Source organism: Sabethes cyaneus, chromosome 2 (genome assembly GCF_943734655.1).
Source record: "Sabethes cyaneus chromosome 2, idSabCyanKW18_F2, whole genome shotgun sequence".
Lineage (NCBI taxonomy): Eukaryota > Metazoa > Arthropoda > Insecta > Diptera > Culicidae > Sabethes > Sabethes cyaneus.
Window position 1 is genome coordinate 108,969,185 of NC_071354.1, and position 144,179 is coordinate 109,113,363.

The 144,179-nt window shown below is 40.0% G+C and overlaps 2 protein-coding genes across 3 annotated transcripts; one reads left to right on the plus strand and one right to left on the minus strand.

Annotated features, from left to right (window-relative positions):
• Positions 1-18,354: 18,354 nt before the first annotated feature.
• On the minus strand, positions 18,355-90,662 carry LOC128734430 (armadillo-like helical domain-containing protein 3). 2 transcript variants are annotated; one of them, XM_053828629.1, is made up of 9 exons: positions 89,820-90,661; positions 89,684-89,763; positions 86,205-86,363; positions 85,934-86,149; positions 77,996-78,216; positions 73,567-73,799; positions 56,274-56,387; positions 33,342-33,455; positions 18,355-18,707 (listed from the first exon to the last, which is right to left on the minus strand). In XM_053828629.1, exons 1-9 carry the CDS (start codon positions 90,444-90,446, stop codon positions 18,459-18,461), a joined length of 2,013 nt encoding a protein of 670 aa, XP_053684604.1. In that variant the 5' UTR covers positions 90,447-90,661; the 3' UTR covers positions 18,355-18,458. The 2 variants fall into 2 exon arrangements, with proteins under 2 accessions (XP_053684604.1, XP_053684606.1); XM_053828631.1 differs by lacking the exon at positions 33,342-33,455 and having other exon boundaries at positions 89,820-90,662.
• Positions 90,663-100,287: 9,625 nt separating this feature from the next.
• Positions 100,288-120,919, plus strand: LOC128735851 (rRNA N6-adenosine-methyltransferase ZCCHC4). The gene is made up of 4 exons (XM_053830335.1): positions 100,288-100,440; positions 119,393-119,619; positions 119,685-120,127; positions 120,184-120,919. The coding sequence occupies exons 1-4, from the start codon at positions 100,359-100,361 to the stop codon at positions 120,917-120,919; spliced, it is 1,488 nt and encodes a 495-aa protein (XP_053686310.1). The 5' UTR covers positions 100,288-100,358.
• The last annotated feature ends 23,260 nt before the right edge of the window (positions 120,920-144,179 follow it).

Here is a 144,179-nt window from a genome sequence, read left to right on the forward strand (position 1 = left end):
GGAGAGGGCTGTTAAACGTGCTTGTAGGCGGGACAAGAGAGCCTGGACTAACTCCCTAGCCGAACAAGGAGAAACCGCCGCCGCCAATGGTGATATCCGTTTGTTGTACGATATTTCTCGCCGCCTTAGTGGTGCCAGGATGAATACAAAGATGCCGCTAAAGGACAGAGCTGGTCAGCTATTGACTGACCGTACAGAACAGCTTAAGCGATGGACTGAACATTTTGAACAACTCTTCCGAGTTTCAAATGTCAGAGACCAACAAAACCAGCAGCGTACGACGCCTACAGTTCGTCGAATAAATCGCGTGAACTCGGAGGCGCCATCGCTGGATGAAATTGTAGCAGCCATCAAGAGTATGAAATCCAATAGAGCGCCAGGGATAGATCGTATTTCAGCCGAAATGCTCAAAGCTGACCCATCTTTGTCAGCCCAGATGATGCATCAGCTTTTCAGCAATATTTGGGAAACCGCAACTTTTCCGGTGGACTGGATGCAGGGCATATTGGTCAAAGTCCCTAAGAAAGGAGACCTAACTGAATGCGGTAACTGGCGTGGCATCACGTTGCTCTGTATTACTCTCAAAGTACTCTGTAAGGTAATCCTCAACCGGATCCAGGAGAAGATCGACGCTACTCTCCGGCGGCAGCAAGCTGGATTCCGTGCTGGCCGATCATGTGTAGACCATATCACAACGCTCCGCATTATATTGGAGCAGATCAACGAATTCCAGGACTCTCTTCTGCTGGTGTTCGTTGACTTCGAAAAGGCGTTCGACCGACTCAATCACGAAAACATCTGGAGCGCACTTAGGCGTAGAGGAGTTCCAGATAAGCTAGTCCATCTCATCGAGGCTCGGCACGAGGCGTTCTCGTGCAAGGTTTTGCACGACGGCGTCTTGTCCGACCCCATAAGGGTTACTGCTGGCGTGAGACAGGGCTGCATTTTATCACCGCTTCTGTTTCTCATCGTTATGGATGAGATATTAGTTGGAGCAATTGACAGTAGACCAAATCGAGGATTGCCTTGGAATCCTCTAACGATGGAGCAGCTAAATGACCTCGACCTAGCCGACGACATTGTCTTGCTCGCACAACGCCGAAACGATATGCAGAGCAAGTTAGACGACCTCTCCGAGAGCTCCCAGGCAGCAGGTCTCACAGTCAATGTAGCGAAAACTAAGTCTATGGTAGTGAACACTGACAATTCCACCAACTTTACAGTAGCGGGACAACAAGTTGAGCAGGTAGCCGTCTTTCAATATCTTGGTAGCCAAACAACGCCCGATGGTGGTACCAAGACTGATATAGCCACACGGATCAGGAAGGCCAGGGGTGCCTTTGCAGGTCTGCGAAACATTTGGCGCTCAAACCAGATCACTCTACGTACGAAAACCCGAATCTTTAATTCAAACGTTAAATCCGTACTGCTGTATGCCTGCGAAACGTGGTGCGTCTCAGCGGAGACAACGCAAAAACTGCAGGTATTCATTAACCGGTGCCTGCGATATATTATTCGTGCCTGGTGGCCTGATAATTGGATATCCAATGAGGAACTCCATCGTCGGTGTCATCAACGGCCGATAGCCACAGAAATTCGTGAGCGTAGGTGGAAGTGGATCGGACACACCTTGAGGAAAGGAGCGAACGAGGTTTGCAGAGCAGCACTCGACTGGAATCCACAAGGACAGCGTAGAAGAGGCAGACCCAGAGGCTCATGGCGACGGAGCTTAGCCAACGACATCCGGGCTGTAGACGAGAACCTGTCCTGGCGACAGGTAAAAGCCATGGCGGGTAACCGTCAGCAGTGGAGATCTCTGATTTCATCCCTTTGTTCTGCCGGACCGGCGGACATGGACACATAAGTAAGTAAGTAAGTATGGTAAATTGAGACCCCTCCCCTCTTTATAAGGGGAATCATAACTCCTCTCCTCTTTAAAAGGGGGGGCTTCCATACAAATTTCCTCATAACTCGAGAACTAATCAAGCAAATGGAACCAAATTTGGCATGTGAAAGTTTTCGAGGGCAAGAATATTTTCTATAGTAAATTAGGACCCCTCCCCACTTTAAGAGGGGGGCTCCTGTACCAAAGAAACACAATTTTCCTCATAACTCGAGAAGTAATTAAGCAAATGGAACCAAATTTGGCATGTGGGTGTTTTTTGGAGACAAAATTTTTTTCTATGATGAATTGGGACCCCTCCCCGTTTTAGGAGGGGGGGATCCTATACACATGAAATACAAATTTCCTCATAACTGAAGAACTAATCAAGCAAATGGAACAAAATTTGGCATGTGAAAGTTTTCGAGGGCAAGAATATTTTCTATGGTGAATTAGGACCCCTCCCAACTTTAAGAGGGGGGGCTCCTATACAAACGAAAAACAAATTTCCTCATAACTCGAGAACTAATCAAGCAAATGGAACCAAATTTGGCACGTGGGTGTTTTTGGAGACAAAAATTTTTTCTATGATGAATTGGGACCCCTACCCGCTTTAAGAGGGGGGGCTCCTATACAGATGAAATTCAAATTTCCTCATAACTCGAGAACTAATCAAGCAAATAGAACCAAATTTGGCATGTGGAGGTTTCTGGAGGCAAAAATCTTTTCTATGATGAATTGGGACCCCTCGCCGTTTTAGGAGGGGGGCTCCTATACAAATGAAATACAAATTTCCTCATAACTCGAGAGCTAATCAAGCAAATAAAACCAAATTTGGCATGTGGAGGTTTCTGGAGGCAAAAATATTTTCTATGGTGAATTAGGACCCCTCCCAACTTTAAGAGGGGGTGCTTCTACACAAATGAAATACAAATTTCCTCATAATTCGAGAACTAATCAAGCAAATGGAACTATATTTGGCATGTGGGTGTTTTTGGAGGCAACCATTTTTTCTATGATGAATTATGACCCCTTACCGTTTTAAGAGGGGGGGCTCTCATACAAACGAAATACAAATTTCCTCATAACTCTAGAACTAATCAAGCAAATGGAACCAAATTTATCATGTGGGTGTTTTTGTAGGCAAGAATATTTTCTATGGTATATTTTCTATGGATTTCCCCACTTTAGAGGGGGGGGGGCTCCTATACAAATGAAAAACTACAATGTATACAGCCCTAAAGGTTGTACGAATGGGTAACGTAGGACTATATCAGATCATTAGATCAAAGACTACAGTACATTTCTGGCATGTGCATGTTTATAAGAATCTGTGAGTGCCGTTGTTTAAGTGAATGTTTAAAAGAGAAGAGCGAAATATTTAGATACAATTCTTCATTGCATTAATGGTGGCTTTGAAAATACGTGGACGAGGGTTCATAAGTACAACGCCTGCAACCATTGAGATATAGATTTCTTTTAAAAATAACTTGTGTGCATCATAAAGGTTGGAATAGTAATAAATGACCAGCCCACAGATTATTGTATTAACATGTTTAAATGAACTTACTGTTACTCGTTTGTGACCTTTAAAAAGGCCATTGGTTACAAATTTAATGTTATTTGTAGCCAAAGCACGTTCAACGCATATATGACATGTCATTCGAATGTCCTTCTCTTTTGACATGAATGGCAACAGGCACGTAAGTTTGCGGCGTCGATTCACTGTCTTTTGCTCCGAGAAGGTTTTACTAGTTTACTTTCACAGCTTACCGCTTGTTACATAGCAGAAAATATGGCACATACGCAAGAATCTTTGTTTTATTTGTATAAGAATCCTTATCCTCCTACCACAGGAGTGAGGGGTCTCAAACCATCATAAAATAAATTCATGTCTCCATAAACATCCACATGTCAAATTTGGTTCCATTTGCTTAATTAGTTTTCGAGTTATGAGAAAATTTGTGTTTCATTTGTATAGGAGCCCCACCCCCCTTCTTAGAAGGGGAAGAGGTCTCAGTACACCATAGAAAAAATTCTTACCTCCAAAAACCCCCACATGTCAAATTTAGTTCCTTTTGATTGATTAGTTCTCGAGTTATAAGGAAATTTGTATTTCATTTGTATGGGAGCCCCCCCCTCTTAAAAGGGGAAGGGGTCTCAGTATACCATAAAAAAAATCTTATATTTCAAAACCCCCACATGTCAAATTTGGTTGCATTTGCTCGATTAGTTCTAGAGTTATGATGAAATTTGCATTTCATTTGTATGGAAGCCCCCCCTCTTAGAAGGGTAAGAGGCCTCTGTACACCACAGAAAAAATTCTTACCTCCAAAACCCCCACATGCCAAATTTGGTTCCATTTACTTGATTAGTTCTCGAGTTTTGAGGAAATTTGTGTTTCATTTGTATAGGAGCCCCCCTCTTACGGCATAGAATTGCTCTCTCGCCCCTCCATAAAATTGCTGATCATTTTATCTTTCCAACGACATATAAATTGTTCAGTTTCGTTCAGTAGTTTAGTAGTTATTAGAATTTGAAATCTTTCATTCCAACGTTACACTTCTATTTTCGTTTTCACAAAGTGATACCCAGTCGCAGATAGTAAACAAAGACGTAGTCCTACGTCAAAACAAATTTCCTCATAACTCGAGAACTAATCAAGCAAATGGAACCAAATTTGACATGTAAGTGGTTTTGGACGCAAGATTTTTTTCTGTGGTGAATTTAGACCTCTCTCTTCTTTAGAAAGCGAGTTGTGGCCCATCTCCCCTTTAAGAGGGTGGGCTTCCATACAAATGAAATGCAAATTTCCTCTTATCTCGAGAACTAATCAATCAAATGGAACCAAATTTGGCAAGTGGGAGTTTTAGATGGCAGAAATTTTTTCTATGGTGAATTACGACCCCTTCCCCTTTTAAGAGGGGAGCTCCCATACAAATGAAATTCAAATTTCCTTATAACTTGAGAACTAATCAAGCAAATGGAACCAAATTTGGCATGTGGGAGATTTTGGAGTCTTGAATTTATTTTACGATAGTTAGAGACCTCTCACCCCTGTGGTAGGGGGATATGGATTCTCATACAAATAAAACAGAAATTTTCGCGAAACTGAAAAAGTAATCGAACTCGAGAAATTCGAGACTCTTCCATAAAACATTAGTCAATACAAGACCACAAAAACTATCTATAGTAACACTAGATTATTCAGGACGAGACGGTCGCGAGTGTTGCCGGTGACCCGCCGTCCGTGACGTGTATTTAATAATCCAAAAACGATCCGAAGCAACACGATTCTTCACCTTACCCATTCGATCATTACAAAAATAGTATCAAAATAAGCGGAAAAGCCTGTAGAATCAAAATATGATATAAAAATAGTATTTTTGCAAAAGTTTTAGTCGTTCATGGCCCCTTTAAAAGACGGAAATGTTGTTTGCAATGGTATCGACCGATTTCGATTCTCTGTTTTCTAGCAAAAACACTCGAACTTCTGATTCACGACAAAGTCAGCACCAACTTTTCAAAAGGGTGAATCTGCAAAATATAAAAAAACGAGTGAGAGTTATTTTCTGCTAGATTAATATAGGAAAAGAAACCCTCACTCGGTTTCTTTACATTTTGTAGATTGGTCCTTTTGAAAAGTTGATGCCGAATTGTATTTTGCTGTTAACAGGAAACTAGCAATTATTAACTTTTCGTCGTAAAGCCCAATTTCGGAAACAGTTTTTGGGCCCAAAATAGGAATTCCGCTTATAAATATATATTCACTGCATTCTTCTTGCCAATCTCAACACAGAGAATATACTTTCATGTACAGAATTTTTATTTCACAATAAAAAACTGCTTTCGAAATTTATAGAATCAATGACAACTAATTTCACCTTAAACCCATAATAAGTGAATACCAGGACGGCTTTGTGAAAAATTAGTTATTCGGCGCAACCATATGAACTTAAAGAAACTGACTAAAGAAATGACAAGTAACTCGTTTTCGGTTCGTCGAAACCAAGTGGACATGAACATCGATGTAAACCTCTGAATCTGAAAACTTGCGGAATATCAATCGATGAACGCGGAAGAAAATATTAACTGCAAACAAACGGCAACAAATATCATTGTGTTATTGTCCGCACTGGGAACTGGGGACGGCTTGCGGTGGGCTGTAAGCACCGTAGGTATGGCAACGAAATTGACAATCAAGAGAAAAACTTCACTCTTCAAAACAGTTCTTAAAAGAACTGGTGGTATTTGCCCTTATTCCGCTTCAAGGAAGTATGATGGAAATGAAAACGCAAGTGGTTTCCTTTACACGTTTTCTCTACTGCTGCTATTTACTTTTATTTGATCTTTGCACTACAATGTTCAGAATTAGACTGACTTTGCTCTAGGCTAAAACGGCCGTATTTATACTACTTGCGTGGCCTCGAGCAACTTCGAGAAGGTTCAGCTATATGAACTGGTGGATGTTTCTAGGATGTTCGATGTCATACGTTGCTAGCATATGAAGGCAGCGTGGCGATGTTTCTCGAACGTTCTGGAAGGCTTACTGCTGGAATCGCTATTCGCGTACAATCATCGTTACTATAAACTAGGGCACCAGGAAATTAAATTTGTAGCGTACAGTTCATAAAATCGCCTAAATGTTGTGCTCAAAAAAAATATTGTTATAACTTTTTCGAGTAACATTGAACAGAGTCTCGCACAACAATCATCGTAGCGCAAATTAGGTTTAATAATGACAGGTGATGGTGAGTGACTAAGCTCCTATGTAATTTCTTTAGTCAGGAACCTAGAGGAGTAAAGATTCGATTGTTCGGGTGCAGTTAGGCTAGGGATCGCCGGTTTGTGCGTGTTAGGCAAGGTTTGTACTAGCCTGCAGATGCCCAGAGTTTCACATATTACAAAGTCTATATATTCGTTAGCTGTATCAAGCGACGCTAAGCTGTACGGGTTTGTGCGCAGGCAGATGAGCACAGTGATGGAGTAGCTTACCACCGAGACAAGGGGGATCGGTAAGCAAGCATTAGACAGCCGAAGTGCTAGTTGCAACATAACCCCATTCGATCCCATGTAGGCCTATTGTTCTTTGCTACAAATACGCACGAATGCTGAATATGGCACGTCAGCCATGTACCGCCGTAGGCCTGTTGTGCCCAGCGTACAGTCGCGGAAGAAGCCGACTTCGGATACAGCTTGGAGTAGAGCGCCAAGGGATACACCAAATACACAAACATACATTCCAACATTTAAACAGATAAGTAAAGTAGAATTAAGTGGCCATGAGGGAGGGAATGTAAAATAATTAAGAGTTGGCCGTTCCTTTCTTTCCTTTTTGTGAAATTGATGCATTTCTTTTATGCTACTGGGTGATTTCGGGAGTAAGTTGTCGTAGTACTTTTGCGCTGAATCGCGAACCTGTTTGTAGGCCGTCAAGGACGGGCCGAAATCTGCACTTCGTTTTCATTTGATGAATTGTTGTCTCATGCTCGCGGGAGCGTCTCTCCCCGTGTGACAAGGTTTAACCGATTTTGTTAGCGAAATTTCATGCAAACAAATGCAAACAGCAATTACATTTTTGGTAGAAAGCAGCGAGCAAAGCAAGATTTTTTTTGACGTAGGACTACGTTTTACGGCAAGTTTTGAGATCGGGTGTCATCCCAAAAAATTCGAAAAATGCGAGCGTCACGAAAAATGATAGGGTGCTAATAGCTCAGCGGTTTTCCGATCGATTTTCAATATTCTTACACCAATCGATTGGAAAATCTTCTAAGAAGTGACCCAAATGAAGAAAAGTATGGATTCTTGATGTTGAACTATTGAAAAATTGAAAATAATGAACCTATGCTTTACCAGAATTCTCGCTTCGTGATTGGTTGTTGGAAATGACGTCATCAAAGTAGAAACGCGTTTTCACGCTTCGACTTATAATTCAGTCAATTTTCAATAGATTTCCAAAATATTTACACCAATTGATCGGAAAATCGATTGAAAATATTGAAAATACAGAAAACTATTGATTTTCAATGCGCGTCATTGAAAAATTGAATCTCGGCAGTGCTTCCCTAGCACGGATGTCAGAAATATATACGATATAAGCTATGGGTCAAGCTTCCTTATGATTGTATTTAATTTACGCCATATAGAATCCGATCGAAAATTGTTGAGCTTCAGCTGTTGCTGCTTCCCACGGATAAGGCAACGAAGACATGCAAATTCACCAAGCGAGGTGTTGGAGCTGGAGCACTCGTTTCGCTGCCGTGAAGGAACATCAGGCTGCTGAAGTTCTGGAATTGGCAATTGGAAATATGGAAATATGCTGCTCGCGACAACGAAACGATCAGAATTATCGTCACTTGCAGCTGGCCACCCGCAACAACGAAGAATTGAACAAATTGCTGTTCGGTGTCACCACTACTCAGAGAAGTGCCTTTCCTAACATCCAAGCTGTTTTGTTGCTGCCCAAGAAGATGGAAAAGAAGGCTTCAATTTTCAACATATCACGTCGACAAAATGTTCTTTTAAGGACAAAACATAATGTTCATGAAGATTTGAGGAATTTTCGCTCACTGATTTTAATTCTATTTAATTTAGATTGATCTAATTGTTCGCTTCTTATCAAATAATTTTAACCGATTACCTCTCGCGCTTCTGTTCGCTTGTTGATGCTGGTTGACCCGAGCAGGAGCGAAGAGCAAAATAATATCAAAATGTGTTATTGGCAATCGAATAACTCGTATCAAAATTTGGTCTTGTTTTGGCTGACATAGTTGGTAAAATAACAAAAAATAAAATCAAAATTTTACTCCCTTGAGGCCAAAAGAATAACTACTTGTGTTATTTGAAAGACAAAGCAATTCGCGTTGACGAACGTAAGCTGCTGCTGCCTCCAAAAGTTTACTGTAGGGGTGAAGCGGAATAGGGATTTCTTAAAGAGCGCAAGAGATCGAAACATTTTGGCAGATTTTCACCCACACGTACATACGGGCATTTTTAAGAGTGTGCAAGAGATCGTTTAATGCCGTCAACGCGAATAATATGACTGTATTCAGAGTTTAGAATAACATATTTTAGTATTATTAAGGTATTGAATAACAAATGCAGTAGTATATGAGACATTAAAAAATCATTTTATAAAATATTTTTAATCTAAACTCTCTTTAATCAATAAAAAAAATTGTATGAAATATATCCAATGTCATTTTAAGGCCAAAATAAGATATGATAACAAAATCAGATATTAAACTCATCTTACAACCACTGTTTTAAATATCTAATCAATAACAAAATGTGTTATCAATGTAACTCCATATCTAATCAATAACAAAATATACCATTATAACACAGTTTGATATTGTTTTTATATTATTTTGCTCTTCGCTTCTGCTCGGGGAGTTGGCCGTCTCAGAAGGTACCAAAGCAGCCAACAAATATACCAGCTCCAAGTAAATGTGTTCGGTCAAGCGTCAAAATGAATGAAACCATGGGTTTAATAAAATGAAAGAGTTTTAGTAACATCTTTTGCATCTTCATTTAAGAATTTGTGCGTTCTCCAAAGAACGGTTTTCGGTAGTTGATGAAACCTAGGAAACTTGGAACTTAGGGCTTTTCACTCGGTTTTCTTTAGCAACACAAATTTATCCATCACCAATGCTACAGTAATAATACGTAGGGTAATTTTTCTTTGGCAGCAAAAGGCGAACGGCTCACTGGTAACTTTGCTCTTTTGTTCAGACTGAAATTGAAATGCTCTATTTTATTTTACATACATGATAGAATGAAGGACCATGAAAAATAGGTGTGGCCGATTCTTGTCGCTTGCTCTGGTACATAACACGAGGTAAGCCGGCGAATAGCATTATTCAAACGCTAGCTGAGCTACTGCCAACATCGTTTGCCAGGGCAAAAGAAAGTCACGCTCGACTCGTGCGCGTTTGCAGTGTGTGTGCAGTGCAGTGTGTTGGAGCTGGAGCACTCGTTTCGCTGCCGTGATAAAATATCTGGCTGCGGAAGTTCTGGAACTGGCAGGAAATATGCTGCACGCGACAGCAAAACGACCAGAAGCATCCCACGTCACTTGCAGCTGGCTACTTGGAGTGGCATTTCATCGTGATTCAGGACCATACACGAACGGCTTCATTAATCGCATAGCAGCTGAAGCGTTCCGGCTGGTCCGTTGCAACAAACCGTGGCTGGTTAGCGGTTATCGGTACTCCAATTTACCGAACAGAGAATTACGTTAAGTGCGTTAGTGCAAGTTTATTGCAAGCTGGAGTTATGATAATCAAACAATCGGTCCTTTGAAGGGCCACACAACGATTGAAGAGTTTATTATATTTTCTTGCCCAGTTAATACCATAATAACACAGGCAACGAGGGAAAAGCTGAATTTTTCGCCTTTGCGGACGACCAACAAATGACGGAAATAAGTTTTCTGGTCACGGGCTACATTTTTTGCGACTTCTAAAACGTCTGCAGCTTGTTAATGCTTTATTGTCAGTGTTCTTTTGTAAGCCACAGAAAAGTTGCGCAAAATTTCAACTTTTTGAAAACTCGCGCGTACCGTCTACCGATTACCAGAGGAAAAGCCCTATTCAACGTAGAAACAGATCATAAAAATTTATTTACTGGTTGGTTTAGTTAGTGACTTGGTTTTGTTTTAATAAAATAGATTCAATCAATTCATGGATATAACTCCAAAATCGGTTGAGGATTGAATGTATACAATGTTTCTACTTCGATAAACGTTACGTATGTAGCTTGTATACATGTAGAATCGTATTATTACATACATGGATATATCCTACTATCGCTACAAAGAGACTTACGTGGTCCTACGTCACCTATGCGGTCGTGTCTTGTGCACAACCCCTCTGATTTTAGTGAATATGCAAGTTTTACTGATATTTTTCATCCGGTTCTTAATTTACCCTATCGTAGACGTGTCCTTCTGTGGAAGAACCTGAGCCTTCCGCCATGCTCGACTGCTGTCCGAGTTACCACGTCGAATGGATGAAGCCACGGATGAGACTTGAAGCTGCCTGCTGATGTGTTGCTCGCCGATGTGTCGCCTACCAAAGCTGCTGACTTAATGAGATTGCGCATACAAAAGGTGCGCTTTTTATGCAACGTAAAACTTCAGAGCAAAACCGCGTATATGAGTTCGGTTGATATTGCCCACCGAGATGCCATGACCATTTGGAAGGTTTCAATAAAATAAATAATCAAAAGTATTTTGTTATTTATTTATTTATTTTGAGTACATTCATCGGACAAACAGTCTACATGAATACTTATAAACTAGGATATCACATAATAATTTGTTACACGGTCATGAAAAACGCTAGCACTAACATTGAAGTCAAACAAATGGTAACACTGGTTAAATAAAGAACACATCGCTCGAATGGGCTTTTTTTTACGAGTTGGGAAATCTGCTGAGCAGCTTAGAAGATACGGTACTATCAGACACCTGAGAAGATAACTCAGGGAGTGGGGTTTAGGTATCCCGACCCCCCTAATGGGGCGTGAGGATCCCGACCCACTAAAACCCTACTCGAGTCTCCAGCCTCAATCCCCCTGGCACCACCTTATCGGTATTACTTCAGGGAGGGGCTATTGTGCTTAATGCACTCGCTTAGATAACTACTGGACTATGGTAGTTAGGCTGTTTATTCGCCGTTGATCGGCTCTCCAGTGGTTTTGTAGCTTGAGTACAATCTGGGTAGCAGCCGCATTGACCGCTCCCCAGATGTCCGAGCTGGAACACATCTTTTGGACTAAGTTATCCGGGGTAGTGTCCTGTCCGCTCACTGCCATCATGCTGCTTCTCGCGCCCGCGAAACGAGGGCATATGAAGAAAGCATGTTCTGCCGTTTCCTCAACATCCATGCATTCGGGACACGCGGGGGACTCCGCATGCCCAAACTTATGCAGATACTGTCTGAAGCCGTCCATGCCCTGACAGAATCTGTGTCAGGTGGAAGTTGACTTCGCCGTGGCGCCTGTTGACCCACCCAGATAGTTCCGGGATAAGTCGGTGTGTCCACCGACCTTTTGTGGAATTAGACCATGCCCGCTGCCATGTGGTCATCGAGGCCGATCTTGTGGTACTCCGTATGCCTCTAGTTCCACGTTGGTTGAAGCACTCTACATCTTCGCTGATGATAATGCCAATAGGCATCATACCTGCTAAGACGCAGATTGCGTCATGTGAAACTGTGCGATACGCACTCGCCACTCTCAAGCACATGAGACGATAGGTGCTTTCCAGCTTGGCTAGATAGCTTTTGGTACCTAACGCCGATGACCACACCGGTCTGCCATACCTAAGTATAGACTGGACCACGTTGGCTAATAGCCTTCGTTTGCTGCCATATACCGCTCAGCTATTAGACATCATACGAGACAATGCCGAAATAGCTGTGGAAGCCTTCTTGCAGGTATAGTCGACGTGGCTCCCGAACTTGAGCTTGTCGTCGACCATGACTCCCAGAAGTTTTAAGGACCGCGTTGACGAAATAGTGCAGTCCCCGACGCTGATCTTTGCTTGCTGTACCGACTTGCGGTTGTTCACCACGATAACCTCCGTTTTATGATGCGCTGGCTCCAGTTTCCTGGATCGCATCCAATCTTCAACAATGCTTATAGAGTGGGCAGCCGTCAACTCAACCTCTCTGATAGATTCACCATAGACTTCCAGGGTGATGTCATCCGCAAAGCCGACAATCACCACCCCTACCGGGAACTTTAGCTTCAACACCTCGTCATACATGACGTTCCACAACACCGGGCCCAGTATGGAACCTTGCGGAACCCCTGCGGTGATTGGAACGCACTTCTGACCCTCCTCCGTGTTGTAGCATAGCACACGATTCTGGAAATAATTTTCCAGGATCCTGTACAGCGACACCGGCACTTGGACGTTCCGAAGCGAGTTGGCTATGGAGTCCCAGCTAGCGCTATTAAATGCATTTCTCACGTCGAGCGTGACAACTGCGCAATAACGAATACCTGTCTTCTTGGGCTGGATTGCCACCTCGGCTGTCTTAGTGACAGACAAGATGGCATCCACCGTAGATTTGCCTTTTCGGAAGCCGAATTGGTTCCTTGACAGACCGTTTGTACCCTCCGTGTACTGTACGAGTCTGTTAAGGATAACCCTTTCCAGCACCTTGCCGGCAGTATCGAGCAGACAGATCGGCCTATATGACGAGGGGATACCCGGAGGTTTTCCCGGCTTCGGCAATAGGACTAGATTCTGTCGTTTCCATCTGTCCGGGAAGTGGCCAGCTTCCAGGCATCTACTCATTACTGCCCCGATTAATTCGGGAGCCTCCAGAATAGCCGCTTTAAGGGCCATATTCGGGATTCCGTTTGGTCCCGGTGGCTTGCTCACCTTTAGGGATTTAGCGATCTCAATGAGTTCCTCGTTCGTAACCGTTACTTCCTCCCCGACCTCTAAACCACCGTCGCCCACGTTACTTTGGATGTTCGGCACGGAGACCGACCATCCTACGCTATGGTCTGAGATACCGGAACGTCGGCCGTTGGACGACTCAGCGGCCTGAGGCCAGGGCCTTGGCTCGTGGCGCGGAAAGAGGCCCTCAATGATCCGCTCCAGCATCTCTGGCGATCTCTCTGCGGGTGCCATCACGCCCTTGGCCTTTGCCATTACGATCCTGTAGGCATCACCCCACGGGTTCGCATTGGCACTGGCACATAACCTTTCAAAGCAGGCTCGCTTGCTAGCTATTATCCCACTCTTAAGCGCTGCGCGTGCAGCAACTAGTGCTACTCGACATTCTGCTCTGCCCTCGTCCGAACGAGCTCTTTGCATAATTCTCCTCGCACGAAAGCAGGCTCCGCGGAGTTCCGCAATTTCTTCTGTCCACCAGTAAACCGGTGACCTACCATACCTAGGTCGGCTTTTCCTAGGCATGGTGGCGTCACACGCTCGCGACAGCACCTCAACCAAATGATCAGCGTTCGGATCGGGCATGTCGCGATCACCGCACTCTCTTCGGATCGCTTCCACAAATACTTCAGGATCGAAGTATGATGTCTTCCACCCACGGGTGGTTGGAGTGTCGGCTCTACCCGCCGCCTGCCGCCTCGTTATCTGACCAACACCATAGCGGACCGCCTGATGGTCGCTGTGAGTATAGCCATTGTCTACCCTCCAGTCTCCTATCAGACCAGGGCTGCCGAATGTCACGTCGATAATAGACTCTGCACCATTCCTGCTGAAGGTACTTGTGGTGCCGACGTTGGCCAGGTCTACGTTGAGCTTTGCCAGAGCCTCAAGCAGAATCCGACCCCTATGGTTCGTGCGACGACTTCCCCACTCAACCGCCCAAGCGTTAAAGTCGCCCGCCACAACCACCGGCCTTAGACCAGTCAGCGCAACTGATACTTGGTCTACTATCCGCGTAAACTGCTCGATCGACCAACTCGGCGGAGCATAACAGCTGCAGTAGAACACTCCACCCACTTTGGCAACCGCAAATCCCTCGTCTGCAGTTGCACAACCTCTTGCACAACCTCTTGAACCGGGAACCTGCTTGTCGTCCATATAGCCGCCAACCCGGACCTATCCGAGACCCAGTTACCGTTTCCGGCAGGGATGCGGTATGGGTCCGAGATGATGGCAATGTCCGTCAACGACTCAATAACTGCTTGGTATAACAGCTGCTGGGCCGCATGGCAGTGGTTCAAGTTTAGTTGCGTTACCTGCACTACGCCCGTGTTTTAGTCGCAGGCACGCCTGCCGGGCACTTTGAGCCTCCTGTTGTGTGCTTAGCGTCCCGTTGGCCTGTACATATCAGGCACTTGGGCGGCGCCGAACAGTCCCTCGCTATATGGCCCGCACCGCCACATCTTCTACACAGGTGGCTTCTGTCAGGCCCCTTACAGCTCCAGGACTTGTGCCCTCGCTCAAAGCACCGGAAGCAAGCCTCCGGCTGCTGGAACACGCTCAGTGGGCATACGGACCATCCCACCTTCAGCTTGGCCGCCTTCAGGGCTGTATTCCCGTCTACCAGTGGAAGTCTTATTGTAGCTACCTGGGTTCCCGCCGGTCCCTTGCGCAGACGAACTGCTTCGGTAGTCACCACCACGTTACATTGCTCCTTGAGAGCTCGTGTCAGTTCGACCGCTTCAGTGATCTCGTCCAGGTTTTTAAGCTGGAGAGTCATCTCAGGCGTCAGTGCGCGGATCTGTATGCCATCACCAAGGACCTTTTCTGCCAGCACTTTGTAGGCAGAACCCTTCTCAGTGGCATCCTTTTTGAGCTCAAGGATCATGTCGCCGGTGCGGGAGCGGCGGATACTCCGCACATCCGCGCCAAGACCCTTCAGCTGCTCATCCCCTCTCATGGCCTTCAAAACTTCTGCATAGCTCAGCCCCTCAGTTTTGAGGATAAGGGCATCGCCTTTGCTCCTCTTTTTTCTGGCCACTTTCGGTGGAGTTCGATCCTCCTCTTTCTTCCTGGCCTTCTTCTTTTTCACTGTTTCCCACTGATTGTCGGGAGCTAACTGCGTCTTATTACCCTCGGAGGATTTCACAGTTTGCTTACGATCCTCAGCGATCAAGCGCTTCTTCGGGCCCGTGGGGGTTTGTTCCCATGGGGACTGCCTTGCACGTTTAGTCGATATCTTGTTGTCACTGGACTGCTCCGTAGTCACAAGGGCTACGGTGTGGTCAGTCGTTGACAGGCAGGCATCCGTTTGTACAGACCTCGATACAAACGCCTTTTCTATCACTTTTACTCGCGCTTCGAGTTCGCCGTGTTCCTTCGTCGCGGCACGGATGGTGCCCCGAAGCATGAGCAGGCTTTGTTTCAGGTCCTTCGCTAGGGTGCTGCGGCCTGCCACAAACTCGATAATGGCATCGAGCTGAAGAGACGCCGCTACCACTCTCGGTAGCATGTCTCTCTTTCCTTCCACTGCTTTTATTAGCGACGGGCCACTCATCGCTGCGTCCGGCGTAGATGCAGTTGGAGCGACAGGTATGCCGCTGGCGCTTCTGCTCGTATCCATCGACGGAGATCGCTGGATACCACCTCTTGCGAACGGATTATCTAATCCGTCCGCGCTCACTGAAGTAAAGTTTTTTTGATTTTGATTATTCATATAGAATCCCACGAGTTGAGGGGACAGAAGAGTCCGCCGCATCAGAGCCCCTCATGATGCGGTAAGGACTGATTACTGTGGAGGGCGCTCTGGTACTCCACAGGCTCCGTTTGAGGCTGGGTATTTATAGAACCCCCCCACCATTCATCCCTCGGCACGGGTCGCATGACACCTTGGATTAGGGGTTTATCCATTCTTGTTTTTACTTTTAGCCATGGATAACAGCTATTCAACCATCCTCCTTTAGGGGCTTTGAACCCTCTGCTCAGGTTCTCAGTATTTTCAGGTTCATCGAACATGCTTCTACCGAGATCCGTCATTTGCAGGCGGAGTTAAATGCTATATATATATATATACATAAGAGCCTTGTCTGTTGCCAAAACGAGGGGCGCGATATGTATTTTCGTGGTAATAATCGCCCACATCAAGCAAAGACTCAAACCAATCATACCAGATTGCATTCAGGACGAGCAAAAGTAACGTAATTGCACCTCATAGAGTTACATATCGTTACGTTACATAGCGTACCTCCAATTTGCTGACAATTAGACGCGAGGCGACACGCGCGAGTTACAGCTAGTGCTGTAATAATCGCTTTCAGTAGTGATTTCAAAGTTCACGGATAGGAAGGATCAACGTGATGCATGCAAAGCGAAATATGATAAAAAATAAGATACTGTATGCAGACTTTTTGTTGTTGTTAATTTATTTGAGAGGTTTTACACTTTCGTACATTCCCTCTATTCAGTAATTTAAGTTATATTGGTTCTAAATGCTACACTCTTAAATGGTTCTACCTGTAAATAGGTTGGATTTAGTTAAAGCTAGGTTGAAACTACTCAAAATGCCCTTAAAGTGTACAAACTCAGATTTTGAGTAGTTTTTCTGCCAAAAAATTAGTAGTAGGAACTTAAAGGTGCGTTATTTGTCATAGAGAATAATTCAATTATCGGTAGCAAGTAGCCAAAATTGGTTAAAATTTTTGCCCAAAGTTTGAGTATGTACACTTTAAGGGCATTTTGCGTTATATTTACAAGTAAAATCATTTAAGAGTTTATCATACAAATTTGTGTCATGGAGGAATTTGAATCACCGATCTTCCGCCTAGCGGTCATTACACAAAGTATCTTGGATCCTGGCGTTGCGTTTCATAGACAAGATGCATGCAGAGTTGAATGTTACGAGATAAAAGTGCGATTTCACGTTGAAAGGTTTTGGTGCACTTATTAACTGGATTATAGCGAAAATGTGCGTAAAGCCGTACTTTTTCGAACGATTACGCAGCTTTGAAGAGTCCAGTTTTTCAGTATAATCAAGTGTAATGCAGTGTCGCTGCAGTGCGCGTAGTAAACATCACACATGTTCAGATGATGTATTTACATTATATGCATGTGTGTGTGCCTGAAAAATATGGCTGCCAAGTAATGTGATTGGAAACTTCGCTGTCTTCAAATTTCTGAAAAAATCGGTGCCAAAGGACGCAGCTGTGAGATTCAATTCATCCAGACGAAAAGAAAAAGAACGTTTAAAAACATTTCACTGGCATGAACACACGGAAAACACAGCGATGATCGCACTGATGACAGCACCAACCAGTGCACAGATAAAGAACAGATAAATAACAATGAGCAACTTTGATAATGAAGTTCCCGATTCACAGACTTGATACAGATTGTTAGCATCATGTATACCACAATGAGTCCTGTAGAAAAATAGCGACACTGGCATTCTATTATATTAATTCTACTAGTTTTTTGCAATATCGACATAAATGACGATATCTGGCCAGGATATTGATATTAGTATTACCACATATTTAAATATCATTATTGCTGATAACGATATTTCTTTTTTAAATTACAACAACGCTACAACCCCATCTGCTACCTGGGTTTCAGGAATTGAACGCATCCAAAGAAGAATTATCCGTATGGCCTTGGCGAGAACCTGAAATCGTCAACCGTCTCAAGCACGCTTGCGTTTATCTACCTTGGATCCTTTGGAACGGCGCTGCACAGTTCAGGAGGCAACGCTAGTGACAAAAATTTTATATAATGACATCGATTCAACATAACATCGTACAACAGTACATTTCCGTGCTTCGTAAAGATCTCTTAGAACCGCAAGATACCGAGTTTCATCGAATCACTTTTGGATATTATGAATCAATGACTGCAAGCGTTAGGACATTCACTAGCAGTACTGTTTGAATTTGGAGAGTCAACTGTAAAATTTACGCAGCGATTGTGGAAATGTAATTCTGAATCGATGTAATTTTTATTTGTAGACCATAAAAGGGTGTAGTAAATAAATAATTATAATAGCAAATGGGTTGCACTTTTGGAATTCTCTTTTTATTTTTTAAATATCTCAAAATTAACAGTTCCTTTGCTTATTACTAAAAAACCTGAAAAATTCTTGGTTTCTACAAAAATAATCATTATTTACATTTTAACTTGATTTGCTTTACACGTTCGAAATGTAGACGAAACAGATTTGCGCGTGTCAATCACTACGTTATTCACTAAAGTGCAGAAAAACTGTTCGTGAGGGTTTTCAACATATCTTTCAAAAAAATCTAATGAATCTTGAAGCTTAAGGCTGAGATCATAATTTTTTTGAATCTGTACCAATATCTGTTCTTCAGTAGGAGTTGAGAGCGACTCAGATGAAAGCCATTCCTTGATCTTAATCTGGAAAGAAAAAAAAATCGAATAGTTATGTCAGATTCGTTTCTATTTTTTAGTTTACATAGGGTCCTTTCAATAAGTAACGTCGAGCGACTCGACTCGACTCAGTCACTGTCGGGGAGAACGCGCAGCATAGCGGCTCAAAGCACGAGCCAAGCAAGCTCAAAACAAAGCAAGCTGAGGCGCCCCTTGCTAACCGTTTAGTTATTGGTTTTTTAGCGGTGGATTCTTAGCGGAGTAGCGGAGTTACTCAATAAAATTGTGTCGCGAGTGAGTTACATAATGTCAAAAGTCGACTATTCGAGCAAAGTGACACTCAACGTGACTTACAGAATACGGCCCATACTTTAATTGTAAAGTGTTTACTCAACAAAACAAAGCATAGTCTAAGCATTACCATTCCATGTTCAACACATAACCTTCTTATTTATACTTAAATATGTAGCGTGAAAACGTTATATCAGTAGAATGATATATTCGCTATGACGGCGCAGCAATGGAGACTTCTACATTTGTATCGACTCTTCGTAAATCAGAATGACTATTTGTTAAAGAGTGGAAAAGATATAAATATGTTGAAAATAATTTTCACGTATTCAGCTAGGACACCTGTCATAGTTCTGTGAGTGCAAAAGAGGTCGTGCGTTGCCGGCATAGCGAGCAGGGATGCCACATATAATTCTGTGTTTTTCGTTGGAAAAATCTGACAATCCGTACGGCGAGGAAAAATATCTGTGCAAAAATCTGTCCAATGCAAAACAATGAGAGTGAAAGAAATAGAGAGTCATTTTGCTGACTATTTCCGTCTCTTTGTAAAAGCTCAAAAATCAGTTTAATCTGTGTAATTTGGCAAAAATCTGTATTCTATGCATACAGATTCTGTACAGGCGATTTCTTTCAAATATCTGTTAAACACAGAATAATCTGTGCATGTCGCTCTGGAACAGGAGGCTGATGTCGAAAACTTGATTATGCAACCATCCTCTCGCTTTATCTTATTACGCTTCCTATATGGTTTACAGTACACAAAACAGAAAAAATGCAACAAGCAACCTCTCGTTCGCTAGTTGCTAGTTATCACTAACACAAATTCATCCGAGGCTGAAGTCAGAGCGGGCTTCACACCAAACACTTCCACTCGAGGGTAGGTTTGTTATGAACTATTGTTTACGACAGCTCTTGTTTTTGAAGGTTATTGTGCATTCTCATGGGTGCACTTAGTACGCGTACAATGAAACCTTGTAAACCGAGTCTCTCGTACATTCAAGATACGTTAATTACTCATTTTTTGGGAAGTGACCAAGCGTATAGTGCGAAGAATGATAAATTGGATGAACTGGAAAATTTAGATATGTAGGCCAAAAATATATCGAATGGTCGATCGGTATCCGAAAGCTTTTTGCGATAACGGGCGGTAGGCCCGTTCTCGCTTATATTACTTACTTACTTACTTACTTACTTACTTACTTACTTACTTACATACATACATACATACATACATACATACATACTTACTTACTTACTTACTTACTTACTTACTTACTTACTTACTTACTTACTTACTTACTTACTTACTTACTTACTTACTTATTTACTTACTTACTTACTTACTTACTTACTTACTTACTTACTTACTTACTTATTTACTTACTTACTTACTTACTTACTTACTTACTTACTTACTTACTTACTTACTTACTAGCTGGGGTGGCTCTTGCCGTATCAAGAATTCCTCTCCATTGTACTCGGTCCTGGGCTACTCGTCGCCAATTCGTTGCGTGTCTCGACACACGCAAGTCGGCTTCAACCTGGTCGACCCATCGTGCACGTGCAGGAATAGAGGGGCCTGGTGCCAGTTGGGGTTCTTGAAGAGAACGGATTTCACTACACAGTCGTCCGGCATCCTTGCGACGTGGCCGGCCCACCGTAGCCTCCCAACTTTCTCCAGGTGTACGATGGGAATCACTCCAAGCAGTGCCTGTAGCTCATGATTCATACGTCTCCGCCACTCTCCGCTTGTAGTCCGCCAAAAACAGGCCGCAACACCTTTCGTTCAAAAACGGCAAGTGCACGTATGTCTTCCGTAAGCAAAGTTACTGTCTCAAGTCCGTAGAGGACTACCGGTCTTATTAGCGTTTTGAACATCGTTCGATTTCCAGCTTGAATGCGTCACTGGATCTCCTTACTCGTATTATTGTCGGCGGTGACCAGAGACCAAATGTTGGGGCTTACCAGATAGCTGGCTGAGATCCGAAGGATTTTCTTCCGTGTCTAACGACACGGCCCAGAAGTTGCCGATACGATAAAATACCTGTTGCTGTGGATTCGAGTGCCACCTTCCACGTGGCTAAACGGCTTACAAAATAGCGATCACCTGGATAATATCACACAGAGCACAGAAGAACTTCACTTGCATACTTTACTTTGCACAGATACTTTATACTGTGGTTGACCAGTGGCAGATTAAGAATTTTCACAATTCGAAACAAGGAGAATAAAGCGATCCGTTTACTTCGGGGTTTATTACGTAACTCGTATTATTGTCGGCGGTGACCAGAGATTCCAAATATACGAACTCATCAACCACTTCCAGTTCATCGCCGTCAATAGTCACTGTCCGTGGGAGGCAACAATTTGTAACCTTATCCTCCTATCCTCCTAGCCTCCATTTTTAGTCTGGCGTAAATTGCCTCCGTCGTCCCACGGTTTTTTGTAATGAAGTCGAAGTTATCTGCAAAGGCTAGGAGTTGGGTACTCTTGCTGAAGATCGTTCCTCTCGTTTCGATGCCCGCTCGCCGGATCACACCTTCAATAGCGATATTGAATAACATACAGGACAGTCCCTTTGCCGTAACCCTCTGCGCGATTCGAAAGGACTTAAGAGTGTCCCCGAAACGCGCACGTAGCACATCACTTGTTCCAGAGTAGCTTTGATCAGCCGCGTCAGTTTGTCCGGAAAACCGTACTCGTGCATTATCTACCATAGCTGTTCGTGATCAACGGTATCGTATGCTGCTCTGAAATCCGCGAGAATATGATGCGTGGGTACGTTGTACTCTCGACATTTCTGAAGGATTTGTCGGAGAGTAAAAATTTGATCTGTAGTAGCACGGGCCCCCATAAAACCCGCCTGATACTGCCCTATGAAATCTCTTGCTATTGGGGATAGATGACGCAACAAAATCTGGGAGAGCATCCATCCACTCCTCCGGTAGTTTCTCTTCTTCGCAAATCCTTGAAATCAGCTAGTGAAGTGCGGTTGCAAGCGGTTCTTGGCCATTTCTATAGAGTTCTGCCGGGAGTCGGTCCTTTCCGGGAGCTCTATTATTCTTTAGCAGACCGATTTCTCGCCGGATTTCTTCGAGACCGGGAGCCGGTACGCTGTTGTCGTTTGTAGGTACTCCGAGGTTAACTTGCATTGCGTCTTCTGCTGCTATATCGCCGTTGGAGTGCTCATCGAAGCACTGCTTCCACCTGTTGACCACTTCGCACTCGTTTGTGACTAGATCCCCTCCCTCGTCCCTACACATGTCAGGTTTTGGTGTGTGGACCTTGCGAGTTTGGTTCACCTTCTCGTAAAACTTGCGGGTGTCATTAGCCCGGAATAGTTGTTCTAGCTCCTCACGACCTCTATCATCCTTTTGGCGCTTTTTCCTCCTCATGATCGTGGTCAACTCATTCCTCGCTCAGATAGTTTTCCCAAGCTCTTTTTTTCCTCTCTATCGCTTCTTGGCATTCCCCGTCAAACCAATCATTTCGTGCATTCGAGGTTTTCACACCTAGCACCGCGGATGCGGCCTCGTTGACGGCCGAGCGTATCCTACTTCATCCGTTTTCGAGGGTCGAAGCATCTAGCTCCACAGAGGAAGGCAGAGCTTCATCCAGTATGCGCGCGTAGTTTTCGGCAGTTCGCGGGTTGTCTAATTGCCGAATGTTTGGCCGTGGAGGGCGTCGCGAGGAAAAAACCGTCGATAGTTTTGAGCGCACATGTACTGCTACTAGGTAGTGGTCCGAGTCAATATCCGCACGTCTGCTAACGTATCGTTCAAGTTCTGTTCCTCCCCTATTCTCCTCTCCGCCTCCTTCGTTTCTTTGTTTTTCGGCAGAGAGCACAATAGCCATGGATAACAGCTATTAAAACCATCCTCCTTTAGGGGCTTTGGACCCTCTGCTTTGGTTCTTAGTAGTCATACCTCCTACAAGAACCGTCTTGCAGGCGGAGAGTTTGCACTCAGCCTTAGCATGAGTGCCCCCTTCTCTGACCGCATACGACCCTAGTTTCCAACGGTTGTCCGATTTCCACTAGGGAACGTATCCCGGCTGGTACCACGAGGAAGTAGAGATAGGAGTTGCTGAATAAGAGGCTGTGGAACTTCGTGGTAGTTCTGGAGCGCATTGTTCAACCATTTACCTTCCAATAAAACCATCCAAGTTACCGAAGATATTAAAATTGTAGAACTTACGGGACTTAAGTTATAAATATTTTAAATACTCAAAAATATTTTCATCGACCTAAATCGGCTAAATAACGGGTGGCAACTAAAATTTTGGAATTTATTTCTCAAGCTGTCAAAAAAAGAATAAAGATACATGAAGATTCGATTTACCGAAAATGAAGATACATTGTCCATTGTTGAAAAATTTAGTGTACATGTGAAAACGGTCCGTAATCGGCAGTTTAGCGAAGCTTTCGTTCGATATCGGAACAGGAGTGTTGTACGGCCATCATGCCAATTTTGCGAATTCATCTCTTGATTCTACCAATCAACTTTGCAATTCGTGGCTCTCCAGTTATTTTTGCACCAAGGAACTCAAAATCCCGACAAAATCTTCGTTTGGACGCACTTTGACAGATTTGTCGGGTCTTGGTTTTTGTGTACAAATGAGATCGAATGGGTTCAGCAGTGGTTGGAGAATTCACAAAAAAATGAACATTTGAATCGATGAACGTCCCTCATAAGCATACACTATTCGCTTCTGCTGCCGATGATTCACTTATCGGAATTTGACTTTATCACAAGTATAGCTCATCATGAATATCGCAAGTTCATTCAAAAAGTGAATGTTGAACTTTGAACGCGGCCGATTTAATGGATATTATATACTCGGGAATGCCAGAAAGTGTCCTAAATAGTATTACCGTGAATAGAGAATAGCTTAAGGTAGTGTTTGTTGCTTTTGAAGCAACAGAACGTTTTATTTCGCACTTATGCGTTGTATACGATATTCGTATTTTCAGCGTTGCTATAAAGCGTGAATGTATGTGGCTCGTTCGATGTGGCGAATTGTACCATTCATTTTGGTCAATACTCGTGATAAAATTGCATGCCGATGCTTAATGTATATATATTCAATTTACGAATTCTCCAACCTCTGGTATTCAGGAACGATTGTGTTTTTTGGTGTAATGCGATGATGCTCTATCCGACCAAAACACGTATTATCCATCTGCATGATGTTTTTATAGAAACGGGATAATAATTTTCTTCAAACATTCATGTGGTGATAGCCAAACCAGACGGCTTGTTGTTGAAAGCACGAGAAAAAGAAAGATGTCCTCCTGCGTCCATAATTTTGGCTGGTCTTCCACTACCTTGCTTGCGAGTAGTTGTTGAGGATCATAGGATATGGTAAACAGTTGAGGCCACAACTTGTTCGCTACTTAAATGTTATACCGTATGCTTTTTGCCGCGATTTCTGTGGCAGTTCGTAGAAAAGTACAACGTGCACCCGAAAATCTTCTTGTTTCGACGCCATTTTAAGCAAAACTGGGCAAGCACAAACAAAACAAAAAATATTGACAAAAAGAGGAGAGAGAGCTAACACATACATATTCTTATTTCTCTCTGAGGTCGTTTGTTGTTACCCTATTTATTTATTTATTTATATTTGTAATTCATCTGACTAATGTCTACATGAAGTCTAATTACTATAACAGATTAGAGGCTTTGATCTTCTGCAAAAATTTATGCGAAGGCTCATCGAACTCAAATAATTCTTCAACTTTCAAAAAGGTTCTAATACATGCGGTAACTGGTTCATTATATCCAAAAACAGTACGATGGAATGGAACTTGTAGTAGGCCAATAGAACGTAGAGTCCGTTGTGAAGCACGAAAATCCAGTAGTGACAAAAGCCTGGGAGAATCGATTTCACCATGGATGACTTTGGCTACGAATACAGCTTGCTGGGTTCTTCGTCGGTGGTCTAATGAGTCAAGATCAAGTAAACGGCATCGATCAGAGTATGGCGGGAGGTTCTCGGGATTGCGCCAAGGTAGATGTCGCAAGGCAAGCCGGATGAATTTTCTTTGCACTCGTTCGATGCGCAGGATCCATGTTAATTGCTGAGGACACCAAACTATACTACAATTTTCCAGCAGCGGTCGAACTAGGGCACAGTATAACGATTTTAGGCAATGAGGATCGTTGAAGTTCCGACCAATTTTCGAAATAAAGCCGAGCTGACGCATTGCCTTCGAAATTATTGATTCACGGTGCAGGTCGAATGTTAGTTTAGTATCAAGTAACACACCAAGGTCGCTAACGTAGTCTACTCTGCGCAGCTCAGACCCCTCAATCTGATAGTTGAATACAATCGGGTTTTTAATGCGGTAGAAACTTATCACCTCACATTTTGCCACACTTAGTGTGAGCCAGTTTCGTTTACACCAGTCAACAAATGTGTCAAGTAACGCTTGCAGGCGGCAACAATCGTCAGTTTTTCCAACAGGTAGAAATAGTTTCAAGTCGTCAGCGTACACAAGTCTGCATCCGGTATCCAAGAGCAACGTAACGTCGTTAAAAAACCCTATACTCGGCCTCGAAAAAATTCCAAAATTGTAGTTGTCACCCGTTAGTAGAATTAAAAGAAAATTTTCATATTGCGGAGTTTCCACCTATTTAGAGTCCAGCGCGAAAATTATTAGCGTGGTGATTTTCTGCGATCCCTCACATGTTTGCGATTTACCAATTTGAACCATCAGTTTTTTGTTACTGCCTCCCCACTGCACCCTTCCTTGCTGGAAAAGCATATTTTTAATGTATTTAGTAAGTACAGGATAATTGTTATTAAAAAATGAATTTGCGTAGGACTCGGGTAGCGGGTTAGCGGGAATGAGCCCACCTCTGCGCCAGATATAACTTTGTCAAATTTTTCAAATTTTAAGCAGCGTTAAAGCGTTGAAAAAGTTACCAAAGACAATGTTTCTACTAATAGTTTATCCAAATATGTCGTAAGCCATAAAAGATAATCATTAAGACTGTCGCAGTGGCCTTTTAACCCAATGCCCTTCTGGAATACAAAAAAAATGTCGTATCGTAACTATTAAAGGACGACGGACAATTTTTAATAAATATAAAACACAATTCGTGAGCAATTACGCAGCCATACAGGATTGTAATGCAATGTAGTTGAATATGTAGCTGTATACACTTCTTGCGAGATGTAATTTATAATTAACCATACTTTAATAGTTCGTAAATACGATTAGAAACTGTTTGTTTCAACAAGCACAATACGGCAACAAAGGTAATATTTATTGACACTATCATAAGAAATAATAATTATTGCGCTATAACAACTCTAACGCTTTATTGTTTCACTTTCAGTTGCAGATCAGTTTAACTGTACTAATTTTTCCTTCCCAGATTCACATAACATCGGTTATGTGTCGCCAGAATGTGGCCAAACTTTTTGCTCCCTCATAAGGCATGCTTCTTTTTTGGGCCCCCTTAGTTTAGCCCTTTACGGTTGTATTTTAAAGTTTTACAGGTGTAAATATTATGTAATTGAACTGAAAATGTTCGATAGTACATCTAAAAAATGTATTAATATCGGAAGGACCCTTTTGGATGGTAAATGGTTGAATAATGCGCTCTAGAACCTCGCAATCTATTTTAAACATGCAGCTATAAAATAGATTCCACGGAGATCCACAGCCTCTTATTCAGCAACTCCTATCCCTACCTCCTCGTGGTACCATCCAGGATACGTTCCTTAGTGGAAATCGGACAACCGGTGGAAACTAGGATCGTATGCGAACAGGGAAGGACTCTCATTCATGCGAATGCTGAGTGTGAACTCTCCGCCAGAAAATGACGGTTTTCTATAGAAGGTATGACTACTAAGAACCAAGGAGATTTTGAGCAGACGGCTGAACCACAAGGACTTGGCAGCAGGTAAGCCTAATATGTTATTTTATTTATTTGTTTCGTTTTAGCTCATTAAGTACCTCCTACTGTACAATGAAAACTTTGCTCGTAACAAGTTTAAATAATGCACCTGGATATCAGAACGAAAAATTAAATTATTGGATATTGGATGAACTGATGGAAATTCAAATGACGCAATTATATTTCGCTCGATGGATTGTTGGTGAGATTGTTCTATTTTTAGCCCATTCGTTTGCTTCTTGTGATCGGCGGTTTTCGGCGAAAATAAATATTAACTTAGATGCCAGTTTGTCCGTACGTTTCGAGTTACTTCTGGCTTTCACTCATCATCTGCGGATGGTTAATATAATGTTTTAGTGTCCGCAGATGATGAGTGAAAGCCAGTAAGTAACTTGAAACGTACGGACAAACTGGCATCTAAGTTGATATTTATTTTCGCCGAAAACCGCCGATCCCAAGAAGTAAACAGTTTGAATTGTGGCGATCAAAAAGCAAAGTCGTGGGCTTAAACCGTCATTAGACATTACCCTTCTTTATCGACAGACTTCGCAGCCGGCTGTTTAGAGTACAGGAAAATTACGGGGCCAGTGTAACGATCCTACTGACTCTATCAAGCAAGCACCGTCTAGCCGAGATTCGAACATGCGACGACTGGCTTGTTAGACCAGCATCGTACCTCGAAGCTAAGTAGGCGGTGTGGCGATCAACTCAATGTAACAATTTCAGCCCATTCATATTCATTATATACTATATATACATGTTTTATTATTGAATCCTCATGATCTTTATTGTTTACCTTGCCCTACTAACACGATATCCTCTGTTTTCCTGTAACATCTATGAAGGTAGTATGGGTTCCATGCACTTTCAAAAGTAGATGCTATCACTAACATTGCTACCCACTTCTCCTGCGGTTGTTCGGACGTAGTCAGGTATATAATGCGATCTACGATGTGTGCAACCTCATATGCTAATGCTATGCTAATGCTAAGGTATGACTACTAAGAACCTAAAAGGAGGATGGTTTTAATAGCCGTTATCCATGGCTATTACATAAAGACTTGAATGGATAAACTCCTAATCCAAGGTGTGACGCGACCCGTGCTGAGGGATGAATGGTGGAGGGAGTTCTATAAATTCTCTGCCGCAAGGGATCCTGTATAGTCATGGCAGTCATGGCCAATTGGATGGCCGTACAATCGCTCAAACAATCTAAAAATCTGTAACGCCGAGTATTAAGGTTACTCAAAAGTTGCTGAGTCTCAATAAGAGAGATCTCAGCACGCTTACCGGTCTTGTGACAGGTCATTGTCCGAGTAAATATCATGTTAAGAATCTCGATTTCGTACAAGATGATATTTAACCTCGGAACACTTCCTCTACAATTGTGGAGCACTAATGAGACGCAGACTGCAATCTTAAGGAAATTTTGCAGTCTCTTTTTGTCCAGCGCCTCTGCGGTTCAAAGGTACACGGGTACCAGCGAGCCACATGCTCTGGCGGGTGTTGTGGGTTCAAATCCGTTTATAATCTTAGATTATAGCTTGGTTCGACCCATGCACCTTCCAGCATTGGACAAAAGTAAGGAGTCATAACGCGACTACTTGTAAAGCGTAGCTACCAATAAAGGGGGGCCTTCACCTACCCCCTCCACACCTAAAAAAATTTCATTACTTTTCCCCTACCGTCCCTCCATCAGTTGTAGAACCACCGTTTCAAAAAATGTTAATATTAATGCCTGACTGCATTTCAAGGTCATAGACTAAAAACACGAGTTTGGTCTACACCAAAATATGCTCACACCAGTTTACAGAACGACGTGTTAGAACTCGAAATCAATAGCGTACTTCAATTTTATCGGTGGTCAAAAGTCAATATTGGCTTTTCATTTCTATTGCAATTTACCCTAGATGCGTAAATTTAAAATATTTTTACGAAAAAAGTGTTGTAAACGAAACGAACGAAAATTATTGGACATGTCGGTTCCATACAGAAGGTGTTTACTGTAATTCGATTTCCCATTCGAAGCGAGGGGCTTTTGTTGATATTTGTATCGTTTTACCTTTGTTATACTATATAACAAAGGTTTAACAATTGGTCGAAAAACACGAAATTGATCCAAGGCCCGGAGGGCCGAGTCACATGTACCAATCGATAGGGTTCGACGAACTGAGCAATGTCTGTGTGTGTGTGTGTGTGTGTATGTATGTGTGTATGTGTGTATGTGTGTTCGCTCCGAATTTTCTATCGCCTGTTACTCGGAGATGGCTGAACCGATTCGACCGCTATTACTTTTGTTTGAAAGGTATTATTGCCTAGTATATCACTATTAAATGGTTTCGTGGTCTGACTTTTCGTTTGAAAGTTATAAGCAAAAATGTGAAAACTACGTGACACGGTTTTCTCTGGAACCACGCAACCAATTTTAACGATATTAGTACCAAACGAAAGCTCTTACTATTACTAAACATTTTGCTAAGTTTTATTGAAAACGGACAAGCAGTTTAAAAGTTAGCCTTGAAAAACTTTTTTTGACTAGGTACAAATGAACGCCTGTTTCTCAGAGATGGCCAAACCTATTTACACGCTATTAGTTTCATTTGGCAGGTAATAGAGCCGAATAGATCACTATTGAATGGTTTTCTGATTGGACGTTTAATTTGAAAGTTATGAGCAATCGAATACACCACACCAAAATTAACAATAATTTATAATGATTTTAACCAAGATAATTTACCTAATTTCAATTATTTTAATATCAAACGAGAGGTTTTCACACTACGAATGTATATGCAAAATTACATAAGAATTGGTTTTACCGGTCAAAAGATATTGTTATTTGTAAATATTAACCCTCGAACACTCGCGCCAACTTTTATAACACGGTTACTTGCCCGCACAATAGCCCAAAACCAAAGAAAACGTGCGCACTAGAGTTTTGACTAGGAAAACTTGGTTTTAAGTTTATCGAACCTTTGGAAGAGTTTCTTAAAATTGAAAGCTCTATCGTCTGGTAGAATTTGAATTTTGATTAATCCCCCTAAAAGTGAAATAAAAAAAATATTTTCCTTCAGTTTCAATACAACACATTGATGTGTTCTACAAACTTTTAGAGCATATTATTACGAGAAATTTTGCTGAAAACAGTAGCCTTCTATCTCTTCAGTGAAGGTAAAAAAATCTTATTTATTGTATATGAATTTGTGAAATCAGTTTTTCTATTCTAACTCTTCTTGTAATTGTTGTATGACTTTTTCATGTATTACAAAGTTGTACAAATAATAAAAATACACAACTTTGCTGAAAATAGTATACCTCTATGTTTGCTTGTTTAGGAACTGCAGAACTTTAATTGTAAAAAATAACCTGATTTTGACCCCGAGTTACTCGATTACCAACAGACGGATACATCTTAAACATTTTACATTTGCTGGTAGTTTTGCTGCATACAGACACCATTTTTCCATATGAAGAAACGAGAGAAAATTCCAGTTGGGGTCAATTGCGGTACACCTCACATGCTACTTGCTTCGTTTCTGTGATGTCGGTTTATGCTAATCTTGTTTCCTAACAATTTAAAGTATTAATGCATTGAACATTTCTGACATTTTGCTCATAACAAGTTTACTGAAGAATATACGTTAGTATATACGTAGTATACGATTTGTAACTTTATAACAATATGGCATTCAAAAACCTACACATGTTGTACAAAATACAACAGCGTGAGTAACCGAAAGTTAATAAAAATTGATGAAATTTATTCAAGAAAACTTTATTGTTGTGAATCAAATAGGATGGCATTACAGGAAATTATGCATAGTTCAAAAACTTATAAACTAGACCTTTACTACGCAATGCATATGTTAACGAATAATATTTCGTCTTACAATTTACTTTTACTTGGACTTACCCTCATTAGTAACAACTTACTCAGCAATTTCATGAGAAAAGGAACTATCCAAATTTATAAGTGCTTCTATTTGGTTCAAATTTTGTAAACTTATTCAATTTCCAAAAATTCCATGTAAGCCAAACGTGTCGATTTCTATCTCAAATAGCAAGTAAGATCGTATAGCAAAGGTTCCTTTCACCACTAGGTGGATTAAATCAGGTTTTTATTGCAGCATTCGTTAATTTAGAACGAAATGGATATCGGGGATTTACAAGTAAACGACCACAAATCAACTGGTGATGGAAACTGGTGAAGGGCCAATGCAATTGACAATACATTCTCAGATTTCAGTAAACGTTGTAGAGTAACAAGGCAAAACATTCTTTTACACGACATTTTTGTGAAAAACTTGATCGACCGCCCAGTTAGCTTCGAGGTACGATGCTGGTCTAACAAGCTAGGCGGTGCTTGCTAGATAGAGTCAGTAGGATCATTACACTGGCCCCGTAATCTTTCTGTACTCTAACAGCCGGCTGCGAAGTCTGTCGATAAAGAAGGGTAATGTCTAATGACGGTTTAAGCCCGCGGCTTTGCTTTGCTTTTTTGATCGTCGTTCGATCTTCTGCCTTTTCAACCTGCCACCCACGAGGCATGTGTTCTTGAAAATTTCTGGTAAAAGTATCGAATTGGCATTTTGCCTGTAGTGCACAAACCTCGAGTGAAATGGGGCAAAACAGACTTCTAGATTATATTGTATTAAAATAAAATTTTTCAAATACCTTTCTTCTAACATTCTTCTTCTTTCCTTACCGTAGAACATGATTCTTTCAAAACTATTAGAAAATAGGGATAAATTAGGTAAAATGGGCTACTTCCCGTCATTTCCGCGTGTTGAGACCGTCATCAATCGATTTCTCGTGATTTTTTTATATAAGAAAAGTCACGTTTACCCCTTAGAAACAGCAGCTACAAAAAGATTTGTTTTTTTCGGTCGATTCTGCCCACTGTGCAATTCGTTGGCTGCTGCGAAACTTGAAAAAAATGGAATGCATTGCTAAAGAATTCAAACCTAATTTTGGGTGATTCATAGTAGGCACTAGGTAGTTCGCAGCGAATCAGCATTGTTTATGCTTACAAGTTTCGTGTTCCTTTTTTTCCTTTTTCTCGGGTTATCCAACTGGTCGCTTAATAGCGTATAAAACTCTGCGCTGGGTCCTTTTGTGATGTCAACAAAGTGCCAGAGAGACCTCAAACAATAGTTCTACCTGACGAGACAGGCAATGTCGCCCACTAAAACACAAGTAGAGCCTCAAGAATAGCCGTCACGCCTATGCCCGCAGGCGGAAGCGTTCCGGCCCTGCGCGGACTCCACGAACTGACTCTAAGATCTCTCTGCCGGAATGTTATATTTTAAATATAATAATGTGATGATGATGATAATGATGACAATGATGATGACGAAAAGACAAATGATACCTCGAATTTGTAAATGTGCTTTGCCATGGTTTTTTTGTTCTACTTGAGCTGTAAAATGTAGTATAGTGAAGAAGTGGAGGATTCGTCAGCCTCGCCTAACACCGGTGCTCAACCGCGCGCTCGCTATCAATTTTCCAACACAAACAACCACAAATGAACTAATAGGAAAGACACATCAACTTGTCAGAGCAAATTTAATCTTTCATCCCCCCAGCATTTATGCACTGTCCCAAGATACAAAGTAAATTGAGCGCAGCACAACTTGGGCGTTCGCTGTAGTCGATAGAAGCTTTACAATATAGAGTCGTATCCGTCTCCCAACCCTCGAGACCAAAGAGCTAGTGCAGTATGTATATCGAAAATCCGTCGCCAAACCCCAAAAAATGACAGCTAGAAACACTATTATTGTAAATTAAATGTTATATTGTATAAGAATTGACCTAATTTTCCCATCTGCTACCTAAGCACCTCTATTATTACCCGTTATCATCCTAGAATGCTCCTTCGGCATCCAAACCACTCGCTATCCAACAAATCACGCTTACAGCCCCCGGGCGACCCAATCAATCCGACATTTCTCGGAGATATTAGTGACAGCTGTGATAAATATAGATGAACCCCAGAAATATTCATCTATTAATTACTAGAGATCCCCGTACTGGCCTTATTCTTAAACGGAATAAAAGCACTTTCTGAACAACGCACCAATCACATTTGGTAAATTTTTACCCCGAGTCCCACTTGAAATCACAAAAGTATTTTGACATACACCCTACCCACATTCAGAAGTAAACGTGACCGCTGTTCATTTACTGATTAGTTAAAAAGCTCTACACCACGACAAGGTTCAGTTTAATCGTAGGGATATACCAATATGACCAATACTAATACAATATTCAAATAGAAATTTCGGTTTTTAACGAACACATGTGATGTACAGTATAGTGTTTGATGCCCTAACACAAAAACGTGAGCCACTTTAGTATTTCTCTTTAAAATCGCAAAACTCTTATGCTACCTTAAATTTAAAAGTCCGTGCAGAAAAAACCTTTTGCAGTTCTAATTACACCACGCCAAAATTAATTTACGTACCTGAAAATGTTTGATGATTGCTAGAATGTTTACTAGTGAATTAACGAGCTTACAGGCGTCTTCCATATATTCGCATTCATCCATCGATGTATAACGTAGCACCATTCCATGGATCTAATGAAAAATATTAAATTTTAATAATGTAACGAGACTTTGTAGGAGGTATAGAAATGCTGTCATCCCAGACAATAGACGCAATCGAAAGTTGGGTGAGAGCGGTGAGAAAAGCCAATTTGCAAATAGCCCGGTGCTATTTACTAGGCTGTCAAACTCAATACATTGGCTGTGTTCGACTCATTGGTTTTGGTACATTTGGTTCTGATACCGAGTTTCAGGTTGAATCACTCTAAAACATCTAAAACTTAACAGAAAGTAACTGAACACAGTGTTTTTTGACGTAGGACTACGTCTTACGGCAAGTTTTGAGATAGGGTGTCATTCCAAAAAATCGAAAAACGCGTGCGTCACGAAAAATGAAAGGTTTTGAGCGCTAATAGCTCAGCGGTTTTCCGAACGATTTTCAATATTCTTACACCAATCGATCGGAAAATCTTCTAAGAATTGACCCAAATGAAGAAAAATATGGATTCTTGATGTTGAACTATTGAAAAATTGAAAATAATGAACCTATGTTTTACCAGAATTCTCGCTTTGTGATTGGTTGGAAGATTCTTTACCATTATCTAAACCTATACCATTTTGATATCTGTGCTTGGGAAGTAAGCCAAAACAAGTGACAAAGTTTCCTCATTTCAACAAGATTTCTTAACACCGCGGTTAAACCTAGACTATTTTGATGTCCTTGCTTGGGAAGTATGCCAGAAAGAGTGACAAAGCCCCCTCGTACCAACAAATTTCTTACGAACGCGATTAAACCTAGTCTAATTTGATGTCTGTGTTAGGGAAGTGTGCCAGAAAAAATGACACAAGTTCATTATCCCAACAGATGGCAAATTCTTCACTGCGAGATGATTAAACCTCGGCGAATTTGATATCTGTGTTGGAAAAATGTACTACAGTTGTAGTGTTCGGTTATAATTCGACTCTGTATGAATACGCATGCTTACCGTTCCATTAGAAGTGTAGTGAAAAGATGTGCTGCTGATAAAATAGGATTGAATTGGTAAAATCCCTTCAACGTGGGAAACCATGGGTAATAAAAACAATCTTTAATTTCAGTACGGTAGCAGGAAAGCAATAGTTTGTGTTCTTGATTTTTAAATTGTTTTAAAATGTACAATCTTTCGAGCATGCAGCGCATGTAGCATGTATATATGTTGCATATAGCATGTATGCATGAAGAATCGAATGATTACAAGCATGAATACATGCTACTATCACTACAAAAACACTTACGTAGTCCTGCGTCACCTATATATGCGGTCGTGTCTTGTGCACAACCCCTCTGATTTTTGCTATTGTCGTTATGTATTTGAATCGATTAGAACCCATCTACGGAGCGGTAACCGACTGCACACAAATTTTAATTTGTTGTCTGCTACATCAGCACCACAGATCGGCCTTTAAGAATGAAAATGATCCGCTTATCGCTTCGCCTCTCTTCCAGCTGATGAAACTGCAACTGTAGCAGACAACAAATTACAATTTGTATGCTGTCGGCCACCGGGTCGGATCAAACCTGAAATCGGTTAGCGTAAAATGTACTTTTTTCCGTGTTCTTGTTTTTCCGTGTTTCCGTGTATTTTTTATTACTTATTATTTTTATTACTTACTACTGTAAACTTTTTATTGCTTATTATTTTAGTACTGTTAGTACTACGTAATAACAGTACCTGCGAGCTGCCTCTCTTAGCGTAATTAATACACAGCCAAATTTCGTTTGTATGAGCTCGTGCAGTTTTCAAATATGTACAGTAATACCTTGATATAAAGAACTTTATTTTTATTTTCGTTACGTTATATCGAAGTTATGTTATTTCTAAAACCCGAATTAATCCACCTAGCGGCGTGACCTAGCCTTTCTACTGCCACAATAATCATTATTTAATTTCTCAGGAACATCTATAATTAACTTGACTATATTTTTGAATATCCGTTCCGTATTTCTCAAAATCCTTATTTGCCAGTAAAATTCACAACGTATTGCGTAGAATAATTATATTTTCTTTCCTTGGGTGCGTAAATACTTGTAAGCGTCATTTATGTTTTATGTTATGTTATTTGATGAACACCTTATTTAGTTTTATAATCGGTCGGCCTTAACTTTCGGGTTTCAGAGCCACATACGAAACTTGTTTTGAACTGACAATATGAAATATGTGTTCATAGCAGATTTTTTGATATTTTTTTTTTGAGTGGTTTTAACCCAAATGGTAGATTTTTTTGATATTTTGATATTAATACCATGCGTTCAAAAGTTAGCATCTTTGAAAAACAAGAGTTCAGAAGAATTATTATTATACTTCGCTTTTGAAGAAAAAGGATATCTACAACAAAATGATTAATCTTAAAATTTTACTATTAGTTTGCTTGGCTTCAATTTTGCAATATATCTGAATTAGAAAAAATCAGAGGGGTTGTGTACAAGACACGACCGCATATATAGGTGACGCAGGACTACGTAAGTCTCTTTGTAGTGATAGTAGCATGTATCCATGCTTGTAATCATTCGATTCTTCATGTATACATGCTATATGCAACATATACACATGCTACATGCGTTGTATGTAATATTTATCAAAGTAGTAACATTGCATACGTTCAATTCTCAAAAGATTATGCATTTGGACACAATTTAACAAAATCAAGAACACAAACTATTGCTTTCCTGCTACCTTAGTGAAATTAAAGATTGTTCTTATTACCCACGTTGAAGGGATTTTACCAATTCAATCCTATTTTATCAACAGCACATCTTTTCACTACACTTCTAATGAAACGGCAAGCATGCGTATTCATACAGAGTCGTATTATAACCGAACACTACAGTTGTAGCACATTCTTCCAACACAGATATCAAATTCGCCTAGGTTTAATCGTCTCGCAGTAAAGAATTTGCGATCTGTTGGGACGACGAACTTGCGTCATTTTTTCTGGCGTACTTCCCAAGCAAGGACATCAATATGGTCTAGGTTTAACCGCGGTGTTAAGAAATCTTGTTGAAATGAGGAGACTTTGTCACTTGTTTTGGCTTACTTCCCAAGCACAGATATCAAATTGGTATAGGTTTAGATCATCACAAAGAATCTTCCAACCAATCACGAAGCGAGAATTCTGGTAAAACATAAGTTCATTATTTTCAATTTTTCAATAGTTCAACATCAAGAATCCATACTTTTTTTCATTTGGGTTAATTCTTAGAAGATTTTCTGATCGATTGGTGTAAGAATATTGAAAATCGTTCGGAAAACCGCTGAGCTATTAGCGCTCAAAACCTTTCATTTTTCGTGACGCTCGCATTTTTCGATTTTTTGGAATGACACCCTATCTCAAAACTTGCCGTAAGACGTAGTCCTACGTCAAAAATAACTGAACAGAGCATTAGATATGAAAAAGAGAAATTGAACTTTTTCTTAGCTGGCGCTCCTTCAGATAATTATTTTTGCATGAAAATCAAAACTTAAGCTTCTTTTGAACGTGCTTTCATGAAAAGATAGTCATTAACTTGATCACATCGTTTTTACAATGTTAGAGGGTTAGGAAAACAAGATGAGGTCGAAAAATAGTGCAAAAACTGCGCCATAAACATGCTTGAGAATGAGAAATATGATCGATATGATTTCCAGTGCTTGTCATTTTTGATTTATTTATTAAAACATGATACATAACATAAAACATCTGTCCTTTAAAATGTCACTAACGAAAACAAATCTTACAAAGTTATTACCGTGCAACGTTTACTTCCTATTTTTCATATAACATTTCTTAGCTCTCGTATCTATGGATTGAAAAAGAGCATCTATTAATGCGCAAAATTTGTATGAAATTTGTATAAATTTATTTGGACAAATCAACTCACTAGTATTTTGATCCTATACACCACTATACTTATATACTTAAATTAACTGCTTTTCTCCGCTTTTTGCTTTTCGTGTACAATTGTGAGTAACAGCAAGTGAAGAAAATGACAATTAAAATCTCAATCAAATCAAAGAAAAGAAAAAACTTTTCAATTGAATCCCGCTATTTAATATTTGCGACAGATACGTAGTTCGCCTACGACGTGCAGGCTTCATCAGTGTCTTATTTCAAAGCGTATACGTATCTGTCGCGAATAAATATTAAATAGTGGAATTTAGTCGGTAAAAGTTTTTTTCTTTTCTTTAATTTCAGAGTTCGTATTCCACTAAGAGGCTTCAAAAACTTCAGACAATTGACATGTTTCTCACTTTTCTTGAATTTCATTGGAAATTGTCATCACATACACATACATACATGCATACATACATAATACATACATACATACATAATACATACATACATACATACATACATACATACATACATACATACATACATACATACACACATACATACATACATACATACATACATACATACACACATACATACATACATACATACATACATACATCGCACACATTGAATACAATCAACATTTGATTGATACGTTTTGATTTCAGACGTTTTAACGGTTTAATACACGGTGCTTAAGTGTTAAAGTTTGAATAACTTTTGAATGAACCGTCCGATTTTAAATAACTCGGTTTCGTTTGATAGATCTCAGCAGTAATTTTCAAATAATAATAAAATGTGTGATGTTTTTCATTGAATTAATGTTTATATGTTTCAAAAATATGTTTTAAATACTATTTTTTCACATTTCTTTATGTAACTTTCAAACTACAAGGCCAATCGTCATGAAATTTGGAAGTTAAGGGTTTGCAAGACTCCTCTTTCATATGCAATCAATTTTGTTCAAATCGGTTAAGGGACCTGTGAGATAATAAAGTCCCATATTTTTCGTATTTTTATACATAACTTTTGAACTAAAAGTCCGATCAAAATGAAATTCAATAGCAACCTATGGGACACCTAGACCTTTCATTTGACACTAAGAACATCAAAATCGGTCCAGCCATCTCCGAGAAAAGTGAGTGAGATTGAAAGCGTTACATACACACACACACATACACACGCACACACACACACACATACATACACACACCCAGAAAATGCTCAGTTTTCGAAACTGAGTCGAATGGTATATGACATTCGGCCCGCAGGACCTTCTTTCCATTTCCGGTTTTCCAAGTGATTTCTATACCTTTATACTATATATTTATATAGTAGAAAGGCAAAACGAAATTGGTTGCAAATGAAAGGGAAGCCTTTCAAACCGTTAACTTTTAAATTTGACGATGATTGATCTTGTAGTTTGAAAGATACATTAATATATTCGAAGAAGCGAAAAGTGTATAAAGATTTTGTTAATTAAAATTTGAAAATGAAAATAACGAAATTGTACCATAACTTACAAAATTTAAAATATAGAAATGATTTTCGCACAGCAGCAATTCGAGGTCACACCCTAATGGACGTTAATACAGTTGTTTTTATTATTAAAAAAAATTCATTATTATTACATTATGTTACAATATTACATTATTTATTTATTTACTACGTCTTCAGAATTAGTACTGTACAGACTGAAATCTATGATAATTGCCTTATGCTAATTTTAAAACGATCTCTCCCTACGTGAAAATCGAAAACTTCTAGATTGTTTAACAAGTTAAAACATTTCTCCAACGGATGGTTTTGTCCAAAAACAGTTCTATGCCTTACAACATGGATTAGCAAACGTTGGCGGGATCGACGCGGAGGGACGAAAAAGTTTGCTAGTCGCAGGAGGTCTGGGCAATCAATCCGGTTGCTCAGCACGTCAAAAGCAAGCATTCGTTGAAGGTATATGCGTCGTTGGTGCAAAGACTCCAACCTTATCAGAAGGCATCTTTGTTCGTACGGCGGTAATCTTTGCGGGTCGTTCCATGGTAGTCGTCGTAAAGCGAAACGAACGAAACAGCGTTGCACTCTTTCAATGCGAGCAATGTGAGTTGCGCGGTATGGTGCCCAAATTTGAACAGCATATTCGAGGACACTTCGTACAAGAGAGCAGTAGAGTGTCTTCAATGCATAGACGTCACAAAATTCACGAGCGTTACGCCGGATGAAGCCAAGCATAGCAAAGGCCTTGGAAGTTGCCGCACTAATGTGTTCGTTGAAAGAGTTTTCAGTCCATTGTCACTCCCAAGTCTTTTATCGATGTAACACGATCCAAGCTGAAACCATGTACTGTGTAGTCATAAGTAACCTGCGTCCGCGCTTTAGTAAAACTTATTATTTTGCACTTAGTTGCGTTCATCTCCATGCCATTTAAGACACACCAACTGGCTATGTTGTTAATGTCTAGCGCAGTCGACCAACGAGCTGATGGTTCGGTATATCTTTAAGTCGCCGGCATACATAAGGTGATTAGAGTTTATTCGGTGGCTCAAGTCATTCACGAACAGGATGAAAATTAAGGGACCAAGGTGACTACCTTGTGGCATGCCTGATGATGTTGAAAAACTGTTTGACTCGACCGATCCTAATTTCACGACAGCAGATCTATCCAATAGATATGACTTTAACCATAAAATGAGCCAATGAGGAAAACCTTGCTTTTCAAGCTTCTTCAGTGTTAATTCGTGGGGTACTTTATCGAAGGCTTTGGCGAAATCAACGTAAACGCTGTCCACTTGACATCGCTTCTCGAGACTAGAGTTGAGCGCACTAGTGTATGCGATAAGATTTGTGCTAGTAGAGCGATTTTTCATAAACCCGTGTTGATATTCACATATGATAGGTTTAGCCGCAGAGTACATTCTATCATGAATCATAAGTTCAAGCGTTTTTGCTAGACAACAGAGAATCGAAATCGGTCGATAATTTTTAGCGTCGTGAGCGTTACCGGCCTTCAGAATAGGTGTAACAGCAGATAACTTCCATGCATCAGGGAAGACACTCTCCGAGAGCGACAAGTTAAATATACGGCAGAGCGGTAGTCCAAGTGCATCCACGCAACGACGAATAAATCCAGGAGGTAGTTTATCCGGTCAGGGACCTTTGGATGGGTCAAGAGATTTTAACGTACTGGTGACCTGTGCTGCAGTGAAAGCTGGGCACGGCATGTGTATATTGTACGATGGCAAAGCGTTTAATAGTTCCGGGCAAACCATCGAAGAGTGAACGCTGTAAACCGATTTGAAAAACGTGGCGAAGAGTTCGACAGAACCTTCTGCGTCGTTGCTCGTTTTGCCATCGAAAGACATATCAAGTGGAATCGACTAAGTATCTTTTCTACTGTTGAGAAATCGCCAGAAAGAGGACGGATCCGACTTAACCTCGTTTTCAATTCTAAAGATATATTCACGGAAGGAAGAAGATACGAGTTCGTCATAGTCTGCTTCGAGCCTACGGAGAACAGCCATATTTTCTGCTGTACGATGACGTGCCTTACGAAGAACATTGCGTCGATTTCGAAGTGTAGCGTTCCACCATGGGCGGTTGTTCGAGCGCCTAATATTCGTTCTGCGATAATGATAATGCGTGTGTCTGCCTTTAGTCATGATTTGCTGCACACAGTTAGAATGCGCGATGTATCTATCCGGTTCGCTGTTGGGTCTCAAGTAGATTCCACACACATAGACAGATTTGGTCGGAAAGGAAATAGGGTTGTTGATATTATATCGATATATGATATTATCGATTTTCTGCCCTTAAAATATTGATATATCAGGCCGATATTGAGCTGACCGATATTATCAATATTTTGATATTTGCGGCCGATATCGGCCACGATATTGTCCTTACCGTTTGTAATAAAACGCGCTGCACAACTTTTAGGCAGCCTAAAATCGTCGCAGGCAAAAGCGACTGTGAGTGAGTTACATTTTTTATCCCGTTGTCTTGTCACAAACAGCAATTAAATTTTGTGTAGAAACCAACGTTTTAATTTTTTTAGCAAAGCGAATTTTTTTTTGTGGATATCACAGTTTGCTGATATTTTTCACCCGGTTTTTTACTTACCCGTCAGTCTGTTCGAGGGGATCAATGTGGTGCATGCCGAGTTTAATGTAATAAAAGATTAGGTGCTGCATGCAAAGTTAAATGTTACTAGGTAAACGTGCGATTTCACTTTAACGGATTTTGATGCCTTTGGCACACTTATTCCTTGAATTACAACGAAAACATGCGTAGAATGCATCAAGATCATAAAAGTAAAACCACACTGTTTCGTGCGATTACGTAGTTTTGAAGATTCGGGGTTTTTTGCAGTATCGATATAACTATCGATATCCGGCCTAAATATCGATGACGATATCGCGGAGGAACAAAATATCGATATTGCCGATATCGATATTTTTTTCAAAATATCAACAACCCTAAAAGGAAAGTTTCACCACAACCACCTGTTCGAACGAGTCACCATCTACACATACTGGAGTACTGGAGATAGATTTCTTTACAGCAATGAGCGTTCCACCTCCCCTTCGTAAATGGCTAGTCGCATGGCTGCGGTCACAACGGAACATGTTATAGTTACATGACAGCTCGGCATTTTTCACATCGTTCTGAAGCTATGTTTCGGTAAGTACGATCACGTCATAGTCACTAGAAGCAGTTGTTAGGTAAAAGTCATTTGTTTTCGTACGCATCCCGCCGGCGTTCTGATAATAAACAGTCAATGACGTGTTCGCTTGGATTGTTGATGGCGAATCGTCGGACGATACCGGTGTAATAGATCGCGATGAGTGGCTCGGGACTGTAAAACGAGGAGTTGCGCAGCGAGCAGGTACAGGTATGCTACTTACTCCCGAAGCAGTCAACGCTGCTGGAGCTGTCGTTGAGAGGTAGATGATGCTTTCGGTGTTTTGGTAATAGTGGTTGGTGCGAGAGTCGTAGTTGTCGGTTTCCAAAAAACTGTTTTTTGGTACCAATGTCTTCAAATTCACGAAAGCGAATCCCTCGGGGCCAAGTATCCGTTGCAAGTGCGACAGGCTTGAGTTCAAGTGGCATTCCAATTTTATATGACACAAACGTAAGCGATCTTGTGTCTTTTCCACGAGGAACAAGCTTGATTACGCGCAGATTGGTAGTTTTCAGTCTAGACTCCGCCAGCTCGGAAAGCTTACTATGAGGAATTTCTGGTAAAATGCCTGATAGATACAGCCAGAATTTATTGGAGTCCTGTTGAACAGCTTCAGAAACCACCAGACTTGTATCTTCGGCTCCTGTACCGACGCCAAATGCAGACTTTGCCGGTCGATAGCGAGACGCTGGGGTGCGTGAGACGGAATTCAACAGGGTTTTGAAATTCGTACGAATTTCATTTCTGATATCTGCCAAAATACCGTCACGGATTTCGGTTTTCAACGATTCTATGACAGATTCACTGGCTCTGTTAACTGACACCAAAGTGTTTTCAAAACTTGCTTTAGACATAAGATTTTTGCATGCAGTGCACATGCAGAACAAATGTGGATTTAATTTGACTGAGGCAAGTGCACTATCAGCAATACCAGTACAGCGCATACAAAAACCGACGAACAAAAAGCACCACATTTCATCGAATCGCCGGTGACGTCCTTTGCACATTTTTCGCAGACTAGCGACATTACGGAAAAACTAGCAACACTAAATAAAATACCTGAACCGGTTACTCTGTTCAAAACACAGTTAGCGCTGATATCCTTTGAGAGAACGTATGGAATGTCAAACTAATATCGCTCTTGCTATCTCACCTCTTATCACTTCGATTGAGTACTATACGCACCGTTGACTCCAAGGAAACAGCGCTTCCGGCCGATGCAGATATGGGAAGAGGACAGCAGAACCAATGGTATGTCGTCGAACTGGCGATTGTGCGTGATGAATGAAAACACCGAGAGCAGCAAATGGTTTATTTACATTCGATTTGGCGTAGCTACAGAATGTTTACACTATATGTAACTTGATATTCGGACAGATTGCAGCGGGCGGTTGAGCTGAATAAGCAGATTTGTAAGCGAGGCTTTAAGGTGAATAAGCGAAGTTGTTGTGAACTGGCTTGTTTACAGTAGAAGTAGCGTTTACAGCAGTAGTTAACGTTGTGGCGGTTCTGAACGGTGCGGTGTGGCGAGGTGGATTGTTGAGGGCGCGACAAAATGTATTCCACTCTCGAGCTTCTGATGGAAGTTTGGCAATCAAATTCCAGATCCTACCTGTACTAGTCACACAATATGCGGCTTGCGTGGTGAAGCAGTGGACGTGGATAAGATTTTCAGCAAAATTCGTTTGCGATCAAAGCGATTAACAGCAAAAAATACTTAGTTTAAGTGGAGTGACACAGAACACGTAAACACAGTATGACAGTACAGACGTACTGTAAAGTAAAGTACAGACTCAAAAGTTATTTACATTGAAGTATATATACAGATATATACATATTAAAGTACCTATATATACATTAAAGTTATAAGTTATATCGAGTTACGTTATATCGAAGTTGCTTTGAATCGAGGTGGCTTTATATCGAGGTATTATTATACTAAATCAACACCCAAAACCATGCGTTTGAAATTAAACTGCAACGAAACTAAATGAGATAGGCGTTTTACGTCGAAAAACGAATTGGAGAACGGTATCAGAGCTTTAAATTAGTGAAGAGTTTTTAAAAAAAATCAAATAAAACACCTTGAGAAACACTTATTCCAAAGCTTTTTGCTTCTAACACGTTACTAAATTTTATGAAGTAGAAGGTTTAAGACCAATTTTCAGTACAAAATCTTCTCAGCTTTCGAATGAAAGAAACAGAATTGAGCCAGCTAGCATAGTTTTTGTACCAGAGGTGATTTAAGGCAAACCGAAAACTAAAAATGATTAATAAACGTGGGGCGAACCAACCACTGGTTAAAAGACCTATCAAATAGTAAATAAATCAATAAATGTTTAATAACTCTGCAACGATTGAGATTTGACCATATGCGTAGAACGATTTTTTTTTGTCAAATGTGATCCTCTTTCCCATGAAATATCTGCCTAACACCCTGTATATATCATTGTATATACCATTCCCCCGAAAACTATTTCCCAGAAACCCATTTCCTAGAATCCCCAAAAAATTATTCCCCAGAAAGCACCATTTCCCAGAAAATCATTCCCCCGAATGTACCATTTCCCAGAATGTACCATTCCCCAGAAAGACACTCCCCAGAACGATCCATTCTCCAGAAAACCATCCCCCAGGAAGAAAGTTAGAAATAAAATAGCCTGGCTTACAACTGGAAGCAAAATTAGAAAAAGAAGAATATGTTCCACCGTGTCCCCAGTAGCCCGAACTCCACATACCCGAATGTAATACCAGCGGATTGAAGTTTCTATAACACTAGTTGAGCCCGAATCTTACGATCCGGAAAATATATATGTCTGTTCAGAATTCCAAAGACTGCGGATACATTCCATTGGCCAGTGTTTGCGAAGATGTTTAATCTTTGTATTAGTTCTTTGAGTTCTTATATTGCATAATATAGTTCTAAGAAGTTGTACCTAAAAGAATCATAGACAGAAACTGAAACAAATAGTTTTTATCGTCGTATTGGATTTTATTTAACTGAATAAAAACTTCTGGCTGTTTGCCACATTTATGTAGTCTGATTAGAGTAAAATGCTGCTTAGAAAATTCTTGATCGTTTGCTATCATTAACTCATTTTTTAAAATTTTGCGACTTGGTTCGGTCTGATTTAACACCGACCATATGATATCGCGACAAGCAATCGAGTTGAGCAGGCGAGTCTAGCAGTCGAATCGAGTGGTCGAGTCGAGCAATCAAGTCGAGCAGTTAAATCGAGCAGTTTAGTCGAGTAGTTCAGTCGAACGGTTTATTCGAGCAGTTGAGTCGAGTAGAGGTGTGCGCCGCCGTCGTCGATGATTTAGAACCGGCGCGCCGCCTGGGTCCTTTTTCCCACGCCGCCGAAGCCATTTAGCCACGCCGACGATATAGTCCAACATTGACAAAAATGCGGGTCAAAATGTTGACAAAACATAGTGAACTCGTTTTGTGAATTCATTCTTATAATGTACCTTTAATTTAGATTTAATTAAACTGACGTTTGCTGTACCCTGAGTGTTACCATGCGTCCAACTGAGAGCGAATGGAAAAGACCTAACGTAAACGAACTTTAGCATGACGTTTTCTGTCAAACTTCTGTCGTGCGTTCCGGTGTTCATTTCTTTTTAAGGAGACATAAGTGACCAAAATTTTTGAAAAAGTTAAATTTTTGGACAAAAGGTAGGAGTCACAACGACTACTTGTTAAGCGTAGCTACAGTAGAATCAATATATATAGAATGCCAGTGTCGCTGTTTTTCTACAGGACTCATTGTGGTAAACATGATGCTAACAATCTGTATCAAGTCTTTGAATCGGGAGCTTCATTGTCAAAGTTGCTCATTGTTATTTATCTGTTCTTTATCTGTGCGCTGGTTGGTGCTGTCATCAGTGCGCTCATCGCTGTGTTTTGATGCCAGTGAAATGTTTTTGAACGCTAATTTTCTTTTCGTCCGGATGATTGAATCCCAAAACTGCACATGTTTGCACCGATTTTTTCAGAAATTTGAAGCAAGCGAAGTTTACAATCACATTACTTGGCAGCCATATTCGAAATTTTAAACTGGTTGTCAAAGTTTGACAATGAGATTCCCCTTTTGATGAATCTCAGGCACACACACATATGCATATATAATGTAAATACATTATCTGAATATGTATGATGTTTACCACGCGCACAGCAGCGACACTGGCATTCTATAGAGTAAGGAGGGGTAAAAGTGCGATTCAATGGTTTATCGGTGCAGATTCCGAGTAAATTTTCTACATTGACATGGATGGGTGACTACTTTGACAGCTTGAATCTAACGTAAACTTTGGTTGCTTACGAAGCATAGTTGCTGAGTTATGAGCAAATGTTATTTTAGAGCGGTTTTGATGCAATTTTTCGTTATACGGCAAATACGATATCAACAGGAGGATATTACTTGTTGAAAATCTGTAGCAGCGTTTTAGATCACTCACATATCTGTTTTGAAAATACGGCGAAAATAATTTACAAAATATATTTCGCTTCTCCGTAATTTAATCTAACCCCGTCAAGCGCCTAGCGGGGTAAAAGTTCGATTCACGGACGGGGCAAAAGGGTGATTCATGGACGAGGCAAAAATATATAACTAATTATATGAAGCCTTAGGCACTATACTACAGATACTAGAAATGAAAGATCTGTAGAAAACTGTGTGCTCTACAGATGTTGGCCGAAGAAAAACAATTGTTTCCGCTGATGAAACAGAAAACAAACATTTGGAAAAGTCTCGATCAAACGGAGGCTGCAATACACAAGCGCAAAATAGAAAAGGTGCAAATTGAGAATATCCCTTACCGAAACATAACGCAGATTGAAGATAATATGGTTTTGTTAGCTATTGCTGGGCTAATTTCTTGGATTCTAGCTTCGAACTTTTGCCCCGCGGTATTCGAACTTTTGCCCCGCTAGTGGGGTAAAAGTGCGAATCAGCACTTGATCAGAAGAAAGAAGAATTTATTTTGCAAAACACTATTACCGCATATGATTTATAGTTGAATGTGAAGACATTGAGTTACTGCATCACTATAAAATATATTATGTTGTTGTCCATCTCTATATCTCACGTAGATTGATGACAACTTCAAACATCGCACTTATGCCCCGCCCTACTCTATATATTGATTATACTGTAGCTACTAATACAGCTAATACAGCGTAGCTAATATTGAAGATAGACGTCTATTGAACTAATTGTTATATCTTGGTATAACTTGAGGTCGTATAATCCATCATGCGTCTTCAAGTCAAAGGACTGGCCACTTTGTCGGTAGATACAGAACTTACTCGGTCATTGAGGCTCAAGTACTTGATTTGACTTTCATCGTGCCTGCTTTGAATTCTAGTGTGATTTGCAGTATCACATAATACGTTTGATTAATAACAAATTACGTCCATTTTCATATTCCGTATTTACTGAAAATTACTCTGATCATATATTCGGAACTGATTAGCCGAAACCAACCATAATTAATAGCGACATATTGGACATTATTGCTTTTCATTTCGCGGATGTAAACTGACTGCTGCCAAAATTAGGTTCCGGTCTTACCCCTTACTGATTTCCAGTGTTGCAAGCCCACACTCGTGTGGTCTAATTTTCTCACACGCGCGTTTAAGATATTGAAAGGCGTCTACCTGCTCAACTTGCTCTCCCGCTACTGTGAAGTTGGTGGAATTGTCAGTGTTCACTACCATAGACTTAGTTTTCGCTACATTGACTGTGAGACCTGCTGCCTGGGAGCTCTCGAAGAGGTCGTCTAACTTGCTCTGCATATCGTTTTGGCGTTGTGCGAGCAAGACAATGTCGTCGGCTAGGTCGAGGTCATTTAGCTGCTCCATCGTTAGAGGATTCCAAGGCAATCCTCGATTTGGTCTACTGTCAATTGCTCCAACTAATATATCATCCACAACGATGAGAAACAGAAGCGGTGATAAAATGCAGCCCTGTCTCACGCCAGCAGTAACCCTTATGGGGTCGGACAAGACGCCGTCGTGCCAAACCTTGCACGAGAACCCTTCGTACTGAGCCTCGATGAGATGGACTAGCTTATCTGGAACTCCTCTACGCCTAAGTGCGCTCCAGATGTTTTCGTGATTAAGTCAGTCGAACGCCTTTTCGAAGTCAACGAACACCAGCAGAAGAGAGTCCTGGAATTCGTTGATCTGCTCCAATATAATGCGGAGCGTTGTGATATGGTCCACACATGATCGGCCAGCACGGAATCCAGCTTGTTGCCGCCGGAGAGTAGCGTCGATCTACTCCTGGATTCGTTTGAGGCTTACCTTACACTTTGAGAGTAATACAGAACAACGTGATGCCACGCCAGTTACCGCATTTAGTTAGGTCTCCTTTCTTAGGGACTTTGACCAAAATGCCCTGCATCCAGTCCACCGGAAAAGTTGCGCTTTCCCAAATATTGCTGAAAAGCTGATGCATCATCTGGGCTGACAAAGATGGGTCAGCTTTGAGCATTTCGGCTGAAATGCGATCTATCCCTGGCGCTCTGTTGGATTTCATACTCTTGAAGGCTGCTACAATTTCATCCAGCGATGGCGCCTCCGAGTTCACGCGATTGATTCGACGAACTGTAGGCGTCATACGCTGCTGGTTTTGTTGGTCTCTGACATTTGAAACTCGGAAGCGTTGTTCAAAATGTTCAGTCCATCGCTTAAGCTGTTCTGTACGGTCAATCAATGGCTGACCAGCTCTGTCCCTTAGCGGCATCTTTGTATTCATCCTGGCACCACTAAGGCGGCGAGAAATATCGTACAACAAACGGATATCACCATTGACGGCGGCGGTTTCTCCTTGTTCGGCTAGGGAGTTAGTCCAGGCTTTCTTGTCCCGCCGACAAGCACGTTTAACAGCCCTCTCCAGTTCGGCGTATCGCTTTTTTTATTCAATCTAGTTTATTGATACGGCGTACCGTTGACAGGCAGCTGTCTTAGCCGATCTGGTCCGCGCTCGCTCAATGCCGACTTTCGCCTCTCTCCGCTCGTCGATCTTCCTCCAACTTTAATCCGAAATCCACTCCCTCCGCCCGCTGCGCACTTTGCCGAGGGTTTCATCACTGGTCGTGATGAAGGCATTCTTGATGCCGGTCCATTGCTCTTCGATGGTTCCACCAGGTGGCAACTCCGAGGCCCGAGATACAAGTTGTTCGAGAAAGGCCCTTTTCACCTCAGGATTCTCCAATCGGCGGACGTCGTAGCGGCATCCAACTTTTTCCTCCTGTCGTTGGACACGTGCGACGCGCAGGCGTATCTCAGCGATATCAAGATGATGGTCGAATGCAATATCAGCGCTGCGTTTGTTGCGTACATCAAGAAGGCTCCTTTTCCATTTCCGGCTGATGCAGATGTGGTCGATTTGGTTTTCTATTCGGCCGTCGCGGGAAACCCACGTGACTTTATGTACTGGTCTATGGGGGAAGAGCGATCCACCAATGACCATGTCGTTATTACCACAGAATTCTGTAAACAGCTCCCCGTTTTCGCTCATCTCTCCTAGGCTATGGCGTCCCATGACGCGTTCAAGCTCCGCGTTGTTTGAGCCAATCTTCGCGTTGAAGTCGCCCATGTGAATTTGGATGTCCCCCTTCGGGATTTTCTCAACCACGCTGTTCAGCTGGCTATAAAAACTGTCTTTCTCCTGCAGGTCGGCAGCATCTGTTAGCGCATAGCACTGAATTGCCGTAAGGTTCCTAACCCGTGTTATGAATCTGGCAACGATTGATCGCTCATTTATCGGTTCCCATTTCATCAGGGCCGCATGTACCCCTGGGCTCTGTAGGAATCCAACTCCTCTTTCTCGAGTAGCATTTTCACCTCGTATGCCAGAGTAGAACAAGACTTGCCCGGATGATGTCCTGTGTTCGCCAGTACCCGGCCAGCGGACCTCGCTCAGCCCCAGGATTTCAAGCTTCAGGCGGCTAGCTTCCCTTGCAAGTTGAGCCAGCTTGTCCTACTGGGCAAGGGTCAGTATATTCCAATTTTTAGGCGCCGTCTATTATTCGCAATGCATGTAATAACCCCTAATTAAAAAAAACACATTGGCAGAAAACTGAAATTCAAATTCGATCTATAGCAATCGGACGTTCATATGTATGGCATAAAATAGAAAGATGGGGTGCGTATCCCAATCTTCCCTGCCTTTTACGTACTAGTGTCTACCATATCGCGTATTCGAAAACATACAAATAAAAAATAATTCAAAGATTTAAGGGTCCTTAAAAATCATTCACAAAATAAACATTATTAAGATTTGTTTTACTTGTCAACTTTAGTTCGATTTTTAGAAAAATTTTGCTTAAACTTATACGAAATGCGGTAATTTGACGGTGTAAAATACTCGCACGCCGATGCACGCCGCCGCCGCCGCCGATAGTAACGAACGGCGTCACGCCGGCGACGCCGCCGCCGATAATCTGACCAGCGCACACCTCTAGAGTCGAGTAGTCCAGTTGAGCAGCTGAGACAAGCAGTCGAGTCAAGCAGTCGAGTCGTGTAGTCCAGTTGAGCAGTTGAGTCGAGTAGTCCTGTCGAGCAGTTGTATCGAGCATTTGAATCGAGCAGTTGAATCGAGCAGTTGAATCGAGCAGTTAAGTTGAGCTATCGAGAAGTCAAGCAGTTGAGTCGAGCAGTCAAATCAAGCAGTCTAGTCGAGCAGTTAAATCAAGTTATTCAGTCAAGCAGTTCAGCCGAGCAGTTGAGTCGAGCAGTCGAGATGGCCAGTTGAACCGAGAGGTCGAGTCGAACAGTTTAATCGAGCAGTCCAGTCAAACAGTTTAATCGAGTAGTTAAGTCGAGTAGTTCCGTCGAGCAGTTGAATCGAGTAGTCCCGTCGAGCAGTTGAATCGAGTAGTGTTGTCGAGCAGTTGAGTTGAGCAGTCGGGTTGAGTGGCTAAGTCGAGCAGTCTAGTCGAGCTGTAGAATCAAGCTGTCAGTTGAGTCAAGCAATCAAATCGTGTAGTCTAGTCGAGCAGTTGAATCGAGCAATCAGGTTGAGCAGTTGAGTCGAGCAGCCGATTCGAATAGTCCAATCGAGTAGTTGAGTCAGTCAGTTAATTCGAGCAGTCGAGTCGAGTAGTCCAGTCGAGCAGTAGAATCAAGCAGATGAGTCGAGCGTCGAATCGAACAGTTGAGTCCAGCAGTCTAGTCGAGCAGATAAATCATGCTGCCCAGTCAAGCAGTCCAGTCGAGCAGTTCAATCGTGCAGTTAAGTAGATGAGTCAAGTCGAGTAGTAAGTCAAGCATATGTGTCAAGCAGTCGAATCGAGTAGTCCACTCGAGCAGTTAAATCGAGTTGTTCAGTCAAGCAGTCAAGTCGATCTGTCCAATCAAGCAGTTGAGTCGAGAAGTCGAATCGAACAGTTCAGTCGAGCAGTTCAGTTGAGCAGTCCAGTCGAGCAACCAAATCGAGCAGTCTATTCGACCAGTCCAGTCGAGCAGTCTAGTCAACCAGTTGAGCAATCGAGCAGTCCAGCAGTCGACCAGTGAAGTGACTGAGAATACAACCCATTGCTACGAAAGCATGACGTCCTGTCAGGGACCTGGTTTTAATTACCGATAAGCCTCTTATGACGTCCTGCCAGAGACCTGCTTTTCGGAACACACATAAGCCTCTTATATAAATAGATTGGCTTTGCCGATTAATAATTTCGGACTGTAAATAATTGCGAAGGCTATTGCTAAAGGATTGTAACTAGATGTCAGTAAACCTAAAAAACGAATTTTAGTCGAGGTTAAATGTGTCGGCCACGTCAATTTTTAAGTATACGCTGTCCTTACCCGCTACCGCTCGTTCGGATTAAACTAAAGGACGGCGGGTCATTGGCGAATACTCGCGGCCTGCGGCCTGCACCCTGATCCGCAGGGAAGCAGGGGTTTCATGCAATCGATTTCCGAGTCAGGCTTATTACCTAATAAGTAGCAAGTGTCGCCTAGATGAGTCAGGGCGAGACGGCCGCAGGCCGCGGGTGTTCGCCGGCCACTGCGGGGGGCAGCCCCCACGTCTATTTAGGTGCATGCATTTTCCTAGGCTTACTGACTAGCAGGCGTTATCTCTTAGTTTAGTCCGAACGAGCAGCAGCGACTAAGAACAGCATATACCCAACAATTGACTAGGCCGAATTGAGCAGAATTAGTAGTAAGGATAATCGCAAAGTCCTTTGTACTGCGTGGAAATTCACAAACGAAAGTAACCTCGCCGTGTAATAATTTTACAGCAAACAAAGCTCGTTGTAATTTGTTTTGACGTTCTAATGTATTTAGTAGATCAAGCAAGCAGCATTGATCGGGATAAGGTGATAATTTTTCCAAGTTGTGCCAAGGCAAACTACGCAGGGCCAATCCACCTATGGTATGAACCACCTCTATACTCGTTCCTTTCGAAGCTTCCAATGACGTTTATGCGGAGTCCAAATTAAGTGCGCATTTTCAAGAAGGGGACGAACTAATGTATAATACAGTGCAGGTCTTTAAAATCTCGTTAAATTTTCGCAATAAATTTCAGCTGCCAATCCTGTTTGTTCTTTATACTCAAACATAAAGCATTGTACGCAGACGTCAGTGTGTTCTTTCCGTCCCATGTTTGACAGCTTTGTGTGGTTTGCTTTGATCACTTATTCGTAAGAACTAGAAACAGAAGAACTGCAAAATGACAAAAATATGAAGTGTGAACAACTGCATTCACGTTTTTGCTTCGGAAAAGTCGGGCATTTCCGTTTTGCGCAAACAAGTGGTACGATAGTGTTATTAGAACTACTGATCACTATTGATATTCGGCCTAGTTACGTCCGACCAGATAATCTATAACTTACTAAGAATTGGCTCATTCTGGGACAAAATTTTCTAGGAAATGGTAAGTTCTGGGAAGTGGTTTTCTGGAGAATTATGTTTTCGGGATAATGACTTTCTGGGGAATGGTTTTCTAGGGAACGGGAAGGGAATGGGTTATTCTGGGATATGGAATCCTGAGGAATGGATTTCTGAGGAGTGGTTTTCGGGGGAATGGTATACAATCATCAAATATATCAAATAATATCATATATTGGGTTGTTGAATGGCAGGGTGTTCCTTTCGACAATAGTTTTTTTGCGTCTCCTGTAAAATGTACTCAATGGTTCGGAAAGGCTCATAATACATTACATGATTGTATGACATTTGCCCGAAAACCACTTGCCAGAAAATTATTTGCCAGAATGAACCATTTCCCAGAAAACCATTTCCCAGAATGGACCATTTCCCAGAAAATTATCCTCAGTCTCCCAGGAAACTTCACCAGAATGGACCATACCCCACAATACATGTATTTGCATGAGCTTACCAGAAATTTGAAACAATTAAGCGTTTTATTGGTTCTTGACTCTTTTTTTGTATGTCAGAAGGGCATTGGGTTAAAAGGCCACTGCGACAGTCTTAATGATCGTCTTTTATGGCAGGCCCCGATTGCTGTACACAGTTTACGTACCGCTCATACCCATTAATGAATCCTGTGTCCCATTTCGGTACTACATGGTTTATAACTTCCGAAGAAGAGTACATTGTTTCCGCAAATTCCTTTAGTTTTACCATGAACATGCGGGAACAAGCCGTGTGACGTATTGCTGAAATGTCAAAAATGCCGTTCAAATATTACGAACGCGTCCGCCATTATGGCTCGTAAAAAGCTGGATACAAGGATCAAGTGTATGATAAATACTTGAAACAATAAAAATGTTTCTTGCTGTCTAGTCTTCGACTAATTTCCTATTAACAGTTTCCCTAAAATCAGCTTGTAGTAATTTATATTTAACTATTATTGTTCGAAAACTGCGACAGCATGGTCTAATATACTTATTGAGTATAATCTGTCCTTACTCGCCCCCCCGCAGTGGCCGGTGCTTCTGACGGCGGGTCGCCGGCGAACACTCGCGGCCTACGACCGTCTCGCCCTGAATCATCTAGGAAACACTTGCTACTGAGACGGTAAAGAAGTCACACCTTGTAATGAGCATAACTTATTTGCATTTAACCCTTTATAAGGCCGTGGCATTTATATTGCCACTAACGAAAAATATTTGTTTTGCGTCTATAATGACATCAATATAATTATAGAAGCAAAATAAAACATTTTTGTTGGTGGCAATATAGTTGCCACTGCCTTATAAAGGGTTAAGGGAAAGAAAAAAGGATTTGTAGTGCAAGTAATATTTTCTTTTGTGTATGGCCACGTAAAATCCAATGTCCCGCTAACCAATGCAAATAAATACCATAATAAACCATATACCATAAGCAGATCTTGAGAAATGCTTTTTTCTTTTCTTCGCTATCCCATATTCTGCTTAAACGGAAAAGATTAACTTTGAATTGTTTTTATGACGGTCAATGTTAACCTTAAAAATAGAATTTCGGGAAAGAAAATATCGGGAAAACGGGGAAACGGGGCAAAGAGATGAAGAAGTCTATTCGGGAGAGTTGTACTACGCGTAACGCTGCTATATAGACAGTAGGATCGTTACATTAGCTCCGTAATTATCCTGTACCCTAATTACCGAATGCGGAATCTGTCGATAAAGAACGGTCAAGTCTTATGAAGTTTGACCAAACTCGTGACTTTAGTCATGACCTTGAAATGCGGTCAGGCATATATTAATATTTTTTTTGAAACGATGATTCTACAATTGATAAAGGGACGGTAAGGGAAAGTAATGAAGAAGGATTTTTTTTTCGGGAATGAAGGGCAAGGGTGGAAAGGAAGGGGGGGTAATAGGTAGCTATGCTTAACAAGTTGTCGTTGTGACTCCTATCTTTTGTCCAATGCTGGAAGGTGCATGGGTCGAACCAAGCTGTAATCAGAGATTATAACCGGATTTGAACCCACAACACCTGCCAGGGCGTGTCGCTCACTGGTACCCGTGTACCTTTGAACCACAGAGGCGCTGGACAAAAGAAGTCTGCACAACCCCCCTTATTAACCATAGCGACATGGGTTGGTCTATCTTTAGACACAAATTGTGCCTCTTCCTCCACCTACTGTAGAAACCACCGACCGAGAAGTTTTAATCTAACGTGTTTTTACTTTCAGGACGACGATACTATGCAGGCAGGGATGCCACATATAATTCTGTGTTTTTTGTTGGAAAAATCTGACAATCTGTGCGGCGAGGAAAAATATCTGTGCAAAAATCTGTCCGATGCAAAACAATGAGAGTGAAAGAGATAGAGAGTCATTCTGCTGACTATTTCCGTCTCTTTCACTCTCCTGTAAAAGCTCAAAAATCTGTTTAATCTATGTAATTTGAAGAAAATCTGTATTCTATGCATACAGATTCTGTACAGGCGATTTCTTTCAAATATCTGTTAAACACAAATAATCTGTGCATGTGGCAACCCTGTATGCAGGCCCTTACGACTTGCAAGGTACTGCGTGTGACGCTGTTCGTCCGAAAGCGTGTTAGTCCGCGTTTCTCAGCGCGGTTCTTCGGAGAAAGGCTCCGTTCCTATGACAATTGACCAAACTCGTGATTTTAGTCATGACCTTGAAATGCGGTCAGGCATATATTAATATTTTTTTTTAAACGATGATTCTACAATTGATGAAGGGACGGTAAGGGAAAGTAATGAAGGATTTTTTTTCGAGAATGAATGGGAAGGTTGGAAAGGAAGGGGGGGGGGGTGATAGGTAGCTATGCTTAACAAGTTGTCGTTGTGACTCCCATCTTTTGTCCAATGCTGGAAGGTGCATGGGTCGAACCAAGCTGTAATCAGAGATTATAACCGGATTTGAACCCACAACACCTGCCAGGGCGTGTCGCTCACTGGTACCCGTGTACCTTTGAACCACAGAGGAGCTGGACAGTAGAAGTCTGCACAACCCCCCAACCCGAGTTTGGTCAATTGTCATAGGAACGGAGCCTTTCTCCGAAGAACAGCGCTGAGAAACGCGGACTAACACGCTTTCGGACGAACAGCGTCACACGCAGTACCTTGCAAGTCGTAAGGGCCTGCATAGTGTCGTCGTCCTGGAAAATGGAAAATCGTTTTTGGGGAAAAGTCATACGACGCAAATTGATATATTCTGCAAGATGGTTTTCATCAAAATGCGAAAAATGGTTCCATTTATTAATTTTTTTGGAGAATAATCTATTCTGGGAAATGGTTTTCTGGTGAATGGTATATTCTGAGAAAATTATTCTGGGAAATGGTACTTTCTGGGGAATGGTTTTCGGGCAAATTACATTCTGGCAAAAATATTCTGGGGAATGGTTTTCGGGCAAATGTCATACAACCCATTACATAACCCACTTACCTCGCTGAAAACCTTTTCTTCTCGGTTCAACTCATAGTACAACTCGTCGTAACTGCTAGTAGTCGCTAAGAAGGTATCTCCATATGTTATGAATAAATTGAATATGTTAACTACCTAAAATGGCACAAACAAATGTTCATTTGAATTGTATTCATTGTGTTACAAATGTCGTATTAGACTATATAATTTGGGGAAGGGAATAGATACGCTAAAACTGAGGGGATATTTCGAAAACTGGTTTTGCCTTTCTACTATATAAATATATAGTACTAGCTGACCCGACAAACTTCGTATTGCCACAAATTAACCTGTGTTGTACATAAATCATGAATCTCGGATGATCTTTGTCACAATCTCGAATTTTGCAAGCCCCCCAGTGGGCGGCGCTTCCGACGGCGGGTCACCGGCAACACTCGCGACCGGCTCGTCCTGAATGATCTAGTGTTACTATATAGTTTTTGTGGTCTTGTTATTGATTAATGTTTTATGGAAGAGTCTCGAGTTTCTCGAGTTGGATTAGTTTTTGAGTTTCGCAAAAATTTCTGTTTTATTTGTATGAGAGTCCATATCCCCCTACCACAGGGGTGAGAGGTCTCTAACTATCATAAAATAAATTCAAGACTCAAAAATCTCCTACATGCTAAATTTGGTTCCATTTGCTTGATTAGTACTCAAATTATAAGGAAATCTGTATTTCATTTGTATGGGAGCCCACCCTCTTAAAAGGGAAAGGGGTCGTAATACACCACAGAAAAAAATTCTGCCATCTAAAACTCTCACATGCCAAATTTGGTTCCATTTGCTTGATTAGTTCTAAAGTTATGAGCAAATTTGTATTTCGTTTGAATGGGAGCCCCCCCCCCCCCTCCTAAAAAGGTAAGAAGTCCTAATTCATAATGGGAAAAATGGTTGCCTCCAAAAACACCCACATGCCAAATATAGTTCCATTTGCTTGATTAGTTCTCGAATTATGAGGAAATTTGTATTTCATTTGTGTAGAAGCCCCCCTCTTGAAGTGTGGAAGGATCCTAATTCACCGTAGAAAATAGTTTTGCCTCCAAAAACCTCCACATGCCGAATTTGGTTCTTGTTGCTTGATTAGTTCTCGAGTTATGGGGAAATTTGTATTTCATTTGTATTGGAGCCCCCCCTCCTAATGTGGGAAGAGGTCCTAATTCATCACAGAAAAAATTCTTGCCTCCAAAAACACCTACACGCCAAATTTGGTTTCATTTGCTGCATTAGTTCTCGAGTTATGAGGAAATTTGTATTTCGTTTGTATAGGACCCCCCCTCCTAAAGTGGGGAGGGGTCCCAATTCATCATTGAAAAAAAAATTGTCTCCAAAAACACACATATGCCAAATTTGGTTCAATTCGTTTGATTAGTTCTCGAGTTATGAGGAAATTTGTATGGAAGCCCCCCCTCTTAAAGGGGAGAGGAGTTATAATTCCTCTTATAAAGAGGGGAGGGGTCTCAATTCACCATAGAATAAATTCTTGTCACCAAAAAAAACACCCACATGCCAAATGTTGTTCTATTTGCTTGATTAGTTCTCGAGTTAGGAGGAAATTTGTATTTTATTTGTACAGGAGCCCCCCCTCTTAGAGTGGGGAGGGGCCCTAATTCACCGTAGAAAATTTTCCTGCCCTCGAAAACCTTCACATGCCAAATTTGGTTCCATTTGCTTGATTAGTTCTCGAGTTATGAGGAAATTTGTATGGAAGCCCCCCCTCTTAAAGGGGAGAGGAGTTACAATTCCCCTTATAAAGAGGGAGGGGTCTCAATTTACCATAGAATAAATTCTTGTCACCGAAAACACCCACATGCCAAATTTGGTTCTATTTGCTTGATTAGTTCTCGAGTTATGAGGAAATTTGTATTTCATTTGTATAGGAGCCCCCCCTCCTAAAGTGGGGAGAGGTTCTTATTCATCATAGAAAAAATTCTTGCCTCCAAAAACACCTACATGCCAAATTTGGTTCCATTTGCTGGATTAGCTCTCGAGTTATGAGGAAATTTGTATTTCGTTTGTATAGGTGCCCCCCCCACTTAAAGTGGGGAGGGGTTCCAATGCATCACAGAAAAAAAATTTGTCTCCAAAAACACACACATGCCAAATTTGGTTCCATTTGCTTGATTAGTTCTCGAGTTATGAGGAAATTGGTATTTCATTTGTACAGGAGCCCCCCCTCTTAAAGTGAGGAGGGGTCCTAATTCAACATAGAAAATTTTCTTGCCCTCGAAAACTTTCACATGCCAAATTTGGTTCCATTTGCTTGCTTAGTTCTCGAGTTATGAGGAAATTTGTATGGAAACCCCCCCTCTTAAAGGGGAGAGGAGTTATAATTCCCCTTATAAAGAGGGGAGAGGTCTCAAATTACCCTAGAATAAATTCTTGTCACCGAAAACACCCACATGCCAAATTTGGTTCTATTTGCTTGATTAGTTCTCGAGTTATGCAGAAATTTGTGTTTCATTTGTATGGGAGCCCCCCCTCTTAGTGGGGGAGGGGTCTCTAACCATCACTAAAACCTTTCCTGGCCCCAAAAATCTCTACATGCAAATTTTCACGCCGATTGGTTCAGTAGTGTTTGATTCTATAAGGAACACAGGACAGACAGACAGACAGACAGACAGACAGACAGACAGACAGACAGACAGACAGACAGACAGACAGACAGACAGACAGACAGACAGACAGACAGACAGACAGACAGACAGACAGACAGACAGACAGACAGACAGACAGACAGACAGACAGACAGACAGACAGACAGACAGACACAGACAGACAGACAGACAGACAGAAATCCTTCTTTATAGGTATAGATAAAGGTATAGAAATCACTTGGAAAACCGGAAATGGAAAGAAGGTCCTGCGGGCCGAATGTCATATACCATTCGACTCAGTTTCGAAAACTGAGCATTTTCTGTGTGTGTGTGTATGTATGTGTGTGTGTGTGTGCGTGTGTATGTGTGTGTGTGGGTATGTAACGCTTTCAATCTCACTCACTTTTCTCGGAGATGGCTGGACCGATTTTAATGTTCTTAGTGTCAAATGAAAGGTCTAGGTGTCCCATAGGTCCCATTTGCTATTGAATTTCATTTTGATCGGACTTTTAGTTCAAAAGTTATGTATAAAAATACGAAAAATATGGATCTTCATTATCTCACAACTCCCTTAATCGATTTGAACAAAATTGATTGCATATGAAAGAGGAGTCTTGCAAACCCTTAACTTCCAAATTTCATGACGATTGGTCTTGTAGTTTGAAAGTTACATAAAGAAATGTGAAAAAATAGTATTTAAAACATATAAACATCAATTCAATGTAAAACATCACGCATTTTATTATTATTTGAAAATTACTGCTGAGATCTATCAAACGAAACCGAGTTATTTAAAATCGGACGGTTCATTCAAAAGTTATTCAAACTTTAACACTTGAGCACCGTATATTAAACCGTTAAAACGTGTGAAATCAAAACATCAATCAAATGTTGATTGTATTCAATCTATGTATGTATGTATGTATGTATGTATGTATGAATGTATGCATGTATGTATGTATGTATGTATGTATGTATATATGTATGTATGTATGTATGTATGTATGTATGTATGTATGTATGTATGTATGTATGTATGTATGTATGTATGTATGTATGTATGTATGTATGTATGTATGTATGTATGTATGTATGTATGTATGTATGTATGTATGTATGTATGTATGTATGTATGTATGTATGTATGTATGTATGTATGTATGTATGTATGTATGTATGTATGTATGTATGTATGTATGTATGTGTATGTGATGACAATTTGCAATTTTTTAATTTGCATTGAAATTCAAGAAAAGTGAGAAACATGTCAATAATTCAGACAATTATTGTCTGAAGTTTTTGAAGCCTCTTAGTGGAATACGAACTCTGAAATTAAAGACAAGAAAAAACTTTTACCGACTAAATTCCACTATTTAATATTCATTCGCGACAGATACGTATACGCTTTGAAATAAGGCACTGATGAAGCCTGCACGTCTTAGGCGAACTACGTATCTGTTGCAAATAAATATTAAATAGTGGGATTCAATCGAAAAATTTTTTCTTTCTTTGATTTCAGATTTCAATTGTCATTTTCTTCACTTGCTGTTACTCACAATTGTACAAGAAAAGCAAAAAGCGAAAAAAAGCAGTTAATTTAAGCATGTAGGTAACGTGGTGTACAGGATTAAAAATACTAGTGAGTTGATTTTTCCAAATAAATTTATACAAATTTCAAACAAATTTTGCGCATCAATAGATGCTCTTTTCAATCATTAGATATTAGAGATTAGAAATGTTATTTGAAAAATAGGAAGTAAACGGTGCACGGTAGTAATTTTGTAAGATTTGTTTTCGTTAGTGACATTTTAAAGGACAGATGTCTTATGTCATGTATCATGTTTTAATAAATAAATCCAAAATGACAAGCGCTGGAAATCATGTCGATCATATTTTTCATTTTCAAGCATGTTTATGGCGCAGTTTTTGTACTATTTTTCGACTTCTTCTTGTTTTCCTAACCCTCTAACATTGTAAAAACGATGCGATCAGGCTAATGACTATCTTTTCATGAAAGTACATTCAAAAGAGGCTCAAGTTTTGATTTTTATGCAAAAATAATTATCTGAAGGAGCACCAGCTAAGAAATTTCTCTTTTTCATATCTAATGCTCTGTTCAGTTATTTTTTCTAATTCAGATATGTTGCAAAATTGAAGCCAAACAAACTAATAGTAAAATTTTCAGATTAATCATTTTGTTGTAGATATCCTATTTCTTCAAAAGTGAAGTATAATAATAATTTTTCTGAATTCTTGTTTTACAAAGATGCTAACTTTTGAACGCATGGTATTAATATCAAAATATCAAAACATCTGCTATGAACACATATTTCATATTGTCAATTCAAAACAAAACAGTCTAAGTTAGTTAGATACTGATGAAGGTCACACGTCGAGACCGAAATTCGTATTTATCAATAAAACACAGTAGTAGAATTAAAGGATATAAATAACTTTTTGTTTTTCTTGTTTTTTATCAATTCAAAACAAGTTTCGTATGTGGCTTTGAAGCCCGAAAGTTAAGGCCGCCTGTAGACCCGTTAGAGGGTTATTTTCTAATTTTCTATATATATTCATTCAAGTCTGCAAAAATTATCTTTTGTGTTAACATTATTTTTCTGTTCTGTTCAGATGTTTCTGAGAAATTAAATAATGATTATTGTGGCAGTAGAAAGGCTAGGTCACGCCGCTAGGTGGATTAATTCGGGTTTTTCGATAATGATTGGCGTTTCAAAATATATCAATAAAGAACCGTTTCCGTTTCCGTTTGCAGCACGAGGTGGGGCAGTTAGAGCCAAGTCTGTCCAAGGCTGAGAGAAGGTGGTTGTGATAATGATGAAAGAGTCCAGGCGGACAACGCTAGCGCCATAATGCGTTGATGATAATGAATTAATCAGGAGGCAGAAGAGATGACAGAACTTGACTCTATGCAGACCTCCTATAATTGTATAAGCAATAACAATGAATGTGCTTATCTTGATATTCTCCTTCCTTTTGTTTATCCGCTTCTCTGCGTGTGTCAGTCTTGTTCTGTCCGTGTAACCTTGATAAATCGTGGCCTGTGTTGACTTCACGTCGTCCTTTCCAACGTCTTCAACCTATGGCTGATCCCTCGTTGCCCCCCACGACAACATTAGGCTCGCCGTGAGGAGCAACGACCGAGATCAGACAACAAAAAAGAGAAGAAAAAGATAAGGGGGAAAATTTTAGTCAACATGTTGATTGCAGTTTTCGGGTTAGTAATATCACGTCTGCTCATCTCCTATGCTACTACCAACTAACTACTCGCTAGGATGGACGCTACTCATCTCTCCAAGTACCCATGTCATCAGGATCGACAACACAGCGCCGTCCAACCACTTATGCTCCTTAAATGCCACAACCGCTTCTTTACCTGCCATCATTGCAGTATTGTAGCTGTTGGCGTTAATTTTCGAATATTTTGTGCGGAATATTATTCAAGAGCAATACTATTGCTCAGAACTATCGAAAAACTACTTGAACTTCCGAAAAATAGAGCAGATGCGACATAATGGGGACTGGTACTCGCTCGTATTATTCCCGGTGGCAGTGATTGCCTATTTTTAGCGGCAGTCAACCGATTTGTCGGTATGCTCTTCAGACAGTGGTCAAATTGAAGCAATTCTGTAACTAAGAAAGAATGAGGTGGATCATGTAGAACTGTAGAGATATGTATATATGCCATATTAAGTCTTAAGTGCAAACTGTCACTGAAGCAAGACTTAATAACATGTTAACGAAGTTGATAACCCTCTGTGAGGATGGTATTGAATCGAAAAAATGTTCATACCATGGTCATATATTATGTACTATGACCATATTTTAGGAAGTAGGAATGATGATATATTGAGGACAGCCCTTCGCTATCGCTTGAATTAGCCAGAGAATCGAATACCTGTTTTTACTTGAAGAGCTATACTCTAAAAAGATTTAATTAGAAGTGGAATCTGCCAGCATTGGGCAATGGACAGAACAAAATGCATATCGAGGCTATAAAGCTTTTCGAGAGATCCACTAAGTCCAACCGCGCCGACAGCAACAAGAATGGAGAGGAGCAGGTCAGCGGTGAGCTGCCACCGTCCGACTTGGTGGATTCTCAGACAATAGCTCATCAGCATTAGGAGGGTCTTTGGGAGACAAACAGTGTCATTCATGATAATTTTATATTGTTAGTTGAATACCGTTAACGCGATTAGTCACAAAACATGCAAATCACTCTAATAAAGGAGGGAAATGAGAAAATAACAATAATAATTATAATTAATTACATCCAAAACAATACAATAGAGGTAACAGTTACAAAAATGATAGCAATAGTGAAGATGATTATAATTGTAACACCAGTAGCAAAAACAATAATAATAATGAAGTAATAACACAGGAAACTGACACAGGAAGCACAGCTACTGACTATAACTTCCTGTCCATTAATAATTGTAGTTTGGCAGCATAGGTATAAGAGAAAATTCCGACTCATCATAGAACACTCTACATATATTCATTCATACCTATACACCCATGCACACTTATACATGCGTATATATACACATGTATACATGCACGTGTGTGTATATTTTTCAGTGCTATGCTGTCCATAATCGCATAACAGCCACAAATTCTATGGCAAGCCCATAGAAAATGTCTTGATTACGCAAATAAAGACATCACATCATTTTTGAACACTCGTTCGTTCTAACTATAAATATAAATTTAAATTTTCATGAGTAAGTCAAAATCTCATGAATAGTAGGTAGAATTTGGTTTCGGTTTTCTAGAGAAATTTCTGTGCATATCATCATTTCATCTAGGGAACTGAGTAAGCCCTACCGGTGCTTCGGCCTAAACGGACTTGATTTAAAATCAGATCCGTACAATTTCGCTCCATTCCGCTTTACGAAACACATGCTACACGTAAAGGTAAATTATGCAATACTACATACTACACATATATCTAACTTAAACTATATTACATTCTACATGCGGAACTAAAGTTTAGGATGGATGCCGAAGTGCGCGTCAAACCACGTGCCCATGGGAGGGATATATCAATAAATAACCAACAAAAAACACACTAATGTTTAGGGGAAACAAAGGAGACTTGGTCCCCATTTTGTTTTATGTATATTTCTCAAAGGCCCACTAGAAAAAAACCTGGGTTTTCAATTTTTCGGCAGTTTACAATACAGCTTACTATCCACAATTTATCAGTTAGTGATACGTAGCGCTAAACAAAAGATATGAGATATTTTGGAAAGTACAGAAAATTGTACATATTCAAAATATGCGGGAGACTTGATCCCCAGTTTAGGCACAATTGATCCATTTGCAAATATATATTATTAAAGACTAATCTCAAGTTTTTAGTCTTGACCTTGAAATGCGGTCATACATATATATTAATATGTTTGGAAACGATGGTTCTACAATTGATGAAGGGACTGTAGGGGAAAGAAATGAAAATTTTTTGGTGAAGGAGGAGAAGAGCGGAAAGGAAAGGAGGGGGGCGGGATATTGGTAGCTACGCTTGACAAGTAGTCATTTTGACTCCTACCTTTTGTCCAATGCTGGAAAGTGCATGAGTCGAACCAAGATATAATCTGAGATTATAACCGGATTCGAACCCACAACACCCGCCAGGGCATGGGATCGTTCAATAATGACGTCCATTGCTTATGGGGGGAGGGGGGTGTCAATTTTGTGACAGGTTGTGAAAAAGGGGGGAGGGGGTTTAGGCAAATGTGACATCCGTCGAAAAAAATTGCATTTCTTCAAATGACAGCAAAAATATGTTTCTCAGTCATTCATCACTCATCGATTTATTTCGATTTTCGCACTTATTGTTCCAGCTGACGGCGCTTGAAAGGCAGGCACAATTTGTCAATGTTAACTAGATAGACCACGCATTACATTGAAGGATATATGTAAATCAATTTCAGTTCATTTGCAATCAAAGTTTCTACCTTTTTACTAAATATTAGATAGAAAAGTACAATGAACTCTCAATGCTATCGTCACGATGTAGTGAAACCTGCTTCGCCGACGCAGATTGAAGCTTGTTTTGAAGCGGAGCCGTGCTACTTCAATTGAAACCAAAGCTTCATTTCTTCATTGATTTGTAACAATTTGCAATTGAATGTTGTTAGAGCCTTTGTTCGAAGTTATTATTTGTTGTTAATTGTAATTTTCTATATTTTTTTAATCATACGCTAACTCTTAAAAGGTTAAGCTATTTTTATAAACCACTTTTTACTTTCAAAACGTTTTTCATTTTTATTTTGAGTTTGTGTGACGTCCATGGGGGGGGAGGTTGAGTTTTGTGACACAATCGGACAGAGCGGGGAGGGGGGGGGTCTAAAAAAGCAGAAATTTGGTGGACGTCATATTTGAATCGTCCCCATGTGCAGTCTCCTTTTGTCCAGCGCCTCCATGGTTCAAAAGTACAAGTACCAGCGAACCACATGCCCTGGCGGGTGTTGTGGGTTCGAATCCGGTTATAATCTCAGATTACAGCTTGGTTTAAAAAGTAGGAGTCAAAACGACTACTTGTTAAGCATAGCTACCAATTTCCCTCCCCCCTCTTCACCGTTCCGCTCTTCCTCCTCCTTCTCCAAAAAAACTTTCATTTCTTTCCCCTACCGTCCCTTCATCAATTGTAGAACCATCGTTTCAAAAAAAAATATTAATATATATGTATGACCGCATTTCAAGGTCAAGACTAAAAACTTGAGATTAGTCTCTTTTAAGAAGTCAAATTAGAAGTGAAAAAACAAATATTCACGTTATTAGAATATGATTTATTCTAATGGGATACCATTTTTGCAAAACTTTTACACTTTTGCTGCTAAGGCCAATGCAAATTATTTTTTAAATTTTTGTTGCTCAGATTTTTCTGATCGGTTAGGAAAATCTCTTTGTTTTTTTTTCGCCCCCCTTCAGTGGCCCAGTATCGGATGGACAAAGCTTTATAAAATATTTGTAATGGTCTAATTTTTTTCAGCCAATATTCTTTTGAAGTACAAATTTTAATTACATTTTTCAATATATAAAGTATATTTATCAATTGACGGTCAGCTAGATTCACTGAAACAGTTGGTCGGTGTTAAATCAGGCCGGACCAAATCGCAAAATTTAAAAAACTAAGTTATTGATCAACGTTAATACATCAACGATCTGGCAAACCTGAAACTTCACGGAAAGCCTCGATTATTCGCAGACGATACGGCACTTTCTTATCAAATCTCCGATCCGAATCAAGTTATCCAGGAGATGAAAGAGGATCTAACAACTCTACAAGGATACTTATCCGAGAATATTTTATCTTTAAACCTGTCTAAGACAAAGTATATGTTGTTCCACTCTTCTCATCTTAAAATTCCACATCATTCGGACCTAGTTGTAAACTCAATTAGGATTGATAAAGTTTACACTTTCATATACCTTGGGCTCACTTTTGATGCAAACCTGAAATGGTGCGAGCATATTTATATTCTGCAACGTGAGTTAAGCTCTACATGCGGTATATTTAACGAAATACCTGCCAACGAAAGAGCTCAAAACTATCTACTACGCGTTTGTTCATTCCAAATTGCAATACCTTGTGTCCATTTGGGGATCTGCTGCAAAATCCGCGCTACGTCCACTGCAATCAGTCCAAAACCGCTGCTTGAAAATCCTATTCAAGCGTCCGATTCTATACCCAACTTTACAGCTTTACAACGATGCTCCTCATTCGGTTTTACCCATCCTCGCTCTTCGGGAAAAACAGTGTTTGGTTCAGATGCATAATTTGCTAACCAATCCTGTTGTTGTGCACAACCAAAATCTGCAACGAACAGCAAGTCGCTACCCTCTAAGGAGTCAACCAGTTTTTGCGATCAGTCGCCCACGAACAGCAGCCATCAAAAAATCCTTTGCATATTACGGCAAATCCCGTTATAATGCGTTACCCGTTCAATTGAAAACTGAACGAAGGATGCCAGTTTTCCAGAAACAGATCACGTTGCATATAAGAGACAACATAGAAAGCTACATAACATGAAATATGTTGAACTAGGGTGAAAATAGTTGCCAGAATTTACGGCACCCCCTTCACAGAGAACAATCTCACTAAGGGTGTTTTTGATGCTACTATAATCCACCATCTTCAAGAAGAAAAAAATGACAACAAACGATTAAGAACTTCGTAAGCTACATTTTACTCTAATCAGATCATACAAATGTGGCAAACAAGCAGAGATATAAAATGATTTCGAACGATGATTTCGATAAACTACACAGCAGCAGCAAGCTTTGACTTCGTTTTACTCGAAATCAGATTTTTGTCACTTGGTTGATGCTGAAACATATTGTTCCATTTAATACTCTCAAACATTATTTTTGCTTTAGTAAGTCGTCCCATTATCATCTTGTTGTTTTGTATGCTGGTTGCCTGGAGCTTAAGTTACACTCAAGCATATTTCCTTCATCACAATCAGTGGTTCATTTGGGATTCCTTGATAATAGAAAATTCAATTCAATATTCTGATATGTATTCGATGGCACATGATTTTTGTTTTTAAAAGATTTGTAAACTGATGGGTAAGAATTAGCCGAAATAATTGCATTGCCGAATCTGCATAGCTGTAATTTGCAAACTGCTTTAGTAATAAATTACTGATCAAGATAACTTCATTATTCCACAAAAAGAATTGAATTGTAAATTTATTTCTAACCACCTCGTCAATTATGTGAAAATGCTAATAAAAGTACATACACATTTGCTTTAAATCCATTTTGGTTCTCTTTGTTCCTTTGGTATTTCACGCACTAAAATAATTTAACACAGAAGCGCAATTTTGTGAGTTTTTTACGCTCTTAAGGGGTACAATACGAAATAAAACGGACAATCTATACCTATAAAGAAGGATTTCTGTCTGTCTGTCTGTCTGTCTGTCTGTCTGTCTGTCTGTCTGTCTGTCTGTCTGTCTGTCTGTCTGTCTGTCTGTCTGTCTGTCTGTTTTGTGTTCCTTATAGAATCAAAAACTACTGAACCAATCGGCGTGAAAATTTGCATGTAGAGGTTTTTAGGGCCAGGAAAGGTTTTAGTGATGGTTAGAGACCCCTCCCCCCACTAAGAGGGGGGGCTCCCATACAAATGAAACACAAATTTCTGCATAATTCGAGAACTAATTAAGCAAATAGAACCAAATTTGGCATGTGGGTGTTTTCGGTGACAAGAATTTATTCTAGGGTAATTTGAGACCCCTCCCCTCTTTATAAGGGGAATTATAACTCCTCTCTCCTTTAAGAGGGGGGGTTTCCATACCAATTTCCTCATAACTCGAGAACTAATCAAGCAAATGGAACCAAATTTGGCATGTGAAGGTTTTCGAGGGCAAGAAAATTTTCTATGTTGAATTAGGACCCCTCCTCACTTTAAGAGGGGGGGGGCTCCTGTACAAATGAAATACCAATTTCCTCATAACTCGAGAACTAATCAAGCAAATGGAACCAAATTTGGCATGTGTGTGTTTTTGAAGACAAAATTTTTTTCTATGATGAATTGGGACCCCTCCCCACTTTAAGAGGGGGGGGGGGGGGCTCCTATACAAACGAAATACAAATTTCCTCATAACTCGAGAACTAATCAAGCAAATAGAACCAAATTTGGCATGTGGGTGTTTTCGGTGACAAGAATTTATTCTATGGTAAATTGAGACCCCTCCCTCTTTATAAGAGGAATTGTAACTCCTCTCTCCTTTAAGAGGGGGGGCTGTCATACAAATTTCCTCATAACTCGAGAACTAATCAAGCAAATGGAACCAACTTTGGCATGTGAAGGTTTTCGAGGGCAAGAAAATTTTCTACGGTGAATTAGGACCCCTCCCCACTCTAAGAGGGGGGGCTCCTGTACAAATGAAATACAAATTTCCTCATAACTCGAGAACTAATCAAGCAAATGCAACCAAATTTGGCATGTGAAGGTTTTCGAGAGCAAGAAAATTTTCTATGGTGAATTAGGACCCCTCCCCACTTTAAGAGGAGGGGCTCCTGTACAAATGAAATACCAATTTCCTCATAACTCGAGAACTAATCAAGCGAATTGAACCAAATTTGGCATGTGTGTGTTTTTGGAGACAATTTTTTTTTCAATGATGAATTGGGACCCGTCCCCACTTTAGGAGGGGGGGTCCTGTACAAACGAGATACAAATTTCCTCATAACTCGAGAGCTAATCCAGCAAATGGAACCAAATTTGGCATGTAGGTGTTTTTGGAGGCAAGAATGTTTTCTATGATGAATAAGAACCTCTCCCCACTGTAGGAGGGGGGGCTCCTATACAAATGAAATACAAATTTCCTCATAACTCGAGAACTAATCAAGCAAATAGAACCAAATTTGGCATGTGGGTGTTTTCGGTGACAAGAATTTATTCTATGGTAAATTGAGACCCCTCCCTCTTTATAAGAGGAATTGTAACTCCTCTCTCCTTTAAGAGGGGGGGCTGTCATACAAATTTCCTCATAACTCGAGAACTAATCAAGCAAATGGAACCAACTTTGGCATGTGAAGGTTTTCGAGGGCAAGAAAATTTTCTACGGTGAATTAGGACCCCTCCCCACTCTAAGAGGGGGGGCTCCTGTACAAATGAAATACAAATTTCCTCATAACTCGAGAACTAATCAAGCAAATGCAACCAAATTTGGCATGTGAAGGTTTTCGAGAGCAAGAAAATTTTCTATGGTGAATTAGGACCCCTCCCCACTTTAAGAGGAGGGGCTCCTGTACAAATGAAATACCAATTTCCTCATAACTCGAGAACTAATCAAGCGAATTGAACCAAATTTGGCATGTGTGTGTTTTTGGAGACAATTTTTTTTTCAATGATGAATTGGGACCCGTCCCCACTTTAGGAGGGGGGGTCCTGTACAAACGAGATACAAATTTCCTCATAACTCGAGAGCTAATCCAGCAAATGGAACCAAATTTGGCATGTAGGTGTTTTTGGAGGCAAGAATGTTTTCTATGATGAATAAGAACCTCTCCCCACTGTAGGAGGGGGGGCTCCTATACAAATGAAATACAAATTTCCTCATAACTCGAGAACTAATCAAGCAAATAGAACCAAATTTGGCATGTGGGTGTTTTCGGTGACAAGAATTTATTCTATGGTAAATTGAGACCCCTCCCTCTTTATAAGAGGAATTGTAACTCCTCTCTCCTTTAAGAGGGGGGGCTGTCATACAAATTTCCTCATAACTCGAGAACTAATCAAGCAAATGGAACCAACTTTGGCATGTGAAGGTTTTCGAGGGCAAGAAAATTTTCTACGGTGAATTAGGACCCCTCCCCACTCTAAGAGGGAGGGCTCCTGTACAAATGAAATACAAATTTCCTCCTAACTCGAGAACTAATCAAGCAAATAGAACAACATTTGGCATGTGGGTGTTTTTGGAGGCAACCATTTTTCCCATGATGAATTAGGACTTCTTACCTTTTTAGGAGGGGGGGGGCTCCCATTCAAACGAAATACAAATTTGCTCATAACTTTAGAACTAATCAAGTAAATGGAACCAAATTTGGCATGTGAGAGTTTTAAATGGCAGAATTTTTTTTCTGTGGTGTATTACGACCCCTTTCCCTTTTAAGAGGGTGGGCTTCCATACAAATGAAATACAAATTTCCTTATAATTTGAGTACTAATCAAGCAAATGGAACCAAATTTAGCATGTAGGAGATTTTTGAGTCTTGAATTTATTTTATGATAGTTAGAGACCTCTCACCCCTGTGGTAGGGGGATATGGACTCTCATACAAATAAAACAGAAATTTTGGCGAAACTCAAAAACTAATCCAACTCGAGAAATTCGAGACTCTTCCATAAAACATTAATCAATAACAAGACCACAAAAACTATCTATAGTAACACTAGATCATTCAGGACGAGCCGGTCGCGAGTGTTGCCGGTGACCCGCCGTCGGAAGCGCCGCCCACTGGGGGACTTGCAAAACTCGAGAAGTGATAAAGATCATCCGAGATTCATGATTTATGTACAACACAGGTTAATTTGTGGCAATACGAAGTTTGTCGGGTCAGCTAGTTAGTTATAAACTGTAGTAAAATTTTGATTTACATCAGTACTTTCACAATAGATTTATTGCTGAATTGCTAGAAGCTCTATTTTACTACATATGTGACAAGTATTCTGCTTAGGTTAATCAATAAGTTTTAATCAATAAATTTTTTAGTAGCATTATTACATGTGGCGATTTCAATTAAGGTAACCATGTATTTGTTTATCAGACGATGAACGGTAACGGCGCTGCTAGAAATCGAACAATGATCGTAGCAGACACTGACACGGCGTTTGAAATACGCTGTACATTTCATATGGAAAACTACTTTATCGCTTCTCTTTTATATATAAGATATTTATATAAAAGGCAGTGAATAATATGGTATGTGACAATTGAGTGCTCGACATTTAGAGTGGTTGTAATGAGTGTTGAAAAATGTGATGGATTGGTCAGTAGCGAGGAGGCGATTGCCTTTAGCAGCTGAAAAATGTACGTCTTTGGACAACAATTTTTAATTCATCATATTTTTTGTCGGAAACCCAGTAAATTGTGTTTGTGTGAATTAAATCTATGGTTAAGTGACTTATGAAGATGTTCCTATCAGAAGATTTTGAAAATATGAATAAAAAAGTGCATTTTCGGCTCATTTATTTTCAACTGATTAAAATAGGTGACACTGCTTAACTTGTTCCTTACTCTAAATACCTTTTTCCAGAAAGCACTGAAAAAAGTTTTTGTTAGAAATCGAACGGTTAAAAGCCCCATGAAATAGTAAATAAATAAATAAATTTTGTTAGAAAAATGTTTTTCCCATAAATATGCCCATTTTGCGATGTATGGAAGAATTGCAGGTTATATAATTATCTATCTTTAAAAATTTTTTTATCAATTTCTGAGATGACCTTTTTTGGAAAATCGATTTTTAGATTTTAAAATGCTTTTTTCTCAGTGTAGAAATAAATTTTTTTTTTCAGTATTTTGTTATGACAACTCAGAAGATTTTCTAAAAGTCACCATAGATCATTTTTTGTAGGTCATAAAATTTTCGAATTATATTTTTTATAATAAAATAGAGACAAACATTAAGCCCTTTCCAAAAGTTAGTCTAGACAAATTTTCGAAAAACTAAGTACCGTCATCCGGGGATACTTGCAACCAGGGATACCAGACTTGCAGATTTGTCTGCAAATTCCAGATTTTTGGAACGATCTTGCAGATCAATATAAATTTGCAGATATTTGCAGTTTTATGACTTTTATTGTTTTGGTGCAGATTTTTGTTCGAAGCTCTTTAAGCTTTCACAGACTTCCTAAAAAAGTGTGCAGATTTTCGCAGATTATTTTCAAACCAGAAAATTCGAGTAGCCGGAAAACTGCTCGATTTTTCCGGTTTTCGAGCAGTTCCAGACATTTTTTAGAAAATATGGCATCCCTGCTTGCAACACTTTTGAACTTTGACTTGGTATAACTTTCGAAGTGTACCGTTTAGGTCCACGTGTAAGTAGCCAAAACTTGTATAGTGGTCAGTCCTTTTGATTTATGATTATGAGAAAAAATATCAACTAAATGAATCTGTAGAACGAATCGAAAATACCCAGTAAACGAGGTTAATTTCAACACTTTTCTGATTTTGCGTTTCTTATGTTTTTAAATTTGATTTTAATCTGCGAATGACTATTTTTTAGATATTTTGAGTGTGTTTGCAGTAAAACAAGAGATACTGGAGGTATTTTTTGCTTCCCAATTTCGTCTATCGCTTTTAAAGACATTCGGTGAAAATGCAGCATGTAGGCGAACTCCAAATTGCCGTTTCACGGCACGTGGAATTTTTCACAATTTTAATTTTTCTGAAGATGGTAGTAGACAAAATAACATCATACAGATGCAAACTTACTTTGTACATACTGTCTATTACGATAATCATTATCTATTTTACAAGTGCTGCCATAGTGGAAGTGACAACATGAATTCATCGTTTCTTCTCCAAGTTCAAAACATAAACAAAGCTCAAAGTTGCTATTTGTTAGCTTATATGATGCACTAATTGTGTACATACAGGAACTAAACGATAAAAAATAATTTCATGTTAAGGAGCTGACGCAACTTTGAACATCTATTTTTCCTACATTGAAAGTGAAATTACTTTCCAATCGTATAAAAACAATCAAAACAATGATATAATGGATTAAACTTAACTAATCAATAGGTAAACGTCTCTTCTTTAAAACGGCATTGACTACAAATGGTTATGTTAACGAACAAATGCGTTAGAGCTGTCAAAAGCGTGATACGCAGAACTGTTGCAAGTATCCCCGGATGACGGTAAGTAAAGTTGTTTATTTACATGAACTCTTTACACACACAAAATTTCATTAAATTCTGAGAGGGTCATGCCAACCTCTGGTCGAGTTGGCGTGAAATCCGTCATAAAGCAAGTAGGGTCTGTTTGTCTGTTATGAAAAGGCGTTACGCGTACTCTATTTGCAACATTCACGGCAAAATCAAATGGAAATGTCGAAAATAGAGTACGCGTAACGCATGTCCAAAATACATAAATCACCCTAATCAACGTATTTTATAATTTTCTAAACAGCACATTATCTTACCTGAGTTGCTAAATTGAAGATATTACATTTTTTCACAAGGTTCTGCTCCTGATATACTAAGAATTTTAGTAAACTAATTAACGATGTCCATAAATCTTTCCATGGATATACCAGCCTTATGCGACAGCGTTTTTGGTACACAATGATTCGATGCATTACACCAATACATAATAAATATAGCTCAGACGGAAATTTTTTCATCAGATGTGAGACAATAAACTCCACTAGTAGATCTAAAATATAGAGATATTCCGATTATGTTTTGAAACACTGGTTATCTTATATATAATACAGAGTAAAAAAGTTAGACCGCGCATTACTCGAGAACAAAGCGTCTGATTTGATCTGTCTTCGGGATGTTCCTTATAGAATCGAAAACTACTGAACCAATCGGCGGTGAAAATTTGCATGTAGAGGTTTTTGGGGCCAGGGAAGGTTAGAGATCCCTCCCTCTTTCCCCTCCTTCTTTCTCTTCCCTTTCTGCATCATTCGAGAACTAATCAAGCAAATGGAACAAAATTTGGCATGTGGGTGTTTTTGGTGACAAGAATTTTTTCTATAGTAAATTGAGACCCGTCCCCTCTTTAAAAAGGGAATTATAACTCGTCTCTCTTTAAGAGAGGGGGGGGGCTTCCATACAAATGATATACAAATTTCCTCATAACTGGAGAACTAATCAAGCAAATGGAACCAAATTTGGCATGTGAAGGTTTTAGGAGGCTAGAATTCTTTGTACGATGAATTAGGACCCCTCCCCACTTTAGGAGGGGGCTCCTATACAAATGAAATATAAATTTCTTCATAACTCGAGCTAATCAATCAAATGGAAATTTATTTGGCATGTGGGTGTTTTCGGAGACAAGAACTTTTTCTATAATGAAACAGGACCCCTTACTTTTTTAGGAGGGGGGGGCTCCCATACAAATGAAATACAAATTTCCTCATAACTCCATAACTAATCAAGCAATTAGAACCAAATTTGGCATGTGGGTGTTTTTGCAGGCAAATTTTTTTTCTATGGTGAATTGAGACCCCTCCCCCCTTTAGGAGGAGAATTATGACCCCTCTCCTTTTTAGGAGAGGGGGGCTTCCATAGAAATGGAATTCAAATTTCTTCATAACTCGAGAACTAATCATACATATGGAAACAAATTTGGCTTGTGAAGGTTATTGGAGGCAAGAATTTTTCCTATGCTGAATTAGGACCCCTCCCCACTTTAGGAGGGGGGAGGGGTCTCCTATACAAATGAAATACAAATTGCCTTATAATTCGAGAACTAATCAATCAATTGGAACCAAGTTTGGCATGCGGGTGGTTTTGGAGGCAAGAATTTTTTCTGTGATAAATTAGGACCACTCCCCACTTTAAGAGGGGGGCTCCCATACAAATGCAATACAAATTTCCTCATAACTCGAAAACTAATCAAGCAAATGGAACCAAATTTTTCATATGAAGGGTTTCAGAGGCAAGAATTTTTTTTATGGTGAATTAGAATCCCTCCCCACTAGAGGGGAGGCTTCTATACAAATGAAATACAAATTTACTCATAACTCGAGAACTAATTAATCAAATGGAACCAAATTTGGCAGGTGGGTATTTTTGGAGGCATGAATTTTTTCTATGATAAATTAGGACCCCTTACCTTTTTAGAAGGCGGGGGGGGGGCTCCCATACAAATGAAATACATGTTTCCTCATAACTCCAGAATTAATCAACCAAATGGAACCAAATTTAGCATGTGGGTGTTTATGCAGGCAAATTTTTTTCTGTGGTGAATTGAGACCCCTCCCCTCTTCAGAAGGGGAACTATATCCCCTCCCCCTTCAATAGTGGGGGAGGGCTCCTATACAAATGAAATTTTAGACTCTTTCATAAATCATTAGTCAATAACAAGACCACCAAAAACTATCAATAGTAACATTAGATAATTCAGCGCAAGAAGGCCACAGGCCGTGAGTGTTGCCGGCGACCTGCCGTCGGAAGCGCCGGCCACTGCGGGGGGGCAGCCTCCCGTAGAGATCATTTCCATCTAGGTTTATTTATTTTCCTAGATCTACTGACCTCTATTACTTTCCTTCAGTTGGGTCACCCCTGCGAAATTGTACTTTCTACGAAAAGATTTTCCGTGAAATGGTTCATCCCGCGTAAGGTTTTTCGCAAAATGGTATTCTGCGAAACTCTATATTCGGCGTTATGGTCAACCGAGAATTGGTGTTCCGCAAAATGGTATTCGGCGAAATGGTTTGTAATGATGGCGAATATTTAAATGCTATCCGCTTTATTTTATCAGGCTTAGCAATTGGGGAGTTGTTTTCTACTTTACCGTGAGGAAAATTTATATATTAAAACACCCATGAACTCCCCAGAAACTTGCAAAACTCGAGATTGTGACAAAGGCCATCCGAAATTCACGATTTATGTACAACACAGTTTAATTTGTGGCAATACGAAGTATGTCGGGTCAGCTAGTATACTATAAATATAATGGTATAGGAATCACTCGAAAAACCGAAAATGGAAAGAAGGTCCTGCGAGCCGAAACGAAAAATACGAGCAGACTTCATTTTCTCAGGGGTTAAAACTGATTGGAAATAAAAGGAGAGTCCTTAAAAACTATGACCTCCAATTTTCATGATAATTATGATTTCGACATAAAGTGCGCGATTCATTGCAAGCTCAATGCCAATGGCAACGCCAATGCCTTCTACAATTATCGGTCGACACCAAATTCGTTCCCCAACAGTCGTTGTCGTGGTCCTCGTATTGCAAACAAACACGTATAGTGTTGATTAATTTACTTCCATTAAAATCGGCATGTGTAAGGGCAACAATGAGGGAAATTTCATGCTTGATTACCATCTTTTTGGCCTTTCAAGATCAGAAAGCAACCATCATTATGTAATATGTTGTTGGTACAAATCATCGATAAACCAAACAACCCAAAGCGTCAGTTCCGTCGTGACGGGCTGAAAAATCTACTTGTCCTTTGTAGTTAACTAAGTGAACGTTCAATTCGAAAAAAATTTACATTAAATTTTGTAGTAGAAACAATGCATCTACAACAGTTTTCATTGTGAACATTGAAACTTATGCTAAATTTATTGTAAAAGTGCCTCAAAATCAAATTTTATTAATATTATTGTTTCTTATTTTATGCTATAGAATTGCCCATATTTCATAATAAATTTACTGCCTTTTTTTATTATATTTTGTTTTTTCGCCTAAAAAAATTACCATATAAGGACGATAACTTTTACTGTAAATGAAAATTTTTGTTCACGAAACACTAGATTTTTTTATTGTTAAGATACTTAACCTTTCGTTACTCGCGCCCACTTCGATTTATAGGCATGCTAAAACCTAACAAATTTTACTCGAATACTTATGCCACTTGGTGAAAAACTTATGAAACTTTTTCCACCGTTTGAAAGATCATGTGTATGCGGATCAACTTTGCTGGAAACAGTAATTTTCTTTATTACTGGAATCCCGAGATATACTGAGATAAAGTTAACGGTTCACAGGCGTTGTACAAAATACAACAGCGCGAGTAACGGAGAAGAATCTCTGAAAATCATGCAAGTTATGGTGGACAACAATAAGTTTGATAGTTTGGTTATCTTTTCGGACGAGAAAATTTATTGTTTTTACTGTATTTTGTATCCTACTGTTACCATATTTTTTATCTTCGTGTTATGGTTATTTTTTCCGGGATTCTAATGAGATACTACGATTGTCCTATATATAACAAATATCATTTAGTTACTGATGAGATACTAGAAAATGTCCCATATATAACTTTGGCTCCTCTGAGAAGGTTTTGTCAAACGAATCGATTCGATAATAATTGGAAATTATTCCAACCAATCACAAAGCGACAATTTCTAGTACGACCGAGTTAGAGTTATTTTCAATTTTTCAATGGCGCGCATTGAAAATCAATAGTTTTCTATATTTTCAATATTTTCCAAATCGATTTTCCGATCAATTGGTGTAAATGTCTTGGAAATCTATTGAAAATTGACTGAATTATAAATCAAAGCGCGAAACGAAGCGAAAAAAACGCGTTTCTACTTTGATGACGTCATTTCCAACAACCAATCACGAAGGGAGAATTCTGGTAAAACATAGGTTCATTATTTTCAATTTTTCAATAGTTCAACGTCAAGAAACCATACTTTTCTTCATTAGGGTCAATTCTTAGAAGATTTTCCGATCGATTGGTGCAAAAATATTGAAAATTGATCGGAAAACCGCTGAGCAATTAGCGCTCAAAACCTATCATTTTTCGTGACGCTCGCATTTTTCGATTTTTTGGAATGACACCCTATCTCAAAACTTGCCGTAAGACGTAGTCCAACGTCAAAAAACTTCATTACCTACAGATAACAAACATAACATACATACATATATGTATAGGGCACATACCTAATAATGTTGCAGCTAAAGGCTGCGGCTTCGAAATACGATCTGTAGTCAATTTCCTATGACGCATATGCGTTCTCTGCAAATGCACTTTAAATGCCAAGTTAGAGTCATGCATCATAGAGTTAGCATACTGATCCTCCGATATACAGGTTAGGATAATGAAACAAAGTTTTAGATTATAAAAACTTGATTCATTTTTATGATCCATCATTGCCACAGAACTGAAAAGAAAGATAAATATGGTTGGTTAACTTAATTTAAGTCGTTTTTGAAATTTTTAAAATAGGTATTAAAGCGGAAGTCATTTAATATCTGGAAGTACTATTTATTTTACTAGTGGTCGGATCTGGAATATTTTGCCAGCAATTTTTTTAAATGTTTCCTCTTTTAGTGCTGAAAACTTCGTCCCGATTAATTTTGTTTCAAAGCAGTTACCCTTAATGGAAACCGGGAACCGACCCCTATAACAAGAAGACTGGCAGCTCTGCCAATATTCGGGAGACACTGATGGTACCTCGCTCTGCTGACCAAGGATGTCCCTGAATGCATCTGTGAGAGTGAGTGCTAATATTCATACCGCCATACCAACATAGTCGAACAAAATAAACATAACACATTCCAGCGTTACGGGACAGCATTCCTACTATGTAAATCAGTTGCTATTTCATCAAATCCCTGTAATTCAAGTGGAAGATGATATCTTCGTTAATCAATTATAATACAAGGTATTTGCCAAAAAGTTGGTGAAACAGGAAGCATTAGTCACAGTAAAAATGGGTGCTAATTGTGTTCCGTAACGCTGGAATGTGTCCAATACCGAAATTTAAAGAGCTTACTAACACTCATGCCAAATTTGCCACCTTCGCTAAAAGAAGCGCCGCTGATGGTGACGCATGACGTTTATATGGACGTCGCATGACGTCTTGTTAATAATGGGGTCGTCATGGGAACCGAAGATTAAATCTGGACACCATTTCAAAAATCCGACGTGGTCGGGTCAAAATATCGCGAATACGTAGCGTTCTCAAATTTTCCATGAGCGGTATACAGTCAGTCCACAACTATTATGGGTTATTCACAATTATGAGTTATTTTAGCTTTATCTACCGATTAATTCGTGATATTCAAACGGAAATTAGTAACTAAAGTTGAAATGACCCACAATTGTGTGTGGCCCATGATTGTGGACTGACTGTACTATCAATCGACAGTGTAATAGGAAGCATCGTAGTGGGATTAAGCATCGGAAGCTGCATGTGAAGGTGTTGAGAACAATTAGAGTAAACTCAGGGCCTATCCGTTGGGTAGGCTCAAAGACGAATACGAAGCGTTCTATGCGCATCTGAGAGTAGTAACGTGCGATAGCTGTTCGCCACGCTCGCCATGAGACGTCAAGATTGTTATGTGTCATTGAGATTGATTGATTATTTGAATCGACGAACATCCCTCATGAACATACACTATTCGCCTGTCTCGCTGATAATGCATCCATCGGCATTGAATTTTATCACGAGCATAACCGCATTGTGAACATCGAAATTTGTTGAAAACCTACTGAACATTGAGTGTGGCTGATTTAGCGGGTATAGGATCCCTGGGGACGCCGGAAGGTTTTCAAAATGATATCATGAAAAGAGAACAGTTTAAAGTAGTGTTAGTTGCTGTTCTGTACCCTGTATAATACAATGAACGACAGCGATAAACGTCAGGCTAAAAAGAGTATAACAGAGTAAACTGTCAAACACTGTTAGTACAAAGAAATAATTCTGCTAACTGAAGTCTTGTTGTATGCACGTTTATTACATTGGCAACGAGGATGAGCAATAAAACAAAATGGCGACAAATTTAGCAAATTTTCGGGCGTTTGATGATGAAGTAGAGGAGTGGCAATTGTTTAAAGAACAATTCGGCACCAACTTTTCAAAAGGGCCAATCTGCAAAATGTAAACAAACCGAGTGAGCGGTTTCTTTCGCTATGCTAGTCCAGCAAAAACTAACCCTCACTCGATTTGTTTACATTTTGCATATTGGCCCTTTTGCAAAGTTGGTGCCGAATTGGAAGAGTGGTTCAAGTCAGCTAATGTAGAAGCTAGGAAGAAGGTATCGATTCTGATCAACCAGTAGTTCCAGCAGAAAAAACATACGAAGAGTTGTGTGAACTGTTGTCATTCCATTTCACGCTATCAACGGTCGTTCACCGAGAGCGAAAAACCTTTTGCGGCCGAGCGACGAGAGCACGGACCCGAAGTTGTGCCTAGCCGAAGTTGAGTAGCAAGAATTAAACGGCTGTCGGCTAATTGCAAATTCGGTGATCATCTCGAACACTACGTGTCGTTTAAGGCGTTGCTTAATCGGATTGGTGGTTTTCGGGTAGAATGGCATGCTGATTCGTTGTACATCATCTTTCTGCGGCTGTAACGTAGTGACATTTTTCCTGTGTCTCTTGCGCTCATGCAGACGAATTATTTTATCGACCAAATTATTATCGAAACCGTTGATTCTAGCAGCTTCATATATCTTATCCCTTTCTGTTACAAAGTCCTCTTTTTCCATCAGTATGCTGACAAGGCGGTGTGCCATTGCATGGAAAGCCGCTTGTTGTTGCGCGGCGTAATGGTTAGAATCCGACGTTATGTAGCGGTCCGTGGATGTGGGTTTTCGGTATTTGCCAAACTTAAGCGTATTGGCCTCTTTTTTAGTTATTATCAGATCTAGGAAGGGTATTTTTCCATCTACTTCTTTTTCAACCGTAAACTTTATTGTAGGATGTCGGGAATTTAATGACTACCGGGGGGCAATGCATGCCATTAGCAGTGAACATGTGATAAACTGGAATAGTGCTAAACTTTTAAAAAATGTATGAAAATCATCACATTTGAATGCGTGGGAGTCATTCAACATCCTCATAGCTGAGCGGCCACTGATGAACGAGGATGATGCTCCAATAGTATCTTCGCTCTTCGGCTTAACAAAGTTATGTCTGTAGCTGCTCTCATCAACATAATTAGTTGGACTCGGCCTCGTAGATGGGTAACTGCTTACCCGAAACCGGTCGGCACGAAGGTAATTTTATACTTATTGTAAGAACAAAAAGTAAAGTGTCCAAAGGTATTTAAGAGCATTGGCGTAACTAGGGGGGAGGGGGCTAGAGAACATTTAGCCCCCCCTACAAAAATTAAGCTGGATTTTTAAATTTAGGAAAAAACTATAGTTAGATAACTTTACATAATAAAAACTTGAGAGTAATTTTTATATGCATCACAACTTAAAGTTCCTATGCATCAATGTACATTTAATTTTAATATGCCAAGGAAATAAAATGGTCGAAAAAATGCCGGGGGCTATAGCCCCCCCTAGAAATGAGCGCTAGTTCCGCCAATGTTTAAGAGTGATTTTAGTTCTTACGTTAGCACGACTACGTAATTGAAGGCAAAAGGAGAAATCGGAAGGAGAATCCAATTCCGATGACTGCATCGAAATGAAGCAAAATTTTATAAGTAAGCCTATTTTATTCCGCATAAATAAATTGCAAAGTGTTTCTGACAAGCCTATCAAAGTGGGAGTGAATATATGTGGACAAAACCTCATTATGGAACATGATTCTGGAGCGGCTACGTCAGCAGTCAGAAAAATTTTATTTAAAATTTACAGTTTTATAAAATATAAGAATCTAACCTCAAATTAGTGACTTACAATGGGCAAACTTTATGCGTACTCGGGTGCATCGAACCGGTAGTGAACTACGGCGACGAAGAGAAATAGCGAAATTTGCAGTAATTGGAGATGGTGGTCCCCTTTTATTGGGAAGAAACTTCATGCCTCTATTTAATTTGCAATTGTCAATTAAACAACTCAGTGTAGATTCCAAAAATCAATTACAACAGGTATTGAGGAGATTCGATAGTCTATTCTCAGGAACATTGGGGAAATATAAAGGAGCGCAGTTGGAACTCGAATTGATAGAAAACGCGAAACCTGTTTTTTGCAAACCGAAACCTGTGCCGATAAGTTTAAAACCCATGGTAAATGAAGAAATCGAAACTATGGAGGCAAACGGTATAATCAGCAGATGTGACTCGTCTGATTGTCCCAGTTCTAAGGGATAACGGAAAGCGGATTCGATTATGTGGGGATTACAAAGTGACATTAAACCAAGTTTTGAAAGACGTGCGCCGTCCGTTACTGCGAATAGAAGAAGTCATGAGCAAGTTGGCCAGTTCGAAGTATTTTTCGAAACTCGATATGAGCAGAGCTTACAATCAATTTGAATTGAGAAAAGATCAAAAAAAATCTGCGTGCTCTCTACTCACAAAGAAGTGTTTTTGATGAATCGTCTACCATTTGGTGTGAGGCGTCGGGCATAGTGCAACGGGAATTAGAAAAGTTATTTGCCGGAGTGCCTGGAGTGGTATATTTCTTAGACGACGTGCTGGTGGCCGATAAGACGTGTGAGGAGCATTTGGACAGGCTCGTGCAGGTTTTACAGATACTGGAAAATGCAGGTCTTACCCTATATGTAAAGAGAAATGCTGCCTAATGAAGCATAGAGTAAACTATCTCGGATTTGAAATTTCGGGCAATGGTATCGAAAAGACCAAAGATCGTATACGGGCGATAGAGGAAGCGAAACCACCAACTAGTGTGACGGAGGTACGTGCTTTTGCTGGACTAGCTAATTATTTTGGTAGATTCGTGAAAAGCTTAGCAAGCCTAATGTCACCCATGTACCAGTTGCTTAGGAAAAATCAGAAATTCGAGTGGACTGAACAGTGCCAAGATGCTTTTGAGAATGTCAAGGAAGAAATATGTAAATACATTACATTGACACACTTTGACCCAGACAAAGAAATAGGGTTGATTTGTGACGCATCTAAAGACGAAATATCGGCAGGATTTCTGTGGCTTTTGCCTCGAGAATTTTGAGTACAGCGTAAAAGGCGTATTATAGCATGCTACATAAGGAGGGCCTTGCTATTATATATGGCTTGAATAAATATTATCAGTATTTGGCAGGTAACAAATTTACTATCAAAACTGATCATAATCAGTTAGTATCTATTGTAAACCCGCAAAAAGGTATACCAGTTATGGCTGCGGGACGTATCTAGCGATGGTCTAATTTTATTTCGGGATTCAACTATATACTGGAATTTGATAAGTCAAAAGATAATATTGCCGATTATCCATCAAGAGCGCCAGTGGAATCTTGGTAATTATGGAAAGAGGATTTTTCGTACCTAAATTTTATGGCTTCACAACAAGCGACAATAGTGGACAAAGCCGTTTTAAAAATCGCTACTGATGAAGATGAAGGCCTGAGGCGATTACGAAACATAATTTTGAATGGAAGCCAATGTGGAAATATAACTGAAGGAAGTTTAATGGGCTTCAAGAACGTTTTCGACGAGTTGTCAGTAAAAGAGGATACAGTAATGTGAGGCCATCATGTTATTATACCGACTAGGTTAAAGAATGAAATGTTACGCATACTGCATTCGTCGCATCTTGGCATAAACAAAATGAAAAGTGTGGCGAGAGGTGTCATATGTGTGGGAGATAAGGATAACATAATAAATAACGATAAATCAACTTGTAGAATTGCATCTGAATAAATACAAAATAATAATAAACGTGTTCACATTGATATGTTCTGACAACACTGTCAATGCAAAATATATAGTTCAATACGGCAACAGCGCGTCAATTGGAAAGTATTACGCAGCTGCCGAGCGATACTATATAAACGGACGCCACCCGTACGGATCCTCATTCTTGTGACGATTTTTGGAGAAGCAGCAAGCAGCAGCAGGGCGGACATCCACTGGAGCAACAGTAGCAGCTGAAAGGACATCCACTGGATCAGCAGCAGCAGCAGACAGGATAATCAGTAACAATACTGATAGCTGGTCCGAAAGTGCCGCAGCAAAAGGTGGCTGATACCCACCAGCGCGGACCCTTCGGCTTACTGCTTCGCAGCAGCAGTAGTGGATGAAAGCGAGCAGTCTGGTTTGAAAACACAAGCCAGTCGCTTTGGTTCACGACAATATGGTCACGGAATAATCCGTGGTCAAGAATACATCTCGATTTTGCAGGACCGGTAGACGGTATGTGGTTTTTGATCATAATTGACCCTCTTACGAAATGGCCCGAAATATTTTCGACTAGAGCTATCACGGCTGACTTCACCATTGAGAAGCTGATGGAGTGTATGTCCAGGTTTGGTTTGGTAGACGAGGTGGTTAGTGACAATGGAACGCAGTTCACTGCTGAGCAATTTCGACGGTTTTTGCCACTTAACGGAATTAAACACACGCTCACGGCACCAGGCCATCCAGCAACCAATGGAGCAGCTGGAAACTTTGTGAAAACGTTCAAAAAGTCGCTGAAGAAAACCCTTCGACGCAAAAATGGTCAAACCTTGTCGGAAATCATCTACAACTTCCTAATGGGCCACCGAAAATCGAAACACTGTTCGTGGTTAGGCCTCTTGGCCTAACGCGTACAAGTAACGATGGCGCAAGTAACATAATTAAGTCAAACATCGAACAAAACCAAAAGAAGCAAAAAGAGCAGTTCAGAGGTAATCGAGAAACGACGTTTTGCAATGGGGAATCCGTGGTAAACAGAGGTTTTTCTAATCCGAACAAGACCACGTGGGCAAAAGCAGTGATTCTGCGCGAATTGAGTAGAAGAAATTATGTGCTTAAGCTGGCCGTTTCTGGTAAAACAATTAAACGCCACACGGATCATATCGTCAAAAGTAAACTAGTAGTGTCAGGGGTAACCGAAGAGATTCGGGAAACGTCCGAGAAAGCAAACATTACAACAAAAACTGAACTAGAAAGCAAACAAATAAATAGAGCGTTATCTGCTGAAAATGCGTCTTATAAGCAGGTTTTAAAAATTCCAGAAAGTCTTCAAGCGACACTAATGAAGAAGCTAGACAAGAGGGGGAAGTACCTGAAGAAGATGTTTTAGGGTTCAAGAACGATGCTTGGGTGGTCCAACCTGAATACACTCGAAAGCGAAAACGCAAACAAACTTTTGATGTGAGCTTGTTGGGAAGACCTTTGAAAATATGTAAAACAAATCTAATAGATACACGTAGCTTAAAAAAATATTTATCTAGCAGAGCTCGCTTTGTGAACCGTCATCGTCATCTAGATCGTCATTCAGATTAAACTATCAGAGAGAAATAATTAGCTTAAGGTAGGGGTGTTCAGTACCCTGTATAATACAATGAACGACAGCGATAAACGTCAGGCTAAAAAGAGTATAACAGAGTAAACTGTCAAACACTGTAGGTACAAAGGCTTGCAAATAAAATCAATCTGCTAACTGAAGTCCTGCTGTATGCACGTTTATTACAGTTGCTTTAGAAGCAGCAGGTGTTATTTCGCGCAATATTCGTATATTCAGCGATGCTATGAAGCATGAATGTATTTGATTCATTAGTTATAGGCGAATTGAACCATTCACTTCCTCATGATAAAATCGTTTGCCGATGCTCGGGGTATATATTCATTTTGCGAATTTTCTAACCTTTGTCATTGAGGATAGGAACGCCTAGATCAGCAGGGTAGCGATGTATGCGCGGTATGTTAGCGATGGACAAAAAAATAAAAATGTACATTCACGTAGGATGCACGAGAAGCAGACGTGATTCCTCTCTCCAGACCCATAGACCTCCACAGTAGTAAAGCAACTAGTAGGTAACGAGAAACTTTCGCTGAGGAGACTTAAGTCGCGGGCGTAACGAACATAGTAACGGGATTCCGCCAGGGGGTTCGTGACACGCGTTACAACAATGATTGGCATTTGTTAATTTCCTTGAAAGCAACTTGCACAGACAGATTGTGACAGACAGATTTGTGTATCTTTTAACTACCAAGTGAAACGCCAATGCAATTATGCCATTTAACCATAACATCCTTTTACCAATATTGAAAAACGGCAACAAGTAAATTAGTAGGATAATGCGTTATTTCCATCAACGGAGCACTTGCAAGTTCTTTCGTTGTATGATGACCACCTAATGTGCTTGACGGAGATGGAGGAGAGCTAGATTCTGCTTGAGTAGTAGCTAGTGTCGTGATAAAGTTCCTGTTTAAGTGTACTGCCTCGTACAATGCTAACAATAGAGCAATGTTTTGCCTGAAAAAAAAAATTCAATTAACAAATTATTTAACGACAATTGACTTAGTCAAACCTTATGTGATGCATTCGTTCATCTGTTTCGTCCGATAAAAACATATTTCCTACTATCGATGAAATAGAGGTTATCCAAGAATTAGGTTGAGCCGATATAATATTAACTGTTGGTTGTCTGATGAATTCGAACAAAGATGCGGATATTATTTGGCCAAAACTGAAAGGTATGCATAAGATTTTGACACTGTACAATTCGAAAAAGAGCACTTACGACAAAGAATATATACACTTTGGGGTTGAAAAGGAAATACCGTTCGGGAGTTGCTTAATTTAATGAGAATGAGGCTTAGATTAGACTAAGGAATGTTAAGGCATTAGATGAGGTACTTACACTACGAGGGACCGATCGGCCGAGCCACAAAGGTATCTCTTAGTGAAGATACTGATCGTTTTGATAGTGAAAAAGAATCAATCACTTTTTTGACGGGCTTCGTTTTTATATGATTTGCCGATATTTACAAGTGGATATTCTATACTTGCTAAAATAAGACAACTGGAGCGGCTATATTGTTTAACTTGCATTTGTTGAACTATTGGTTATTTTGGCAAAGGCAACCGTTGATGAATTCCAACCTTTCTTCGAAGCGTGTCCAAGCAGTTTATGTGCATTTCGCCATTATTTAAATTAAGATTTTTATTATTTTCGAAAACCGAGTACTCAATTTTTTACCATAAGATTACTTTTACACTTCTTGTCTGTGCATGTGCTACCCTTTTTGATAGATAAAATATTTCGGAATTCACATTTTTTAGTGATTCGTGTTCGTGTTCTAGTGCCACTTCATTCTACGAAACATTTCGTTACACACAAGATTTTTCTTTTTCTACCATGGACAGATAGCAATTATTTACAAACGTTTATATAAGTACTAGCTGGGGAGGAGTCTCAATGCACCACAGAAAAAGAACTTGCCTCCCAAAACACCCACATGCCAAGTTTAGTTTCATTTGCTTGATTAGTTCTGAAGCTATAAGGAAATTTGTATTTCATTTGTATGGGAGCCCCCCCTCTTAAAAGGGGAAGGGATCGTAATTCACCATAGAAAAAAATTCTGCCATCTAAAACTCCCACATGCCAAATTTGGTTCCATTTGCTTGATTAGTTCTCGAGATAAGAGGAAAATGGCATTTCATTTGTATGGAAGCCCACCCTCTTAAAGGGGAGCTGGGTCATAACTCGCTTTCTAAAGAGGAGAGGGGTCTCAATTCACCATAGAAAAAAAATCTGGCCTCCAAAACCACTTACAGGTCGAATTTGGTTCCATTTGATTAATTCTCGAGTTATGAGGAAATTTTTTTTTTCATTTGTATAGGAGCCCCCTCTCCTAAAGTGGGGAGGGGTCCTAATTCACCATAGAAAATATTCTTGCCTACAAAAACACCCACATGCTAAATTTGATTCCATTTGCTTGATTAGTTCTAGAGTTATGAGGAAATTTGTATTTCGTTTGTATGGGAGCCCCCCTCCTGAAAAGGTAAAGTGAGGAGGTGTCCTAATTCACCATAGAAAATATTCTTGTCCTCGAAAACCTTCACATGCCAAATTTGGTTCCATTTGCTTGATTAGTTCTCGAGTTATGAGGAAAGTTGTATTTCATTTGTATGGAAGCCCCACCTCTTAAAGGGGAGAGGAGTCATAATTCCCCTTCTGAAGAGGGGAGGGGTCTCAATTTACCATAGAATAAATTCTTGTCACCAAAAACACTCACATGCCAAATTTTGTTCTATTTGCTTGATTAGTTCTCGAGTTATGCAGAAATTTGTGTTTCATTTGTATGGGAGGGGTCTCTAACCATCACTAAAATCTTTCCTGGCCCCAAAAACCTCTACATGCAAATTTTCACGCCGATTGGTTCAGTAGTGTTTGATTCTATAAGGAACATTCCGACAGAAATCCATTTTTATAATATAAGATTCATTATGATGTGTGCGCGAGATTGAAATTCAACTTCAACTTCTTCAAAATCGAGTGTAAATACTTTGAATCGCAGCTCAAAATGTAATGTAGTTCACTGAGAAATTAGCAGATTTCCTTCGTTATATTCATAATAGGTAGGTAGAAAAATCAAGCTGACTGTTGTTGTTTTTAAAATAGTGATTTTCTCAATTATCTTTTATATATAATACAAAGATAATTCCTAAATATTGATGCTCAATAATAGTTCGAATGCAATTCGTGCTAAAGTTAACGCTAACGCTATTTTTACGTCACTATAGCAGGAATGGACAGGGTGCTTCACCTTTTATGTCGGTATGTAAACGCTGTATAACTTTCACATTTTCCAACCGATTTCTTTCATTAGATATGTTTTGAAAACGCCATTTCAGTACAATTTTCGCCATGTATCGCCGACAGACCGTGCACGACGCTTAGAATACGGCCAAATAGTCGCTCGAATGGTTGACGCTGAGCCTAATTTTTGGAATAAAATTTTGATGACTGACTAATTTCAACCTCTCTGGCGGTGTTAATAAGCAAAATTGCCGCACTTGGGGAACGGAGAATCCTCACGATATTCACGAAATGCCCTTGCATGACCGGAAAATAACTGTGTGGGCCGGGGTTTGCGCCAAAACCATCATTGGTCCATATTTTTTCAAAGAAAATGAAACTGTCGATGGAAATCGATATCGGTGGATATTGGCTCATTATGTCTGCCCACGAATGCGCGAAAAAGGTCTAGAAAGTTACTGGTTTCAACAGGACGGTGCACCATGCCACACTGTGAATTCAACAATTCAATTTCTGCAACGAAAATTTCCGGGACGTCTGGTGTCAAAAAGAGGCAATATTGACTGGCCACCCAGATCACCTGATTTAACCCCTTCCCCCGGACTTCTTTTTGTGGGGTTATCTGAGAAGCAAGGTTTTCGCCAATCAGCCACAAACGAGCTTAAGGCAAATATTCGTACGGAAATCGACGCTATAACACCCGAGATGCTCAAAAAGATAATGGAAAACGCGAAAAAAAGGAGTCAATTTGTAATTTCTAATAAAGTTGGTCACTTAATTGATATTGTTTTCAAAAACTAAACCAAGAAAATTTTAAGGAACCAAACTAAATAAAAATGCATTACTAATAGAAATCGGTTGTTTTTTTTAAAGTTATTGAATGTTTTCATACCGACATAAAAGGTGCAGCACCCTGTAGACGAAGACATCCTACACGAAGATACGCTACAATCAATTTGCTTTCTATGTGTAGCAACGCACGCAATAAGGTATAGCTACATCATAAATATGATTGTGAAGAGCACGTTCTTACTTAGAGCACGCTCGAGCCAAAGATGTTGATACTCTGAGGTATAGAAATTTTAATAAAAACTGGGTGCCTCCATACTTTCTAGGATACTTTTATCAAGTAGGGAGTACATAGTGCCGCGATGGTAATTGATGTGGATATTTTTGATACAAAAGATGAGGATATTCTTATGATAAGCTTTGGACTTAAGTTACTTTAATCTCTCGTTACTCACCCATGCAAAGCAAGTTCTTCATCTAATAATGATAACTGAACTACATATGGATTTGTTCCTTCATTTTTTCGATAGTTGACCTGCAAAATCATCAAATTTTGAAAATATTCAATTGTTTCATTTATTTATTACGAACCAAAAGTGTTAGTAGGACAACAATATCTCGACCATATTCCTGTCTTGTTGTGGGATCGCTTAAAAGTTTTTTGAACGAATCGAACAAGTTATTCACCATAAGGCACTCCAGCAAAGTATTTTGATTTAAGTTGTCAGTCGCAGTAACGATAGTAAATAATAGTTTTATGCAGTAATGTCTGGAATAATCACAGTTGTCGTTAACCAGTAATTCTTTCAGTTTCACTACCAGATTTTTCATATCGGTATGCACATCTGTCATGCAGAATAATGTGTTAATATCCTGAAGACTATCCGTAAAGGTTGGTTTTTTGAAAATTGTTGATATTAGAACACTAAGAGTGATCAACGAGTTTTGTGTTCTTTTGGTATGGTTTGAGTTTAATACTAGCACACACTTATTAATAAGTTCTAGGATATTAGTCTTGGTCGGTATCATTTTGGAAGATTCCATTTTTTGAAGCTCAGTTTCCAAAAAATCAACGTTTGGCTGTAGAAGGAAAAACTCTTCCCAAAAATTAGGATTTTCCTTTCCTATTTCTTCTCCACGTAAAAGTTGCTCGTAGATATGTACAATTTTTTCCTTAGGTCGTTTTGATCCTGATCCAGACCTCTTTCTCACAGACATTGTATATATTTTGACAATTGCAAACCAAGAAGCGTTTACTTGGATATACAACTTATTATGAATACAACAACAAGCCCTTTAAACTAAGATTATTTAAGTGCACAAATTGCTCAGTGATTAAGCATACAATATTTTTTGTCTACAAAATTTACACCCTATACACCGTTCAGTTCAGCTTTTGTTTGACAGACTAGACAATTAGACATACTCGCAAACTCACTATTCGCGTTGACGGCATTAAACGATCTCTTGCGCACTCATAGAAATGCCCGTATGTACGTGTGGGTGAAAATCTGCCAAAATGTTTCGATCTCTTGTGCTCTTTGAGAAATTCCTATTCCGCTTCACCCCTACAGTAAACTTTTGGAGGGCAGCAGCTTATACGTTCATCAACGCGAATAGAAATTCTCACAAGAGATACGCGACAACCTGCGAGAAGATGTTGAGTTCGGTGCTCGACGCCCAAGGGGCTTCCAACAGCAATTGGCCTTGCCAGCGTTGAAAGAGATTTCGTAGGCTGCTCGCACTTACAGGAAATCTCGTGCCGAACTGTCAACGCGTGAGTGTTGACAAAAGCAAAAATACTTCCCTTTCTTTTTTTCTCACGCAAAACCCTGAACAATATCAGCAACGCTGGCAAGGCCAATCATTACTACGCACCTGTGAAAAAAAGTTACTTTTGATTACTTTAATGATTACCTCTGATTACCAGTAATCAATCTCTTGTGATTATACTAAAAATTAATCATAATTACCAATGAATACTTAAGATTATGATTGATTACTATATACTTATTACCATTGATTACCTAATTAATTCGTAAATGATTACAAAAGTAATCTCCGATTACTACACACCACACACCCCTTAGGGTTTCCAGTAAGGTGTATTAGTGCGTAGTAATCAGAGATTACTTTTGTAATCATTTACGAATTAATTAGGTAATCAATAGTAATCAGTAAAGTAATCAATGATAATCTTAAGTAATCATTGGTAGTCATGATTAATTTATAGTAATCACAAGAGATTGATTACTAGTAATCAGAGGTAATCAGTAAAGTAATCGAAAGTAACTTTTTTCAAAAGTGCGTAGTAATCATTGTTGTTGGAAACCCCTTGGGTTTCCAACAGCAATAAGGTTTTGCAAGGTGACGTCACGAATAAACCGGAATGAACGCAATTCACCCATTTGACATCCACTCGTGGTTTGTTTACTATTTATTTGTTAGGCGAACGCGATATGCATAAATTGGAATTAAACGTTTTAAAAGCGTATTATGCAGCAGTGTCGCCCTCCAAACTACTCGGAATGGCAGTTTTTGTGCTTTTCTGACTTGCCGTTAAGATCTTAAGCAATATTCAGTTTCAACATGTTAACCCATGTTCCAAGTCCATGTAAACAAACCACTGATAGACGTCAAAGAATTTGTTATTTGTTTGCTATTTCTAGATAGAATTAACAAAAGGGCGAATGTCGCAAATGTAAACAACGGGTGAGAGTTATTTTTTGCTGGACCAGCATAGAAAAATAAACCCTCACTTGGTTTGCTTACGCTTGCGACATTCGCCCTTTTGTTAATTCTATCTTCATTTGTTAGACGAACGCAATATGCATAAATTGCAGTTAAATCACAGAGAACAGATTAACAGGCTCGAAGGGAAGTAATCGATTTTTTGTGTGTAAAATCTGTCGGTGGCGCCCTCCAGAAATAGTTTGCCAAACGCCTAAAAAATATCCATGTACCTTTATCAATATTTCTTTGTGCTGGAGTTACATAGCAGCGATGGCCGCGACTACAGACGGTAGATAATCTACAGACGCGCAAAGAGCGTGGCATAAAACACCAATCGAACCGTCAAATCGAGACAGCAAATGAGCAAAGTAAACAAACTTGTGTTTCGTATAGGCAGGAAAGACTAAGTTTTGTAATCTACCTGAGATGTTAAAACTTTAACTATTGATTTGCTAGAAACATAGGGATTAGTTACCTTCGATATAGCATATAATGCTATAAAAAATTCAATTCGCTTGTTCATTTTGCAAAATATGCGTCGTAATTCGCGAAGTTCCATGGAACATACCAGGTGATTTACGCAATTTACTGCTGATTAATAGGAAGATTGATCCAATTCGGACTGGTTGCCAAAACTGTTTAAATAATATAAACGAAAAAAGTGTTGCCGAATTGGTAATTTTTCTCTTTGCGCGTCTGTAGCAGCGGGGTGGTGTGGCTGTCAAATCACATACATTGTCCATGTCCCACTCATTGATACCTTTGGTACTGGGACCTACTTAAAGGTTTATTCATTTTAAGACTACTGAAACTAATTAGAAAGCAGTTAAACACAGCCTTTTAGCTATAATTTAACTAATATTAGCTGTTATTTTCGGTATACTGGCTGGTTCCAAGTTGTCGCACACCCCTGGTCTGTAGATTATCTATACCGTCTGTAGCCGCGACGTCAAGATTTATGTCGAATTTGTTTATTCAATCCGGATTGGAACTGGATGAACTTTTTGTGTTCATTTGCTCCTATCTGACAAATAAAATTCATCCAGTTTCAAACCGGATTGAATAAACAAATTCGACATTAGAGAGCTTTCCAGTTATGTGTGTATTGGTGCTTGAAAATGAGGCAAACAACAACAACAAACAAAAGAGATGCATTCCTTTGTCACCAAGGTACAGAATGAATTTCGTCTTCCGCTGGCTTAAATACCAGCAAATTTTCAAAATATGTGCTTGAATTTGGAACAGGATGGAAAATTTGACTGAAATATGTGCTCTGCTGCGTCGCAAACGGAGAAACACAACTAGTAATCGCTATTTTTCGGTTTGTTCCTCCAGCATCAGCTGTTCCCCAAAATGAGGTAAACATCATGTATAAGGTTTTGCACGGGCGAGCATAACCTCACTTCTTTGACGTCTATCAGTGGTTTGTTTACATGGACTTAAAACATGGGTTAACATGTTAAAACTGAATATTGCCTAAAGGCTTTAACGGCAGTCAGAAAAGCACAAAAACTGCCATTCCGAGTAGTTTGGAGGGCGACACTGCTGAATAATACGCTTATAAAACGTTTAACTCCAATTTATGCATATCGCGTTCGTCTAACAAATAGTAAACAAACCACGAGTGGATGTCAGATGAGTGAATTACGTTCATTCCGGTTCATTCGTGACGTCACCTTGCAAAACCTTATATACACGCGTAATTCGTGTTCGCTAGTGTGGGTGCTTGAGCTGTCAGAAAGCTCTAGTTTGCCATTTACTGCTCGAGGGGTGCCCTATTGTAGGATTACTCGTAGATTACATAAAAACCTTTTACACACTTTTTGTCGATTACCTAGTAGACTGTTCTCTGCAGGGGGCTGACATGACGTCACATTTTCGTTGCTCGCATGAAAAAGGCGGCAAACGCAAAGCGATTTCACAAAACGAGTTTAACTAACCATTTTCACAGTTTCATTCGCATCAACTGTCTGCCTGACATTGGCTATTTGATGCTATTATACCCTAGACAGACATACAATTGTACCAGCGTTGTACGGGTACAGCGTTGTACATGTACAACGGAAGGGTGACAGACATACTGCTGTACGTTGTACGTGGTTGTGCTCATCACCGATAATCTCTAATAGCATGGTCTAAGCGTTGGTTTTTGTTCTTATTCACGAAATGTAAACACAAATTTCAAGACGCCGAGCGTTTAGCGTTAAATCTATGCCAAAATCTTGCAAAATAATTAATTTAAAATTCTGCTTAGTTTTTGTTATCACAACTACCAGTCATTGGCGCTGCGCGCAGTAAAAATCGAGCAGTTGTAGCTTCGTACAACGGTGAAAGAGGTAGGTACAGAAACCACCGTCGTACCACTTTGCTTGCGTGATTCTATCGTTGTACACGGTGACAGACATACAATTGTACAGGTACAACGCTGGCACAATTGTGTCTGTCTCTGGTATTATTCGTAAATCACAGAGAACAGACTACCAGCACAGAGAACAGACTACCAGGTAATTGGGTATTTTAGCGGTATTTAAATTCTCGCATATTATGATAATATATGATGTCACTGTAAAGTCACATGAAGACTTTTTTAAATTTGATGAGTGAAAGTATTTTTTTTTTGGATAAGACGATAGCTTATAAGTAAACCATTTTTCTTCTCAGCTCGCCTTAGACAACACAGTGGATAGATAAACTATGGTCATCAGCCGATACAGGTTTCATATGGGAGCTGTCAAAAGCTCGGTCAAAATGAAGAGCTCTATTAGAAAGATAGAAGAGAGGAAGAGAACTTCTGACATCATTTCAATCAATCGGCTTGGTGGATATCTGTCAAACAGCAAATCATTCTATTTTTGATTTTTATTAATTTTTTCATCAAATATTCACTTAATTAAAATAAAAAAAGAACTGTTAGATTCAGAAAACGACGGGCTATCAAATGAGTTAAAAAAAGCAACTTTTTTGGGAAAATTAAAATACCCAATTGACAAAAAGTGTGTAAAAGGTTTTTATGTAATCTACGAGTAATCCTTCAATAGAGCACCCCTCGAGCACTAAGTGGCAAACTAAATGTTGATGTCGCTGCCATCGCTGCTATGTAACTCCAGCACAAAGAAATATTGATAAAGGTACATGGATATTTTTTGATGCGTTTGGCAAACTATTGGTCTTGCCAGCGTTGAAAGAGATTTCGAAGGCTGCTCGCACTTACAGGAAATCTCGTGCCGAACTGTCAACGCGTGAGTGTTGACAAAAGCAAAAATACTTCTATTTCTTTTTTTCTCACGCAAAACCCTGAACAATATCAGCAACGCTGGCAAGGCCAATAGGCGAATTCGAGCAAAACTAAGAGCAACCGTTCGCTACCTGGTTGTGATTATTGGAACTACAGCACTCGTGCGCAAGCATGGAAAAAATCACATCAAACAGCATTCATTTTGAAATCATCGACGAACCTACTCATCGTAAGGTTTCAATCGCACTGACCATCTCTGTACAAAATTACGCACTCATACGAACGAAGCAGAACAAGCAAAGCAAAGGAAAATATGCGACAGCGTTCGTTGGTGGTTTTATTCACGCGATGGATCTTTCGTGTGGTGTGTTCATTATACTACGAACGCTTGGGAAAAGATTCGCTTTTGAATGCATTCACTGAGTCGCAAAGAATCGTTCAAAAAAAATTCGTTCGAATGTTTCTTCCGCGATCGTTCGAATGTTTCTTGAGCGTTCGTTATTTATTAACCCCTCTATGCGGTCGGCATCATTTTTAAGCCCCGCAAAATTAAATGAAATAATCGTAATTTTTAGTGTTTTCCAATATTGTTTCACCAAATTTGGAAATTTTCTCTTCATAATCGCTACAGATTGTGATTATATGTCATTCGGTTCTGGATAGGGTTGAGATACCGGGTGTACCGGAACCGGGAAAACCGGTAGTATCGGCTGATTTTTCAATACCGAAATACCGGTACTGGCACGGGAGAATACAGGTTGTTTCAGTACCGACCAATGATGCAATTTTTCTAACATTCGTCCACAAAAACAAAGACGAGTAATAATTTTTGCAAATTTTGGAAACTGCGCGGAATGTTTTAATAAACCATTATAACGAGATTGGTGAAATTGTTGGTAAGGGTCCGCCGAGCGTTGGTTATGCGAGTAGAACTGAAGGGAAAATTTGAAAGGCCTGCAGAAGCACAAGGCAGTGGCAGCTTGAAGGGACTCGATTAGGCCCGTATTCCAAAAAAAATAGGTCATATGAATTCACTTACAGTTGGATTTTGATTTTGGCATGGTTCGATTTTGGCATGCCTCGATTTTGGCAACAAAAGTATTCGTTTTTGGCAACACAAGATATTTCACTTCCAAAAATATGCTTAAATATCAATCAGTTTCCGCATACATCCCTTAAATGACGAAAAATGATGCCCTTAGTATGTTCATGAAAAAAAGTTATGTGCTTTCGAACAATAAAATTTTTATTGCCGTACAACTACGTCTTACCGCAGGGTGTCAATAACTTATTTGTACCGGACGGATAGCTCTTGGCGGACTTTTTAAACATAAAATTGTTGCAATCGTTGATTAATGATATTTAGTCAATTTCTAAAGCATTTACATTCAATTTTTTCTCGTCAAAAAAGAGTCTCGATTTTGGCACGGTTTCGATTTTGGCACCATAGGCAACACGCATTTGTTGCCAAATTCGAAATCCTACTGTACTTCGAAACAAAGATTTGAAGAACAAGTATTTGACTATATGCTTTACGATACCTTGTGTACAGCCTGTCCTACGATGATAGATTCAGAGAGAAGATTTTGGGTGTCTGGCAATTTTGTTACAAAGGCATGGAGAATAGTGTATTGAATATTCTGTGCATCTTAAAGTCGAATTTTTGCAACCGCTAATTTTATTTAGAGTCTGTTATCTTATCTACACCGGTAGTATTATTTCCGGTTTTCGGACATTGTACTGCTAAAAATAATTAATACAGTTGGATTTAAAATTTGGCAACAAATGCCTGTCGCCTATGTTGCCAAAATCGAAACCGTGTCAAAATCGAGACCCTTTTTTGATATGAAAAAATTGAATGTAAATGCGTTAGAAATTGAGTAAATATTATTAATCAACGATTGCAATCATTTTATGCTTGAAAAGTCTGCCAAGAGCTATCCGTTCGGTGTAAGTTTTTGACAACCTGCGGTAAGACGTAGTCCTACGGCAATATAAATATTATTGTTCGAAACATTCTATAACTATAACAGCTAACTTTTTTTCATGAACACACTGAGGGTGTCATTTTCGCGTCATTTAAAGCATGTATGCAAAAACTGACTAATATTTAACCATATTTTGTTAGGGAAATATTTTGTGTTGCCAAAAACGGATACTTTTGATGTCAAAATCGAACCATACCGAATTCGAAATCCTACTGTGTTTCGAAAAAGTTTATCGACCCGATCCCCAATCGATTAACTTTACCGAGAGTCTACTGTACCTCTAACCGTCACAGCTATCCAGCAAAAATCACTTTAAAATTGTTTTACTTGATGCCATACGTGACCAACATCGATCGATAACATAACATGAAATAAAATAATTCAATTTTTAGATTGGTCACACAAAGCCCGCACGACTTGTTTGCATCATTTCATTTTTATTTAGCCTGTTAATGATGAGCGATACTTAAAACATAAAACAAAAATGGCAGGATTATTCCGCCAATACCATTACAAAATCTGCAAAAATATAAGTTTTAGTTAGTGCCTTAGTTGAAAAACTGCATTGAATGTTCCTTGCATAGCTACGTATTGCGCGGTTTGCGCTTTACCAACAGCAAACATTCTTCTATTTCGTTCAGTAAGAAGATCGTTGAACGCATTCATTTGGATTCGCAATCATAGTTCGCAGATGATTCTTTCCAACACAATCTTTTGATTCAAATGATTCTAAATTAACCTCGATACAAAAGTTCCGATCTTGTTTGAATCATTCGCATTCTTCCTGCTGTAGGTCGGCGATTCATCGGTGAATTAACTCTGTAGGGTTCTATTCGAGAGCTTGCATGCGAGGGAGAATGATTGGAAGCAATACTTCGAAGCAAGCAATATATTCACCAAAAATAATGTGAATGAATGAATTTTTCCATGCTTGCTCGTGCGCTAATTGCACGTCCTCCAATCGCACCGTCTTTTAATTGCACGTCCGCTAACTGCACGATCGTGCAATTAAAAAGCAGTTATCTGTCAAACTACACGCTGTTTCCCAGGTGGTTGCTATAAACAAAAATGGAGCGTTGCCGAATGCAAACTCTCTATCTCTGCATTACATAGATACATTACAAACAAATTCATGCAAATTTGGCTAAACTTTGACAAATTGAACACATTTTCATTAAGCTTTTAGTTCGTTTGTAAAAATTTAAATGTTTTTCCCAAAATTTAGCGTACGTGTGAATGCATGTGAAGAGTTCTTTGCAGTGATAACGCATCACGTTTTACAATAAATATTGGCAAAAAAATTAAAAAATTAAAAAACGAAATTCGCTAATCGCATCGCCTCTTTCGTGCAATTAGCGAACGAGTGCTGTACAAAAAAAGTGCATTTCCCAAAATGCTTGCTGGCACCTATAGGCGAGTTCGAGCAAAACTAATAGCAACCGTTCGCTACCTGGTTGTGATTATTGGAACTACAAAAAAAGTGCAATTCCCAAAATGCTTGCTAGTACCTATATGGAACTCGACTTTAAATGTAATATTTTATTGAATTACCAACAGTGGGAATGGTGAAAATGGATAATAAAGGTAAGAAAAAGCATTACCTTTCATTCGATATATATTGTTTCTGCTTCGGGAGATTATTAGAGCTTCGCAAGTGTATTTATGGTTACGAACTGATAGGTTATATGTTTGGATTTTGGCGCAGATGATGCTAATCAAGAAAATAAATCCGTTAGCATTTGAAAACACATTGGAAAACGCTGAAGACTGAAAATAATTGGTGATTCTCTATCCAGGATATGTAAACTTTACAGCTGACTCTATGTACTTTTGTTTCATGCGGTACAAAATCAAACATTAACATTGTTCTGCCATAAAGTTAATTAATTCGAATATTTTCACTTACCTTAACGTATATAAACAAATTTCTTCCAATATTTCGCTATCTAAAATCCTGACAATTGAAAGGGTTAATCAAAAACTGCCTTTTATTTCAGTTTTTTTCAAAAATGTATAGAGTTTGAGAGCGATTTTACTTTTCATCACTTTTTTTATGCAGCGCCTCTAAGCGGGCTATAGCTTGTCAAAAACGCCTATTTCTGGAGGGCGCTACCGACAGATTTTACACACAAAAAATTGATTACTTCCTTCGAGCCTGTTCAAGGGGTTTCCAGTAAGGCGTATAAGTGCGTAGTAATCACAGATTACTTTTGTGATCATTTACGAATTAATTAGGTAATCAATGGCAATCAGTAGAGTAATCAATGATAATTTTAAGTAATCATTGGTAATCATGATTAATTTATAGTAATCACAAGAGATTGATTACTGGTAATCAGAGGAAATCAGTAAAGTAATCAGAAGTAACTTTTTTTAAAGGTGCGTAGTAATCATTGCTGTTGGAAACCCCTTGAGCCTGTTAATTTGTTCTCTGTGCGTAAATGATAACAAAAGAAATTTCTGATTACTAAGCACTTATACGCCTTCTCCGAAACCCCTTGTAGCTGACGCTTGAGCTGACGTTTTGGTTCATCCAAAAAGGTTTTGCAAAGTGACGTCACGAATGAACCGGAATGAACGCAATTCACCCATTTGACATCCACTCGTGGTTTGTTTACTATTTGTTAGGCGAACGCGTTATGCATAAATTGGAGTTAAATATTATAAAGGCGTATTATCCAGCAATGTCGCCATCTAAACTATACTCGGAATGGCAGTTTTTGTGTTTTCTAACTTGCCGTTAAGGCCTTAGGCAATATTCAGTTTCAACATGTTAACCCATGTTCCAAGTTCATGTAAACAAACCACTGATAGACGTCAAAGAAGTGAGGTTATGCACGCCCGTGCAGAACCTTATGCTCCAGGGGTTCATCGTATAGTTACTATATATATAGTTCGGCGGATAGAAAATCGGGAGCCAAATAAACGTCAAAAGCGGAGCCAAAAGCTTTTCAAAATCCAAAATGCAGGAGTAATGGTAAAAAAATACACTTTATTTTCATAGAACTAGTCATTTTCAACACCCGCCAGTGATTATTTTTCGTAAAAACCTGCACATTTCACCATAATTTCAAATTTAATTTCATAAATCAGGGATGCCAATTCGCCTGGTTTTCTATCCGCCGAACTATATGTATAGTAACTATAGTTCATCGTTCACCGACCGCATGCGGCATGTTTTGTTTTGTTTGTAGAAGTCAACTGAAGGCAGGTGAAATTTTGAAGTCGGTGTTTTATATGAACTGTTTAATAATGGGTAAGTTTATAGATTTTTTTCCAATTCAGCAAGGCAATGCCCTTGCTTATCAAAATGGGGCTATGCTTAATTTATGATCCAAGGAAAAGCATGCTTAGGAGTAGCATTACAGCTGTCGACTCTCTTTTGGTGCCCGATAATGCGACCTCATCTAAAATGCGGTACTGCTGAGAATGGAAAACAATATTTAACATTCGTTACTGCCTATTTTATGCTACATTCCGCACATATTACTGTATCTCACGTTTGTCACATGACGGAATCAGTGTGAACAGACCAAGCCACCTATAGTGAATGATGAATGGTATGATCCGTGATATAATTGAATTTACGCACGTGGTAACAAATTCCTTTGAAGGCTGCTTAGTAGATAAAAACTACAAGGTATACAGTCCTAAGGGTTGTACGAATGGGTGACGAAGGACTATATCAAATCAGGTCAAAGACTAATGTATACTGCATTTCTGGCATATGTATGTTTATAGGAATCTGTGAGTGCCATTGTTTAAGTGAATGTTTAAAAGAGCGAAATATTCAGATTCAATTCTTCAATGACTGCAATTGTGGCTTTGAAAATACGTAAATGGGGGTTCATAGGTACAACGCCTGCAATCACTGAGAAATAGACGATTAATTCTTTTAAAAATCACTTGAGTGCATGATAAAGGTTGAAGTAGTAATGAATGATCAGCCTCCAGCAGATAATTGTATTAAATATGATTATGCGTAGCTTGACATGTTTCAATCTTTTCTTTTACTCACTTGTGACCTTTAAAAGGGCCATTGGTTACAAATAATATTAAAGCCACAGCACGTTCATCGCAAATATGACATGCCATTCGAATGTCCTCTTTTGACATGAATGGCAACAAGCACGTAAGTTAATAACGGTGTCGATTTACTGTCTTTTGTTCCGAGAAGGTTTTACTTTACTTTTACAGCTTACCGCTTGTTACATAGCAGAAAATATGGCACATACGAAAAACTTTCTGTTTTATTTGTATGAGAATCCTTATCATCCTACCACAAGGGTGGGGGGTCTCGAGCCATCATAAAATAAATTCCTGCCACCAAAAACCCTCACATGCCAAATTTGGTTCCATTTGCTTAATTAGTTCTCGAGTTACGAGAAAATTTGTGTTTCGTTTGTATCGGAGCCCCCCCTCCTGTTAGAAAGGGAAGAGGTCTCATTACACCATAGAAAAAATTCTTACCTTCAAAAACCCTCACATGCCGAATTTGATTCCTTTTGATTGATTAGTTCTCGAGTTATGAGGAAATTTGTATATTATTTTTTTGGGAGCCGCCCCCCTCCTAAAGAGGGAATTCTTGCCTTCTGAAACATGCCAAATATGGTTCCATTTGCTTGATTAGTTCTAGATTTATGAATAAATTTGTATATTTCTTTGTATGGGAGCCCCCCCCCCCTAAGGGGAAGGTGTCTCAGTACATCATCGAAAAAAATCCTACCTTCTAAAATTCCCACATGCCAAATTTGATTCCATTTGCTTAATTAGTTCTCGAGTTTTGAGGAAATTGGTGTTGCATTTGTATTGAAGTCTTTCATTCCAACGTTACTCTTCTATTTTCGTTTTCACGAAGTGCTACGCAGTCCCAGATAGTAAACAAGGACGTAGTCCTACGTCAAAAAACCAAGCTCAACAAGCCGAGTGAGAGTAGACCTTTGGACGGCGCCAAACCTCACTACTCATTTAGGGGTTTGGTCTTTGGTGTGGTTTGTTTTGATCACCATCTTTATTTTGATTTCCTTTGGAACTTAAATTTATTGCTAGTCGGTTTATTAAATTTGCTCTTCTCGTCTTTAGATCAAAGTTTATACAAAAGCAATACGTGCTTCTGTCATGCAACCAATTTTTATTGGCTGAAATTGACGACAAATTAATGATGTAAGGAACAGAGACTAGGGTTGGGACGATATCGATAAATCCGATAATATCGATAATATCGCGCATATTTTATCGATACGATATCCGATACGCAGCGTCAGAAATATATCGGATATCGATAATAAATTTTGTATGCTGTGAATGAGAGTTATACTTTGTAGGCGAAGGAAAATGAACTCTCATTCCTTTTGCTTAAATTTGCGTCTTAGGGAAGCTACCGAGAAATAAGCGATTTAACCCATTGTTAAAAAGTTTTACTCGTTAACTAAAAAAGCAAATGTCGGAGGTTTGGTGTACTTTGTTAGAACAAGTCCTACGATGTAAAATTGGAGCATGTTATTTTGAAAGGTAACACAGTAAATTTAAGTTTATTTGGAAAAGTATCCAGTCAGATAAAAAACAACTCGAAGACCCAAAAATTAAAACAAAAATTGCATTATGCAAAAGCTTTGGAGCGTTTTTCAAAGTATCGGAACTATAAGCATGTATGTAGTCAAATGTGCAGATTAAATTTAGTTTAATTTGAATGTAAGAGCAGATGATTCCATATTTGGCTAAAATGGGCAAATTTCTACTTACAGTTAAAAAACTTGTTGAAAATTGTTTTTCATTAAAATATCGGTTATCGGTACGATATCGATAATTTAAAATCCGATATCGAGCGATACCGATATTCGATACAAAATGATATCGCGATAACGATAAACTACTGTTTTGCCCATCACTAACAGAGACACGTTACATAACTTATCTAACGTGTTTTGACTACACAATCAACTTTGTAGTAAATGGCAACCTTCTATCCTGGTGAATGGCCCTGTTGTCGCGAGCAACATTTATTTGACTAGAGATGGTCTTACTAGCCGGTGGTGGTGTGTTGCCAATATTTGTTTTCCGACTAGGTCGTACTTGAAAATTGGATGTGATATTCACTTGAATTGATTTCACTTCACTATACTGGTATGCGGGAAACTGTTCCCAGGAAAACTTAATTTTATTAGAAAAAGTTACAATTGTCTTAAAGCTATGCGTTGAATAATCGATGGATACTTATGTAAAGCATCCCAGAAAAATTGACTTACATACTATGTCCCTTTAGATACCAGACTTTCTTCAAATACCCATAATCTTCATTTATATTCCTTCTGGAGTCTAACGGGCGCTTATTCTAAAACACTATAATTGTTTGAATACTCCTCATTGCGTCCTAACGATAAAAAGAGAAAGAAATTCTAGATGCGACAAATGGGAGTGGCTTAATCTTTCATGCCCTAAATAAATAGTCTAATCAGTACATAATCCATGCGCGAGATGGTTTTACAGATTCCTTTTCATATTCTGATTCTCCTACTGCCGGTCAGATGGATCGTGTTGCTGGCGTGTTTATTTGATTACATCGTTGGCGCGTCTAGCTAAGCAGCTTGTTTGTAGAGATGGTCGGGTATGGAAATTTGAATACCCGAACCCGACCCGTGCCCGATTAAGGAAAAAATTTAAAACCCGTACCCGACCCAAACCCGCAAATTTATTATTTTTAATACCCGAACCCGACCGCAACCCGTCGGGTACGGGACGGGCCAGGATACCCGACTATCTTTAGTGTTAAATGTGGTCGATAGAGATACCCGACCCGACCCGTACCCGGTTTCAAAAACAAAAATTAAGAACTCGTACCCGACCCGAACCCGCAAATTATTTTTTTTCAATACCCGAACCCGACCCGAACCCGGCGGGTACGGGTACGGGTGCGGGTTTCGGGCAAATTTTCCGCTACCCGACCATCTCTACTTGTTTGCTCTACCTCTAGAAGCGATAATGCCTCCAGCTAAGTTGTTTATTTTTAATCATTCCGCTCTTGCAGCGACAGACCCTCTGGGTTAAAATCGCTAAAAATATAAAAAAAACTTCCCATCATGGCTCCAAAATTTTCCTAAACGAATTTAATTTCTTCATTAGTGTCATCTAGCGAATCAGTTCTAAATTTTATTATTTATCACCGGATGTGTCTTGACTAGATGAGCAACTTTGTCGAAAATCACAACCTTCTGGCTTTTCAAAAACTTGACCTATTGTCCGCCAATGTACTCAGTACACAACGCAACCATTCGCGTGCTGAGTAGACGTGTGCGAGCAATAGTAGAATCAATATATATAGAATAGGGTGTTTGCAGAGTGCATATGTATTGGAGATCTGTTGGGCAGGCAAAAGTGACAGCCCCATATAAAACACACGGGCTGGGAAGAGCAAAAATTTTTAAATGATTTATTTTCTTCATTTCGAACAGAAATTACAAATTGCTTCATACATAATATATTTGTTTACTAAATAAAAAAAAATATTTTCAACCAATAAGCTAAGACGCGGTAGCTATGATCAAAAATGTAACTATGACCTATGTTAGAGGGATAAAACTAAACAAATTTCAATAGTCAGCAGTTGCTTTCGGCTAAGAAAGCAATTTATTATGCTAAAACCAATTTTATATTCCGTTACTTTCAACTTGGCCTATGTCGTATACTCCTTCAAAAAACAGTATATTTGGAACACCGATTTAACGCGAATTCAGCGAAACCCTAGTTACCAAAAGTCACCATATATTTCAGGGAACATTTGTCGGTTACTTTAACTATTAATTGCTTTAAAATGATAAATAATTTTAGAAAAAATGATAATTTTATCCAGCATGTTTTTGCTGCATCGAATAGGAAAATATGCAATGTGTGCCCAACAGATGTCTTGCATGTGTGTGTAGCAAAAGCCCTATGCCAGTGTCGCTGCAGTGCTCGTGGTAAACATCACACATTTGAAAATTATGTATTTACATTGTATGCGCATATGTGTGAGTGATCGATTCGAAACGGGAATCTGATTGTCAAACTAAAAAGGCAACCCAATAAAAAATCTTTTTGCTTTTTCGTAAATCACGTAGGATAAATCACTCGATTTGGTCGTTGTAAGGTATTTCGTCGGCAGGAAAATTTTCTATTGGGCAATTTGACAATGTAGTTCCCGTATCCAAGACACGAACCAGCAACATGTTTGCCACCAAAATATCCATGAAACACCAGCGACACTGGCATTCTATATATATTGATTATACTCGAGCAATGGATCAATGAATTTGGCTAGTTTTGGAGTGACAATTACTTGTTTCTGGCGCTAGTGTATATGAACCCATTATGACCCGGGTATACCTAAATTGGGCCCAAAAGAAGTGGAGCTGTGTAATCCATTATATTATCGCTCAAATGTATCGAGAAACTCAAAATCGTCATTTGGAATGGTTTCAAGGCCAAAATATCGCAGGTTTTATATTTCATACCCTCAGTTTCAAACAAACAAATTACAAAGTTGTTTATATATTTCTTATCGAATTTTGTGATAGACTTTACATATAAATACCATTTTACATTTCAGGTAATGTTTCGTCACAACATGTAGACTTTTGTCGAATTTTGTTTATTCAATCCGGATTGGAACTGGATGAACTATTTGTGTTCATTTGCTCCTATCTGACAGATCAAATTCATCCAGTTTCAACCCAGATTGAATAGTATAATCAATATATATAGAATGCCAGTGTCGCTGGTGTTTCATGGATATTTTGGTGGCAAACATGTTGCTGGTTCGTGTCTTGGATACGGGAACTACATTGTCAAATTGCCCAATAGAAAATTTTCCTGCCGACGAAATACCTTAAAACGACCAAATCGGGTGATTTATCCTACGTGATTTACGAAAAAGCAGAAAGATTTTTTATTGGGTTGCCTTTTTAGTTTGACAATCAGATTCCCGTTTCGAATCGATCACTCACACATATGCGCATACAATGTAAATACATAATTTTCAAATGTGTGATGTTTACCACGAGCACTGCAGCGACACTGGCATTCTATATATATTGATTCTACTGATTGAATAAACAAATTCGACATTTGTCATGTGTTTTAGAGACAAAGTTTTCTTCGTCATTTTTTCCGCCATTTATCACAACTTTGCACTGTTGAAAATACAGATGAAAAGACAAAAATTGACAAATTATCTCTCACACACACACACACACACACACACACACACACACACACACACACACACACACACACACACACACACACACACACACACACACACACACACACACGCACACACACACACACACACACACACACACACACACACACACACACACACACACACACACACACACACACACACACACACACACACACACACACACACACACACACACACACACACACACACACACACACACACACACACACACACCAGATTGAATTCTTATCTCTTGTAGTGATATATTGTCAACTGCAAGGAAAATTGTACCATCCAAAGTGCGATATCGCTCATAAAAGTGCTATTTTGCATTAAATCGTTTCGGTATCTTCGGCGCACTTTTTCGTTATCTTCCAAGCAATAACTGCGCCGAAGAGACCGAAACGATTTAAGCTAAAATACTTGAAAATTATTTGGAAAATTGAAAATAATGAACCTATGTTTTACCAGAATTCTCGCTTCGTGATTGGTTGTTGGAAATGACGTCATCAAAGTTGAAATGCGTTTTCACTGCGGGTTATTTTTGGACACAGATTGTGCCTCTTCCTCCGTCAACTGTAGAAACCACCGACCGAGAAGTTTTGATCTAACTTGTTACTTTCAGGACGACGGCACTATGCAGGCCCTTACGACTTGCAAGGTACTGCGTATGACGTTGTTCGTCCGTAAGCGTGTTACTCCGCGTTTCTCAGCGCGGGTCTTCGAAGAAAAGCTCCATTCCTATGAAATTGACCAAACTCGTGTTTTAGTCTTTGATACCATACGTTTTATTCGTTTATAACGCATATGCAGTTAATATCGATAACAATTTTTTATAAGTTGTGCTTTTGTTATTGCATTTAATTTGTAAAAAGTTGCATAAATAACAATTCCGTTTCACAATACAATTTTTGCTTTCTACTGGCACTTGAAATATAACGTTTAAATACGTTATTTTTAGTGATCTAAATTAACGATATTTTCGATACAAGGGCGATATTTTTTGAAACCTTTCGAACCAACACGATTCCGCGAACACAACGCATATTCGCAGTGAGTCAGGTAACACAGTAGTATCAATTGGTGAGGGTGATGGAAATTTCTCGTTTTTACCTTTGTTATACTATATAACAAAGGTTTAGGAATTGGTCGAAAAACACGAACTTGATCTAAGGCCCGGAGGGCCGAGTCACATATACCAATCGATAGGGTTCGACGAATTGAGCAATGTCTGTGTGTGTGTGTGTGTGTGTGTGTATGTGTGTGTGTGCGCTGCTTATTTTCTATCGCCTATTTCTCGGAGATGGCTGAACCGATTTGTCTGCTATTACTTTTGTTTGAAAGGTATTATAGTGGAGAATATTGCTGTGCTATCTGTTTCGTGGTCCGACGTTTCGTTTAAAAGTTATAAGCAAGAATGTGAAAACTACGTGACACGATTTTCTCCGGAACCACACAATCAATTTCAACGGTCTTAGTACCAAATGAAAGATCTTACTATTGCTAAACATTGTGCCTAGTTTTATTGAAAACAAACAAGTGGTTTAAAAGTTAGCCTTAAAAAACCAGTTTTGACAAGGTTCAAATGATCGCCTGTTTCTCAGAGATGGTCAAACCGATTTATGCGCTATTAGTTTCATTTGGCAGGTAATATAGCCGGATAGATCACTATTGAATGGTCTTTTGATTGGACGTTTAATTTGAAAGTTATGAGCAATCGTATACACCACACCAAAATTAACAATTATTTATAATGATTTTAACCAAGATAATTTACCTAATTTCAATTATTTTTATATCAAACGAGAGGTTTTGACACTACGAATATATATACAAAATTTCATAAGAATTGGTTTTACCGGTCAAAAGATATTAACACTCGCGCCAACTTTTGTAACACGGTTACTCGCGCGCACAATAGCCCAAACCAAAGAAAACGTGCGTATTAGACTTTTGACTAGGAAAACTTGGTTTAAAGTCTATCAAACCTTTGGGAGAGTTTCTTGAAATTGAATGCTCTATCGTCTGATAGAATTTAAATTTTGATTAATCCCCCTAAAAGTGAAATAAAAAAAGTAAAGTTTCAATATAACACATTGATTTGCTCTGCAAAGTTTTAGAGCATATCATTACAAGAAATTTTGCTGAAGACAGTAATCTTCTATCTCTTCAGCGAAGTTAGAGAAATTTTATTTATGGTGTATGCATTTGTAAAATCAGTTTATCTATTTTAGCTCTTTTTGTAATTGTTATATGACTTTTTTGTGTATTACAAAGCTGTGCAAACAGTAAAAATACACAACTTTGCTGAACATAGGATCCCTCTACTTTGAACTTTGATCATAAAAGATACTCTGATTTTGACCCCGAATTTCTCGACTACCAACAGATGGATACATTTTATACATTTTACATTTGCTGATAGTTTTGCTGCATAGACACCATTTTTCCATATGAAGAAACGAGAGAAAATTTCAGTTGGGGCCAATTGCGGTACACCTTAATGCTGCTAGCTTCGTTTCTGTAATGTCGATTTATGCTGATCTATTTTCCCAACAATTTAACGTATTAATGCATTGAATAATTATGACATTTTTCTTATAACAAGTTTATTGAAAAATATACGTTAGATAAACAACGATTTGTAGCTTTATAACACTATGGCGTTCAAAAACCTACAGTGTAGGTGTTGATGAAATTTATTCAAGAAAACTTTATTAGGGTAATTGATCTTGAATGGACCTATTTAGCGCTTTTAAACACCACCACTCGCACTCCTGCTCAATTTACTCGTCATTTATAAATAATATGTGGTGATGTTACTATTTGTTGGAAAGTACCACCTTTTTTCTACATTATCAGAATTTTAAAAGTGTATAATTGATGAAACTTTTATTAAATATATCGTTTTTTGCCAAAGCCTTTTTTTGATCTTGAATGGACCCAACATGATCTTGAATTGGACCTATTTTTGATTTTGAAATGGACCTAAATTTGGATTGTCATAGTTTCTTCCATGTAAATGAACAAAATAATAACAAAGAATTTTTTTTTAATAGTACAACTACACTACTGTTATTTATTAATAGGACACAAGGTTGAACAGCTTTTACCTTTCTTATACTCTGTTAGAAAGGTATGAAAGTCGGTTGAAAAATTTGAAATCGGTCACAGTCACCGAGGATCTTGTTTTTATGTCAGCCCAACAATTGAACAATGTTTCAGTGACTTGATCTGTGTATGTATCTGTGTGTGACATTTGTATATTGGGAATTTATTATTACCTGTTGCTCAGATATGATTGAAACGATTTCCACGTCATAAGAAAATTATGTCGCCTATTAGTTTCAAAAATTTAAACCATTCATTAAAAATATGTAATATAACTTGTATTAAACGTAGTTTATCAAGTACAGTGGGGTTCGAGCTTTTATTTAGTGAATACATATTTCGAAAGGTCACTTTTACTGACGCAGGACTACGTCTTACTGCAAAGCATCTAAAGGTTTGCGACAGCCCCTGTCGAACATTTTGAATATAAAACCGTTGCAATCGTGAAAAATTCGTTAATTAGTGGTAATTATTCAATTTTTGACACATTTATATGCAATTTTTTTAGTTAAAAAATGGTCTAGATTTTGCCACGGTTTCGATTTTGGCAACATAGGCGACACGCATTTGTTGTCAAATTCGAAATCATACTGTAAATGGTGCTTGAAAAAATTAGACTTGGTAATTCTACCAGGTTTAAGGGTAAGCTTAGATACTAGGTTTTAATTTTAAATGATAGTCGATGAAGAACTGTACCAGATAGAAAATAGGAAGTTTCAAAAATGAATATTGTAGATCTCAGTCACTCAATTTTGGTGGACAAGGAGGTATTAATTTTGTCACAAGTCAGAGGGGAGAGGTGCTTAAAGAAAACTTTACATCCCCCAAGAAAAAAATCAGAGGGGTTGTGTATAAGATACGACCACGGATGACGTAGTACAACGTTAGTCCGGTTGCATTGTCCGGTTGAATTTTATTGGCCTTAGGGTTTTCTGTCAGCGCGCTAAAGGTGTTTTGAAGCTTTGGTATATGCTTGATTAACGTGTTTAAACTATTTCTCATCTGAGTTTTGTCAAAACTTAAACTTACAGCAAAACTTTTTGCTGTATTTATATGGAAAATACAGGACGTTATTTGTCCATGAGAAAATTTTTAATTCAAACCATTTTTACGATGTTGCCTGTAGATAGTTAAGCAGGGATAACTAGTTGAAATAGAGTTTGGAATATTAGCTTCGTAACTCAATTCGAAGTTCCAATATTAGAGTTTCCTATACAATAAAGCTATATATAAATCATCAGAATTGTATTCTCAAATAACTTGTTTCATTCTTCTGTGCATTACTTTTAATGATACAAGAATTGTCCCGTTTAGCATAATTTGGGAATTTTTTTACATAGGGCGAATAAATTGGGAAAATTTTGCTCTACTTATATAGATTATATAGATTACACTTTTGCTTCGTGCTAAAACAAATACGTAAAATCCAATTGAAAAATTTAAGTGTAACTGGTTTTGTGCTAAATGCAAATGAAGCAAAAATAGCTCTTTTTTAAGGGGCATAGTACCTTTTACACCATATTTTTTGCCTAATTTCAAATAATTTTTTCTCGATAACGCGAAAGGCAAATTGAATCTGGTTTTTTGCATTCGAAACATTGCATTTTATACTAATATTTGCAATTTTGTTTTCATAAGGGAACCTCTTCCCCTTGCCCCTACGGCTGCTTGAAGATAGTCGTTCAAAAAAACCATGAATTGTAGTACCATGGATTGGCGCTGGGGGGCTTATCCGAATTGAAAAATTCCAAAACGACATGAAAGAACATTAAATTATCTCGTGTTTGATCCATCCTTTTTTAGAATTCGAACACATAACAAAATGGCGGACATTGAAACATAAAAGTATGGTTTTTAAGCGAAAAAATTGACTTTAAACATTTCTAAAAAAATCAAAAATTACAATATCAAGAAAAGGATGGGTCAAACACTAGACAATTTTGTTGGCTTTCAAACAAAAAAAGAATCATAAGAATTGCTTGAGCCGTTCTTGAGATATTTATGGTACCGACTTTCAAGAGAAAAACGACGTTGAAGTTTTTACTCGTTGTTTAATCGCTCCAGACATGCGCGGTACAAATAGCTGTAATTTTGTCAATATTTGGAATTCATGCAAACGACTTCAAACACATATGGTCAAAATGGTAATCTTTCGAAATAATCAATAAAAAAATTTAGGTTTTAAAAAATTGATAAGGTACTATGCCCCCTTAACAGAAGGCAATTAGTATCCCTCTTATCTTTTGATCCATCTTATCTTTTAATCAATGATGGTTAAAATTTTTGTACAATACTGAGAATAAATTAAGTTTATATTGTTTTAAGCATAAAATGACATATGTTAGCTAACTAATTAGGAAGACTTTTTAGTTTCAAAACTAGAGGCTACAATGTATAAACACTATGAAGCAACTACGAAAAAGGATGAGTGATAGTTAGTTTTATCAATATAATTAAGTTTTTATTTAGGCTATAAATCAAGCCTACTTTCAATATCCCGTGCTTATAGATTAATTATAAACGGAGATACTATAGTGACAACAAGCAGTTTTATGGAATATACAACGGCGTGTTCGTTAGTGGTAGGCAATGATAGCTACCGCCAGTGATGTCTCGGAGCGCAAAACTAGGTCCATTCTAAAATCAATACTAGGTCCATTCAAGATCAAAAAAGGGGGTTAACATTTTTAAGGAATTTGAAGATTTTACTGGTTTTACTGAACTTTTAAATACCTAAATTGAAATTACACATATTTTAGCATCATTTTAAGAGTATTGTTTTATTTCAAACCAGAAGGGTTCCGGGTAGTAACAGTTTGAAAATACTCTATGGTGACTGCCAAAACGCTGAAAAACAGCTACTTTAATTTAATTTTAGCATATTTACGTTCAGAAATGATTAAAGATAAACATAAAAGCTAAATACAGTACAAAGACTTGATAATTATATCCTAAAATTCTTATTTAAAAATAGGTCCATTCAAGATCAGAATTCGACTAGGTCCATTTCAAAATCATTTACCCTATTGTGAATCAGATAGAATGGCATGACAGGAAATTATGCATAGTTCAAAAACTCATAAACTAGACCTTTACTACGCAATGTATATGTTAAAGAATATTATTTCTTCTTACAACTTACTTTTACTTGCATTTACCCACATTAGTAACAACTTACTCAGCAATTTCATAAGAAAAGGTACTATCAAAATTTATAAGTGCCGTAAAACGGACTAACATTGATCACCGGGGTAACATTGATCAAATGGACCATTCGCATAAATAAGTGAAATAAACCACTACTGCCAACTTTCCTGAACTGATCAATGTTTCCCCGTTTTACAGTACTTCTATTTCGTTCAAAGTTTGTAAACTTATTCAGTTTCCAAAAATTTTATGTAAACAAACGCACCACGCAATCGTAACCAATAGATGATTTATTTTCCGAGGACTTGTCGATTTCTATCTAATAGCAAGTAAGACCGTATAACAAAGGTTCCTTTCACCACTAGGTGGATTAAATCAGGTTTTTCTTTTGACAATAAGTGTCGAGGAGTAAGCAGCAGCAGCGGAGGATTATCAGTAGCAGCGGAAACAACTACTTAGTATCAATTGGTGAGGGTGATGGAAATTTCTCGTTATTTCTTTTGACAATAAGTGTCGAGGAGTAAGCAGCAGCAGCGGAGGATTATCAGTAGCAGCGGAAACAACTAGCAGCAGTGGATACAAACCAGCACCGGGAGCAACCAACTGCAGCGGGAGACAAATCGTCTGCAGCGGCAGCGGAATACAATCGGTGACGCGAAGCTAGAAATAGATCGGGAGCAATGGGAGCAATGAAAGCGGGCCGCTCTGGTTAATTGATCGCTTTACTAGGCGTAAAATTAAGCGATTGCTAGCGAAAAGCAGCCAACTGGCAGTTTCGTGAAGCCATTACTGTCGAATCGCGACAAATAAGCAGCAAATTTCAATTTTTGACGAGCAAAACTAACCAAGACAAGGTAAACTGTCAAAATGATCAGCTGGTATCACTGCTGTCAAAGTCAATGTCAAACCAGGGTTGCCAGTGGAAAAATAGTTATCCTTGTTGCCAGAAACATATTCTTTCCGTAATGTCAAGATAGATCTGTAATGTCATTGTAGAAATTATAATTTATTTTTTGTTTTTTAACTTTTGATCGTACGGTGTGTTTAAAAACTACAAGATATACAGCCCTAAGGGTTGTACGAAAGGGTGACGTAGGACTATATCAGATCATTAGATCAAAGACTAATATAAACTGCATTTCTGGCATGTGTATGTTTATAAGAATCTGTGAGTGCCATTGTTTAAGTGAATGTTTAAAAGAGAGCGAAATATTCAGATTAGATTCTTCATTGAATGCAATGGTGGCTTTGAAAATACGTGGACGGGGGTTCATAAGTACAACGCCTGGCTGCAACCATGGGGCATAGAGATTTCTTTTAAAAATCACTTGTGTGCATCAAAAAAATTGAAATAGTAATGAATGACCAGCCCCTAGATTATTGTATTAAATATGATTATGCGTAGCTTGACATGTTTCAATAATCTTACTTTAACTCGCTTGTGACCTTTAAAAGCGGTTGAAATTTGTGTTTCATTTGTATGGGATCCCCCCCCCCTTAGGAGGGGAAGAGGTCTCAGTACACCATAGAAAAAAAATCTTACCTCCAAAAACCCCCACATGCCAAATTTGGTTGCTTTTGATTGATTAGTTCTCGTGTTCTGAGGAAATTTGTATTTTTTTGTATGGGAGCCCCACCTTTTAGAAGGGGAAGGGGTCTCAGTGAACCATCGAGAAAAACCCTACCTTCTAAAACCCCCACTTACCAAGTTTTGTTCCATTTGCTTGATTGGTTTTCGAGTTTTGATGAAATTTGTGTTTCATTTGTATAGGAGCCATCCCTCTTATGCCGTCCGTAAAAATGCTCTCTCGACCCCTCCTGATCATTTTATCTTTCCAACGACATATAAATTGTTCAGTTTCGTTTAGTAGTTTAGTAGTTATTAGCATTTGAAATCTTTCATTCCAACGTTACACTTCTATTTTCTTTTTCACAAAGTGCTTCCCAGTCCCAGATAGTAAACATAGACGTAGTCCTACGTCAAAAAAGAAAACCCTGTGCACTCGTAGTCACAACGTGGAGCTTTACCGTTCTTTCGAAAAACACATTATTTTTCAAATTTTTGGGACTCAATTAAACAACTGGAGCAGACGTAAATAAAATAAATATGAATGAGCCACAGAGCCTAACCCCTCTTGGCATAAAGAAGCCCGAGGGTAAGTGAAAGTTTCCAGCAAATATGCTCTACAAATATGCAGAGAAGTGCCAAAACTCCATAATAATAATAATAATAATAATAATAATAATAATAATAATAATAATAATAATAATAATAATAATAATAACTCGGTACCGTTCGAGGAGGTGAGGACTCAACGGCGCTTAGCTGCAAGCGGCCGAGCGGGTTGTAGGTTGCGGATAACTAACGGCCATTAGATATAATGGTTAGTTGCGAATTAAATAAGCAATCCCGGACAAGCAGCGAGGATGGTCTATGGGTGTGGTGGGGCTCAACAGTGGGCTCTGTTTAGTTTCCATGAAAAACCACAATACCTGAACGCCAGTCCTGACAAAGCGAGTAGGTACCGCTATAAGTGCCTTAGCCCATGACCTCACTAGCCGGTTAGACTTCCGGAAAGAAAAGTCAACCCAATATGGAGTACAATTTACGGAATAGAATAATAATGCGATCGCCCGAGGAGGGAGCCCCTACTGGAGCTGGTCCTGGAACGGGGGACAGAGCGAGCGGCCAGCGGCTGGAGGAAGACCTGGTGCAAGAGCGACCTTCCAGTCAACGGGCTCAGCCCGTACACCGAACGCGAAACCGAAGAAGCAGCAACAGACACCACCAAGGCAATGCTGCACCTGCTAATGTTGCTACGGCTGACCGACGTCAGTCGCTCACCTTGGCAGGCCGCCAACGGCAGCGGATCATGTGGACGAGGGAGATGAACATGTATGTGATCCGCTGCTACTACGTTTGCACGAGGTTGGAGACGGATATGTCCGGCAGGCCTAGAATGCTGGACATGTTCAATGAGCGGTTCCCTCGATTTGCCAACCAGCTTGACCGGAATAAGCTGTACACCCGACGACGAGCAATATTGACAAACAACATGCTCACTACCGCCGAGTTAGACAGCATCAAGCTGGAAGTGCAAAGGGAACTAGGGAGTACAGGGAACAGATCGAGCGATGTGTCGAGTAGGAGTTCTGTTGGGCACGATGCAGCACGGCGGGAATCGACTGCATCCATAAACATGTCAGTGGAGGAACCATCATTGCATGCTCCAGAACTAACAATGGACCAACAACGACAACAATTACTTGACGAACTAGCTTTCGAAATGAACGCAGCGGTTACACAATTTCGGGGAACAGACCCCTTATCCCGACACCGGATACCAAAGCTGCAATATTCCTTCCGGCTAACGAATGCAGTAAGAATCCTTAACGAGGATGTTTTGCCACTGTATACTGAAACCGCTGAGAACCTTGAGGAACTGCAATGTATAGTGTATTCCGCAGCTGTAGCCGTTGTGAGAACTATGGGAGTACGGACCTTCCCCCCAGGTAATGGTGAGGCCCATGTACGCCCCCAAACACGAAAACCCGCATGGATGCTACGACTAGAATCTAGGATAGCATCGTTGAGGGTGAAGATAGGTCGGTTAACACAATACAAGAGGGGAAACCGATCAGGAAGGCTGGTTCGTCAGGTGAAAGAAATCGTCAAGCCCGCAGAGCTCCTAAATCTCAGTGAACTCAACATCACTGAGATCCTCGACACCCATGTACAAAGGTTAAGTGCTCTTGCTAAACGGATGCGACGTTATGTTGAATGTTCAAAGCGGAAACAACAAAACCGGATGTTCAACACTAACGAAAAGGAGTTCTATAACCACATCAGCAATAACAAAACCGATTACAGCGAGGGACTCCCAGAACTTGGCGAAATTACACAGTTTTGGGCCAATATATGGGAGAACCCCGCTCAACACAACAATAATGCGATGTGGTTGGTAGAAGAGGAAGAAGGCAGTGGTGAAATTGAACGCATGGCCCCCGTAGCAGTGACCGCCGAGGATATCCATGAGGCTATACGGTATACCAGGAATTGGGCCGCACCAGGACCAGATTTTGTGCACAATTTTTGGTATAAAAAGTTCTCTGCAATCCATGGGCGGATGGCGGAATGCTTCAACACGGTACTAAGAAACCCCCAGGAGCTGCCAGAATTCATCACTAAAGGGGTAACCTATCTTCTACCCAAAGATCGGAACACAACTAATCCCGCCAAGTACAGGCCAATAACATGTCTTTCAAGCCTGTACAAGGTGCTCTCGTCGGTAATCACCCAAAAGGTGCAGTACCATTGCGATGCAAATGGAGTGATGACTGAAGAACAAAAAGGATGCCGTAAAAACACACAAGGCTGTAAAGACCAAGTCATCATCGATGCAGTCATTGTGGGACAGGCAAGCCGAAATAGGCGAAACCTCAGTATGGCGTACATCGACTACAAGAAGGCATACGATTCAGTACCCCACTCGTACCTAATTAAGGTACTAGAATTGTATAAAATAGACGGTGGCATCATCAGGTTAATGAAGCACGCAATGGGAATGTGGAACACTTCACTCCACACTACCGACGGGATAGAGGTGTTACGATCCAGAACTCTCAGCATAAAAAGGGGGATTTTCCAAGGCGATACATTCAGTCCGCTATGGTTTTGCCTTGCGATGAACCCCCTCAGCAAAGCACTTAACCGAAGCAGCTATGGCTACCAATTGAAAAGTGGGACAACGAGTACAATAATTACCCACACCTTCTATATGGACGATCTGAAGCTGTTTGCGGAAACTATGGAGAAGCTGCGTCATCTGTTGCAGCTGGTGACAACGTTCAGCAACGATATTCGGATGGAGCTTGGCGTCGACAAATGTCGTCTCGTAAATATCCATCGGGGTAAAGTAATGGACGCTGAAAGTTTCCGCATCAACGAAAGGGAGGAAATTCGAAGTATGATTGAAGGTGAGTCGTACAAATACCTGGGATTCCTGCAACTGAAAGGTATTCACCACACGACTATCAGGAAAGAACTGCAGGAACGGTTCCTGTATCGTGTCAACCGTATTTTGAAATCACTCCTCTCTGCCGGCAACAAAGTAAAGGCGATAAACACGTTTGCCGTGCCTTTGTTGACATACAGCTTCGGGGTGGTTAAATGGACCAAAACGGATTTGGAAGCGATTGAACGTACCTTGCGAGTATCGCTAACCAAGCACCGTTCGCACCACCCAAGATCGGCAGTCGAAAGAATCACCTTACCACGCATGGAAGGAGGAAGAGGTGTCACTGACATCCAAGCGCTATGCGTATCCCAGATCGAGCAGTTGCGGAGATATTTCATAGATAGTCAGACTCGTCATGTTGTCTACCGCACTGTCTGTGAAGCAGACCACGGGTTCAGCGCCCTGCATCTGGCGCAGGAGCATTACCAGCTGAACTGCGACCTAAAAACCGTACCAGAAAAGGTCGAAACGTGGAAAGCAAAGGAACTACATGGGACGCACCCCCATCAATTAGAGCAAGCGCATATAGACAAAGTGGCATCGAATGCGTGGTTGGTGCGAGGTGATCTCTTTTCGGAGACGGAAGGCTTCATGGTAGCCATTCAGGATCGGGTTATTACGACGAAGAACTACCGCAGGTACATATTGCACGAAGATATAGAAGACCGTTGTCGAAAGTGCAATTCAGTAGGAGAAACGATCGAGCATGTGATTGCAGGCTGTCCAGCCTTAGCCGAAACGGCTTACCTAGGACGCCACAATGCAGTTGCCAAGATTGTGCACCAGCAACTCGCCTTGAAGTACAACTTGGTAAACTGTTACGTACCCTACTATAAGTACCTGCCTAGCCCGGTTCTGGAAAATAGCTGCATAAAGTTGTACTGGGATCGTGAGATTATTACGGACGTCCTTATACGTGCCAATCGTCCTGACGTTGTGATCTACGACAAAAGGAGGAAGCACGTTACCCTCATAGACATCGCTGTACCGCTGGATCGCAATGTCCAGTCAACTTTCTCGGCCAAAATAACGAAATACCATGACTTGGCCGAGGAGTTAAAGCAGATGTGGCACCTTGAGGGCGTACGTATAGTTCCGGTGGTCATCTCAGCCACCGGAGTAGTGCCCTGTAGCCTACAACGTTCCCTGGAAGAGCTAGAGCTCCAAAAAAATTTGGACAATATCCAAAAAGCGGTGGTTCTTGAAACCTGTAATATTACGAGGAGGTTCCTGAATCACCACAATTAAACACAGCTGGAGCAGACGTAACAACAAAAAAAAATATATGAATGAGAACCACAGAGCCTAACCCCTCTTGGCATAAAGAAGCCCGAGGGTAGGTGAAAGTTTCCAGCATTTTTGCTGAGAAGTGCCAAAACTCTATAATAATAATAATAATAATCATTATTGTGTATGACCCATAACTCTGGCTTTATTTTTCAAAAGGTCGCATAACCTATGCAAAAGGGTTGATTATGCGACCTTTTGAAAACTAAAGCCAGAATTGTGCAAAAATTGTACTCCACGACCCCACGTCAGATGCGATACTCTGGTATAGACCGAATGCCAGGCACTTCTTTTCTCTTCAAATCATAACTGATATTTTACATCTTATTATATCCCATGTGTATTACATTATTACATTTTTATACATTATTATAACGGCACATAATTTAAATAATATTTTTAATCGCTCTTCTTATTGGTATTAACAGCGTCTCTCACCTTGATACTGGATGACCTCAATGAAAATCCTATTTGTAAACATGGTCCAACAGTGTTATTTCAAAGAAATGATGCAAGTGGGAAAGTTGTTAGTAGGTACTACGGGTGTAGTGCAAGTAGAAATGGAACATGTGCGTTGGAATTACCAGCTAGTCAAATCATCACCTCTAAAACGTTCTACAATTCCACAACTACTAGCCATATGCAAATTAACAAGGTATTGAGAGGTGTTAACTTATGAAAAATTTACTCCATTTATATCCAGGACTATCTCTTTTGCAGGTTAGAAACTCCAACGCTTCAGAAAAAGCTTACTGTCTAAAATGCCAGAGGTTGATTCTAAAATCATGTCTAGATAATCATAAGAATCATGAGATTATTTGCGATCTCACAGATGATATGTTACGACAGCCCTCGCGTTTGCTTACTCCACTTACTGATGACAGTAATGAGGCACAATATTTTTTCTCTGACGACACGTTACTTTGCATAAAGGGAATTATCGAGCAGCTAAGGATTACAAAAATTGTTTGTTTAGGAGCACCAAGATTACATGAATATCTATTGACAAAGACTATTACAAAATCACTGCTGTTGGATATTGATGAAAGATTCCGGTGGTTTTACGATGAGTCTATTTTTTTGCAATATAATATGTTCAACCATCACTTTTATGAAGGTGTAGCTGCTCAAGATGTACTTATTTCATTTTTACAAACTGGCGAGTAAGTTGAATGGTTTGTAGTAAAAGTGCATAGTAATGACATTGTTTACTTTTCAGACAAAAAGATCGCGTATGCCTCTTTACAGATCCCCCTTTTGGTTGTCGTACGGAACTATTAGCAAACACCATTTTAAAATTAAATCAGCTTTATAATGCAACCAATTTGTTAGTTCAGCATGTATTGCCAGCATTTTGGGTGTTTCCTTATTTCATGGAAGCTTATATAAAAAAAGAGATGCCTTCTATGGAGATGTCCGACTATCATGTCTCTTACACGAATCACAAAACGTATCATAACGGCAAAAAAAGTTTAAAACATGGGTCGCCAATTCGATTGTTCACGAATGTCCCGTTAGAATCTTTTAAATTACCGTTCAACGAAGGTTATAAATTTTGCCTCAAGTGCAATAAAAGTGTACACAAAACGAATACGCACTGTGTAATTTGTAATAAATGTGCATCAAAAAACGGGGCCTCATATATGCATTGCACCAAATGCAATGTTTGTGTCAAACCGAATTATAAACATTGTTATAAATGTGGCAGATGCGCCCAAAAACATGAGTGCCGTTTCTATCAAAATCAAATAATATGTCGTATCTGTTTAGTCAAAGGGCATACGGAGTTGTCATGTAGCTTTTGGAAGCATTTCAATAAATTTAAAAGGCACTATAAGGGTTGCATAATTTGCGGCAAAAATACTCATATAATACAGAACTGTCTTAAACGTAAGTTGGCTTTGAAAGAAACCTATTTTCTTGGAAAATATAATAATATACTGAACTTACACTAATCAACCATTTCCAGCTTATTCCCCATTTTTTACAAGCTGTAAAACCGACTTTTAGTTAGACTAAATTTGGCTTTCACATTTGAAGCTGTCACATAATAGGAATAAAAAACGGATTTTACTTAATTCAGAGGTGGTCATAACTTCGCTAATCCGCTAATTAGTTCAGCTAACATTTTGGTTAACGGTTAGCGTTTTTGCTAATTTTTATAACCGTTAGCGTTTGTGTTGGCTTCCGCTTAATTCATATGCCGCTAACTTTTTTTTTGCAAGAGAAACATTGTTGACAAATATGAAAATGTTCTTTTATTTTTACTACTTAGTTATCACCTGTGCGATAAAGGTATGGAAAAAAGATGGTGTGGGAAAGGCCTTGTGTTGTGTTGGAGTCAACGGCCAAGCTGAGGTATTAGACAGAGATACTCTTGACGGAGATTAATTGTCAAGCGAAAGTCGAGCTGAAATGGATCTTGTAGTCAATAATATTTCGCAGTAGACAAGAGCAGATAACTACGTACGGCCATGTTCTTGGAGGCCTATTTCATTGGTCAGCTGGTATGCGCTGAACCCTCCAATCACCGGCTTGTGCTCCTCCTCCTGGCCGACCAAAGCATTGAAATCCCCGATGACGCTCTCGATATCATGTTTTGGGCAGCGGTTGTATTCACTCTCCAACTGCGCGTAGAATTCATCCTTGTCGTCATCGGTACTTCTGAAGTGAGGGCTGTGCACGTTGATGATGCCTATATTGAAGAAAAGGCCCTTGATTCTCAACCTGCACATTCGAGTATTGATTGACCACCACCCAATCATCCGTTTCCGCATCTCACCCATCACTATGAAAGCTGTTACCAGCTCGTGAATGTTGCCGCAGCTCTGGTACATGGTATTGTGGAGAAGTAATGAACATAGGGAAAAATGTAATATCAGCAGATGAGAAATATGCCCTATTGAAATGTTATGCACAATATTTGATTTCAGTATCGACGTCCAATTGTAATATGAAGCAGCAGAGCTCGCAATCAAACGATCGGTTATAATGAGAATCGTTCATTTGCGAGAGAATATAATTATGTAGTTAAAAGAGAGAGAAACTGCTTCGTATATCCATGTGTATTCGGTCGGTTTCGGTTGGCGGCGGTGAAAAGAAAACTCGTTCATGTAGAGCAAGAGAGGTTTATACTTATAACAGTCGTTTCCTCTCCATCGATCTCATTCTTTCGAAACGATGGTTCTACAATTGATGAGGGGACGGTAGGGGAAAGAAATGAAAATTTTGGTGAAGGAGGGGAAGAGTGGAAAGGAAAGGAGGGGGGCATATTGGTAGCTACGCATGACAAGTAGTCATTTTGACTCCTACTTTTTGTCCAATGCTGGAAGGTGGATGAGTCGAACCAAGCTATGATTATAACCGGATTCGAACCCACAACACACGCCAGGGCGTGTGGTTCGCTGGTACTTGTACCTTTGAACCATAGAGAATCGCTGGACAAAAGGAAACTGCAAAACCCACTCATGTGCCTCTTCCTACGTCTATAATCATAGCTTGGTTCGACTCATGCACCTTACAGCGTTGGACAAAAAGTTGGAGTCAAAATGACTGCTTGTCATGCGTAGATATCCCTCCCTCCTTTCCTTTCCGCTGTTCCCCTCCTTCACCAAAATTTTCATTTTCCGTCCCTTCATCAATTGTAGAACCATCGTTTCAAAAAATATTAATATATATAGGTACCCAGGTAACCAATAAGCATTAAAATAAGCAGTAATCAGTCGTTTATTAGCATCACTGGCGTTTTACACTGCAGGTTGTTGTTTATCAGCTTTTTGACTGCATAACTGTTGTAAATTGGCATCCACAATTCTTTTTAAATTCTTCTTGTTGGTAACTAGCTGCAAATAAGCATTGTCAGCACTATAAGAGGGCTAGCAGTAAAGTAGCCGCATATTTTGCCAAAATAGCATTTAAGTAGCATTTAAGGCAACTTAAATGCTTATTGGCTTGCTTTTAAATTGCATTGGAAATGCTTATTGGTTACCTGGGTAATATAATTAATATTAATAGGTCCATCTCTGAACGTTCGAACCGTTGAGTTCTTCCAGCACACCTCCTCAGGGGCGGTTAAGGCCCTAGCCCAGCGAGGTTATGGTGCCGAACAAAGCCGCATTCGACTTTGCGCGACCCCAGATAGCCAATACGATGGGAGCGGGAACTCTTATCCCTACTTCCACGCGGTGCCGGCCGGGCCCGGGACCGGGGTCGACCAAATACCAGTCTGGTTACACCCTCAGTTGTGTGCTAACAGGGAAAGGCGGACACGCTGTGGTTGCGGGTAGCGTGGCGCAGTGGTGTAAAGAGGCGAGCGGGGCTCAACTATAAGCCAGCTGCCGACGCTGTAGTGCTTGCGAGTAGCGTGATGCAGTGGTGTAAAGAGGCGAGCGGGGCTCAACTCCTATAAGCCAGCTGCGGGCGCCGTAGTGCTTGCGGGAAGCGTGGCGCAGTGGTGTAAAGAGGCGAGCGAGGCTCAATTCCTATAAGCCAGCTGCGGACGCCGTAGCGTCCTGTTAGAGCTCAAGACTTTAAGCAAAAAAGCCGGGTCAGGAGTGCCATGGGCACATTAGGATCGGTTCCAGGAAGATCCTAATTATGGTGTACTGGACGGGCGGGAATAAACGTTTGGATTCGGCGCTATAGGGCTGACGGCTGTGCCATTCTACTATCTTAGGTAAGGAAGGGTGGTACCTTCTCGAAACGGCGAGTAGGCTAATGGTACAGCTGCCTTCCGTCCCGTTAAAACCGTGGCTGGTCTCTAGGTACGTTCAAAGCTCGTCACTCACGTCAAAGTGCGGTGGTGTAGGCTCAGATGATACATTCCTGACTAACGCTGATCGGATACTGACATCCCTGCCCCCATGAAGGGTAGGGGGGAGTGTCCCTAGCCATGGCCTCCCTGCTTGCATAGATCACCCGCTCTACCGTCATAGCTGCCGAGGTGGAGAGGCAGGAGCTTCTGCAGCGATGCGAAATCGCCGAAGCTCGGGTCATAGCCGCTAAGGCTGTGGACATGCCTAGTCAGGCGTGTACGCCGCTTGCCAAACGCAGAGCGGCTACGCCCGACGATGGACGCACGCTGGTGGCCAAGAGGCAGCGGACCTTGGCTCGCGCCTCTACCAGCGAACGTGCGGAGGCGGTCCCGGACGGTGCTGCCGGGACCGAGGAAGATGAATGACGGGTGGTTAGGCGTAAACCGCCTAGGCCAGCCGAGCAAGGCTGCGGCTGCAAAGCCAAAGCCAAGGCGTGTCCGACGCTTTAGTAGTAAAGCTGACAGGTAATCTGTCGTATGCTGACCTACTGCGTAAGGTTCGGGTGGACCCCAAGTTGCAGGAGCTTGGGGCCAACGTAGAGAAGACCCGCCGAACCCAGGCCGGGGATATGCTCTTCGAGCTCATAAAGGACCCAACGGTCCAGAGCTCGAATTACAGGCAACTGGTTGAGCAATCCCTGGGCGAAGCGGGCCAAGTAAAGGCGTTGTCGCAGCGTGCTCTTGTCGAGTGTAGAAACCTCGGCGAGATTACGACTGCAGTTGATCTGAACGATGCTCTACGGGATCAGCTTAAGGTTGCTGTAGCACCCGCAGACATCCGGTTGCGAAAGGCATATGGAGATATGCAAACCGCAACCTTCAACGTGCCAGAGGCAATCACCAACAAAATGTTGGCGTCTGGTAAAATTAGGGTGGGCTGGTCAGTGTGTACATTTGCGTCGAAACGGCGTATCGAACGCTGTTTCAGATGTATGAGCTTTGGCCATTGGGCAGCCAAGTGTAAGGCCCCCGATCGGTCTAAGCTGTGCAGGCGGTGCGGCGAAGATGGCCACTTGCTCTGCACAGCCGAAGCGGGAAATAAGCATGCCACAGGTGGCCCACTGTGTGCGGCCTATAGGAGGGCCTTGCAACGATAATGGTGCAGGTTATACAGATTAACCTGAACCACTGTGAGACGGCACAGGAGTTGCTTTGGCAAACGGCTGCCGAAACGGGGTGCGATATTGCCATTATCGCGGATTCCTACCGGGTCCCCCGGGGCGGCGTAAGCTGGGTAATCGACAAGGGTCGGATGGCAGCGATTGCCATGATGGCTAGATACCCGATCCAAGAGGTGGTTTCGTCCAACCAAGAAGGGCTCGTGATTGTTGTGGTCGATGGCGTTTGCATCTGTAGCTGCTACGCTCCACCTAGGTGGTCGCCGGAGTAGTTTGACCGGATGCTAGACGTGCTCACCGACGAACTCACGGGCCGCAAGTCCGTTGTCATTGGAGGAGACTTCAATGCTTGGGCTGTCGAATGGGGTAGCAGGTGCACTACCCCTAGGGGACAAAGCTTGCTGGAAGCTCTGTCTAAGCTGGATGTAAGTCTGGCTAACGTGGGATCCGTCAGTACCTTTTGTAGGGGCCCAAGTAACCAGTGAGCACTTAAAGAAGCAGAAATTTAACTTTTTGTTAGCCTATGGTGCACACCATATCGTGCAGCACTGATCTATATGCTTATAAAACGCTATTAAAAAGCCAGTTTTGGCGAAATATCCGGCTACATTAGTGCTTGGAGATTTACAAATGCACAAAACGTAACGCCTGTTGCGTAACGGTAAAACGTCAAACATAAAAAAAGGGAAAAATATATGTTCATCCTTTTTTATCTTCCCTCTCTGTTATCCTTATACTCTGTTGATGTTTTAATATTGCTTTTTTATAACTCCTTCTTCGGTGAGAATTGAACCCGCCGCCAGCCGCTATCGATTACACTTCCATATATCGCTATGCAGAAATAGCGCAACGCTTTACCAGTTGATATGAAAACGGCAGTTGCAAATCAGCTGCCAATAGCCCTACTTAAATTGCCGAAATTCTTCACTCGGGTGATTGATTTGCTTAGCAAAGTGGAATGTAACGAAAGATTCTGTTCTTCGCAATTCACCTGTAAGTTTCATTTTGGGGGAATTACCTACGCTTTATTTTGTTTTCATGTGATGGCATACATGTTATGAACATATAAATTTTATATTTATTGCATATTGTCCGTATGCTTATGGCGATGCCAGCAGTGAAAGAGAATTTGTAGGCTGCTCGCACTTACAGGAAATCTCATGCCGAACTGTCAACGCGTGAGTGTTCACAAAAGCAAAAATACTTCCCTCCTTTCTTTTTTTCTCACGCAAAACCCTGACAATATCAGTAGCGCTGGCAAGGCCAATATATATATATATATATATATATATATATATATATATATATATATATATATATATATATATATATATATATATATATATATATATATATATATATATATATATATATATATATATATTGTGTTGATGTTCGTTCTAACAGCGGTGCAGGATTTTGCATAAAATAAAAAGAGAGGGAAGCATTTTTCCTTTTATCATCACAAGTACGTTCGCAATGAGATTTCCTGCAAGTGTGAACAGCATTCAAAATCTCTTACTACCGATAACGGCAATAAAGCTTGCTTAGAGCATCTTATCAGCTTTTCATAGTGCGTCAACTAACTTTTAATTCAGCATTGAAAATGCGATTTTAAAGCTGCTATGCATTGACAATGCTGAATTATATCTGGCAGCATGTAACTTGCAAATATAAAGCGGGTTTCAAGCTTAATGCAGTGCTTAGCGGTTACTTGGGGGGTACAACAATCGATCATCGACATCACCTTTTGCAGCCCAACGTTGCTTGCTAACATGGGCTGGAGGGTGTCAGATGAGTACACGCATAGCGACCACCAAGCTATACGGTACGGTTAAGCACAATAGCCCCTCCCTGAAGTAATACCGATAAGGTGGTTCCAGGGGGGATTGAGGCTGGAGACTCGAGTAGGGTTTTAGTGGGTCTGGATCCTCACGCCCCAGTAGGGGGGTCGGGATACCAAACCCCACTCCCTGAGTTGTCTTCTCTGGTGTCTGATAGCAGATTTCCCTACTCGTTAAAAAAAAACTATACGGTACACGATTGAACGACGGACGCTACGGCCACGCGGGTTGAAGTCGACAGGGAGGAGATGGAAAGTGAAGTCCTTCGACAAAGACCTGTTCGTTGAAGCACTCAGTGCAGAGAGCATCCGCTCGAACCTGAGTACTCGTGAGCTGACCAACGTCCTAGTACGGGCATGTGATACCAATATGCCCAGGACGGGGCAACCAATGAACGGTCGTCGCTCGGTATACTGGTGGAGTGATACCATTGCCCAGCTCCGCTCCAGGTGTCACAGAGCGAGAAGGCTAGCGCAGAGGGACAGGACGATGCAGATGCTGAAGCTTGGGGGGTCGAGCTTAGAGCAGCCAGGTCGGCGCTCAAGAAGGAGGTTAGGCGTAGCAAGAAATCCTGTTTTCAGGAGCTATGCCGTGATGCAGATTCAAACCCCTGAGGCGGTGCATACCAGGTGGTGATGAAAAAGATGAAGGGTACATCCGCGCCACAGGAAACCTGCCCCCAAAAGCTGAAAGTCATCGTGGAAGGGCTCTTTCTGCATCCAGTTTGGTGGCCTGCGACCCCGTACGGTCAATCGAATGATGTCCTCATTCCGGTCACGAATGAGGAACTCATCGTAATTGCCAGGGGTTTAAAAACGAAGAAAGCGCCCGGTCGTGCCGTAGTCACAATCGATGTCAAAAACGCCTTTAACAGCGCTAACTTGGGTGCAATCGCGTTAGCGCTGCATAGGATGAGGGTACCGGATCATCTATGTAGGTTGCTTAAAATTTACTTCGAGAACCGGACGCTAGTGTACGACACGGCGGATGGGGCGAAGAAGTACACAGGGCACGATTCTTGGCTACACGCTCTGGAATGCCATGTACGATGGGGTGCTGAGGCTCGAACTACCCACTGGAGTCGAGATCACTGGCTTTGCTGATGATATCGTCCTTACAGTGGTAGGCGAGCATAATAGAGGGTTGGATGGCGGGCGTCAGTCTAGGATTGGCCCATCACAAGACGGAAGCGCTGATGATCAGCAACCGTAAGTCGGCCTTAGAGGCCAAAATAATCGTTGGAGGACAGGTGATTGTCTCCAAACGAAGTGTGAAGTACCAGGGTGTTATGGCAGACAACAGGCTGAACTTCACCAGCCATGTGGATTATGCTTGTGGTAAAGCGTCGACGGCGGTTACTGCGCTGTCCAAGATCATGCCGAACGGCTACGGTCCTAGCAGCAGTAAGAGACGCCTGATGGCAGCGTTGCCATGTCGGTGCTACGGTACGGTGCACCAGCATGGCCCCGGCTTTGGAGAGTAAGCGCAATCAGGCATGTCTGAACAAGGTGTTCAGCTGTTGGCATTGCGCGTTGCGTGCGGCTTCCGTACCATATCGTTGGATGCGATTGGGGTTATTGCAGCCATGATTCCCATATGCATACTTCTAGGTGAGGACATCGAGTGCCATAGGCAGAGGAACGTCAGGGGCGCTAGGGACAGAGTTAGGCTGGACTCTATTAGGCGTTGGCAGGCGGAATGGGATCGCACCGATCACGGTAGGTGGACCCATAGGCTGATCCAGAACATATCGTCCTGGATCGGTAGAGGACATGGTGAGGTAAACTTTTGCCTTACCCAGTTTCTGTCGGGACATGGATGCTTTAAGAAGTATATACACACGCGTGGGCGGGTAGGCTCACCCTTTTGCCCCGTTTGCACGGTAGCCGAGGAAACGGCGGAGCATGTGATGTTTCACTGCCCGTGTTTCACGACCACTCGGCGGGTGATGCTTGCGGTCGTTGGTGAAGACACCAACGCACAGTGGGACGGCTTGAAAAATAGGCGGATATCAGCTTTTACGGCGAAACTATTTCCGCATTAGTGTCTTCGCAAAAGTTTCTTGGTTTTTATTGTATTTTTTTGTTAGATAAAAAAAATTACATTAAGGGACTGGGTCAATATATAGAGAAATTAACTTTTTTATTTTAGGTCCAAAATAAACAGTCTCTAAGGAAATGTGGTAGAGGACGTTATTTAAAGAGTATTTGGTGAAGGAAAAAAGTTTCTATCCCTTAAGGGAAAAAAGATATTGAGCTACACAATAACAAACCCCCTTAATATCAGTTTTCCTAATTTTACTTGCTTATTTCCATTTTTACGTAGTTTTGATGTTCAGTAAAGTTTAAGATATAGTAAAAATACAACTTTTTGCTGAAGAGTGCCAAGCTCTAAGCTTATGGGATTGTAAGCTATTGCAGTTTTCATATAATTTTATAGTCAACTAGCTGACCCGACAAACTTCGTATTGCCACAAATTAACCTGTGTTGTACATAAATCATGAATCTCGGATGATCTTTGTCACTTCTCGAGTTTTGCAAGCCCCCCAGTGGGCGGCGCTTCCGACGGCGGGTCACCGGCAACACTCGCGACCGGCTCGTCCTGAATGATCTAGTGTTACTATAGATAGTTTTTGTGGTCTTGTTATTGATTAATGTTTTATGGAAGAGTCTCGAATTTCTCGAGTTGGATTAGTTTTTGAGTTTCGCAAAAATTTCTGTTTTATTTGTATGAGAGTCCATATCCCCCTACCACAGGGGTGAGAGGTCTCTAACTATCATAAAATAAATTCAAGACTCAAAAATCTCCTACATGCTAAATTTGGTTCCATTTGCTTGATTAGTACTCAAATTATAAGGAAATTTGTATTTCATTTGTATGGGAGCCCACCCTCTTAAAAGGGAAAGGGGTCGTAATACACCACAGAAAAAAAATTCTGCCATCTAAAACTCTCACATGCCAAATTTGGTTCCATTTGCTTGATTAGTTCTAAAGTTATGAGCAAATTTGTATTTCGTTTGAATGGGAGCCCCCCTCCCCTCCTAAAAAGGTAAGAAGTCCTAATTCATCATGGGAAAAATGGTTGCCTCCAAAAACACCCACATGCCAAATATGGTTCCATTTGCTTGATTAGTTCTCGAATTATGAGGAAATTTGTATTTCATTTGTGTAGAAGCCCCCCCTCTTGAAGTGTGGAAGGATCCTAATTCACCGTAGAAAATATTTTTGCCTCCAAAAACCTCCACATGCCGAATTTGGTTCTTGTTGCTTGATTAGTTCTCGAGTTATGGGGAAATTTGTATTTCATTTGTATAGGAGCCCCCCCTCCTAATGTGGGAAGAGGTCCTAATTCATCACAGAAAAAATTCTTGCCTCCAAAAACACCTACATGCCAAATTTGGTTCCATTTTCTGGATTAGCTCTCGAGTTATAAGGAAATTTGTATTTCGTTTGTATAGGAGCCCCCCCCCCTCTTAAAGTGGGGAGGGGTCCCAATTCATCATAGAAAAAAATTTTGTCTTCAAAAACACACACATGCCAAATTTGGTTCCATTTGCTTGATTAGTTCTCGAGTTATGAGGAAATTGGTATTTCATTTGTACAGGAGCCTCCCCTCTTAAAGTGAGGAGGGGTCCTAATTCAACATAGAAAATTTTCTTGCCCTCGAAAACCTTCACATGCCAAATTTGGTTCCATTTGCTTGATTAGTTCTCGAGTTATAAGGAAATTTGTATGGAAACCCCCCCTCTTAAAGGGGAGAGAAGTTATAATTCCCCTTATAAAGAGGGGAGGGGTCTCAAATTACCCTAGAATAAATTCTTGTCACCGAAAACACCCACATGCCAAATTTGGTTCTATTTGCTTGATTAGTTCTCGAGTTATGCAGAAATTTGTGTTTCATTTGTATGGGAGCCCCCCCTCTTAGTGGGGGGAGGGGTCTCTAACCATCACTAAAACCTTTCCTGGCCCCAAAAACCTCTACATGCAAATTTTCACGCCGATTGGTTCAGTAGTTTTTGATTCTATAAGGAACACAGGACAGACAGACAGAAATCCTTCTTTATAGGTATAGATTTTAAGGTGATTTATTTCAAAAAGGCGCAAGTATGCGCAGCCATCCTCAGCGACTTTAAGTGTTGTGATGTAGTGCCTTTCATTTCATATATATGTCACGGTGGAACATTTGAGTAAACTGCGACTAAAATATCACGTTTTACATCTGAAAAATTACATAAAATAACATAATAGACCAATACAAATGGTATAAACCCGTTTAAAATAAAAATAAATTTAATCTATACCTATAAAGAAGGATTTCTGTCTGTCTGTCTGTCTGTCTGTCTGTCCGAATGTTCCTTATAGAATCGAAAACTACTGAACCAATCGGCATGAAAATATGCATGTAGAGGTTTTTTGGGGCCAGGAAAGGTTTTAATGATGGTTAGAAACCTCTCCCCCCACTAAGAGGGGGGGCGCCCATACTAATGAAACACAAATTTCTGCATAACTCGACAACTAATCAAGCAAATAGAACACAATTTGGCATGTGGGTGTTTTCGGTGACAAGAATTTATTCTATGGTAAATTGAGACCCGTCCCCTCTTTATAAGGGAAATTATAACTCCTCCTCTTTAAAAGGGGGGGCTTCCATACAAATTTCCTCATAACTCGAGAACTAATCAAGCAAATGGAACCAAATTTGGCATGTGAAGGTTTTCGAGGGCAAGAATATTTTCTATAGTAAATTAGGACCCCTCCCCACTTTAAGAGGGGGGGCTCCTGTACCAAAGAAACACAATTTTCCTCATAACTCGAGAAGTAATTAAGCAAATGGAACCAAATTTGGCATGTAGGTGTTTTTGGAGACAAAATTTTTTTCTATGATGAATTGGGACCCCTCCCCGTTTTAGGAGGGAGGGAACCTATACACATGAAATACAAATTTCCTAACTGAAGAACTAATCAAGCAAATGGAACAAAATTTGGCATGTGAAAGTTTTCGAGGGCAAGAATATTTTCTATGGAAAATAAGGACCCCTCCCCACTTTAAGAGGGGGGGCTGGGGGGCTCCGTAGCCGCAAGGTTACCGAGTCTGCTTTGACAAGCGAGTGGTCGTGGGTTCGAATCTTAGTAGAATCAAGCCATTCGATGTCAAGTGACTTTAGCATGGGTTTATTCTCAGGCCCCTCCATTTACCCTTCCTTCGTGCTGAATTCTATATTTACCCTCTGAAGCCTCTTGACAGTGCAAATGTCCCTCCTATAGTTAAGTGTACTGGTCAGAGGTACGAATGAGTCCTCGCCAGGGACGGCTATAATATGGGATAGTGCTGGCAGCGAGGAATAAGTGGGTAAAGTAGATCAAGCTTTGAAGGAAGGGTAAACCCCAACACACGCAAGCACGCATAAAATTTAATAAGCATATCGCTCACTCAATAGCGATTATAGCAAAAATAATTGTAGCGCAGGTCATACAGCAAACACCCGGGCGATATTACAATAGATCAACTATACTGGTCGCAGTAATGAGTCCACACATGGAAAAAAAAAGAGGGGGGGCTCCTATACAAACGCAATACAAATTTCCTCATAACTCGAGAACTAATCAAGCAAATGGAACAAAATTTGGCACGTGGGTGTTTTTGGAGACAAAATTTTTTTCTATGATGAATTGGGACCCCTCCCCAGTTTAGGAAGGGGGGCTCCTATACAAATGAAATGCAAATTTCCTCATAACTCGAGAATTAATCAAGCAAATGGAACCAAATTTGGCATGTGAAAGTTTTCTAGGGCATGAATATTTTCTATGGTGAATTAGGACCCCTCCCAACCTTAAGAGGGGGGGCTCCTATACAAACGAAATACAAATTTCCTCATAACTCGAGAACTAATCAAACAAATGGAACCAAATTTGGCACGTGGGTGTTTTTGGAGACAAAAATTTTTTCTATGATGAATTGGGACCCCTACCCACTTTAGGAGGGGGGGCTCCTATACAAATGAAATTCAAATTTCCTCATAACTCGAGAACTAATCAAGCAAATAGAACCAAATTTGGCATGTGGAGGTTTCTGGAGGCAAAAATATTTTCTATGGTGAATTAGGACCCCTCCCAACTTTAAGAGGGGGTGCTTCTACACAAATAAAATACAAATTTCCTCATAATTCGAGAACTAATCAAGCAAATGGAACCATATTTGGCATGTGGGTGTTTTTGGAGGCAACCATTTTTTCTATGACGAATTAGGACCCCTTACCTTTTTAAGAGGGGGGGCTCTCATACAAACGAAATACAAATTTCCTCATAACTCGAGAACTAATCAAGCAAATGGAACCAAATTTATCATTTGGGTGTTTTTGTAGGCAAGAATATTTTCTATGGTATATTTTCTATGGATTTCCCCACTTTAAGAGGGGGGGGCTCCTATACAATTGAAAAACAAATTTCCTCATAACTCGAGAACTAATCAAGCAAATGGAACCAAATTTGACATGTAAGTGGTTTTGGACGCAAGATTTTTTTCTATGGTGAATTGAGACCCCTCTCATCTTTAGAAAGCGAGTTATGGCCCATCTCCCCTTTAAGAGGGTGGGCTTTCATACAAATGAAATGCAAATTTCCTCTTATCTCGAGAACTAATCAATCAAATGGAACCAAATTTGGCATGTGGGAGATTTTGGAGTCTTGAATTTATTTTACGAAAGTTAGAGACCTCTCACCCCTGTGGTAGGGGGATATGGACTCTCATGCAAATAAAACAGAAATTTTTGCGAAACTCAAAAATTAATCGAACTCGGGAAATTCGAGACTCTTCCATAAAACATTAGTCAATACAAGACCACAAAAACTATCTATAGTAACACTAGATCATTCAGGACGAGACGGTCGCGAGTGTTGCCGGTGACCCGCCGTCCACTGTGGGGCTTGCAAAACTCGAGATTGTGGCAAAGATCATCCGAAATTCATGATTATGTACAACACAGGTTAATTTGTGGCAATACGAAGTTTGTCGGGTCAGCTAGTAATATATGTTTCAAAAATTCAATGATGCTATATTTCTAAATAACATTTCAAGTTCATTTTTTCATCGTTAGCTTCGGAGGAGTCAAGAATACCGTTTCCCGTTTGCTGCTTCAAAATGTTTAAGGTGCATATTAGTCATCATATATGTTGCATTTTGTTCTTAATTGCATACGCTTATGTTCACAGAGTATCTACAAATCATGATATATTTAACCGCTCAATGCTATCATCTGATCCGATAATTTCAAAAGTGGGTAAGAACACAAAACGGAAGAAAATGTCGTTTAGTGAAGCAGCACTGAAGTTATTGCGTGAACTCTTCCGAAGCTAACGATGAAGAAATGAACAGTTATTTAGAAATATAGCATCATTGAATTTTTAAATCATATATTATAAAATTTATTTTTATGTTAAACGTCTTTATACCATTTGTATTGGTAATAGTAATGTAATAGTTATTTTATGTAATTTTTCAGACGTAAAACGTGATATTTTAGTCGCAGTTTACTCAAATGTTCCACCGTGACATATATATGAAATGAAAGGCACTACATCACAACACTTAAAGTCGCTGAGGATGGCTGCGCATACTTGCGCCTTTTTGAAATAAATCACCTTAAAATTGACTATAAAATTATATGAAAACTGCAACAGCTTACAATCCCATAAGCTTAGAGCTTGGCACTCTTCAGCAAAAAGTTGTATTTTTACTATATCTTAAACTTTACTGAACATCAAAACTACGTAACAATGGAAATAAGCAAGTAAAATTAGGAAAACTGATATTAAGGGGGTTTGTTATTGTGTAGCTCAATATCTTTTTTCCATTAAGGGATAGAAACTTTTATCCTTCACCAAATACTCTTTAAATAACGTCCTCTACCACTTTTCCTTAGAGACTGTTTATTTTGGACCTAAAATAAAAAAGTTAATTTCTCTATATATTGACCCACCCCTTTAATGTAATTTTTTTTATCTAACAAAAAAAATACAACAAAAACCAAGAAACTTTTGCGAAGACACTAATGCAGAAAACTTAATAGTTTCGCCGCAAAAGCTGATATCCGCCTATTTTTCAAGCCGTCCCACTGTGCAACGCCGACAACATCCTGCAGAGAATGTGCGCTGAGCAGCGCGAAGAAGACATTGTACGGTAGTAATTTTGTACGATTTGTTTTCGTTAGTGACACTTTAAAAGACAGAAATCTTCTGTCATGTATCATATTTTAATAAATAAATCGAATTGACAAGCACTGGAAATCATATATATATTCATTCAAGTCTGTAAAAATTATTTTTTTGTGTTTACATAATTTCTCGATAAATCACGTAAATATTATAAAACTAAATAAGGTGTTCATCAAGTAACATAAATGACGCTTACAAGTAGTTACGCACCCAAGGAAAGAAAATATAATTGTTCTACGCAATACGTTGTGAATTTTACTGGCAATTAAGGATTTTGTTTGTTTGTTTGTTTGTTTGTTTATTTGCATAGTAGCGTAAAGGAAACCCTTTATAATTTGCTACCAGCGATTTTATCATGGATATTTACATTATTTTTCTTATTAACTACATACACAAAATTCTGAATTAGTCACGATTCCAATATTCGAGACTTCCGACGTTGAGCGTTTGATTGTATCAGGTAGTGTATTCCAGTTGACTACACCTCTGACGAACAGCGAGCTGGAATAACTAGCCGTGTTGTTAGGTGGTATTATAAGATTTTGTAAACGACGCCCCTGGAATGGCAGCAGTTTCTGGAAGAGTAGTTTCGGAGAACGTGTTGCTATCAGTTTTCGCAGGAACATACATGAGCGATGTGAGTAGAAACTAGTCAATGGGCAACCGAGCAAATTGATTTGAAGGTGAGTAACGCGATCGTAGCGACTCAGTCCGTATACAAAGCGCACACAACAATTTAGGGCTACACGCAGCCTATCCATATCACCTGAATGAGCATTAAGCAGCAGTGTGTCACCGAACATAAAATGTGGCAGGATTAGTGCTTTGAAAAGCTTTAAACGTGTGTCTACAGGAACGAAAGTGGCACAACAATATAGTGAGCGTAGAGTACCGTAAATTTTACCGCATTATTGGCTAACCAAATCTTCCCATTGCAGATCGGCTCGAAACGCAAATCCCAGATTTTTTGCACTCTCCGTCCATTCTATGGTCTGTCCGTCCAAGATAATCGTGGGTAGTAGATTTGATGGCACCACCCTACGCCTTCCCTTCACGAACAGTGCCTTGCTTTTGGATTGATTGACGAACAGCTGATTGCGTTGAGACCAGGTCGCAATTCTTTCTAAATCCTCATTAAGTAGCCGCCCTAGCTCATGGGGAGGCATTCCACGAGAATGCAGGTACAGCTGAACATCATCCGCGTACAGTTGAATCGAACAATACTTTAGAACGGATGGCAAATCGTTGATGTGGCAACAGAACAGTAAAGGACCAAGTACGGAACCTTGTGGTACACCAGAGGTAGTAATGCCGATTTCAGAATAGTGGTCTCCACAGCACACGGTTTGGGTACGCTCCTTCAGATACGACTCCAACAAGGTTACAGCTGATATGGCAAAATTGAAGTGAGATTTTAGCTTCGAACAGAGCCTATGATGCGATATAGTATCGAATGCTTTCGAGAAATCCAATAATACCAGAACCGCACTGCCCTTCTTATCGATAGCATTTGCAAGATCATCGTATACACGCAGCGTTGCAGTTTGAATACTCTGTCCTTTGCGAAATCCTGCTTGATATTCCGTTAGCAGATTGTTCTCCGAAATGTATGATATGATTTGCTGCTCTAGAAGCTTCTTAAATGCCTTAGATAGGGCGCACAAAATGCTAATCGGTGTCAGGTTTGTTAAAGATTTTAATTGTGGTTTTTTTCTTAGGGGTAACACTTTAGCATGTTTCCAACACTTGGGAAATATCGAGGTTGCAATAATCCTGTTGAAGATAAACGTATTTTGATCTACAACTAGCGGTAGGATTATTTTGACAAACTTGATCGGCAAGCCGTCAAACCCGCTGCCTTAGGTTTGATGTTCCATACGTTGACGACCTCCCAATAATGCACTGGACGAAACTTGAAATCATGAGGCGAATCAGTCGATAATCTCCATGGTCTGCTGTGGCTTTCATCAGGCTGGCAACTTGATAGAAATACACGATTGATTTCATCAGGATGGAAATCACAAGTGGGTAGTGCCCTGTCTCTACCAATTCCAATATTTTTGAGTCGCTTCCAGAGAAATTTTGGAGGAACTTGACTGTCCAACAGGCGGCTCATGTAACTTCTTTTTGCGGATGCTATCATAGTGTTAGTTTTGTTTCTTAAAGTCTTATATCGCCGCCGTGCTAAGTCTTTTGATTGTTGTGGTGCTCGAAGCCAGTCGTTGTATGCCAGATCGCGTTCAAGCATCGATTTACGAATTTGATTATTAAACCAAACATTCGAAGATTTGGATTTCCTCGTACGAAGTGGAATGATGTTATCGTGAATGTGCGTTACGTGCGAATTGAATATACGGACTAATTCATCAGGATCTTGTTCAGCAAAGAAATGAACCCAGGATACGGAGAGTACAGCGTTTTCCAAAGCAATTGCATTGAAGTTTACATAGTCACGGTAAGTTTTGATTACAGGTGTAAACGTTATGTCAAAGTCCAACGAACCAAAGATGAGATCGTGGTGCGAAAGTGCGGGAAAGCTCACTTGATCGAAACGTAATACTTTGTGTGGACAGCTAGTAACGAACAAATCCAACTGTGAGCATCCACTGCGGTGAAAGAAAGTTGGTTCCTCACCCATTGATGTCATTGCAAACGTTTGTAAGACAGTCTCAAATAACGCCCGCTTTCTGCTCAGTCTAGACAAATCAATATTAAAGTCTCCAATCAAAAGAATGTTATCGTAACGCGATGCAAAGTCCGTCAATTTATCATGCAGAAATAATGTACAGTCGTTTTCTGGAGGATTATAAACAACAAAAAGAAGTAGTTTATCTCCACTCAGTTGTAATTCTAAACCAAGGCATTCAGTCTTATTTTCAGAATCGCAAGTTAGCTCAGTGTTAAAAACTTTGGTGCATGTAAGATGTTCTTTATAGTAAACCACAATTCCACCACCACGTCGATAGCATCTGTCGTTACGAATAACAGAAAAACCCGGAATAGCCACACTTTTGTCACTGTTTCGTTTCGTGAGCCAGGATTCCGTGAAACAGGCAACGTTTAGTTTGGAATTTTGAATTAGAGCTTTGACTTCATCAAGCTTATGCGTTTTCTTGGCGCACAAACTCTGCGCATTACCGTGGCAAATATTCAGCTTTCCAGAGTACAAAGCAGCATTCAGTACCGCACCTGCAATGTTCGTCGAGGTGTGACCATTTAGCGTTGGCATTATGTGTAATAAGGGAAGCAGTTTTTAGGGGGCTGTAAACTTATAACTAAACTAAACATATTCTTTGGCAATTTTTCTTACATACAGAGAATTACAATTTGTAAAATTTAAAAATAATATATGGTATAACAAATTTCGTCAAGTGAAAATCGGTAAATACTTATTTAGAATAGTAGACAAGCTGCTCCTCAGTACGTATAACCTCTGCTTGGTGCTCGTTTGTGCGTTTGACGTAGACAGTTCCTAGTTTGGTGAACACAGATGATAACTTTCCAGCTTTTTTCAATCGTAAAGCGGCTATTTTTATTCTTCGTGCTTCCACTGTCAGGTTTTCGTTCACATAGATGCGTCGCGGTGAGTCGATTCCCAGATGATACAGTTGTAGATCACGTAGCCGAAGATAGTTACTGTAGAAATCATCACGGTTGTTCCTCAATGCAAACTCGATTTTTACCAAACTATCGCCTTTCACGTTCGGTTTTAGACGTCTGATGTCGACTGACGGAACGCTGTCTTCGCGCAGGCCAACTTGTTTCCACATAGCATTGAAATACGAAATTAGGTTTTCATCCTTCAGATACGGGATCCCACTGACAATCAATTCGTTACGATTTTCTAGGCCACTAATTTCGCTCGAAATTTCATTGATTCTGCCATTTAACGTAAGCAGCGCATTGTCGTTACGTGCAAATTGGTTGGCGCATTCAGCTTTGAAGCAGCTGACATCACGACAAACTGCATCTAGCTTTTCGTCAAGCTCAGCTTTCACCGTATCAATTATGTCACTAATGTTTTTATTCATCTCTTCGATTCGTGCCAGAGTCTTTTCGAATTGAGAATTCATCATTAGCACCACCGATTCAAGTGATAATACATTGGTGGAAGTTGCATCTACTTCATCGTCAGATCGCACCCGCTTAGCGATGTTTGTTTTGGTGTTTTTGTTCGGTGGGCTATGACGTAGAGAAGCCATGACAATTGCACAGTATAAACGATGAGTACGGTCACTTTTCGGTAGATCACTTATCGTTTATTCAGCAACAGAGTTATTGTTTTCACCAATGTCTGCTCCGTTCACAATAAGCGTCAGATTTTAGCAACGAATTGCGCGCTTGGAATACTACGCACGAACGGTATAACGCGTACAGAAACGCAGGAGCTTTTAAATGATACACTCGAACAGTTTACGGAGTAGTCACGATAGAGTTTACTTCCACTTTCGGAAATTTGTTTACACACTTTTATCCGATACACATGCTGGTGTCAGTGCTGCCAGTTCGAATCCTGAGGAATACGGAACGCATATTTAAAAATATAGTCAAGTTAATTATAAATGTTGCTGAGAAATTAAATAGTGATTATTGTGGCAGTAGAAAGGCTAGGTCACGCCGCTAGGTGGATTAATTCGGGTTTTTGTTATAGCAATTGATCGAGTTTTTGGGGTTTGGTCCTGCTGTGCATTCTATTTGATTCGTATCAGTAAAATTTTCTTAAATAATTTCATCCATTTTTTAAAATATAACTGTTTTACCTTTGTTATACTATATAACAAAGGTTTAGAAATTGGTCGAAAAACGCGAAATAGAACCAAGGCCCGGAGGGCCAAGTGTCATATACCAATCGATAGGGTTCGACGAATTGAGCAATGTCTGTATGTGTGTGTGTATGTATGTGTGTGCAGCTCATTTTCAATCGCCTGTTTCTCGGAGATGGCTGAACCGATTCATCCGCTATTACTTTTGTTTGAAAGGTATTTATGCCTAGTATATATCACTATAAAGTTGTTTCGTGGTATGACGTTTCGTTTAAAAGTTATAGGCAAAAATGTGAAAACTACGTGACACGGTTTTTTCCGGAACTACACAACCAATTTTAATGATCTTAGTACCAAATGAAAGCTCTTGCTATTGCTCAACTTTTTACCAAATTTCATTGAAAACAAATATGCAGTTTAAAAGTTACGCTTAAAAAACCAGTTTTGACAAGGTCCAAATGATCGCCTGTTTCTCAGAGATGGCCAAACCGATTTATGCCCTATTAGTTTCATTTAAAAGGTAATATAGTCGGATAGATCACTATTGAATTGTTTTTTGATTGGACGTTTAATTTGAAAGTTATGAGCAACCGTATACACCACGCCAAAATTAACTTTAATTTATAATGATTTTAACCAAGATAATTTACCTAATTTCAATTATTTTAATACCAAACGAGAGGTTTTGACACTACGAATATATATGCAAAATTGCATAAGAATTGGTTTTACCGGTAAAAAGATATTAACCCTCGAACACTCGCGCTAACTTTTGTAACACAGTTATTCGCGCTCACAATAACCCAAAACTAAAAAAACGTGCGCACTAGAGTTTTGACTAGGAAAACTTGGTTTTAAGATTATCAAACCTTTGGAAGAGTTTTTTGAAATTGAATGCTCTATCGTCTGGTAGAATTTAAATTTTGACTAATCCCCCTAAAAGTGAAATAAAAAAATATTTTTCTTCAGTTTCAATATAACACATTGATGAGTTCTGCAAAGTTTTAGAGCATATTATTACAAGAAATTTTGCTGAAGACAGTAACCTTCTATCTCTTCAGCGAAGATAGAGGAATCTTATTTATTGCATATGCATTTGTAAAATCAGTTTTTCTATTTTAGCGCTTTTTGCAATTATTGTATGACTTTTTCATGTATAACAAAGTTGTACAGTGTGTGGCAGGTAGAAAATACATGGGTACAATTGCGCCAATAAATGAGTGCATGCTGTACGTGCCTGACTATTACGTAACAGCAACTCCGACACGAAATATCGTGGATCTTAGGAGGCGCTGCAAATTCAAGCATCGAAGCATGCTGTGAAATCACACGGTAGAATCGACCTCTTTTCTCCCTGGACCATTGACGAGGTAAGTCGTGTATTTGATAGGCTCCCGTGTAACCTGGCAGGACCACACAATGGCGATCCTGCGGGGTTTTTGATCTTCTGTGCATTTTATTTTAAGATGCATATGAAGAAAAGAAATAAAAATGTACAGGGAGTTTTATCAAAAACACTTTCTTTAAAATAAAACTGCCTCACTAGCGTTACAACGTAAATATGCAACGCCTGCTGTTTTTTTTGTGAAAAAAAAATGACGCCAGCAATTTGCACTGCTCTGTGCAGTTGCAGATAACGATTTTTGTAAGAATAAGATGTAACGAGACGTACACCGTAGTATCACCGATACTTGAACATGGTCCGGTGTTACGAGACGTTCATCAGTGAACCGTTGGTTCCGAATGGCCGAGTGAGACGCCCATCGGAGTAGTATTGGATAGCATTTTCGGCTACCAATAGCTCGATGGCGCGAGACACTCGAGTCATTAAATGAAGACTTCATGTAACGAGACGTCCATCAAAATACTGTTTATTAGAAACAGTAAGAGATGTGATGGAACGAGACGTTCATTGAAGCACATTAGAGCTTATGCTTGTAATAAATAAGCAGAAAGAAAACTGAGAGTTCGCTAACTGCCGTTTACAAATTTGTCTTGCAGTTAAGTACGAAAAGAATACCAACAGCAAAAAAAAAATGGAGACACACGCGCAACGTTCCACATCACCGGAGTCGGAGTGGCCTTCGGATCTGGAAATAGCAGGCGAAGAGGAGATCGCTGAAACCGAGTTGGTTCCTCTAAGCCCATTCTATTCTTGATCGACTCTGGTTCAGATGTAAACGCGATAGGGGGTAAAGACTGGGCCAAACTACAAAATGAGCTTGAAACAGGATTGGCCAAACTACTTCTACTTCAACCCTCAAAAATTTCGAAACCAAGGGGATACGCAGCAGAAGAACCAATGCGAGTGGAGCGTGTATTCATGGCTGAAGTAGAAGTGGTTGATGCGACTAAACCAGTCGTTTCAGCTGAGTTTTTAGTGATCCCACAAGGCAATCGTTCTATCCTCGGAAGAAAAACTGCAGGTGATTTGGAGCTATTGAAGGTTGGTCCATCGGTAGGCAATCTTGAAGATCCAGCTGAAGGAAAGACTTTTCCAAAAATGCCAGACGTTAAAATACGATTTAGTGTAGATTCTTCAGTTCCGCCGCAGAAAAATGCGTATTATAATGTGCCGGCAGCATTCAGAGAAGCGGCGAAGCAACGACTACAGGAGATGGAGGCTAGTGGAATAATCGAAAAGGTAACCACGGCACCAACCTGGATAAGTGGGATGTCAGCGGTAGCGAAAGGTAAGGGCGACTTTCGTCTCGTAGTAAACATGCGAGCTCCAAATAAGGCTATTAAGCGTGAATACTTCCGACTCCCACTCATTCACGAAATAAAAGCGAAATTATACGGGGCCAAATATTTTTCGAAGTTGGACCTAACAAGTGCGTTCTATCACTTAGAACTAAGTAAAGAGTCGCGCGAGCTAACGACATTTTTGGCGGAAAACGGCATGTACCGCTTTACTAGATTAATGTTCGGTGTAAATGCGGCCCCAGAAATTTTTCAGCGGGAAATGAGCAGGATCTTGAAAGATATAGACAGTGTTATCATCTACATAGATGACATCTTAGTTTTCGCAAAGACCCTCGATGAACTCTATAAAACAGTGGCTAGAGTGCTACAAATTTTGAGAGCAAATAATTTAACGCTGAATACCATGAAATGCGAATTTGACAAAACATCAATTCAATTTATAGGGCACAAACTTGATGAAAGGGGATTCCACATCGATGAAGTAAAGATTAAGCATATACAAAAATTTAGAGAACCAACGACAGCATCGGAGCTGCGTAGTTTTTTGGGATTGGCTTCTTATTTAAGCCCGTATATTCGAAACTTTGCAAATATAACCAGCCCATTATGGAGTGTATCAATGCCTAAAAAGTGGTCATGGGGACCACAACAAACTGAAGCATTTAAATTACTCAAAGAACGCATAATTCAATGTACTGTTGCTTTAGGATATTTCTCTGAATTGGATAAAACAATATTGTACACCGACGCATCGCCTGTAGCTCTTGGAGCGGTACTAGTACAAGAAGATAATAATGGAAAGGCTCGAATAATAAGTTTCGCCTCGAAATCTCTAACTGTCACTGAAAAGAAATACGCACAAAATCAGCGAGAAGCACTGAGTGCAGTCTGGGCCGTGGAGTATTTCTCATACTATTTGCTAGGGAGACATTTCACTTTGAGAACCGATGCAAGTGGAGTTGCTTTCATCCTTAACAGATCGCGCGAAGACTCTAAGCGAGCCTTAACAAGAGCAGATGGCTGGGCATTACGACTAACCCCTTACAGCTACGACATTGAATATGTCCGTGGTAAAGAAAACATAGCAGATCCCTCTTCAAGATTATATGAAGGAAACGACGAGCCCTTTAACGATGAAACTATCCCTTGGCAGATCGCAAGAATTGAAGCTAATTCTGTAGGATTTCTAACTGAGATCGAGCTGCGCGACGCGACCGGAAGGGATCCATTACTCAAGCAAGTTATGCAAGCTCTTGAGTCTAATGTTTGGCCGAAAACACTTCGTAGATTTCAACAAATTTCTGCTGATTTAATTATAAAAGATGGTATCATTGTAAAGACCGGCTGTGCCATAATCCCTGAGAGTTTACAAAAAAAGACGTTAGAGATAGCGCACGAAGGACACCCACAAACATCTAAGCTGAAAAGCATATTGAGAGAGCGTGTTTGGTGGCCAGGAATGTCAACAGATGCAGAAAATTGGGTGAAATCTTGTAGAACCTGTGCTTCAAACGGACTGCCAGAAAAAACGACACCTATGGAACGTATTTTTGCCCCTAAGACAGTGTGGGAGACGATTGCAGTAGATTTCAATGGCCCTTACACTAAATTTGGTGGGATTTATGTTTTGGTCATAGTAGAGTATCGCTCGAGGTATTTGTTCGCCCGCCCAGTTAAATCAACAAGCTTCGAACACACACGAAAAGTACTAGAAGACATTTTCGAAAGGGAAGGATTCCCAAAACAAATAAAATCCGAC

Excerpts from the sequence above, each read along its gene's own strand:
- LOC128734430 (XM_053828629.1), bottom strand. The coding sequence starts at position 90,446 with ATGTCTGTGAGAAAGAGGTCTGGATCAGGATCAAAACGACCTAAGGAA. Across the intron at positions 89,764-89,819 it reads TTGTCCTACTAACACTTTTG|GTCAACTATCGAAAAAATGA; the intron begins GTTCGTAATAAA and ends ATGATTTTGCAG. Across the intron at positions 33,456-56,273 it reads AAGAAAAGGTTTTCAGCGAG|ATCCATGGAATGGTGCTACG; the intron begins GTAAGTGGGTTA and ends ATTTTTCATTAG.
- LOC128735851 (XM_053830335.1), top strand. The coding sequence starts at position 100,359 with ATGTTTTGTTTTGTTTGTAGAAGTCAACTGAAGGCAGGTGAAATTTTG. Across the intron at positions 100,441-119,392 it reads TATGAACTGTTTAATAATGG|CGTCTCTCACCTTGATACTG; the intron begins GTAAGTTTATAG and ends TGGTATTAACAG. Across the intron at positions 119,620-119,684 it reads GCCATATGCAAATTAACAAG|GTTAGAAACTCCAACGCTTC; the intron begins GTATTGAGAGGT and ends TCTCTTTTGCAG.